Genomic DNA, 121,896 nt, shown 5'->3' with positions numbered 1-121,896 from the left:
CTCTCTGCATCCTCTGTGAATTGGAAACATGGCTCTTCGTAGCTCCCAGGCTCACATTTTTCCCAGCCTCAACTCCAGAGAAAAACCAATATTGGTATTCTCTGTTTCCAAGTTCAAATATCCAAGAAAAGGGTTCTGATTAGCCAGACTTGGGGCAGGTACATACCAATTTCTTGTCCACTCACACTAGCAAGGAGATGTGGGTTGGGTATAGGTTAGCCCAGCTTGGGTTGGGTACCCTCCCCTAGGCCGGGGCATGTTCAGGGGGTGGGTTCCATAAGAAGACAGCAGTTCCTAGTCACACCACAAGGTTGGAGGTGTGGGCACCTCACACAAAGCAGGCAGAACAACTGATACCCACTCCATTCTTTAAGCACAGAGATCTGGGGGCATCAGGCCTGCGCCCATCACCTACTTCTCTCCAGAGGATACAGGTTGGCATCTACTGATGGCAACTATGCACTGTTGGGCTGAAAGCTTTTTTCTACTTCCCCCTTTGCTACATGGAAGTTTTCTTGGCACTTGAGCTGATTTCCCAACCCCTGCCCCAACCCCCATGACTGCATGCCAGGTGCATGGATAGGTGGTAAATTACCATTTAGCCCAGTGTCCCCAACTTGATCAGTGACGAGAATCAGCAGAGCACCTTCCCAGACATTTGGATTCAGTTTGGCTGGACTGGGCCTGGGAATCAGAATTCTGACCTTATCTTATCTGGAGGATGACTTGGGAATCACTGATTTAGGCCATGGAGGGTGAAAGTCTCACCTGGCCTAAAATGAGACCAAAGTAGAGGGATAGATGGCACCCACAGTGTGGACTCAGCCCTGGAAAGTCTTTTAAGTGGTGGTCTGCACCTTGGCTGCACATTAGAATCGTCTGGGGAACTCTTGAGAATCCTATTACTCAGGCAGCACCCCAGACCAATGAAATCAGGATCTCGGGGAGTGGGAGTTAAATAGCAGTTCTGTTTTGTTTTGTTTTTAAAGGTCCCCTGGTGATGTCAATGTGCAGCCAGGGTTGAGAACCACACTGATCTAGAGAAAGCCACACTTTCCCTTCACTCACACTCATACTTACAGACCCCAACCCGCCCATAGCCTAGAAGAGGCGGCCTTCCCTATCTCCTGGCCCTGCCTCAGCTGATGGGACAAAGGGTAGACACCTCACGTAATCCCGGCAGATCATAATTTCTCTTCAGAATTTAGAATTGAACACGAAGGCTGAGTGAGTTGCCATGGGGAGCTGAGGTTGTCCTCTTAGGGGAGCTGGGCTCAGACACCCCCTGACTGGGCAGCAGAGGAGGGGACAGGTGACCTGAGCCACTAGGCAGCCAGAGGCCGAGCCAAGAGAGGAGAGAAGAAGCTTCCTGTGATGGGCTTCCCTGAGACTATATCCTTGCAGCAATCCCCTTGTTAGAGAACATCTTTATATGGGCTTCTGTTCGTTGCAGTGCGGTCTCATTTTGGATACTGACAGCACTGGAAGCTCAGACTTACCCCAGCCCAAGAGCCCCACATCCCCCTGCAGCCTCCACCATTCTGCCCTGGAGGACCCAGTGAGGAGCAGCGGGCTGGCGCCTACTGGGCACATTCCACAAGCCAGCTACTTTCCACCAGACTTGTCTCTAAGCGTCCCAACAAGCCTGCAAGATGGGAATGATTATCACCGTTTTACGGAGCAGTGCAGTGCTGTGCCCCAGGCTGCCTGGCTGATACATAAAGCCGGGTGTGCCAAACCACTTCCAGTGTATCTCACCGGAAGCCAATTATGCAAAGCAGGGCAGAGTGGAGGTCCTGCTGCGAAAGGGGGTGGGGCTGCTGCTTGCCTGGGAGGAGGGGGGCTGACCATTTGAAAACAACCCCACTGCGGCCTAGGCCCTGGGACACACATGGGCATGCTCAGAAGCTGGGAGCTGTGATTACTGTCATCATCCCTGTCACCGTTGTCACACAGGCTACAGAGTGCTTTGTGAACCACAGCCCCCTCTTACCCCATCTGGTGTGATTCCTCATAATGCCTGGTACCTGTAGCTCTGATCACACTTTTTAAACACGTATTATCTGAGTGATTGGCTAGTTGGAGTCTCCCCCACCAGACTCGAAGCTCCCCAAGGGCAGGAACTTTACTCATAATATCCCTGGTGCCTAGCCCAGTGCCTGCTGAGAGGAGGTGCTCAATGAATATGTGGAGGGGAGGGAGTGCTCAAAAGCAAGAATTATGACTCCATTTTCTAGATGGGAAAGTGAAACCCAGAAAGGGGAAGCCAAGTGGCCAGGGTCAAACAGGGAGCAACTGCTGAGCTGGGCTAGGACCTGACCCAGAGCAGGGGCTGGAGGCCCAAGAAGTGAGACTTCAGGACGGCTGTAGGCATAAGTAATCCTGGACAAATGCATAACTACAAACTGAGTGTGGGATGAGAAAGTGGTGATAAGACACTGAGTGAACCCCTTCCTGCGACTGAGGCCTCCCCTCTCTGACGGGGAATCACCACCCCTTCCAGTACAAGCAGGTGGAATGAGCAGTGGCAGCTCTCCCCGAGGCTGAGAACCATAGGCCCGACCCAGAGTGAGCAGTAGGTGGGCCACGAACTGGAGAAGGTGAAAGGCCTGCAGAACCTCACTACAGGGCCCATTAGAAACCATGCTTGCTTTTAATGCTCCTAAAGAAAGAGAGAAAGGTGGGCTTGTCCGCTCAATAGGGTAAAAGACAATCATGACTGGTTTTCACCATGGGCTCTTAATTTCTACCCTGATGAGACAAGTCTCCCTCTTGGACAGGGCACCTGGTATTGGAACGGGTCTGGCTGTGTGTCAGGGACAAACCCTCCATTGCTCACCGCCTGTGAGTCTCCTGGTCCAGGGCCCCATGCTTGTTCTGAATGTTCTGAGTGAAGGCTGGGGGCAGGAAGCTGTATTGAGAAGGTGGCATTATATACAATGAGGAGTCCATAAGAATAATAATAGTAGAAGCAAACGTTGATTGGTCACTTGCTCCGTGCCAGACATTATGAGAAGTGCTTTGCAGGCATGGCATAATTTAATCCTCATAAGTTATATGGGCAAACTGCCCAAAGGCACACAGCTGGTATGTGGCAGAGCCAAGATTTAGACCCAGGTCATCTGGCTCCAGATCCCGTGCTCTTAACTTCCTACACTCGGTCCCTTTGACAGGACTTCATCTCTTGGTATGCTTTGTGTTTCAATGTGATTCAAATATTTAGGGTATGATTTTGCCTAATCCCACTGTTGGCAGGTCCTAGGCCAGGGGATTGATTCAGAAGGGGGTGGGGGAGAGGGCGGGGTGGTGGCGATGAGGAAAGGACTATTTGGGGAAGTGACCTATACCATGAGTTGAAGGTTGCCAGAAAAAAGGAGTGTGTATGTGTGTGTGTGTGTGTGTGTGTGTGTGTGTGTGTGTGTGTGTGATGGGGGAAGAGGGAGGTGGGGGGTAGGGAGCATCCCAAGCAGAGGGAAGAACATGTGGGGAGGTCTGGAGGGGAAGGAACTTGGGCATTTCAGGAAAAGGAGGTCAGTGCAAGCTCTTCAGAACCTTCTGGAGAGAGGAGACCATACTGGGTCATAAAGGCTCCCCCGGAGTCTTTGAGCCAGGTCCCTTCACAAACCTCGTGGGGTGGGCCCCACAAGGTGCTACTGGCCAGGATGCTGACCTGCCGCGCCCGTCCAGGGGGACCAGCGTCACTGGGATTTATTTCGGGCTCGTTATCTGGGCGCCTCTGAAGAACCCCTACCATTCCTGCCCTCAGCCTAACCCTGCCTTCTAACCCTGTAAAGGAAGAGGGCCAGGGCACAAAGGTCCGGAGCCAGGGAGGGGGATAAAGGGAGGTTCCCTTGGCCACGCTCCTCCTGGCCACCTCCTCCCAGCCCTTAGCCGGGCACCTCCCCTGGTCGCCTAGGAGATAGCGCCCGGTGCGCTCTCATTGGCCAGCCGCGTCTTGGAAGGCGGGAGCGAGGCTCCCGGCTGCTGTCCGCACGTGCACGTGTGTGAGCGGGCTCACGTGTGTGTGCAGGGTGCAGGAGCATTGAGCACAGAGCTGGTCTGGGCACGCTGTGATCCCAGGAAGGAGGGAAGCCGCGGTATGGGAGGCGGGGTGTGGACCCTTGGGAGGACCCAGATGGTCAGAGCTTGGTTGGGGGTGGCTTATCCAGGGTGCACCTGTGAGCTGCGGGAGGGGGCTGTTCTGTAGGCCTGTGCTTTAGTGTGAGTGCTCGGGTGAGAGGACCCAGTGTGGTATACCAGTGTGAACAGCTATTATCTGTACCAAAGTGTACACTGAGGGTGTCTGCTTGCATAGGTGAAAAGGTTTGTGTGTGGACACATATATTGCTGCCTGTGTGGGAGAATGTGTGAGGCTGCATAAATGTGAGCTCTTCCATGTGCACGTGTGCCCACTGGAGTGTGTGTGTGCATGTGCGTGCATGGGTAGCAGAGAGGTGTGCATAGTCATGTGTGCATACTCTGCCTCTGCTGCTCCCACACCTCAGATCTTTCCTCCATAGACTCTGAGATGTGTCACTCTCATGCTCAAGCACCCACCATAGCTCCCCATTGCCCCATGGCACCCTACAGAACACCCACCTCAGCTTCCCCAGCCCCTCACACTCAAGTCGCCCTCCCTCCCACAGGAGCACCGAGAGCCAACAGGAGCGGGGATTCTGTCCCTGGTGCAGGGGAGGCTTCAAGGGCAGGCGTGAAGAGTTCAAAGCAGATTTTCTTAAACCTAAGCCAGGGGAACTGGAGCTGAGGGCCTTAGGAGGCTTGGAAAGCTGGGACCTGCCTTTTGTCTCCCCTATTTTCTCTCTCTACACAAATGGTAACCTTCCCTTAGGCCCCCACTGCCTGTGGGACACTGGACTCCACAGCTGTGGGGTGCTTACCAGGTGTTATTCCCTCATCTACCTCCCCACCCCATCCTCCCCTGCCTGCAAGTTTGTTTGGGAAACTTTCTTTCATGAGGGAGGGCTAGAGGCCAGCTGGAGCACCCAGCTGGGACCTGGGAACCCATCATAGCCTTTCCAGCTCTGTGCCTCACCACAAAACAATCCTCCCATCTACCCCACACTTTCAGCAGTCCTGTCTGCCTCTGGGCAACCACAGGAGCCCATCAACCTTGCAGTGTCCCTAACCCTTCCAGCTGCCCCGCAGGACAAAGGAAACAGCTGTTCTCCTGACTCCTGGCCAGCCAGGTGCCAGCCAGTGGCCAGGCAGTCCTGCTTGGCACTTCTGGTTGAAGGGCCTTCCATCAGTCCTACTTCTATGCTGGTGGCCCTACCTGGACTCACCATGGGGCAGAGGGTCTTGTCCCACTCCTCATGGGCCATCCTGCCTAGCTGAGCTCTTGGGGCCCACCTGGTCCAACCCCAGCTGTGCAGAGAGGAGAAGTGAGGCAGAGGGGCAGGGACTCACCCCAAGTGGCAGAAGATTGACAGGTTCCCTGAGGAGGACACAGGAAGACTCCAGAAAGGTGACCTCCAGGGTATGTGTGGGGAGGGGGCTGCTCTGATGACTGGGCCTCTGGGGGCTTTGGCTGTCCCGGCTCCAGACTGAGGAGCATCAGAGGAAGGCTGAGGTGGTCTGAGGTGGCCAGAGCCGGGGCAGGTGGATGGGCCAGCAGGCCCCTTGGGCCTCTGTGCCAGGTGACTGAGCAGTTGGTATCGAGCATGGCGAGGGGGATTTATGGGCCCAGGCCAGGGCTGGGCAGTAAACGTCATTGTGCTAGAGAGGCTGTAACTCTACTTTGCGTCAGCAGCAGTGTGGGGGCAGGGAAGTGAGACAGGAACACCGCTGAGTTCTGGGGTGAACCCTGAAGCTGGAAGGGAGTAGGGAGACCCAGTTGGTCCTCCCTCAGGCACCTGGGAGGGTCGGCCCAGAAACGCTCAGGGACCGGTGCAAGGTCACACAAAGAAGAGTCTTCCCCTCCCAGTGCTCGGCGCTGGACAGAGCCCAGGAGACAGGCACACGGACAGCCTCACTCTGACCCAGCTCTGTGCTACCGGGGGTAGACGAACTCCCCTTCCCACCCAGGGCTGCTCCCTGTGCCCTTGGAGTGTCCTGAAAGAGGCTCTGGCGCTGACAGGAAATGGAAGGGACAAGGGTTTACTGTGCCTGTGTCTCTCCTCTTTAGGACACTATATTTTTTAACGAGCTATGTAAATGTCTGCTAGTCGGAGAGCAAAGTCAGGGCCCCCAGCTGCCCCCCTCCTCTGGGGCTGGGTGCCCCCTGGGGCCAGCCTGACCTTGGGTTTCCTATGGGAAAGCTTTCTGGATGCTACAGTGGTTGCCTCACTGTTGCCATGTCCCAGTTCAGCTGAGTCAGAGCTAGTGCTACTACTGATTCATTTTGTGACCTTGGACCTGTCACTCCCCCTCTCTGAATCTCAGTTTCCTCATCTGCAAAACAGGAGCACACACTGGGCATTGTGTGCGTTCTGAGGTGCCACACCTTAGCTGTGCAACTTCGCACAATGGCTCAGCCTCTCTGAGACTCGTGTTTCTCATCATCAAAACAGGGGGACAGTCATGCTGATCACTGCTTTGGGCTCAGCTTTGGACACTGGGGCCTGGGAATGGTGGACCATTGGGAGGGTCCGCAGTCCTCTCACCTGCCTGGCTTTCTCTTTCCTCCACCTCCAGCTTTACCTCCAGCTTCCTCCTCCTCCTCTGTTCCTCCAGAACATCCTGTTGCTCCATCCCCAGGATTGGCTGTCTCCATGGCGGTGTGTCTCAGCCCAGGCTGGGAGTGAGGGGGTGTGAGACAGGGTGGAGCTGGTGGGGGGTACAGGGACAGCCATGCTCTGGTTCCTGCTGGGGTCACATCCAGGGCATGAATTGGCATGGGGGTTGGGGTGTGAAGGAACTGGGAGAGGAGGGGTTTGGGGCTGAGACACTGGGGCATCCCTCAGTCTCCGTGGCCCCCAAGTCCCCAGCCTAGCCTTCCCAGACAACAGAAATCACCTGGCCTGCGCTGGGGTATAGGATGAGCCATAATAGGTTTATGGGAAGGCTGTAAATCCCTTCACAGGCTAAGCAATCAGTTCCCTCAGGCAGTCAGAGCCAGAGCTTAGTTACATGGCCACTGTTCTCAGACCCATGCCCCATAGTCCCCAGTTGCCTGGCAGGTACCAGGGCCAAATTGCCAGGTCCTTAGAACAGGCTGCTGGGCCTTGTGTATATCATGCTCTGATCTCAGGGCCCCACAGAGATGCCAGGTAGACTGGGAGCCAGTAGGGGAGAATTGATTAGCAGAAGCTTTGATTGTGACCCCCACCCATGCACTCACCCACCTGTGCCAAAGCACACTCTCCATCACTGACTCATTCCCATCCCACAAAGGAAGGAGGCCGCAGGAGGTGATGGGACCATGCCCACTCCACAGCTGAGAAGCCTGAGCCTAGAGTGGCTCAAAGTAGAGACCAGTCTGGTGGGGTTTTTTTGCCATGAAGTACTGGTGCCCTGAGTACGGATCCTGCCTTCGTCACCTACCTGGCGGTGAGCCCCAGGCAACCACTTCTCCTCCCTGAGCCTCAGTGTTCTCATCCAAAAGGAAACACATGAGAACATCCTTGTGATAGGATTTAATAAGAGAATGTGGGTAAAGTGTCTGGCCTGGTGCCTGGCACAGCCCTTGATAAACAACAGCTGTTACTATTATTGCTATATTAACCCTGGTGCCACCTGCCTCCTGCTTCTGCTTGAAAGGACACTGCACCAGGGGCAGCAAACTTGGGCTCAAGTCCTGGCTCTTACTTACCACCTGTAGATCATCTGTAGCTCTGTCACCATCACTCTCTAAGTCCCCCACTCCTGGGTAAACTGTAGAGGCCTGTTCACAAATGAATGGTTCCAGAAAGAAAAAAGGCCCTGTGGAGGTTCCTATGGAAGGTGACTTCCAACAGTGGCTGCATCGACACTCGCATCGATGTGACTTTGCAGCTCCTCCCACCCAGAGCTGGGTCTGACCTCCCTCACCTGAATCTAGGTGGGCCTGTGACTTGCCTTCACCAATAGAATGCAGCAAACGTAAAGCTGTGGGACTTCCTGGCCTAGGCCTCAAGAGACATGGCATCTTCCGTTTCGCCCTTCTTGGAGCGCTGAGCTACCATAAAGAAGTCCAGCTAGCCTACTGGAGAGACCATGTGGAAAGAGAGAAGCCTGCTGTCCTCCAGCCCTTCCAGCCTCCCCAGCTCAGGTGACAGACATAGCCAGAAGCGGCCCCGGATCTTTCAGCCCCAGTCAGTTCTCCCCAGCTAACACCAGGCAGAGCAGAGATGAGCGGTCCTTATCAAGCCTGCCCAGATTATGAACAAACAATAAATGGTTGCTGTTGTTTTAAACCACTAAGTTTTGGGGTGGTTGTCATGCAGCAACAGATAACTGATACAGTCCTTTAGCCTTTTCTGTACCATCTTTACCCAGACTTGGCCTGGATGGGTGGAGCTCCTTGGCATCAGTTGTTTGGACAGGAGACGAGCACCTGACTCAGAGGCAGCACATCCATTGGCTGACAGGTGGCCAATCACATTTTTTTCCTCTGGAGACTATGAATGAAAAGCTCAGAGGTCCTAGCAAGGCAGAATATGAAGGCAGCTGAAGCTGGGGTTTTGGAATGGGAGCTGAGGACGGCTTTCAGCCCTATGCAGGCTGTCCTGTCATCAAAGGACACCAAATTGGGGAGACGAGCAGGAAAGCTGATAGACCATGGAACCAGGTTCTGTGAGGGCCCAAATAAGTCACTTAACTCCAGTTGGCCTGCTCTGACCTTGCTCCTTATACCTCACGAACCCTGACTTCAGGCCCTGCAAGGCTCAAGGTCCCCCAAGACTCCTAATACTTGCCAGGGGTCTACACTGCTCCTCTGACCCCCTCTCCTTTGCTCCCTGTGACCTCCATCCCCTGAAACACACACAGGTTGTGGCCTTGTCCTCCAGGGCCCCAGGGCATGGCCACTCTTTTTCCATCCTGGGCAGTCAGGGGTGATAGCCTAGAGTCTGCTGCCATCCAACCCACACAGCCCCAAGGCCTTTCGTGGCAAACCAGAGGGTGTGACCAGGTTTGGTTTCTACCCCAACCCCACTGGAGTTCCAGCTCTTTGGGATTCCCCATTGTGTTCCCCACGCAGTTCCTGAGTTCAACCACCACTTCTCTGCTTGTCCATAATGATGTCATGATAATAACAGTGGTCACTGTTGTATACCAAACAGGTGCCACACCTGAGATGGTGTTTGAACCAGGGTCTGCCTAACTCCAAAGTCCATGCCCCATCCACCGCTCTGCTGTGTGACTCTAGGCAGGTTACTTCCCCTCTCTGAGCTTCAGATTCACGCTTCTGACAGGTAAGCCGGGGGGGGTCATGGTGTTTTCTGTTTCCTCTAGTACTTACCCTGCTGGATGCTATCCTTGGCCCAGTCCACTTGCTTGTCCAAGGGTAGGCTCCCAGTCTTATCACCCTTTCTCTTTAAGGTATGCTGTATCCTGAAGGAACAGGCCTGGAGGCTGCCTCTGGTCTTGGTCTTCTGGAAAGCAGGCTAAACTCTCAGGATTCAGTATCTTGCCTTTTCCCCAGTAGCTTGGACCCAAGCTGAAAGGCGAGCAGAGAAGCCAGCTCCCTATAGGGCTTGATGTGGCAAGACACCCTGACTCCACAACCCCATTGGGTCTGAGGCAGACTGGGGTCATGTGGTGAGTGGTATCTGTGCCTTCTCTTTCTCTCTCGGAGGCTGTCAGGCCATGGAGAAAGTAACCTCTCCAGTCTGACTTTCCACGCTATTCCCCCTTAAATCTGCCAGGATTCTTAGCAGTTGAGTTCATTACCCTCTTCTATAGACGAAGGTCCAACAGTTAGGAAGGGGCAGCATTAAAACCCAAGCTGCCTAGCTCCCAGCTTGGGCTTTTCCTGGGGCCCAGGCTCTTTGGCTTGGGCCAACCCAGCCCCCGGACCCGGGGTGCCCACATCCCCGTGAACTGGCTCTCTCTCCCATCTGAAAACAACCTCACAATTTTCTTCTGTACTGGATTTCCTCAGGGGTTCTGTTCCCTCCCAGTAGCCGGGAAGATATTGGCCCTGCTCTTACTAGAACCTCGTGAAGCCCGAGGGATCCCGGCTTCCCAGATGGGTTAAGTAATAATCCCGTGGGCTGCCTTCTGCGTGAGGTCGGTGCCCACCAGGGCATCCAGGGCTGTGGCGATGGAGAGCCTATGCTCTGGTCTCTCTCTGGAGGTGGGCAGGCCTGTCGAGTTCTTGAAGCCTCATGCGATACCACCGGCCTCTTGTTGCATACAAGCCACCCCCATGTCCAAGGACTCCTCTCCCTGCCCTTGAGGTCCCCAAAGTTGTCTCCTGCCAGATGGGGGTCCCCAGACCTGGCCCTGGGAAGCCCTGAGCCAGGCTTAGAAGTCTGCGGCTCTGGAATTTCCAGGCCCTGGTCCTGTCACTTAGAAGCTGCATGACATTGGCTAAGCTACCACCCTCTCTGCTCCTGGCTCTGCGTCACAGCTGGACCCAACAGTAATCATCACCACCACCACTGGTGGAGGGTTTACTGAGTGCCAGGCACTACATCAATCAACAAATATACCTATGCTCCCTCATTTAACCTCCTAATGGACAAAAGTCTTAAGATCATCTTTATGTTACAGATGAGAAGACCGAGGCTCAGAGGGGTTAAGAAAGAGTCCCGGGTTTCCCTGGTGGCACAGTGGTAGACAGTCCGCCTGCCGATGCAGGGGACGCGGGTTCGTGCCCCGGTCCGGGAGGATCCCACATGCTGCGGAGCGGCTGGGCCCGTGAGCCATGGCCGCTGGGCCTGCGCGTCCGGAGCCTGTGCTCCACAACGGGAGAGGCCACGACAGTGAGAGGCCTGCGTACCGCAAAAAAAAAAAAAAAAAGAAAGAAAGAAACAGTCCCAAACAGCTAGTAAGTGCTAGAACAGGACCTCAAACTCAGACCTGACCTCAAACCTCAGGGCCTTATCATCACTAGTCTAGGCTGCCCCCCAACCCCGGGACCTGCAACATTTTCCACATCAAAACTCTAGGATCCTGTGGGGAGAGGATCCTGTTCCTTCCCAGGATAAAACCACAGTTCAGGGGGCTTGAGGCTTCCCCAGAACCAGGCACAGTCTGGGGTGGTGGTTGGGAGATGTGGGCAAGTGTACACAGACTGCCTGGAGCAGAGCAGGCTCCTGGGTACATCTGTAAACTGAATGAATGAATGAGTGAATGAATGAATGAGTGCCAACTCCATGCCAGACTCTGCTCACCCTGCCATCCCACCAGAGGCTTGGTTTAGAAGTTGCTAGGCACGCAGCTACCCAGTTCATGCCAGCTTGGGTGGGGGGGCGGGTGAGCCCCAGGAGGAGCCCTGATTGGAGGGGCTTCATTCTGGAAGTTTTTTGCTGCTGAGGGCTGACTTCCCTATTGCATCCCCCCACTCCCAAGTTCAGCTAAGTCTGTACCCATGGGTTCCTGCATTGCTGGATTCTCCCCTAGCCTGAGGGTTAATGGGCAGCAGGGTCACCCTGGGCCCACTGTGGGGCTGAATCCAAGGAGTCCCCGAGTAGAAAGAGGAAACTTGGAGGGGTGAAGCCAAGCTTTCCTGGCTGCCCCTCCCTGTCCGACAGAGATGAGGGGTGAGCACATGGTCTGCTGGCTGAGCTACCGCCCCAGATTCTAGAGCCCATGGATTCTGGAAAAGTTACAAGCTGACCTGTCTGGCTCATCACACTTCTATCATCACTCAGAGCATCCCTTTCCAGGGTTGAGTTTGGAGCATCTAGGTTTGGTGAGAATGAACAGGGCCACCTCTGACTCTCCTGGTCAGCTCACATGCAGGTGGCTCCCAATCCCAAACCCAAGACAGGGCATGACTGGGTTGGTGACCTGGGTCTGGGCAGTCCTAAGGGCAGCCCCAGAACTGCCTTCCTAGCCCCAAAGACTGGGGACTCTACATGGGAAGTGGCATAGAGTAGGCACTTGATAAATGCTTATGGAAAGAAGGCTTGGAGAGATCTGGTGTTCCCAATCCCTGGGTAGGTCCAGGTCAAAGCTGCAAGGGGCTTCTCCCTGGAGGGACCCCACACCAGAGGTGGTGGAAGCGATGATGCTCAAGGACCTCGGGACTCCTCGGGGGGTCTAGAGCCCTGGCCATCCAGGCAATGCTTGTGGTCACCGCCAGGCAGCTGTCCTGGGAGAAGCCTCTGGAAGTCCCTGGAGGCGGCCCTCCCCTGGCATGCCCCCCACAGTGAGATAATAATGACCATAATGAGAACAGTCACCCACACATGTGCACAGCGCTTTACAGGTTACAAAGTGTTTCACATACATCATCTCATCAATTCCTCACAACAGCCCTGTGAGGTAGGCAGGGCGGGGAGTAGCGTTTCCATTTATACAGATGTGGAGACTGAGGCCCAGAGAGGGTCAATGACCTGTTTGAGGCCACACAGCAAGTCAGCAGCAAAGCTGGGACCAGAGTTGGGCCTCGGCTCCTGGCTCTCTCCACTGACTGTGCTGTCCTCCAGGAGGACCCCAGCCCCTGTTCAGAGTCTCAGCCACACCCAAGCCAGGCCCCGCCCCCTGGCAGTAGTGCTGCCTGGCAGCTCAGCAGACAGGCCCTCACCCCCATTGGGCAGCCCAGTCCCCTCCACCCGCTCTCTGCAAACAGCCAGCCCAGAGCTGGGCCCAGACCCACCACCCAACCTGCTCCTGGCGACTGCCCTGGCCTGGTGGGCAGGCAAGTGGGGCTGGAACCTCCTTCCCTGTTTTCCTGAGTGATCCCTCCCCACAGGGGAAGACAAGAGAAAGGAGGAAGAGGAGGAAGAGAAAAACAAGAAACTGAGTTGGAAGAGGGCCCTGGAGCAATCAGGACGTCAAAAGTTTGCATTCCGACTAGCTATAGGAAATAGTTTTTTTTTCTCTTTTTATTATTTCAAGTTTTCATAAAAATCCATAATTACTGAAACCCAAGTTACAGAGGAAGTTCGTAACCTTTTTATTGAATTATTGACTGTGCCGTGTCAGCTTCCGACTCCAGTCTGTCAACGTGTGCCCCTGTGCAGCTGGGGTCCCCAGGCCTGGACTTCTGAGGTCCTGGTAGAAAGAGGGCAGGCGGTGAGGGCCAGCGGGGGCAGCAGGGGACGGCGTGGGAGGGAGAAAAAGAGTGTGTGTTGGAGGGGCTGGGAGGAGGTGGGAAGGACTGGAGAGGGAGCGGATGGCGGCCAGGTCCCTTCCCCTGCCCGGCACATCCCAGGGTCCCCGCCCCCCGCCCCGGCCTCATATCATCTTCATATTGAACTTGCGAGGTGCGTCGGCGGAGCTGATGCCTGCGTCCGACTTGCGGGGCACATACTCAATCTCGATGTTGTGCTTGGTGTTGCCCTTGCCCCGGCTCCAGAGAAACAGCAGCACCAGACAGAAGAGGACGACGCCCAAGAAAGAGATGAAGCCCATGGTGGTGGCGATGATGAGGGTCTTGATGTCGAAGGGGAAAGGCACGGTGGCGCGGGTGCTGTTGGCCTCTCCCTCGCCCGGCTGGTTGGAGATGAAGGCGAAGGTCTTGTTGGGCTGATGGGGCCAGTCGGGCGAGTAGCTGCGCACGTGCAGGTGGGCAGGCATGGAATCGTTGCCGCCCGCGTTGGCTGCGATGCACAGGTAAGTGCCGTTGTCCTGCACCTGGGCGTAGCGCACCTCCAGCGTGCCATCGGGGAAGACCGTGAGCCGCCCGTTGCTCTTGGCCGAGACCAGGTGCTTGCGGGGCGAGAGCCAGAGGATGGCGGGCGGCGGGTCACCATCCGCCCGGCACACGAACTGCACTGTGTGGCCCTCATCCACAAACACCTGCTGGGCCTTGCGGTCCCGGATGCGGGCACGGCGGCAGGTGAAGTAGTTGGGCAGGAGCACATCAGGGAAGTCCTTGAACTCCTTGCCCTGGACGAACTCGGGCGTGGCACACGTGGGCTGCTGCCGGTTGAAGTTGAGCCGCCAGCGGCGCCGGAACACCCACAGGAGCCGGCAGTCGCAGGCCAGCGGGTTGGAGTCCAGGATGAGTGTCTCCAGGTTGCCCACCGAGTGGAAGGCCGACTCCTCCAGCGTGGTCAGCTGGTTGCCGGAGACGTTGAGCACGCGCAGGTAGTTGAGGCCGCGGAAGGCATAGGGCTCCACCACGGCCAGCTGCCCACCCACCAGCTGGATCTCCTGCAGCCTTAGCAGCTCATGCAACATGGAGCCCTCAATGGTGCTGATGGGGTTGTAGGAGAGGTTGAGGAAGCGGAGATAGACCAGGTGGCGCACCGCCAGGTAGGGCACAGCGGTCAGGTTGCAGTGTGTGATAGACAGGGACGTCAGGTTGAGGCCGTAGAGACAGTTGGGAGTCATGGTGTCCAAGTAGGGCCAGTGAGAGATCTCCAAGACCTTGAGCCGGTACAGCCTCTTGAAGGAATAGTCCCGGATGGCATTGATGTTGAGGTGCCGGAGCCGCAGGACGATGAGACCATGCAGGTGGGACAGCGCCTCGGTGGGGATGGAGGTCAGATTGCATTTCTCCAGCGTCAGCTGCTCCAGGCTGTTGAGGCCGCTGAAGGCTCGGTGGGAGATGTAGACGAGGTCGTTGTCGCCGACTTCCAGTGACTTGAGGTTGTACAGGTCCTGGAACATGTAGTCCAGCAGGATGACGATCTTGTTCTCGCTGATGTCCAGCTTGGTCAGGTTACTGAGGCCGGTGAAGACGCCCAGGGGGATGAGCTTCAGGCGGTTGCTGCGGAGCCCCAGCGTCCGGAGGTTGAAGAGGTTGTTGAAGGCACCAGGCTCCACGGCGCTCACGATGTTCTCATTGAGCTCCAGCTCCTCCAGGTGCGGGAAGCTGGCAAACTCGTCCTGGTTGAGCGTTTTGATGCGGTTCTTGCCCAGGTCCAGCAGGCGGGTCTCGGTGGGGATGCCCTCAGGCACCGCCACAAAGCGCTTGCGGTGGCAGAGCACCGCGCGGTCCTGGGCGGAGCACTCGCAGCGGGGCGGGCAGCCTGTGGCCGAGCCTGACAGCACCGAGCCCAGCACCAGCAGGAGGATGGGCTGCCAGCAGGCCAGGAGGGGGCTGGGCATGCTCCGCACGCCCCCCGCCAGCATCCTCTCGCTCACCTGTGGCCAGGAGCAAGCACAGGACAGAGGGGGCGGTTAGAGGGCAGTGTCTGCTGGACCCCCGCCCAGAGCCCTCTGTGCCCTCTGCCCTCCTGCCCTGTCAGGATGTCCCTGACACACAGAGAGAGGCAGGGGTCCAGAGGGGCATATGACACCTGCCTGGGAACCCACAGTGAGGTCCAGATGCCCAGGCCAGAGGGCCTCCTGCCACCCCATGCTGCTTCCTCCTTGCCCCTTACCCTACCCAGATCCCTCCTGAAGGACCCTCCAGCATCCCTGGGGTCCAGGGGGTTCATGGAAGGGGCAGGGTCACTTCAGATGAGCCTGGCGTTGGCACCCTAGGCTGCATCCACCTCCTTTCCATTTTACATTTTACAGACAATGCAACTCCAGGCATGCGCCTCACACCCCACCTGGCACCCTGAGCCTCAGCTTCCCCTGGTGTTCATCAGGGGTAAAGCGAGACCTGTTGAGCTGCCCTCAGGGCTCACAGAGGGAATCAAAGGGGCTCAAAGGCTGAGGCCTCTAGGAATAGCCAGCAGAGGAGCACGTCTGGGCCCCAGCTTGCCAGGCAAGGGCTTCTGAGGCTGCTGGGGCCCACCCTCTCAGAACTCCAGCCTGAGCATCCCCAGGCACAGACACCACGGCTCCCTCCCCATCAAAACTGTGCTGAGCTTGAAGCCCAAGAATCTTGGGCAACCAGCATACCCAGTGGTTCCCACCAGTGTTTGTGAGACTGCTCCCCAGTGGGGTTTCTGGATCAGTGGAGGGTACCCCCTTTCCAGAAAGCCAGGACCCAGCCATAGTGCCTCCCTGGGGAATCTTTCCAACTCTACCCTTCCTCTGGGTCCCCATGGTGACCCACCCAGGCTCCTGAGCTCAGGCTCCTGCTATTCTTTCCTCCTGGAATGTCCCTTCCCCCGGTGTGTTGAAACCCCATCTTTAAGGCCATTGCTCTGAGAAGCTTTTTCTGATCCCCAGTTGGAAGTGTACTCCCCTTCAAAGACTCCCCCCAGGCTTCATCTGTCTGTCTGTCTCTCCGGCTTCCAATCACCCTTCTCCTAGTACCAGGGTTCTGTGCTGCTGCTGGTCCAATGGGGGAGCAGTCAGACACCCACAGCCCAGGACGGCGCAGGCAGCCCTGGAGGTGCCGGTCCACGCTGGGGCACTGGGGACATGAGGCTTGTTACAGCTGGGCCCTGAGGAACGTGCAGGATTTGGGTGGTGATGACAAGGGAGATGGTGCCGGGATAGGGGTCCAGCCTGAGTACAGGCTGCAGGGGGTGTGAGCCAGGGGTGTGCAGGAGCTCACCCCCTGATTACTCTCTCCTAGCGTGCGTTCAGAGGCCACTTGCTCCCACTTCTGCTAGACTGCTCTTCCCTCCTCTATCTCTGTTCCACCCTATGGGAAACTGGCCCAGCAGGGTACTTAGGGGGCTGGGAGGACTAGTCTGGACTCCTTCAAACTCCAGAGGCTGGACCAGATGGTCTCTGGGGGCCGAGCTGAAGCCCTTCTACTGCTAGTGGGGGTGAAGATCCATCCCACCCAGCCTGGCACCCTTGGGGCTCTGTTGCCATCCACATAGCCCACACTCATGGCCCTGAGGGGGCCTCACTGTAGGAAGGGGATGCCCAAGCTGGGAAGGTCCCATCTCTCTGCCCCAGCTCAGGCCCTTCTCCCACCCCTTCAAGCTCCTCCCCACACCTGCACACAGCCTCCACTTCCAAAGCCATAGGTCTCATCATCTGCACTTCAACCCTTATGGCAACTGGGGCTTGGAGAGCTTGTGGCTGCCCAAGGACACCCAGACAGTTGAGGAAGTGGATTTGGGACCAAGGCTCTGGTCTGTCGGATTTCAATGACAATGCTCCAGCGGTCTCCCAGGACTGACAGGCACTCCCTGGTTGTTGATCGACTAAGTGACTGATTAACTAGAGAGGGCTCCTGGTGTCACTGACATGTTATAGAATCTGCAAGGTTTTGTTATTCCCAAGGGCTCTGTCCACCACCAACCCCCCTTCCCCTCAGCCCCTCTCATCCTCTCTCCAGAGTTTTCTGTGGTTTGGCCTCCCCCACCCCACCCTCATCAGGCCATTTTCCACAAGTCACACATGCTCCAGTGACCCACCAGAAAAGCAAACATCCTGACAGGCAATCAATAAGTAATTGGGACGGCAGCTGGGGCTGGCGTGGGTATGAGCTTGGGGACCGGGAGAGGTAAATAGGACTTTTAGCACCCAGCTCACCACTGCGCTGGGGCGTGGGGTAGGCTGATGGAGAGGGTGCTAAGGAATGAGAGAGGGGATAGCGAGTGCACAGGCTACCTTGAGATGTCGGTAAGACCCTCATACAGACAAGAATCTGGCATACGAAGACTCCACGCCCTTGTCTCAACCTACCCATCTACCTCCTCTCCCACCACTCCCCCCAGGGAAAACACCCAGGTATCCCAGCCTTGTCCTGCACATTCCTGGCTCTAAACCATCTCCTTTTGGAGATCTCTCCCAGCCTCACTGCCCCAGCAGCCTTTGTGACCATCCATCCCAAAGGCCATCTCTTCCATGAGGCCACCCCTGATCTACTCAGTCAGAAATCATCTCTTGCCCACAACTCTGAAGTACCTTAGATTTATTAGTAATGACATTATGTAACTGACGTATAGCACATCTCATTCTAAAAATGATTGGAGCCAATGACCAGAAAAATTATGTTACAAGATGATAAGGAGATAAAGCTAAAGAAGGCAAGCCAGTCAAGAAAGAAGGTCACAAAATCCTATATAATGATTAAAGGTGAGAGCTTCCTAGTGACCTGAGCAAAGAGGGAAATGTGCTCCAAAGTCTCAGCATTTGGCGCCTCTCCTGTGTCATATGTTTAATCCTGGGTCCAACTCCCATGGGTACATTTCTCTCACCTGCTAGAGAGTGCGGTGCCTAAGGGCAGATGGTACGTCTGCAGCCTCAGACCAAGGTGTGGCACGGAAAAGACTCAACTGAATGTTCTTTGAAAGGAAGTGTGTGTGCATGAGAGAGTTTTTGCAGGGGCTGAAGTCACTCTGATGAAGCTGACCCTGGAGCAGGCCCACCGAGCAAAGAGAGACCTGGTGGATTCAAATATGTTGCTAGAAAAGCTGGTCGGCATTGCCCTGTGTGGCAGGCCTGGCAGTTAGACCCCCAGAGCAATGGGCCATACTCCACGGGACCAGGATAGCTCCAGAAGGGCACATTCTCCGAATCGCCTTTTACATGTGACTGTCCTGAAAGATGGGGAAACTGAGGCCTAGAGGGACTAACATGGCTTCCCAAGCTGGTTCAGCACACTGGGCCTGGTCTCCAGGTCTAACACCCCCACGGGGTCCCTGTCATCTAGGGATACTGGTAGGGTCTTGTCTGATGGGGTCACCAAAACTGCTGAGTGAGCGACGTGCTGCTCCCGCCCTCCTGGCACCATTAATCCTGCTGGTTATTCCTGCAGTGGCCAAGGAGAAGTGTTTTATGCATTTTAATCAGTGTTTTATTTTGGATCCTTGCCCCCTGAAGGGCTTCCCACAAGGGCAAGACTTTAAAAATTGGACCAATAGATGCAAAGGCCATGAACATCGAAGGCTGGCAGGTGGGCAGGCAGAGGAGAGCCGTGCCCGGGCCACAGCACACAGAGCCGACAGCAGCCTGCGTCCCCCCAGCCCCCGAGTGGTGGGAGCAGCCGAGCCATCAGACCTGCACTGCAGAGGGCCACCTGCCACCATCACACCCTCACTCAGGCAGATACAGCCTGGCTCACTTGCTCCCCACACAAGCCACTCCACTGTGTGCCCCTCAAGGACGCCTGCCCTCTCTGCCCTTTCCCCCCGCTGTGCAGGGAGGGGCTGATTCCAGGGTCCCTGAGGGAACACACGCAGAAACTGGATCTTCCCCAGCTAGAAAGTCAGCATCCTCAAACCTGCTTAAGGAAGGAAGACGAGAAAGGGCTCAGGCCCCAAACTGCAGTTTTACTGGGACTGGAAGGATCTGAGGTTGGCATCCCCAGTTGGGGCCTCACATTGGGGCTGTCCCTCGGGGCTCAGGGTTGAAGAGCATAACTGGTGGAGACAGAAGGGGCATGGGATCATCCATGGGTGGACTTGGAGAACCCTAAGGGAGGTCAGGGGTCATTCTATCTGCTAAGGCAGCATCTGGAGGCCCCTGGGGGCAGAGGCGTGCCTCTACCACGCAGCCAGCCTGGCCCATACAAGCTGGCCAGATGCCTGCACTTAGGGAAGGGCTGGGACTAGCATCTTCAGACCACTTGCTACAGGCCAGGTTTTAGGCTTTATATACACTGTCTTAGAAACCCTCACCCAGCATTCAGAGATACTTCCTACCCATTTTACAGATGAGAAAAGCTGAGGCTTCCAAAAGGAAATTCCTTTGCCTTTAGGCCTAGGCTACAAAGCTAGGAAACAGCAGAACTCCGTTGCTCCTGGTCAGGCTGCCTGCCTCAAGAGCTACCACACGTGGAGCAGGACTTCTTTCAGACACACAGGCCAATTCAGAGCCAAAGGAGGGGCAGGCGTGTCGCAGCAGTGCTAGGGTAAGGCCCCCAGGGCTAAGGGAAGGCACTAGTCCTTAGGTAGCTGCATGTAGGTAACTTGCCCCCTAAATGACAAAAGCTTTTCCCCAACTGTCAGAAAATGGTATGTTGAACACACTGAATTTTTTCAGTGTTTTCCCACCGTAGCATTCTCCTTTGCCTGCCGCCACTGTCTATGCTAGAATATCACCTAATTTGGGGTCGGCTGTAGCACAGGATGGAAGGTTCAGTTATTTTTGGTTTACAGTATCAATATTTCATGGTGTTCCCACTCAGTGTTCCTCAGGGACCGCAGGGATCCCCAGTACACACAGGCATGAGATCCCTGGCATGGAGGTGCCCACTGCCATCCCCAGGGCCCGGGGCCCCCTGGTTTCTCAGCCTGGCTGTGTGACCTGGGGCAACTGTGACAGGCTGCTTCTTCACTGGGAAATGAGGCTGTTATGCACGATCTCATCTTGTCCTGACACCCTACATTCCTAAGACTGAGCCTGCAGCAGGAAGGAGGGAGGAGGGAGGGCAGACTTGGGATGGGGGACTGAGGGCTTCAGAGAGCCTGCCTTGGGCCCCGCCCAACTCTACTACCCTTTCCTACTGATTGTCGAAAGCCCTGGGCCTGTTAGCACATCCTGTTCCCGCCACCACCCCTTGAGGTGGGTCGATTACTCGGAAAGGTGAAGGGACATATGCTGTGTCACCAAAGACTGGAGGCAAGGTAAGGTCTAGATTCTTCACGACTTGCCCTGTCCCCAGGTTCCTGCCTGTCTGAAGTCCCTTCTCTGCCTTCAGCTCCAGGGCACAGAGCAGCTGGATCCATTCCATGAAATGATAAAGCACGTTCGTGATAAGAGTACCTGTTAAGGGCTTCCCCGGTGGCGCAGAGGTTGGGAGTCTGCCTGCCAATAAGGGGGACACGGGTTCGTGCCCCGGTCTGGGAAGATCCCACATGCCACGGAGCGGCTGGGCCCGTGAGCCATGGCCGCTGAGCCTGCGAGTCTGGAGCCTGTGCTCCTCAACGGGAGAGGCCACATCAGTGAGGGGCCCTCGTACCGCAAAAAAAATAAAGAGTACCTGTTCAGAGGCAGCTGTGGCCACATGGCTGAAAGTAGGGTAATGCGGGGGTGGAGTGAGGCCTGTCTAGAAAGCCCCGATGGTCACTCCATCCCGGGGCCTTTCTCCCACAGCGATGGTCGACCACCTGCCCCATGCCTGGAGATCCCCCCCTCAGCCTTCAGAATCCAGCTCAAGGGCCTTCTACCCCAAGCCGCTCTTTGCAAGTCCCCAGGAAGAAGGGATCACCTCCTGGGGGTCCCTCTGGATCTCGGGTGGCGTCTGCCAAGCACTGCTGGTGTGTTTACCTCTCTCCCTTCCTCCCTCTGTTAGAGCCTCTGCTGCCTCCCCTTCTGTGGACCCCAGATTGAGAGCCCCCCGTACAGGGCTGGGGCTGCTATAGCTCAGCACCGCCAGGCCCAGCTTCAAGGGGCAGAGAGCCCCGACACACAGCTGCTGGGACAGCTGCCCAGAACAGCTCTTGACTCCAGGTCTAAGCTCTTTACAGAGGCTTCAAGGAGGAGGAGGAGGTGTCATGTGGGCTCAGGCTGAACTACAGATACATTTCCACCGGCCAAGTCAGGGGCGGGAGAGGCGCCATTTTAGCCAAGAGAACGGTGCGGGCAAAGGTGTGCAGGGTGGAGGTGACTCATGTCCGGGAACATTTGAGAGCATCCAGGGGCTCCTAATTGCTTCTCTTGTACCCCAAATCCTGACCCGGGTCCCTGGACTCCTTTTAAAGATCCTCCATTCTGGCTTTCCCGGGCTAATCCCTGCTGAGGTGTGAATGGCTGATAATGGCTTAAGGTGTGAGCTGCTAATGGGGGAAACTTGGTCTTCCCTGGCCAGTCTAATCCAGCAGGGCTATGCTGAGAGCCTGGGGAAGGGCAGGGGCTGCCCCCTGGCACACGGGGAGGGGGTATGGGGGCAAAGGAAACCCTGGGAGGAGGGGTTAGCACCAGGTTGAGCTCTGGCAGGAGAAATCCAGACCGACTGTGGCCCGCAGGCAGGCAGCTGGGCCGCGTCCGTCTGTCCGTCTGCCTCCTCCTGGGCTGGTCTGCCTGCCTTTGCCTGCCCTCTCCCTCTCCCTTCTCCTCCTTCATCCCCCCCCAACGGGGAGGAAAAATCAACCTGAAAGAAAATTGAGGTCATGTCCTTTGTTGTGTATAATTCTTTATTTTCCTCTTGCTCTTGGTTCTAGCAAAGAGTTGCTGGGCCCCCGGGGTGTCTGTGTGTGACGTTTGTGAGCAGGCAGCCATGTGTGGCCTATGTGGGTGTGTGTCCCTCCTCCTGCCACTGCCGCTCCCTGCACCCACCCTCACCCCCGGCCACTGCCATCAGCCCCATCTCTTAGGTGCACTTGGAAACTCAGTCCTCTCCCAAAGGTGCTCACCTGGCCTCTCAGCCATGGCCGGGCTGGAGGGTGCTGACTGGGCGCAGTGTGGCTGCCTGCCTGTTTGCTAGGGCAGCTGCCCCTGTGTGGCCCTGGGCAAGCACCCGTGCCCCCTGCACCTAAGGGAGGGACGCCCCTGCCCACCCCACTGCCTACCCCACTGAGCACAGCTGATCTCAGGAGCTGACAGCCTTCCAGCCAGTTCGCAGCCCCAGGCCATTTGTGGGATCAGTTATGAAATGTAATTGGCAAAGCATCTTAGTGTTTAAAGGCTTCTGTGTATAGGCTTTGCCCTCTAGGAGCTGCTGATTCGTTGCGGAGGAGCAAGCGTGGGGCAAGGCCTAGAGAAGGCTACTTCTGAGTGGGCAAAGGGCACTGGGCTCTGGCCAGGGCACCCTACCCTGCTGTGTGAACGTGGGTGTGTGAGTCCTGGACCACTCTGGACCCTGCCTGCCCTTCCACACGGTTGTTCTGAGGTGAGAGGCCAGTGGGGAAGCTAGGAGCCGGCCTGGGGGAGGCAGGAGGGAGCCACTGGTTCTGGGAAGCTTCCTTGTTGTCTGCTGTAGGCCTGCCTGAGCAGACAGCAATCCTAGTTGGATTGGTGCTGTCCCAGAATTGAGGAGGGGTGCACAAGCACCCATGTGGTGACCTGACAGGTCTCAAGGAAAGTGATGGTCTTGCACCCCCATACCTCCCTTCCCATCTCTCTCCAGGTTTGAGATGCCAACCCAGGCCCTCGGGGACAGGAAGACGCCCCCGAAGGACTCTGGCCCCATCCACCGCCCAGGCCAGGGGCCCCTTGGGAGGTGTCTAGCAGACATGCCTGCTTCATCTCCCCTCAGCCCCCCTCTTTCTGGGGCGCCCAGGGCCCTCTCCCAGTTGCTCCAGCCCTCAGGCTCCTCTACCTTGGGAACAGCTCAGGCTGGCCCATTTCAGACTTTGGAGGCCTGAAAACCAGCCAGTCCCCACCTGGGAGGGTCAAAAGCCTTGGGCTTGGGAGAGGGGGGAGGTCACAGCCTCAGAAATTCAGGGTGAAGATGGGGGAGCTGAGGGGAGTCGTGGATCTAAAGTGGGATTTGAAGGCCAGAGACCTATGATGATGATGACGATGATGATGATGATGATGATGATTGGAAAAACCCTAACAGAGGATTTTTTTGGTGTGCCGGCATTATTCTAAGTACTTTACATATAAAAATTAATTTAACCTCACCACAACCTGTTGAGGTAGGTCCTGTTATTGTTCCCATTGTGCAGATGGAAAAGACAGACGCACAAGGAGGTTCTGTAATTTGCTCAAGGTCACAAAGAGGTTCTGAAACTTGCTCAAGGTCACAAAGCTAGCATGATATGAACTCAAACATGAACTTGTTTAATCTTCACAACAATCCTGTTAGGTTGGTACTATTATCCTCATTTTAAAGATTAGATAACTGGGGCACAGAGAGGTGATGCAACTTGGCCCAAATCACACAGCCGTAAGTAGCAGAGCTGGAATTAGTCCTGAGGCAGTTAGACCACAGGTTGTCCTGACCACTCTTATATACTGCCTCTCTCTGATTCAAGTTCAAGGGCTGCTGAGCTGCATGATCGTGGGCAAGTGGCTTTATGCCTCGGGGCCCTAAACTCCTCATTTAGAAAAGGGAATGGCAGCTTCTATACTGCTCTCATAGGGCTGGGGGCAGAGAATTCAAGGAGAAGGAAGGGAAGAGAAATTTATATGGAGCACATAAACTAAATGTTTTGCAGAATGACCCCACCAACCCTCGCCACATACCCTGTGAGGGAAGTACCATTAGCCCCATTTTACTGATGAGGAAACTGAGGCTCCAAGCCATTAATTCACCTGCCAAAGGTCACTGAGCTTGTCTAACTCCAGAGGCATGATAACCCTAGAGACCATCACTCAGGTGAGGAAACGGAGGCCCAAGAGCATCAGCAACTTGTCCAAGGTCCCACAGCATCTCAGGGTTAGGGCCTAGGAAGAAGCCCAGACTCCTGACGGCAGCCACCTTCTCTCCCCAACATCATGCAAGGATAACATAGCCTCTCCATTCATGCTGCAGCCAGGTCAGGGACAGGTGAAGGTTTGCATTATTTCTGCCTCAGAAGAGGGAGAAGACTTAAAAACAAGCCCCCAGTACATCACAAACCAAGGTCTAGTGAGTTATTTATACCATGGACAGGCAAACTATAAATAAAAACACTTGCCCTTCTCTTGGCACTGACTGTCAAAGCCCTCTCTGCTCAACTGAATCTTGGCCAACCTCTTGCCAAAGCCCATTTTTTCCAACCTGGTATGTATACTAAGCTCAGTATCAAGAGGTGATGAACCCCTCTGGTCAGACACATACAGGTGGTGTGTTCTGCTCAGGAACAACTGATGCCATCACCTGACTGTGCATTCACGAGAAGCCCAAACTTGGGACGGCCCTGGCACCTCTGCAAATCTCTAAGGTGTGTCCCAAGGCAGAGGGTATAAAGGGCCCAGTGCACGCCCACAGGGTAGAACCAAAGACCCATGTGCGGAGTCATAGAGGAGGCCTATTCAGTTCAGTACGAGGAATCAAATGGAAGATCAGACGGCTCAGGATAGAAGATGTACCTTGGTAGATAATGAGTGAGCAGGCTGTCATGAGAGGTATGCAAGCAGAGACCGTGGATCAGGGACACTGCAGGAAGACTCCTCTGGTGGGTCCACACCTCAGCGGCCCCTCTTAGCTCTGAGATACCCCCATCTTGCACCCCAGTAAAGGGAGTTGACATAGCCAGCCCCCCAACTGCATCTGCAACCCTGTGCTGGGCCAGACAGAGGAAGCATGCTGGCCGGGCCCCCACCCCCTCCTGGAGCCACGAGCCGGTTCTCTGCAGAGGGAAGCAGAGGAGGTGGCAGAGAGAGATTAATTCCCTGAAATGGGAAAAAATAGAAAAACACACACACACCACACACCCTAATAACACGTAATAAGAGGCTGGAGACAAGGAACAATGCCCTGGTAATGTCACCCTGGAGGCAATCAATTTGGGTGTCACATGAAATAGGCATAATTATTCCGCCAGCCCTGTCGCTCATCTCTAACCAGCTCCAGGGGCCCAGGCCTGGGCGGGAAAAGCGGTGTAGAATCAATTGTTGGTGCACCAGGCTGGCAGAGGGAGCCGCTCCAGATTAGCTTGCCAGCACCAGGTTTCTCAGCCCCTGAGGGTAGGCAGGGGCTTGAGGGCCTTGCAAATGCCCAGGAGCCACCTTGCTCAGCCATCCCTCACTTGCTCAGTGGGAAGGGAAATCAGGGACAACTCCCCAAGGAGGTGGGAATGAAGGAGGAGCGAACATATATATGTTCATCATTGTTCATTCCCCAGGTCACCAAACTCTTAGCACTCACCAAGGCCAAGCCCCACACCAGGTGCCAGGGGTTTACTGGGGCCTGTGCATTATTAAAATAATGAAGCAAAGTCTCCTTCTACCTCCCAAGCTAGGACCACCCCTGCCCATCCTGTGGGTGAACACAGAGCCACTAGGATTCCTTTGGCTCTAAGTGTGCAGGGACTTAAGCTCTCCTTGCTCCTCCTTCATTCCCACTTCATTGGGGAGAACTCCCTGACTGCTCTTGCCTATCCCTGACCCACTTGCCCAGGGTTTATACAGCAGCACCTCAACACCTGAGGAAACTGAGGTGCAAAGGGAATGATTGCTTAGTGAGCACCCATTACACACTGGCTGCTGCTGCCTATCTCAACCTCCATTTCATACACCAGAAACTGTGAATTTCGGATATGCAAATCAAGGCCATAGTATAAGATCATTTTACACTCATTCAATCATTAAAAGTCAAGATGTCTGAGCATACCGAGTGTAGGTGCAGGTGGGGAATAATGGGGATACTCATCTCCTGCTGGGGGAAGCATAAACGGTCCAACCAATTTGGAAAACACTGTAGCACATTTCCTAGTAAAGTTGAATATGAATATGACCTACGGCAATTCCGCTCCTAGCTGTGTGCCCCAGAGACGCTCTGCCTGTTGTCTTAGGGGAAGGGACAAGAAAGTTCACCGCAGCACTGTTTGTAAGAGTAAAAAGGGAAACAACTCACATTCCCGTTAATAGAAGAATAAATACACTGTTTTTGTTCAAACAACAGAACATTATGCATCAGTGAAAATGAATGAACTACATTTATCATTATTTGTAACAATATAGATGAAACTTAGGTATACGGTGTTGAAGAAAAAAGGCAGATTCCAGAGGACTGCACAGTTTCATGTTCCTTTTATAAAGTTCAAAACTAACTAAAACTGAACAATTTCTCTATATTAAAATGTGATTTTTGGGCTTCCCTGGTGGCGCAGTGGTTGAGAATCTGCCTGCTAATGCAGGGGGACACGGGTTCGAGCCCTGGTCTGGGAAAATCCCACATGCCGCGGAGCAACTAGGCCCGTGAGCCACAACTACTGAGCCTGCGCGTCTGGGGCCTGTGCTCCTCAACAAGAGAGGCCGCGACAGTGAGAGGCCCGCGCACCGCGATGAAGAGTGGCCCCCGCTTGCCACAACTAGAGAAAGCCCTCGCACAGAAACGAAGACCCAACACAGCCAAAAATAAATAAATAAATTAAAAAAAAAAAAATGTGATTTTTAAAAGGCAAGAGAATACTAAATAGATAATTTAGGGTAGTGGCTGCCAAGGGATGGGGCGAGAAGAAACACATGGGAAGATGCATATCGTTATTAAAGTGCTAGTGTTCAGGTTAGGGAGTAGGGTCATGGTGTTCATTATATTAGTAGTCGTCGTAGTAGTAGTAATACTAACTACATTAATTATAACAGGCCATGCCTGGACCGGTGAGCAAGAGTCGTAGACCAGAGCTCAGGAAGAAGGCATTCTAGACTGAGCCCCGTGCTTGTAAGCTGGGGTCTTTGGGCAAGTTGTTCTAACTCTCTGGCTCTCAGTTTTCTCAGCTATAAAATCAAATCTCTGTACCACCTACAAGGCTAAGATTGAGAGCACATCACTGATACAAACTCTGAGTAGCTAGCAGTTCTGGAGAGCTTACTGTGTACCAGGCACTGTTCTAACTGCCTTGCATACATGAACACACTTAGTCTTCATAATGGCCCTCTGTTATCCTCACTTTACGGATAAGGAGACTGAGGTCCAAAAGATTAAGTTACTTGCCCACAGTCACAGAGCTAGGCAGTGTGGAGCTGAGATTTGAACCCAGGCATCTGGCTCCAGGTACCACACTCAACAACCTCACTATAAAATGACACTAAAGGAACTGAACACAGGAGGAGGGGACTGCTTTCAGAATAGCTCTACTGGGTCCACAGAGCCCAAGGATATTCATTCATTCAACACATAAATGAAGGTCAGCATCCTTCAAATGCATTTGGAAATGAACTTGCCTTCCCACTGTCTTTCTACAAAAAAACCGTCCCTGATTCTGGAATCCTGCTTTCTGTGTCTCTGCCAAATCTTTTACTGCCTCAAGAGATACCCAGTCTCTCTCTCTTCCTGGAGGACCCCTGACTGCCGCAGCCCCCAGGAGCAAATTCCATCCTTCTCTGAATACCAGTGTGTGCTACTGAATACCCTGCCTTGGCTCTCCCCAACCCCTGCCTGGGGCATCCTTGACACCACCTACCTCTGTCCATCCATTACAGGCTGAAGACACTGTGTTCCTTCCAGATAGGTAGTTTTTGCTACTAGAATCAGATGCTCCCTGGTGCCTCCCAGCATATTTCCTATCCCCAAGGCCAGGCAGGGGAGCCCAGGGGATGGGTCCAGGATTGCCCCGGGTGTTCAAGGCAATCCATGGGGGCCATGGGAGGGCCTAGCCCAGAGCAGAGCAGGCAGCTCGGCCAGGATGTGTAGAATAAATGCATGAATGAATTGGCTGGTACAATATTAGGTGCAAACCAGGCACCGTAGGTGCGTGGAGGAGGAGGGTCAGTGACGTGGAGCAGTCAGGGAGGCTTCCTAGAGGAGGGGCCAGGAGAAGAGAAGACCTTCTGGGTAGGTCTTCTTACAGCTAGACCAAGAGACCCCAGCCAGCAAAACCAAGGCTCTCACTCTGAAACCACCACCACCTACAGCCTCCCCTCCCTGGCCCTTCCCTAGTCCCACAGGACCCACTTCCTCAACCCTCCACCTGACACACTGCCTCATGCCTCCATGGGACGCTGTGCAAACCACTGCACTGCTTCATCTCTCAGCAGGCATGCATTTCTCCCACCCTCCGTACCCAATCATGATCCTCTCATCATTTGCTTTGGTGGCACGTGGAGAGCAGTACCAGATGAGCCATCTCTGGTACCAGGGATCCTGTCTGGCTTTATGCTGACCAACCCTCACAAGACTTTTTTTTCTTTTCTTTTTGATATCCCCCTGGAATTCTGGGTTTTAGAAAATAATATCTAGTATAGGAAAAATGGGTGCTCCAGGGCAGGGGATAGGGGAACTGATCCCTAGGAAGAAGACTACTGCAAGGGGTAAAGTGGTCTCTACAATGCCCTCAGCCCACAAGCCATGATACCTTAGTCTTGAGCATCCACCCATCCCCCCAAACCTGGCCCCTTGGATTCAGGACCCACTCTAACTCCAGGCACTGGGGAGCACTGCAGCCTTGACCAAGCCCTACCCAAGGCCCGTCTCACACATAAACTGGCAGGGAGTGGGAGAAGGGGCAGAGACAAGGAGAATACCACAGGCGGCCCGCCCTCGCCTTTGCTAAGCCTCCCTCCAGGAGGGGCAGCTGGGTGCTGCCAGGAGCCCCTATCTGGGTTCCAAGGAGTTCTTGGCCTCTCCCTTCTGCCACCTAATCCCCTGTCTCCTGCCTCAGGCCATGGGGAGAAAGCAAGAAGGGCAGGCAAGCTGGCCCAGCAGACCAGGTGCTGGCATCTTCCCAGAGGTGTGACGACTCTGAGCCCCCCCTGGCCCACACAAGGACAAAGGGTCTGGGAGCAGCCGACCCTCCCTTCCCTCACAGCACTCCTTGCTGGATGTGCGGAAGCCCCAGGCTCTCTGCCGCCTCAATGCCCCGGCTCATTGCTCCCTGGGCATGGGAGGCACCGGTGCTGAAGCCATTGGCATAACGAGCAGCAGGGCTGAGCCAGAGCCAGAGCTGGAGCCCGAGCCGTGGGCCAGGTTGGGCTGCGCACCCTCCAGCTGCCCAAGCCGAGCAGAGGAGGACGGAGGAGGGCTGGGCTGGCAGGAAAGGGGCTTGCCCAGATGGTGCTGCCCCCACCTCAGGGCTTCCTGCACTCCCACGCCACCAGGGCAGAGCTGTTGCCATCCTCCCAGGTGCCCCAACTCCCCCAGCCTGACCCCAGGACCTCTGAGAACAAAGAGGAGCTGGATGGAGCTGGGCTGGGACCCAGGGCAAGAGACAGGAGGGGACTGCCCACTGGGCCTGGCCCCACCCCTCCTCAAAGTGGGATCCACCTGGAGGTGCCTGGGGGAGCAGGAAGCCCACAGCCCACCTTGCAGAGGTGGGGGGTCGAGAAGGAGACCCCTTCTTCTCAGCCGGTTCCTACCTCCCACCAGCTCTGCTTCAGAATGAAAAGTGGGGCAGGGGGAAGTGAGAAGCCAGGGTTGAAGACAAAGGGGAGGCCCCCCAATGGTTCCTGGGTCCTCCTCCACCCCAATTCCCTCTCCTCCACTCTCCTAGCCCCTATTTCCCCTTTCCTCCCCCTCACTGGGCAGGAGCTGGAAAGGGGCCGCCCCTTGTTAAGGGAGTCAGGTGGCGCCCAGCCCCGTGCCTGTGGAGAAACCTGGTCCCTGACCTGCATCCACCGGCTTGGGGGTGTCTGGGGTCTATGGAGAGAGGTGACCAATGCTCAGAATGGGAGGTGGGACAGAGGACGAGCAGGACTGTGACCCCTCCCCAGCTCCGGGGGTCCCAGCTAGACAACCTGGAATTTGTTGGGTGGGAGGGACGGGAAAGAAGAAATCTTCATTTCTGAGGCTTGGGGTGGGGGGCGATCAGATCTGTGACACCCAAAGCGGGTCTGGGTGACGCTGGGGTGCCCCATAGCCCCAAGGTGGGCACAGCCCGGGCCGACGGCGGCCCCCAGGGGCGCTCGCCGTGGGGCTGCCCACTCGGGGCTGGGCCGCGGCCGCCGGGCTCACCTGCATTTCGGGCGCGCTGTCCGTCCGCTCCGCTCGGTCACCAATCGCATGTCTCCCCCGCCAGGGCCCCAGCCCCTGCCCAGCCCCTGCCCAGCCCCCTCCTTCGTCTCCTCCTCCTTGTCCGACACCTCCGCCCGGCAGTCCGCGCGCCCTCGCGGGGCTAGCCGTCCGCCTGTCTGCCCCACGCGGGCAGGAGCCAAGCCGGAGCCAAGCCGGAGCCGGGGCCGGGGCAAGGGCCGGGGAGTGGGGAGGCGGGAGGCCGGGGCCCCGGCGGGCGGAGGGGCGGGTGCGCTCAGGACTAGCGACGCGGGCTCTACGAGCCTCGTTCTGCGCCCCGGGCCAGCCTGGAGCCGCCGCCGCCGCCGCCTCTGCCACTGGGGCCGGGGTCGAGGCCGGGCGCGCTCCGCAGCGGGGCCGGGGCCAGGGCTGAGGCCGGCGGGCAGCGGCCGCGCATGCTGCTCGGAGCCCCGCGTCGGGAGAGGAGCCGGAGCGGCGCGGGTGGGGACTCCGCGCGCTCCGGGGCCGGGGCCGGAACCGGGACCCGCCGCCGCCGCCTGTGCTGTCGCCGGCCGGCCGCCCGCTCCGGCTCCCGCGCCGGCTCCCGCCCGGGCTCCGCGCTCTGCCGCGGCGCGGGGAGGGAGCGCGAGGAGGGAGCCAGGGAGGGAGGAGGGAGGGAGCGAGAGAGCGAGCGAGCTAGCGGCGGGAGCCGGGCGGGGGAGGAGAAGGCGCGGCCGCAAAACCGAGGTGGTGGTGGGAGGGAAGTAAGGTGGAGGACTCGGCTCCTTTCAGCGAAGGGGGCGGAGAGGGAGGAACGCCCCAACCACCGCCCTGCAGGGATGGGGCAGCGAAACTGACAAAGGGGCGCGGGCTAGGGGCGTGCCAGCCTTGCTCCGGGGCCGGCGCCTCCGAGCTCCAGCCCCGCACACGACCTCGCTCCTCCGAGTCCCAGGCCAGCGCGGCCTAGGGGAGTCCGGTCCGCGGTCCTCCCTGGGGCTGTGTGCCCACCCTCGCGTGTGGCCACTTGCGTGTACATGTGAGCGCGTGTGTTCACACGTGTTAACTGGGGTCATTGCACACTGCCATGTGGACCGACACACGCACGTGAACCGGCAAGGCTCCCCACCGACCAGGGTTGTTTGGAGGACGGCGTGGGAAGGGTGAGGCCTGGAGCCGCGGTCAAGCGCCTTGTCCCCTCTTCTCGGAATTGTCTGCGAATCCCTGGAGGGCCCACATCCTGGCGGCCTTGGAGCGAGGCAGGTAGAGAGGGAAGCTCCGGGGGACGCCGAAGAAGGTGCGCCAGCCCCGCGGCTCTACCCCAAGCGTGGTCTTGCGCCCTCTTTTGCAGCTTGGGTCCCCGCCCAGCCTGGCTTCCTGTCCAACAGAGGGCAGCAGGCCGCTCTGGCCAGCTCTGGCCAGCTCTGGCCGCGGGCACTGCACCCAGAGACCAGCAGAGGGCAACGCAGAGCCTCCGTACTCGGCTCCCCAAGGGTCCAGGGGATCCTGAGTTGAGGCACATACTCAGATAGGCCCAGGGAATGGGACCTGTCCTCAGATCCACATCCCCCTTGACCTGCAGATACAGAGATTCGGCTGGTGGAGGTGTCTTGGCAAAGCCTGCAGAGTGGGCTACGACCCTTGGGACCTCACCTCCTTCCACTGTACACCCCCTTCCATCTCCTTGAAGCCAGATGCCCTTAAACACTAAGCTAGTTTGATTAGAATAACCATCAACGCTGACACCACCCCACATGCTCGCCCCTTCTCCACTGTTGGGAGTGCATCACATGAGCACATTAGGGGTAGGGGTCCCGGCAGGCAGAAAAGGAAGCTGAGGCTGGGGGGCACAGACGTGGGGGAGGAGACTGGCCCAAAGCCTTTCAGTCTCTGGGGCAGAAATGGGGAATCCTGCTCCCAGTGCCCTGACCCCCATGGAGCCTGTCTGACATTCACTGCAGTTACCTGGCTAGCATGGTGGGGCCGCCAGTCCCCCCCCATCCCCCACCCCAGCACCATCTTACTTCTCCACTGTTCAGCCACACACACAGCCCAAAGAGTTGCACAGACCTTCTGTTCTAGCTCGACAGAGTTTGGGTACTTCTCAGTCTCACAGCCACACCACAGCTCTGAACAGTCATGCCTGGAGAACCATCTCCTGTCTCCTATGTCCATCCTCATCCTAGGCCTAGCTGGAGCCCCCTCCTAGTAAGTGAGGATGCTGTGCTGTGCACTCTACATTCATCCTCCAGCGACCCTGGGAGAAGGCACTGTTGCTCCCCCTGTGACAGAGAGAAGGAACCCCAGGCTCAGAGAGGTTCTGTGATTTCCCTGTGGTCAAACAGCTAGTAAAGCCTGGAAAGGGAATTTGAATCGCCTTCCAGGGCCAATTCCAGCAGGGGGCAGGCTTGGTAGAGGGACTTATAAAAGCTGGGAGGGGAAGAGAGAAGGCGACACAGGAGTCCCCTTCGCTTCAATAGCCCAGCGCAGGCGGTTCCCCGGCCCCTCAACCCTGTGCCGCCTGGACCCCCATCCCAGGCTCCCCAGCTCCCCCACCCCGGCTGTTTGTGAGTTACCCGTGAGCTCCCGCCCTCCCGCGCCGCCTCCTCCCACCAGCCAGACAGGAATAGACGCTCTCTCGCTCCTGCGTAAAGGCTCCGCCAGGCACCCGGCGGGCGAGCAGACCCGCTGCGGGGCGGCGGCGGGGGCGGGGGCTATTCCTGGTGCGGCGGCTGACGCAGACACTGCACGGCCACGGCGTATCTCCGCCCCCGACTCACCTGCTCCCTGCCTCAGTGATCTCGACGGAGAAATGGGGGAGAGCCCACTGCTCCCACCCCCAACTCCCAGATGCTGGCTGAGGAAGTTGGCGTCCTGGGGTGAGGTCTTCTGGGGCCCACAATTGTCCCTCTGCACCTTGGAGGCAGCAGGGATGACCAAAGAGCTGTGTGTCTGGGAGGAATTGCCCCAGAGTCTTAGTTCTCCATGTGAACAGTATCCAAGCCATTTCCCCTTCCGTTTCTCTAAAAGAAATGACCCCTCCCAGCATCCCCTGTCTTATTTCACCAATGGAAACAATGGGGAAGGGAAGGCTTCGGGGAGGGAAGAATTTGGAGAAAAGGCCTTTTTGAGGGTCCAGCCTGGGCCTGGTGAGAGTGCAGGTCCCTGGCCTTGTCACCAGGGACCCCATGAAAGGGGAAGGGTGTCACTGGGGACAGGTATCTTTCCACTCCTGTCTGGTGGGGCGGTCCCCAACACAGCCCTCTCAGGGATCCCAGGGCCATGAAGAATGTGGAACATCAGAATGGCCCAGTCCAAGATTTCACTGGCACAACCTGGAAATCATAACCCTGGAGCTTCAGCTGAAGAATGTTCACCCACACCTCCAGGCCTTTATCCTTACTGGTCCACCTGCTCGGCCTTTCCTCTCCCTGGTTCCCACCTGTGCTTCAAGACCAAACTAAGACCATTTGCATCTATTCCTGTCTCTCCTCCTCAGGCTGAAATGCCCTTAGAGGCAAGGGCCCAGTCTCCTCCCTCTCTGTCCTCAGACTAGGAGCTCCCAAGAGCAGGCCTGAGACAGCATGTTCCCGGCTTCAGGGTGAAAACTCAGCAAGTCCCAGTAAAGCAGGAATTGGTGGCTGCAAGGAGTCAGTCTGCTACAGCCTGAATGCTCACAGCAAAGCAGAGAAGCTGGGAATGGGTTTGTCAGGGGACTGTGGAGGAGGGGCAGGACCCTCCAACATTTATTTGGCTCCTACTGTAAGCCAGGGTCTAAGCTATACTTTACATACTTCATCCCACTTCAAGATTGAGATTGCTATCCCCATTGTACAGATGAAAAAACTGAGGCTCTGGGAGGGCTGGTGACTTGCCCAAGTTTACTCTGTGAAAGAGGTAGACCTGGGCTTTGAAGCTCTGTGTGTGTCTGATATCAGAGCACAAGCCCTGCTCTCCCCCACTGTGGGAGACTGAGGAGGCAGGGCCTAGTCCCCTGTGGCACAGGAAGGAATGGGTGGCACACACAGGCCTGCATGCATGCCTGCTTTGTGCTGGTCCTGCCTGCTTGCATCCCAGCAGCTCTCAGGGTTTTACAGTGATGATTATTTCTGAAAGCACTTGAAATTAATGACAGCTCTAAAATGGCTGGGACAGTGGAGTCATTGCTGAGACCTCTAATTAGCAAGAAAAACGGAGACCAGGAGCCAGGGAGGCAGGTGGGGGCTGGGCAAGTGGCACTGGGCATGGAGCAGGGTTGGGGAAGTGGGTTGGAGCTGGCATCCAGCTGGAGGTCTCTGTGGGGCAGGTGGAACCTATGTCCCACTTTATGCCACACATTTGATTCTGAGCACTCATTAATTTGCTGTGTCATGTTGGGGGGAGTCACTGCCCCGCCTTGGGTGAAAGTTTCCTCAGTTACACAATAAGGGGTTGGCCTGGGGTTCTCTAAGTTCAGGGTTCTATGGGGAGAATAGGATGAAGCCGCAAGAGGGGGCTCCTTGAAAGACCCTGAGTCCCTAGAAGGCTGAAGCCCAGAAGCTGGGGGTCCTATAGCCTCTGGGAGCCACTGAAGAAGCCCTGCATAGCTCTCACAGCCCTCCATGTTGGGGTTGCTGAGGCTGCCGGTATAATGAAGTCCTAAAGACTCAGGCTGGAGTGAAGTGGATCAGGAAGTGGCAGAAAATCCATAGGTCAGAGCCCCGTGCTGGTGCAGCTATGGAGGGGGCAAGGGATGGGGGGACACCTGAGGGGGCTGGCAGGAAAGTCCCCTCTAGGAGGTAGGCCTGGAGCTGTGAACAGGCTTAAGGCCTTCCTGCTCCCTCTAAAGTCCTTCCCTAAGAGCCACAAGGGACTCAGGGACTTCAGGGTCCCACCTAGGCATGTTACAGAGGGTCTGGCTGAGGTACCTAAAAGGGAAAGGACTTACTCAAGGTCATTTGTCCAGGTGCACCCTAGCTCTTGGTCTGCCACATCCTGCATGGGGCAGCTGGCACAGGGTGGGGGCACTGGGGGTCAGCTGAAGGGGACCTATCTGCACAGTGGCTGGCCCAGCTGGACGTGGAGATGTGCTGGTTGACATGGAGGGACACCCACCGTGGGTACAGGCTGAGGCCAAGACTCTAAGGGCAGGGGTGTGAAGAGCCCACCCTCACTTCCTTGGGGCATCCTCTTCCCTGGCAGCCCCCACTGCAGCCATGTCTTATTTATCATTAACAGCTTTAAGACCCTAGACCCACTTCCTTGAATCCTTTCACCCACTCCCCTTCCAATGCAGGGCACTATGTGGCCCCCTCCCTCCAGAAGCCTGCTCGAAGCAGCTCAGTCTCCTGCTCTTGAGCTGGCCTTTGCATCCTTGGGCACCTCTCTAAGCCTCAGTTTCCTCCTCTGTAAGATGGGAATATCAGTAGAACGCATTTCATGGGGCTGGTGTGAGGATCTCATGACAATGTACAGTCATCCCTCCAGGACCCCCCACAGATACCAAAATGCACAGATGCTCAAGTCCCTTAAAGTCGGCCCTCTGAATCTGTGGATGTGGAAACTGTGGATACGAAGGACCAAAATGTATATCTAGTACTTGATGCTGGGCCTGGCACCCAGTAGGTGCTTGACAAATGTAGGTATTTTTATGGTTATTATACTTACTGTTATGGTTGCTCTCTGCCCTCTGACCCTGCAGCCCCTCCTCCGTAAAGACAGGGGTCTACCCTAAGCTCCCTTTCAGCATTCCCATCAGGAGAAGCCTGGACCAAGTTCTTCATTCTCTAAGCATCAGGAACACCCTGAAGGCAGGGATTGTTCTTGTGTCTCCTCCAGTTTCCTCAGAGAGCCCGAAGTCCAGATTCCAGAGAGTCTGATGTGTGCAAATTAAACTCAACTGAAATCCATTCATCAAGAAGGACCAATGGGCTCCTCTGGAGAAGGGAACCAGGGCATGGAGGTGAGGGGCAGGGATACTCTTGAATCCCCAGTTCTCACCTCCCCTCATCTTGGGGGCCTCGATCACCCACGCCTCCACTGGAAATGTTCCAGCATCAGTGATGTTCACTTATCTAGAAACAATGTAGGTAGCAGCCTCCACTACTTGGAATTGCACTGAGAATTGGGGGAGGCCAAAAGGCTCCTGGAGGACCCAAGGCAGAAGCCTGCAGAGAGATGAGGTCCTGGGGCTGGGCCCTACTCAGTGTGCTGAGCTTGGTGCCTGGTTGCTGCATCCATAATGGCTGAGAAGCAGGAAATTTGTCTGGGGCCAGTCAGTGAAGGGGCTCGTCTGCCCTGCCCACCCTGAAGTCCCTCCAGGGGAATAACTGATGTTCCTGACCTTGAAGTTAGCTCTCCTTAAGAACACAGGGAAGCATGCACTCCATTAAACACGCACACACGTGCACACACACACACAATATCCAAATGATTAAATTGAGAGCAAAAACAAAAAAGCAAATGTAAAAAGTAGTTTGTATAAAGGGATACTCCCTGGCTCCTTGGGAATCTAGACTCCAGGCTTGGCAGAGCGACTTCTCCCAAGAGTCTGGGCTCGGCTGTCCCCACGGATCATGTCAGGGGGAATTTGAGCTAATGTGTGTAAACAGACAGCACTATTAACAAATCCATTTATTAAGCACTTGTCTTGAGTTCTGCTGTGCAGGAGACTTGTTTATCAAGTCAGAACCTGTTATTAACTTGAGCCAAAGGCAGCAAGGCAGCTTGGAAGATGTCTAGCCCTAGAGCCAAGCAATCTTGAGTTCCAGTCCTGGCTTTGTCTCTAACCACTGCATGACACTGGGCAAGCCACTTCGCCTCTCTGAGCCTCAGCTGCCTATGATAGGCAGCCCCTAAGATGGCCACAAATGATCCCTGCCTTCTGGTATTTACCCCCCTTGTGTAATCTCCTCCCCTTGATTGTGGTCTGGACTAATTGACCCAATTCTAGTGAACAGAATATGGCAGAAGTGATGGGATATCACTCATGAGATTAGGTTACAAAAAAAGACTGTGGCTTCCATCTTGGGCACCCTCTCTCCATCACTTGCTTATTCACTATGACAGAGGCCAGCTGCCATGTTATTAGCTGTCCTGTTGAGAAGCCTGAATGGAAAGGAACTGATGTCTCTAACCAACACTCCACAGGGGCCTGAGACCTGCCAATAGCCACGCAAGCAAGCATGAAAGTAGAGCCTCCCCAAGTCCAGCTGTGAGATGACTGATGCTCTGGTGGACGTCTTGATTGTATCCTTGTGAGACACCCTGAGCCAGAGGCACCCAACTAAGGCTCACCCAGATTCCTGACCTACAGAAACTGTGAGATAATAAATATTTGTTGTTTTAAGCCACTATGTTTTGGGATGATTTGTTATGCAGCAATAGATAACTAATACATGCTTCATCTGTAAAATGGGCATAAAAATTCCTTCCTCCCAGTATGGCTGGGGGCATTGAGATAATGCAGGAAAAGTGCCTGTTGCCTGTCAGGGTGAGGAATGACACAGCAACTAGGTGGTTATCTGGTAAAGTTGAGGAGATGCACACTCTATGACCCAACAATACCCTCCTGGGTATACACCCTGGAGAAACACGTCCACAGAAGACAAGCACAGGAATGTTCCCAGGGGTAGTGTTTGTATTCGTGAAAAACTAGAAATGCCCTAAATGTCCATCATGGGGAGAAGGCATGAACAGAATGTGGTATAACCATGCAGTGGAATACTACGCAGCAATGAAAATGGACAAGCTGGAGCCACACATGTCAGTGTGGGTTCTCTCACAAACACAAAGTTGAGGAAAAAAACCAAAGATGGTACCATTTATATAAGGTTTAAAAATAAGCCCCAAATCCTATAAATTATGTATGGACATCTACATATATAAGAAAAGCATACAAACATGCATGAGAATGATCAACTCCGATTCCAGGGGAGTGTCACCTCTGGGGACAGAGGGAGGGAAGGTGGTAGAGTTGGACTTATCCTGAACCCCATACTCCAGAGTGTTTACCATGAGCATGCACAGTGGTTTTAAGTCACTCATTTAATACTTTCAACAACCCCATGGGGTCCATTCTATTATTCTCTCTTCTTACAGAGGGGGAAACTGAGGCACAGGATCTCCAGGGAGATTTTCCTGGAGTGCAGTGGGAGGCCAGGGCTTGGTTTCTCACTTTATTGCTAACTTGGGGGAGGCCACATTACACCCTGGTCTCGGTCTATTCTTCTGTAGCATGGGAGAGACTTGTTGCCCTCCCCCCTTTCCCCTTCCCCCTTCCTAGGTGTGGACTGAGATGCTGGGAAAGTCTTCATTAATCAATCTGGAATATTTGCAGAGGCCCCCCATAAGCCAAGCCTGGGGCCAGCTACATAGTAGGGGAGACTAAAATCAAGGAGGTGTGGACAAGAGAAGGTGTGAATAAGATGGTTAAATTCAACACAATGCAGTTCAGTTCAATTTTTTTTTTTTTTTTTTGCGGTATGCAGGCCTCTCACTGTTGTGGCCTCTCCCGTTGCGGAGCACAGGCTCCAGACACGCAGGCTCAGAGGCCATGGCTCACGGGTCTAGCCGCTCTGCGGCATGTGGGATCTTCTCGGACCAGGGCACGAACCCGTGTCCCCTGCATCGGCAGGCGGACTCTCAACCACTGTGCCACCAGGGAAGCCCTCAGTTCAATTTTGCATTGACTCAGTTCACAGACAATAGTTGAGGTGAAGGAATATTGCTTGAGCACCTACAACATGCTGGGCCTGTATTAGGTGCTTTTTCTAAATTATCTCATGTAAGCCTCAACCACAACCCAGTAAGTAGGAACTGTTATTATCCCCACATAACCAATGAGGAAACAAAACCAGGGAGGGTGAGCAACTTCCCCAGGTGGCACAGCAGAGCTGAGATTGTCAGGATTTGTCCTCCCTCCACCCTGACCTGCCCTCTGTTTGCTGCTAGGGGCAGAGATGGAGGATCCAGGCCTTGTTGCCCTCTGGGGATCCCAGCCCAGACCAGGAAGGTCTGGAGGAGTTGGGAGGAGAGAAAGATGTGTGTGGCTGGAGCAATCAGGTCAGGTTTCCTGGAGGAGGGGGAGGGGGAGGTGCTTCAGTGAGCTTATTAATGGTGAAGCAGGTGGAGGCATTCATCCATCCCTTCTCCCATTCATACCCTCAACAAACATTCACTACAGCTTTCTCTGTGCCCCAAAGAGCCCATGGTCTCATGCACAAGACTCAGCGCATCGTGATCTAGGTTGAGGCAAGGGAAACATGGGGGCTCGTGCACACACAGAGCAGGCACTGGGCAGGCAGGATAGACAACCAGGAGCTGGTGATGGCTGAGCTGAAATCCAAAGGGTGAGTAGGAGTCAACCAGAAGACGGAAGGTGGGGGATGGTACTCCAAGCAAAGAGAACAGCAAGTGCAAAGGCCCTGGGACGGTGGGGAGAGACAGCAGACCCCAGGGAAGGCCAGCAATGACCAAGATGGTTCCAACTCAGCTGAGAAGCGGGTGTGGGGCTGAGGCCGCCACCGTCTCTCTCCCAAGTAGGGAGAGTGTCTGCCTGCTGGGTTCTCTAACCAGCTGGGTTCCCACGCCAGCTCAGCCCTGTTGGGCAGGCAGGGCCCCTCTCCAGAAGGCTTAAGAGCAGGGGAGTTCGAACCATAATGGCATGTGTAATTATGTGCAAAAATGAAGGAACGCTCCGTACTAACTGATGGTGGGAAAGAGTAAATATTGGCCGAGGCACCCGGCTACATCTCCCCGTCCAGTCTGGCTGGGACCCAGGGCAGCCGCCTGGCCACTAATATACCCATAAATTATTGAAGTTATAAAGAAGAAAGCAGATGTCACGTGGCACCCATAAACAGCTTGTTAGCTAAGACTAACGAAGGGGCAGCCTGCTGCTTGGCCTTGCGTGGGGTCCCCCCACACCCTCCCTGATTGCAGAGGGAGATGCATGAGGGTGGGTGTGGAGAGAGGCTGAGAGACTGGCTGCCCCCCTCCCTGCCCCCCTCCAACATCCTGACCCACTATGGAGTCCGGTGGTGCTGGGAGAGAGAGGAGGTCCACAGACATAGAGCCCAAAATGGGCCATGAGGTCCCCGTCACTGCAGCGTGCAAGCAGGGGCTGGACAAACCTGTCACAGAGGACAGAGGAGCCGGGAAAACTCTGAGGCCTGCCCAGTCTGATGTGCTTAGGCCAACTGGGTGCTGGGAAAAACTGGATGCTGAGGCTAGACACACAGGGTGCACATCACAGGAAAGCCACCTGCCAGCTGTGTGACCTTGGGTAAGTCACCCACCCTCTGAGCCACTTTCCATTCATGTTACCTGGGTATAGCCATGCCTATCATGGAGGATTGTGGAGGGGGTCCTAGGAGCATATGTATGTGATACTCTGAGTGCACATAAGCCCTTGTGCATAGGACACTCCTCTACCTCCCACATCCACCCCCAATCTCACAGGGGGCTTCTAATTAGATCAGGCCTAATGAGGCTTCCCTCTGCCAGGCTCTGTTTACGCTTCATTTAAGCCTGAGTCTGGGACATTAGGAGGAGGGGGAGGCAGCCGAGGCGGGGGAAGGTGTCCAGCTGCCAGGTCTTGGCCCACCCCAGTCTCCACCTCACACAGGGCACCCTCACCCCAGGGGAACAGGGGAAGAAGATGGAGGGGGTGCTCTAGAGCTAGAGCTGCCAACAGAGAGAGGTCTCGGGGAGTGGGGAGGTGTAGAAGTGATGGTTGGGAATGCTAGCATTTTGGCTCCTTGATGAAGAGCTTGAACTTCGCTGTCTCTCAGGCTGGGGGTCTGTAGTCTCTAAGATGCTTTCTCTCAGGAGGTGCAGCCAGGCAGCCTGATTGGGGCACTTGGGTGCCCATGGTGTGCTCAGCTGCCAAGGGCCACACAAGACAAGAGGAGGGGACTAGGGAAGGTGCCCTGGAGAGGCAGCCAGATCGCCCTCCATAACCTGCCTGAGGCCACACAGGGAGCAGAAGGGGGCGACATCTGGGCTTGGCTTCGGGCAACAGATGGGTTCCTCTCCCCAATCCTGAAATACCCGCAGGAGAGCGTTCGTCTGTCAGTGGTTTCCTTCTTCGAGGAAAGAAGGGAATCCTGAGAGTTTTTATCAGCTATGCTTCGGGCTGGGCCTCTCCTCCAGGGGTCCTCTCTGCACCCCTTATCTTATCTTGTACAGGCTTGGTCTGTCCCACTGCAGCCCGTTCTGCAGATGCGCAGAGAGGCATCATCGCTGCCCCAGGTCACACAGCAAGTCAGTGCCGACGCCTGAAGCTGGGGCCTCCTGCCTCTCCCCACACCTGTTGGACTCAGCCCTGGGAGGAAGTGGGAGACTCACACTGTCACGCTGGGCGCTGGGCACTGTGCTGTGACTGTTGGGATGAGCGCACTCTGACAGCCACTGTGGTGTGGCATTCCCAGGAGCGTCCTTCCTGCCTAAGGACTCCCAGCCCTCAGCACCTGCCTATCTATCACCTGCCCGGCGGGGTGGGGGCAGCTGGGGTAGGTGCCTGCAGTGACAGCCAGGTGGCCTGGTCAGAGAGGGATGGAGGCATTTTGGAGGGACGGCTCTTGGGGCTGGGTGCTCACCTGAGACCTAAGGACATCTCCCCCCACCTCCAACCTGAGAGGGGACATCTTTTGCCCAAGATCATAAGTCAGATGTGGGAGGAGCTGGAACATATCTGTCTGGTTGCAAAGTCTGCACCAAACTAAACTGGGGGAGCATGTAGACAGTGCAGCGATGTGGTCACTGGCTGGTGTGTACTGTGGGCTGCTCAGGTCAGCCCACAGACCCTCATGGCCCCGAGATCAGCATCAGCCCCTCCTTGACCCCTTGAGGGTCTGTCCCTCCCTCCATCTCTCTGGCTTACCCTCCTTCTCTCAAAGTGTCAGGGGAAAGAAAGGCAGGCCAGACCCCGGGGCCAGTGACAAGTGGATCTGACCAGGCCCCCTGGATGGTGCTGGGAGCTGAGGAGTGGAGAGCAGGAAGGCTGCCTGGGCTGGACCAGGTGGGAAAGCAGGGCTGTCCAGGGGGTCAGGGGAAACACAGGGCCCTGGTAGGACTGGGGGCTGAGGCAACCCTCAAAGGTGAGAAGGACCTTCTCTCCTCCCTTAGCTAGGTCAGACCTTGATAAGGACTGTTGACCATCAGCAATAGTCAGGCTACACAGAGGGAAAGAGAGGCTCATGGGGGAATGTGGAGGGTGGGCACACAGGGAGGAAAGCCCAGGAGCCTCAGGTCTGTGGCGCTTCCTCAAGCCTCTTCTGGCTACGTGGGCCTGCACCTCCTTTCCTGCCATTCTTGGGTGTGCCGTCCCACCAGGCGTAGCCCCGGTGTCAGGGAGGGCCCATCCCAGGAGGGCCCACCCCAAGCTCAATGGTTTAGGGCTTCTACCTTGAGAGGAGCCACAGCTCTGGCCCAGAGGCAGCAAGCCAGAGGAAAATCTCAGGTAGGGATGTAGGAAACCAGGGCATCCATCCTGAGAGTCTGGTGCCACCCCCAGGCAGGACGCCTGGGATTTTTGCCCTCTTATCCTTTCTCCCTCTAGTATGGGACTGGGCAGGGGGATGATATATCTGCAAACAGGGAAATGGGTGAGTGTAATGAGTGAGAGAACGTTCTGGAACATGGAACCCTCTGGGCAGAGCACTTAGGCAAGTCCCTTAACCTGTTCCAAAGAGTCGTGAGGATTAAATGACATAATCTATTCAGGTCCCCGGGAACAGGACCCAGCACATGGTCAGCCCTCAAGAGGGTGCACTGTTGTGATCATGAGTCTAGTTGGTGCAGGGATGTCTGCTTTGTGTGTGTATCCAGTTTTTTGTGTTATGGTTTTTTATGATAATGGTGTTGTATTGCATATCTGTTCTGTGTGTATCACTGTTAAACGTGATGTGTCATTGCTGTTGTGTGTGTCAGGGTTAGGTGTCCTGAGCAGGACTTTTCTGCATCTCCCCCATTCTCTTAGCTCCATCAGTCCACAGACAGAAAACCCAAGCCCTCATTCAGGGCTTCCAGCTGTGTGGAGAGGAGCAGCAACTATGGTCTCTACCTGGACCATGCCTGCCCTCTCTATCCCTTCTCTGCCCATGTTGTCCTAGAAGCCCACCTCCCGCAACTGGCTGACCAGAGCCTGGAGGGCAGGTGGGTGAGGGAGGTACCTTGGTTCCAGGAGTCCCAAGGGCAGACCTGAATATCTACCTGCTCCTTCTGGGCCTACCACCTACTTGTGGCATTTCTATAACCTGGGGAATGAGGTTGGCACTGATAGAAGTATGAGTGATACCAGGAGGGCAAGGAAGAACCTAGCACATGTGCCCCTGAGATGACAGGAAATGGGTCCCAAAGCAGGGCTGAGCCAGGGGCAGGCTGAGCCCTGGCTGACTTCTCACTGGTCACCCCTGAAGCTGATGGACACAGCGTTGGGCTGGTTCCCTCACTCCCTTCAAGCAACATGTGCAGAGGGCGTTGCTGTGCCCATTTCACAGATGAGAAAACTGAGGCTCAGAAAAGTGAGGTGACTTGTCCTAGTCAGTGGAGCCAGGACTAACAGCCAGGTCTGGCCCTGGTGATAGTCACAGAGGTTTGGGGGTGGAAGGAGGAACCCCAAATGGAAACTTCTCTGTGGGGCAAATGATGTGGCTCAGGCTGGCAGCCTGAGGTGGAAGGATCTGGAAGGCCCCAAATAATGGGGGCCCCCCACCCTGAATCAAAACATGGGCTCATACACTCAGATGCAGTGTGCTCACACCACCTGCTGGGGTGCGAAAACCAGCCATAAATACCTGCATTGTCGTGGTGGCTCATCAGGCGAGTGGGAAGAGAGGTCTGGTGTGCCCTCAGGAAATTTCAGTGACTCACAGACTTGTGGACCCCCGCCTCTGCACACCCAGACACTCCTCCCATATGCACACCCCCGCAACTGGCTTGTCTGGGAGCCTCCTTCCTCCCCCAAAGAGAGCCGGGTAGAGAAGACCACCCATCCACTCCCTGACTCAGGGGGCTGAGGGGTCTGGGAGGGGGGAGCCCTGGCCAGCCAGCTTGCAAAGACTCCATACATCCCAGCCTAGGAAGCAGGGCAGGGAGGGTCCCAGGGCACACAGTGGGGTGGGGAGAATGGGGTGGAGCGGGGGGCTGAGCCCGAGGCCCACTCCTTCTCACTGTCTCTCTCCCCAGAGGCAGCCCAAGCAGAAGTGGAGAGGTGGAACTCATCACCATTCATTCCACCAGTGCCCAGCTCTCTCTCCACTCTTGAACTTGGCAGGGACAGCTTCACATTTAGTTAACACGCAGGAGGTGTGTGTTGGGGTGGAGGGGGTACCTGCACATCTCATGGCTAAAGATAAATTACAGCTAATGTCTGAAGTGTAGGAAGAGTCATGAACAAACTCAGGCCCACAGTGTGTGCCCTCCCATCCCCAGGCAGGTTGGCCCCTAATGCAGGCAGGGCGGCTGCCTCAGACCCTCGCTCACTTTGTTACACACCTGCACTCACCACACAGCTTACTGGTCCCCCTAGAGAGTGGGCTCCAGACCCCCATTAGAAAGGCTAGCAGGCTTTCCTTAAGCCGTTAGTTAGCTCTGGGAACTGAAGAATAAAGAGAAGCAAAGTTAAACATCTTGCTGATAATTCTCCCCTTGTGGTGGACATTAGTCTGCCTTCCCAGTGGACGAGGAAACAACCCAGGGTCATAGGATGCCCCAGAAGAGCCTCAGATTGGCTGGTAGTCCAGGGTGAGTCCAGGGAATGAGCGAGTGCATGACGAGACCTCAGTTTCCCCATCTACAAATTGGGACTGCACTGTCTATCCTGCCTGCCTCATGAAGGGGCCAGAGACATGAGAAGGGCCCTCTGCACGAGCCTGGTTGGGGTCTGATGGGGGCAGACACCCAGCCACTGAGGGGAAAGACACATCTATGGCCCCCATAGTCAGTAAAGGCATGGATTGTTCCTGCCTGTGCTTTAGCTACATGTCAGGGAAGTGTGTGTGTGAATCAGGCCTGCAGCCCTGAAGGGACCCCACCCAAACACATGGCCCCCACCGCCACCCCACCACACCCCAGGGTGCGGGAGGACCTGGGCATGTACACGAAGCTCCCCGCTCCGGGCACACGTGCTGGCAAACTCTGGTTCTGTCCCCATACGGAGTCCCGCTTCCCAGAGCCCTGCTGTCATGGCAACCAAGAGAGCTGAGTCAGGGCAGGGATGGGGAAAGAGGAGTGGGCTGAGGGGACTGGGCTGTGGCTCACAACCCACTTGAGAGGGCCAAGTGCTCCTTCCCTCCTCTTTGTGTCCCCTATATAGGTCACAAATCTCTGAGCACGTAGAGCCCAGGCAGGAACCTGGAGCTTCCCCCACCCCCAAGTAGACCAGAGCAGAGGCCAGCCAGCCCTCTCTCCTGGGAACAGATGCAAGGGAGTAAAAACCCACATTCAGGGCAAGGTTTGAGGGCCAACCCCTGGCCCAGACAGCTCCCCCTGCTGAGTCTGCTGTGATTCTTCTCCCATCTCCATCCCCACTGCCTGAGGTTCAAGCATAAGCGATGTCCTCCTTGGAGCCTCTGAGGTGTCTCTGTCCTCAGGAGTACCCCAGGGAGGGCGGGGACTTCAACAGTCACAGATGACTGGGCTGGGATTAGCTGACAGCCAGGTAGGGTGTGCTCCTCTAAACTAGGCCCAGAAGAGAGGCAGGCCCCACCACAGATGGTAGGAAAAAATAGAAATGCCTGAGACTTCCGGAGCATTTACTCTGTGCCAGGTACCAGGGCCCTCCTGTAATCTAGGCATTAACTTATTTCATATTCTCAACAACTCTAGAGGAAGGTGCTATGAGCATCCCCATCTTACAGGTGAGGAAACGCAGGCACAGAGAAGCACAGTAACTTACCCAAGGTCATAGAGAAGTAAGTGGCCCCCTGGGTACATTCCAGCTGAAGAGTGTGGAGGTCGGGGAAGGCTCTAAGCTGGTTGACTGTGTGGTAGGGGACCTAGAATTCATTTGTCTAATTGCCTATTTTATAGGTGCTAATGCTGAAGCTGGGAGGACAGTTTCTCTTGAAGCTTCCCTGGTGGGAGTCTAGGGACGGGCCAGTGCCCTGCTGAGAATCAAGGTCCCTGGAGGCTCCCAGACCAGGCCCTGCTATGGCTCCCATGCTGTCCTGCCCCTGACAGAAGGCACTAGGAGCCAGAGGTGAAAGGGTCCCAGTCCGTTTGCCAGAGCACAAGCCAGGGGATAGGTAGGCCCAGCTCACAGGAGGGTCTGACACAAGATGAGTAGTGATCAGAGCTGGAAAGGAGGAAAGATGAACCCCAGGGAAGGGAGGAAATCCCAGTGGCTTCCCTGGAGGAGGCAGTCTTTCAGGATTGGTAGCCTCCTGACCTTCAGAGAGGGGCACAGACATTCTAGGAGGAAGGAACAGTAGGTATAAAGGTATGAAGGCTGGACAGAGTGGGGTCTGTACAAGGCCCATGGAGTGGCCACAACTGCCCAGCATGGGGTCAGAGTCAGAATACAGTCAGAGGCTGAGTGGAAGCCTGGGAATTCCTCTCCAAGGTCTCCCTCCCCAGCACTGAGGGCAGTGTTTTAACTCATTGCTGAGATGCAACCTTTTCTAAAAAGCCAAGGGATCCGAGCAGCTCCCTGAAATTGAGCAGGAAGACTCAGAAAAACAATTCCAGTGTTAAAGATCACAGATGGCTTCTTTCACTAGAGCACATGCTGGGTCAATGGCAGCCTTGCTGAATGCTGTTCCAGGCAGCCTGAGAAAGGCCCTGGCAAAACCTTCCTCCCCTCTCTGCTGCTGTGCCCCATGCCCTCTCTTCCCTGTCTGCTTTGCCCACCCCTCCCTTTCCTCCCTCCCTACCCTCCCTCCCTTCTTTCCTTGTGTCTTTCTATCATTGTTCCTTATTTTATTTTCAGCCCTCAGCACTTTTCCTGAAAGAGAACAGCTGGGCTGCTGGAGTCAAAGAGAAAAAAATTTTTTTGACTACTTTGCAGATTCCCCTTCTCATGAAAACTGACGCCACCATTGCTAACTGATAGATGGACAGTAAGATATCTATTTCCTTGTCTCCTTCTTTCCTCCCCCTCTCTGGGCTCTGTTCTGTGGGAACCTAGGAAAGACTGGGCAGTCATACAGCAGCTGGGGGAGAAGGGTAATAAATGGGGATGACTTTGGCATCAGGTGGGCAGCTGGGGCCCACAGTAGCATCATTAAGCCCATTTTACAGATGAGGAGACTGAGCCCCAAGATCACCCAGATTCAACAATAATTACAATACTAACACTAACCATAGAGCCAGCACTTAAGGAGCACTTGCTGCATGCCAGGCACTGTGCTAGACATTTCCCATGCAATGAACCTATGAGGCAGATACATTACCGACCCTGTTTTTACAGAGGGGGAAACTGAGGTTCAAAGAAGGGAAGTCACTAGCCCAAGGCCACACAGCTGGGCCCGTAGAGCTGGAATGTCCCCCCATACAACCATGCCCATTTTCACTCTGCGAGTTGCAACCTTCCCCTACCCTCCAGCTGGCTGCTAATGGGAGAATCAAGATTTGAACCCACACTGGTCTACATTCTCATTCCAAAGCTGGACTCTACTGCATGTTGATTGCTGTTGCCAAGAGGACATTAAACAGCAATTCTAACCACAGGACGACCTGGCCTGACCCTGACCCCCACCTGATTCCTCAGGCCGAGGGGTACAGAGCATCCGGCTAAGCCTGGCTCATCCTCATGACCTGCCCTGTCTGGGCCTCAGAGACCCTGCTAAGGACGGGGGACACTGGACAGGCTGGGCCCTGGATAGCAACACATGAACTGGGGCCAAGGTCCCCCAGGACCATGCTGAGCAACCCATGCCTCCTTCCCAAGGGTTACCTTTTGCTCACTCTGTTCTCCAGGGCTGGAGACCACAGGCAGGGCCCTGCTCCTCTGGGATCCCAGTCTGCTTCCTGTGGCCAGAAGACACAAGGAGGGGACAACAGGAACCCTGGCCTGGGCCTCAAACCTGCTGTTACACAGCCCAGTGGCTCCCAGGAATCTTGCACACACACCCTGGAGCACCCCTGTAAGGCCAGGAGGCCCTCAGCTATGCATGTGTTATTGTGGGTCTAGATCTGTGTACCCTCAAGTCCAAACTTAGGGAAAGTGCTTTTAAGACACAGCCAAGGAATGACTATCAATCCTGCAAGCTAAGAAAGGTTGTTTGGATCAGACCTGGGAGTAATATAGGATAGCAGTCTGTGTTATCTGCAAACCCAGAGCCCTGCTTGGCTGTCCAACGTAAATGTGTTTAAATAGCAACACACATGTTCATGTCAATGGGAATGTTCTAGGCTAATTGTGGCTGGTGTAAATGTTCATGAATTCAAAGTGAACATGATAGGTGGTGATGCTGTGTTCAATGTAAATGTCCAGTCTTTGGTAAGACAGAGGACTTCATGAAAAATACATTTGCTCGATAGAAATGCACATGTGGGGTCAATGGTAACGCATGTGTTCACTACAGATGCAAGCTTGAGGCAAATACCCATGTGAATCTGCAATATGGGGCTGACTATCAGAGATGGAAATCACGGTGAGAAAGGGTGGCACAGGGAGAGCAAAGACCCAGGGGCACGATATGGAAAGGAGAGGAGGATTCTGAGTGGGGAAGAGGGTGCAGAAAGAAGCTGGGGGTAGTGGACTCTGGCTCCTGGGTCAAGGTGGAGAACCTGCTCAGCTGGGGTCCAGACGTGGCTGGGGAAGGTCTCTAGCTGGAAAACAGAAGCCAAGGGAACACAAAGTGCAATTAGGGGACCTTGGAATCCCGTGTGCCCAGCTGGACACAGGCTGGGCTCCACTGCTCATGACTGGGCAAGTGAGGCCCTACCAAGGGGAGAGTGGGGAGGATGAAAGGGTGGGGATCCTTCCACCTCCCCCCCAACTCTATCATCCCAGGGGGTCAATGACAGAAAAATAAAACAAGAGTGTCAAGAAGCCTTAGTTCCAGCCCTAGTCAGCCACCAGATAATACTGGTCAATGCACCTAAGATCCCAAGCCTCAATCTTCTCCCATGAAAAATGGAGGGTGTGTTAATACCTCCTGTGCGGTTCCTACATGAGATAGGATGTGAAAGGGCTTTGAAAGCTGTAAAGTGATGTACAATGTGAGGTGGAGGAGTCCTGGTCCCTGGGGTTTTGTTGCTAATTGATAAGCACCAGGGAGGCCAATTTGATGTCTACGTGGTGTGTAAGCATGTGCACAGCATGTACACACATGTGTGTATATGGTTTTTTTAAACATCTTTATTGGAGTATAATTGCTTTACAATGGTGTGTTAGTTTCTGCTTTATAACAAAGTGAATCAGTTATACATATGCTTATGTTCCCATATCTCTTCCCTCTTGTGCCTCCCTCCCACCCTCCCTATCCCACCCCTCTAGGTGGCCACAAAGCACCAAGCTGATCTCCCTGTGCTACACGGCTGCTTCCCACTAGCTATCCACTTTACGCTTGGTAGTGTATATATGTCCATGCCACTCTCTCACTTTGTCACAGCTTACCCTTCCCCCTCCCCATATCCTCAAGTCCATGCTCTAGTAGGTCTGTGTCTTTATTCCTGTCTTACCCCTAGGTTTTTCATGACCTTTTTTTTTTTTTTTCTAAGACCTGAGACTCTCAGAGACTCCGCCACAGAGGTTTGAAGTGAGGGGGAAGAGAAGGAAGTGAGATTTCAGGATAAGCTTAAAAGCAAAAAAAAAAAAAAAAAAATTATTACGTGTCAAAAGGAGTGGGGAGGCTTAAATGGCTCCCAGGTGGGACACAGAATAAAACAGTCTTTGCTGTTATTTTTCGATTGTCTCCACGCAGGGAAGACAAGCAGAGGGTCGCCATAGCAACTCTGGGCATCCGGCAGGGGGCAGCCCGGACTCTGCAGGTTTCTCTGGGCTGAACAGGGTGAGTCAGCCCAGCAGATGCTAGAAGGTGGGGCTGGGTCCAGTACTGTACCCTTGTCCTGGAGGTCACCAGTTCCTTCCCTTCTGGAGGCCACCACGATGGACAAACAGGAGTTGCCTAGTGGTGGGGCCAGGCCAGGTTGAGACTGGGAGCTGAGTCTGAAGGTAGAGAAGTGTCAGGATGGGGAGGGGATGAGATGGGGGCGCTGAAAGGTTGCCAGAGGCAGCAAGGGAGTCCCACAAGGTGGTCACAGAGCAGAGAGGCCATGCATGGCTAATACAGATGATGGAATAAGGATTGGGAGATGGAGTAAGTGTTGGAGGGTCCAGGTGCTGGAGTGGACAGGGCATGGTGTGGAAGCTAGTGGCTCTCCCAAGCCACCCCTGAGCCTATGTTAATGGAGGGCAAGCAGTCATTTTAGAGGCTGGGTCTAGAGTGAATTTGGCCTCAGGGCTGTGCTTCAAAGGCAGGGGTCAGGCAGGAGAGAAATGTGGATAAGAAAAATCCTGATTGGAAAAAAGTAGCTATGGCAGATTCATGCATCTGGGTACGCACAGAGGCCACTTTTAATGGAAAACTGAACTGGGGGGAAGAGAGAGTCCTACATTTGTGGAAAGTGGCTGGGAGTTCACTACCTCTTTTATTGTGTATCCTTAGTGTCTGACTTCAAGAAATACTTTTTTGAACAAATGAATGAACGACAAAGGACTGAATGTATGGTGTTCACAAAGCTACATGGAAGCTCTAAGGAGGCAGTTGACACCTTGTCTCTGATCATTTGCAGGCTGGTATTGAAAGCTAAGCAGCAAAAGAAGCCAAGCCAACCTAAAAATACAAAAGAGGAGGTTGCTGGCCCAGGAGATCAAAGGACTCTGAACATCACGTGGCCCAGGGCACACCCAGAGCGTCTGGCAACACAAATTTGGAAAAAGTGGTCACAGTTCCTTCTTAAGGTCAAATGATAAAAGCCCAAATTTGTATCAAGTAGTGACTGATAACAGTCCATTTCTACCAAGAAAGTACCACATTGTACCCACGTGTTTAGATTTCTTTAGGTCATGCTCTAACTTAATAAGCCATGATTCTGAAGCTCGTGCTCACCTCACAGCTTGAAGTCCTGGAAGTCACGCTTTCCAAACAGCTTCAGATGAAGAACAAACACATACAAACTCAAAAGTTCTTGATGGGTAAGTAACTCCGGCTAGTGGAAATATAGATTCTGGGGCAGGGTCGTGGCTGACCCCTTCACCCAAGGAACTGGCTACTTTTGCCACAGTCTTGCTTCAAGGGAAAGAGGCTTTGAAGTAATTTCGGGCCTGGGGTCTTTGGATCTCTAGGTTTGGTCAAGCCCTCGGGGACTCTCAGCTGAAGGCTGAGCAAGGGTAGCCTTGGGAGACCTCTCAAACTCGAGAAGTCAAGGAAAGCCACAGAGCAGTGAATCTAGAATCCATTTCCCACTCATGCTAGAACCCTGCTCCCTCTCCTCACCAAGGAGCTGAGGAGCTTCCCCCTCATGAGGGCCCACGTGGCTTCTGAAAAGCAGGCAGAATACACCACGGAGTCAAAGGGCGTGAGCACACCTCCTGGACCCACCAGCTTTGGGCAAAACTTTTGCCTTCTCTGTGAATCAGGGAATCAATGGGACAGAGCAGCCCTCAAAGAGCCACTGTGAGGATTGAATAAGACGATGAATACTCGAGTACTTCATTAACGGTAAAGTGCCCAAAAGAATTACTACTATTCTTGTTGTTGTTATTGATTCACTGAGTAGAAGGGGGTCCCTTCCTACAGTACCCGGGGATTCAGAAGCCTGTCTGGGCCTTCCAGCAGCATCTCTGCTCTGCACTATGAAATCTTGGCTGACAGCTCTTCTGTCTTCCTGGACAGTCCCAACATCCCTTGCCTCTGGCTGCAGCTGGGGAAAGTGTGTGTGTGTATGTGTGTGTGTGTGTTGCTAGAACATGGAAATCACCTTTCTCCATGTAAATATATCCTCCAGGTGACATCTGTCACTCACACCCAGTCCAGATGCACCCCACCTCCAAGCTATTGCTCCTGCTGTTCTCCACCTAGAACCTGCTCCCCCTCCTTGTCCAGCTAAGTGGTTCAGGGTCCAGATCCAATTCCTCCTTCACCAGGGAGTCCTCCTGGATTTCTCCAGCCTAGTAGTTGTCAATGGCAGGACCAGGGAAGAGAAGGCAGGAAATTGGGCTCAACCTATAGCCTGTCTGGTTTGTGCCATGGCTGGTAAGGAGTGAGCCTCCCTGGAGGGAGTGTGTCTCTGTCACACCATCTGGTCTTTGCCTGGTTACCTGCCTATCTCTTCCTCTGACTATGAGCTACTGCAGGGGAGGGCAGGGTCTGACTGGCCCAGTGAATATAGGGTGAGGGGTAGGGTAAGGGAAAGCCACCTCACTTTGGGGAGGGGGAAATGCTGGTTGGTAAAGAAGTTCTCAGAACCCTGATGTCAGAGGTGGCGGGGGGCGGGGAACCTAGGTCAATCCCTTCACTGGAGGAGACTGAGGGCCAAAATGAGAAAGGGACATGACCAAGGTCACACAGCCTTATGTGGCTGTGGACTCAAGCCCAAGTCCTAAGTCACTGTCCCTGCCCCCTCTCCCCTCCCTGCCCCAGCTCTTGGTTACTCATCTTGGACTCTAAGGCAGATGTGTGGCCTCCAGCCAGGGGGGATGGCACCTTCCTGAGTGATGAGGGAAGGTGCTGAGTGAGAGGAGGGGTCCTCAGCCTGGTGGGTCTCACAGACCACCCCAGGCCTTCTCCATGTCAAATGCAACATTTGTTGAACAGAATTGAATTTACTGTTCAATTGCAGGAGGTGCAATTTGATCTGGGTCTTATGAAACCCTTAATAAAGTCAAGGTATTACTGGTATCTCCTGCTTTTTTTCATTTGTTAAAAGAGGCACTGCCGGGGGGGCAGGGGTGCTCAGCTGGGAGTGAGGACATCTGTCTGCTCTCTGCTTGTCCTGGCTCTGCTGCCACCATGCCATGTGCCCCAGAGGAAGACACTGCTCTGCTCTGTCCCAGAAGCAAAAGTCTTCATCCTCAAGGTGGGGACTGTTGGTCAGCCCTGATGACATCAGGGGAGACAGCCAGGAAAGGAAAGGCGGTTGGATTCCCTACAAGTTGGAAGTGCAGGGGAAAAGAGCTAACATTTATTAGGCACATTCTGTGTGCCAGGGTCTCCATTGTATTAGCACGTTGAATGCTGATGGCATCCCTGTGGGGCGGTGCCGGTGGTCATCAGTAAGCAATGTTTGCTAAGATCTCAGTTTTCTTCTTTCAGGCATGTGGTAAGGAAATGTACTTCCCTATTGCCTTTGAAGCTGGGCATGGCCATGTGACTTGCTTTGGCCAATGAACTGTTAGTGGCAATTACCTGTGTCACTTACAACAGCGAGCTTTAGAGCCACCGCCAGCTTGGTCAGGCCTCTTCCTGTTGCTGTGGTATCATGGACGCACATGTTGAAATGGGGGCAGCTCCTTCAGCCTAAGGTCCTGAGTGACAATTAAGAACAGACCCTCCCTCCCCCTGTTGCAGTCATGCAAGAAATGCACCTAAGCTGTTTTAAGTCTCTGAGGTTTTTAAGGTTGTTTGTTATCGCAGCAAAACCTATCTAGTCTGACTGATACAGTGCTGCTCTGTTCCCGTTTTCTAGATGAGAAAACCGAGACATAGAGAGGTTCAGTACCTTGTTGGGGAACCAGAGTGAGTAAGTAGCAAATTTCGGTCAGTCTCAATATACCTGATGCCAAGACCATGCTCTTCCTAAGCTGGGGTCCTGTGTGCCCCAGGCTGGCTGGGTGTAGTCAGACTCCAGCCACTGGGGATCGGGGACTGCTGCTCAGCATCCATTTCTCCTCATTTTCCACTCTGCTGAGCATAGTGTCCCTGTAACCCCTCCCAGTGGCCCATTGGAGAGGCCGGACTGGGGCCTTTCAGTCTGTGAGGGCTGGTGGAGGTCAGAGGAGAGAGGCTTGGAGAGGTCATGGATAGGGTTACGAGTTAGGCAGACCTGGGTTCTAGTCCTAGCTCTGCTACCCTAGCTGGGTGACCTTGGGCAAGTTACTGTCCTTCTCTGAGCCTCAGTCTTCTCAGGTGTCAAATGGGAATAATGTTACTTCCCTAGTTATTGTAAGAATGAAATGAGATGCAAAGATCTTAGCACATAGTAGGACCTGATACTTGGGCTCTGTTATCACTGGAGGCAAGACCCAGAGCTGAGGCCACCCCAACTCTCCACCCCTGCCCTCCCCACCTCCTCAACCAGAATAAAGCCAGACTTCCCTGCCCTGGTTTCTCTAGACACATCCTAAAGGAAGCTTGTCCCATCATCTCACAGGGCCCTATCAGCCCCTGGAGGAGGGAAGGATAGCTCTCTGTAAACCCACTTATAGTCAGAGAGGAGAGGCTTTCCCAGCATCACACATCAGGAAGCTCTGGTGGAGCTGGTGGCAGTGTTGCTCAGTAGCCCCATTTTCCAAGGGTCTGGAGGGGACTTCCCAAGAAGGAAGGCTGGCCGCCCCAGACACGCCAGGCAGGGCTTCCAGGAAGAGGAGCTAGGGGAGAGCTGGAGATTCAGTGGAGGTAACAGTCCTGCTTTAGAGCTGCCCACATGGCCCCGTTCTGCCCCCAGACCCAAGATCCCTAGTTGCCATCCCAGCCTTTTTCCTGCCAGCTCACTCTTCTTGATCCAGATAGCCCCTCTCTACACTGCTGCCTACCTGAAACATGGCCACACTAGGTCCCACCACCACGCCTCTGCTCAGGGCAGGTCCCCCTCCAGGCTCAGGACCACATAAACTCATCCCTATGTCCCCAGCGAATGCCAGAGATCATGTCCTGAATGACCACACCAGTGGCAGCTACCATTTAATGAGATCTACTCTAGCCCCTGTGCTGTGTGCACACTACAGGAACTCTTCAAGGTAGGGGCTATCAGCCCCATTTTACAGAATGAGGAAACTGAGGCTCAAGGAGGCTCATTTACCAGAGGCACCACAGGTATGAAAAGAGGGAGCTGGACTCACAGCCATGTCCCCAAAGCCTGTACTCTTAGCATACATACCCCCTCAATCCCTGACCAGATGGATGGGTGGAAACAGTCCTCTCCTTTCAGCTCCCCAAATCCTCCCGAGCCAAGCCTCCCACCTCCCACCTCTGCATGGTTCCCTGTTCTCCAGGCAGCCTTCCGCATCTGCCCTGGTCCTGTGGAGTTCCACTACCACCCAATGAGTCTAGGACGTACTCCGGTTAGATTTTAATGCCTGCCCCTGACCAGGAGAAGGGCCCGAGTCTTCTGCTGTCTCTGCCCCAGTGTCACTGTCCACAGGGTGAACATTCAGGAGACAGGCATATGGTGAGGGGCCCAGAAAGGGCCACGGAGTCGACGTGAGCCCTCAGGCAGGGCCCAGGGCTGCATGTTCTAAGGGAAGGTTTTACCCAAGGCCTGGACAGGGGGTCACAGGGGACACCAGGCCTGTTTTGGCCCTGGGCTGAGCTCTGGGGAACACAGGACCCCAATCAAACCTCAACAGCCCCACAGAGCTCCCGCCCTCCTACTGCTCCCTCGGTCTTACTCCATCTCTCCCTCCTTGCCTTTCCCACCCCCCTCCCCTGCCCTTTTTCCCTTCTTAAAAAACACAGAGAAATGGGATTCAGAAGCCTACACCGCCTGCGAAGTATGGTTCAGCCTCCCCCAAAGAGGAAATGCCAGCATGCGGGTTCTCATGGCAACCCCAGCTCCTCCCTGCCGCAGCCGCCCTGCGCCCATATGGTGAGATTCACATGGCATTGACTCAGCTGGGCCCTGGGGTCCCAGGCCTAGGCCTCAACGGGGATAATGTTGGTTTATTCGGCTGCCTTGGCCAGAACCTACCCTCCTGAGCAAACAAGACCACCTCCTGCAGGGACTCTTTGGGGGTGCTAAGTCCTACCCGGGGTGCAGGGAGGTGGGGGCAATATTCAGAAGCTGCCTCAGGCCTGAGGAGGGGGCTTTTCTGATCTGATGCAGACTTTGTTTCTCACCCTTAAAGGCAGAGCAGAGTGGGCTGGCCTAACAGGGTAGGCGGGAGCTCCCTTGCCTCCCCCTTCCCTCTGCCTTTGCTCCCGGTATGTTTCCTGGACTTTAGGATTTCCATGTTAGGTGTGGATGGATACAGGAAACAGTATGGAACTGGGGCTTGTTTCTTTGCTCCTGGCAATCGTGCACCAGCTACTTGCCCCCATCCCAAGCCACAGCACAGGTACCCAGCAGCTCTGGTCTCTGAGCTGTGGAATGAGGAACCAAGGCTTGGGCCCTTGTCATGGCTGAGCTGCCCCAGGGCACTGCCCGTTCATGCCTCTAACTGCTCTCCATGCCCAGGGCAGCTCCTACCAGCCTACTATGTGGACTCATGGTTTTCCAGGCCAGTTGGCATTTCCATGACTAATGAAGTGGAAGCTAGTGCCAGGCAGGCTTGGGGACAGCAGGGCAGGCGGCTGAGAAACAAATCTTCCAGGGCCTGGCACCCACGCTGCTTCCTTTCCCAGGGCCCCGCAGGACAGACAGGAGGGACGTCTAGGTCCCTAGTACTGCCTGGATCCCTCCACCTGACCCTGGAGCAGCTGCCCAGAACTCACATCACCTGCAAAGAACCACCCTGGGTGGGTTAGGTGTAGTGGGAGTTAATGGGGGGACCAAGCCCCATATCTGAGGGGAGTGAAGGTTGGGACCCACTTAGTCTGGCTTCACGAATGTGGCTCCCTTCACCACCTTGGGGCCATTCTCCCTGGATGCTCTAAACCCAAAACTTCCCTGTCTTGATCCCTCCTGTATTCTCCCGTTTCTAATCCCCTCTCTCCAGACATTTCTATGAGTGTCAGAGTCAGGGAACCCCAAAGGGGATGGGCCTGAGCCCTTAGGAGCACATAGTTGGGGCCCAGAGAAGGTCAGAAACTGCACAAGGTCACACAGCAAGTCTGGTGTCAAGTAGTCCCAGAAATAGGGCCCCTGCCTCCCTGCCCAGTGTCCTCTTGGAGTACCAACCTGCTTCCTCTGATTCTCCCTCCCTCTCAGCTGATGGAAGAAAAGGAAGGAAGGAAGGAAGGATGGATGGATGGATGGATGGATGGATGGATGGGGGCGGGGGGAGCCGGGAGCAGGGATTCAGGAACAGATGGGCTTTGAGGCTCCTCCGCAGGGGCTTGGGGGAGGGGGAGGAGGCCTGGAGAAACTGGAACTGTTACAAAGTTGCGAGTTAAAACATTCTTCACACTCCCGCCTCCTTTACTGTTCTGATGCACCAAGATGTGACAAAAATGTGTCAGATTTTTAAAAAACCACACACATACACAAATGCCAGTCTCCATCTCTGCCGCCTGCCCAAGCTTGGGCCATCTGTTCCCCGGAGGTGGGAGGGGAGTGGGGCTTGGCAGTTCGTGTCATCGCTCTGGACACCTCCAGTCCTAGGTCTGGACCAATGTCCTGGCCCAGAAATGGCCCTCAGGTAACGGCGGGATGTCTAAGAAGGTGAGCGCTTAGACACTTGCTCTCCCCTAGCCGTGCTGCCCCACCCTGCTGCCAGGCCACTGCCAGCTTTGCCCACCCTGCAGTCCAGCTCATGCGCAGCCCCTCACTGAGCTGGGCACTGCCCTTCCTCTCCAGTTTGCTGCATTTGGATGCACTGGGGCTGGGAGCCCACCCTCATGGTATCGATGGAAAACCGAGGCCAGAGAGGAGGAGAGGCTTGCCCAGGTCCAAGTCCATGCCCCTCATTCATTCATTCAATGAATGAATGTCTTCCAGCAGAAGGGTGGTGAAGACAAGAAAACAGGTGGGCCTGGCAGCAGGGCTGGAGGGGAATTAGGGTGACCAATCATCCTGATGTCTCTGGGACTGTCCTGGTTTTAGCTTTAAAACTTTTGCACCCGGGCTTCCCTGGTGGCGCAGTGGCTGATAGTCCACCTGCCGATGCAGGGGACACGGGTTCGTGCCCCGGTCCGGGAAGATCCCACATGCCGCGGAGCGGCTGGGCCCGTGAGCCATGGCCGCTGAGCCTGCACGTCCGGAGCCTGTGCTCCACAATGGGAGAGGCCACAGCAGTGAGAGGCCCACGTACCACAAAAAAAAAAAAAAAAAAAAAACTTTTGCACCCTGGAAATACCTGGGTCTCAGGTGGAGCAGGATGACTGGTCACCTGGTGGCTACTTTAAGCTAGGCATACATAAGCTGAGTCGCAAATATGGGGATTCAGTGTGAGGGTCTGGGACACTGAGAGAGAAGGGGGGCGCTCTAGGGGGAGGGAGTAGGCAGATACATAGGGCCTTGTGGGCCCTGGAAGGGAGTAGGGGTTTTATTTGGTCACAGAGTCAAATTTTATTGTGGTCATAGAGTCAAATTAGAGTCAAATTAGGGAGCAGCTGGTGCAAAGGTTATAGCCTGTAGAGAATTTTTAAAAAATTCATCAAGGCTGGAGACAGTGGCTCGAGTATGTGAAGCTGGCAGAGACTAGATCTTGCCAGGCCTCCGAAGCTTCCCAAGGGAACGGGGACTTTAGCCCAAGGGCTTCAGGGAGCCACTGAAGGGTATAAAAGTAGGGGCTTGATGTGGTCAGATTTGCAAGTAAGAAATCCTAAGGCCCTAGGCTGGTCATGCCTCCATGTAGGGCCCTAGAATACCATACATCACTGTCCCCACCCCCAAATGTAGGAGAGTCTGGTCATCCTTCAGGGCCCAGCCCAAATGCCACCTCCTCTGAGAAGTCTTCCTGACTTGCTGAGAGAGGCACGTGCAATCATGCCCTACTCTGGGCTCCTCCACCCTGAGGCCCCTCAAGCATGGTTCCCGAGGGAACCCTCATCACAGTGGCCACCCTGCCAGTTCCCACACGTCACACTAGACCCCCAAAGCCATCTGACCAGATTCACGTCCCAGGTGTGGACACGGAGGCAAGGGTGTGGCCAGAGGGCTGGGCAGCTGCTCGGCCACAGGAGACTTGGAGGGGTTCAGAGACCATGGAGGACGTTGCCTTTGACTTCTCAGGGGGCCTGTGAGATGACCCTCAGCACCAAGGGACTTTCTAAGGGATGCTCTGAGGTTCCTGCAGGAAGGCTGCCAACCCTGGAGCACCAGCCTCCCAGGCGTCTCCTGAGAGAACCGTGAGCCCCCAGGGAGGAGCAGAGACTTTCTTGCCCTTGCAAGGTGACCTCAAGTGAATGCCTGACATAGTTTGCAGTGCAAACAACTGGACTCTCTTCTCTGTGCCAAGTGGGAGGTAATCCCTGTACAATGGGGATGTACTGGTACTTCTCTGTACACCTGGGGTAGAGGTTTGGAGGAGGCAGGGGTTTGCAGCCTGCTCCCCCATTCTCCTCCTACCCCTCAACACTCTTCCCAATTAATTTGGGTTATTAGATTAATTAAATGGCTTAATACAGCTTTTTAATACTTGTACAGTGTTAACAACAGTGCCTGACCCACAGTAAAAACTGAGTGTTAGTGATTATTATTGCTATTATTATTAACACTATTACTCTAATGGTCTTCTGTTCAAATCCAAATACATAGGCAGGATAAGTTGCTACCAATCACTCACACCTTAGTATGAATTAGTTTAAAAAACCATCTTGTGGGCTTCCCTGGTGGCGCAGTGGTTCAGGGGTCCGCCTGCCGATGCAGGGGACACGGGTTCGTGTCCCGGTGCGGGAAGATCCCACATGCCGCGGAGCGGCTGGGCCCGTGAGCCATGGCCGCTGGGCCTGCACGCCCGGAGCCTGTGCTCCGCAACGGGAGAGGCCACAGCAGTGAGAGGCCCGCGTATCGCAAAAAAAAAAACAACCCATCTTGCTTTCCTGCTCAACCATCTAAGGTCAGCTTCTCTTGGGATGAGGGTAAATTTGGAGCTTGTCGTGTGGGGGGCACATAATAAGAAAGACCTGGGCCTCTGAGCATTGTACTTCAGGGCGACGTTGCCCAGGTGTTCCTAGCCTGGGTGGGTGGAGAAGGTAAAGCGTGAAGGGTGAAAAGCCTTCAAGGGCTTAAGAGTCTGCTCCTAGTTCTCAACCAAACCAGGAGTCTGGTCTGGGAGCAGGGAAATCCACAGAGGTAGGGGTGAGATGTCTGCCTGGAACACAGGCCTCTTCCCAAGACTGGCAGGAGGGAAGGCTGGCAGTAGAGGGGAGGCACTGAGCTGTGCCCAAGCCTGGCTGCCTGCCCACCTCCGCTCTGGGCACTGCAGGGGGAGGCTGGAGAGATGGGGACGGGTTGGGGGTTGATTATGGGCAAACAGAGGAGAAAATGAAGCCCTTCAGATGGCAAATGAGGTTAACAGAAATGAGATGGGCAGAAACTGTGATGAGAATGGCAATGCTGGGCAAAGGTGAGCTGATTCTCAAACAGGCCTGGCTGGGAAGGCTGGGGTAGGTCAGCTTCGCCCCTTGCCCTCATGGGTTAGCCAGGCCGCAGGGGCCAGTGTGCATGCCCCCATACCCACCTGGAATGAAGAAGGCAGAGGAACCAAGGAGAGGTAGTAGGGCCTTTGGATTCACAAGACCCCACAGGAGTGGCAGGGCGAAGTCAAAGCATGAGGGACTGTGGTCAGACTTGCAGAAGAAATTCTCAGCCAGCACAAGGAACAGACTGAGGAGTCTGGTGTCCTAAAGGCAAGTGTCGGCCTCTCAGAGGAGCTAGTCCCAGCTCTGCCTCAAGGGAGCAAGAAAAGCTCCCTTTGCTAAGAGTGTTCAGTTGTGGGAGACCCCCCACCAGGAGCACGTCTGTCTCCTACGCGCAGGCACTGTCCCTCCCTATACATAGGCCTTGGAAAAGCCTCCCTTTGGGCCTCAGTGTGTGCATATGAAATGGGGATAACAGTGCCTATCCTGCCAGGCCATATGAGGCTCCAAAGGAGACACAGTGCAGGTCACTGTCCATTCCCCAGCTGGACCACCATCCCTGAGGGCAGGGTGGAGACAAGCCCTTCTCTGGCCCAGGGGATTAGACGTCGTTTGCCGGGTGAACAGTTGGTCACATCCTCACACCACTCTAGATCCTACACCCCTTTCCTCCCTGACCTCCCCACCCTGTGCTCCTTTTTGCCTCCTATCCTTCTCAGAGCAGGCTGAGCAAGCTGGGACAGGGCGGCCCTCACCACACACAGGCACGAGTCAGCCCTCTACCTTCTCTGGGCCTCAGTTTCCTTGTCTGCACGATGGCTATGCTGACTCAGATGTTCTTGCAAACCCTCCAAGGGCCAATGGCTCTGGGCAGGGAGAGGCTGTCCCAGATTCTGCCTCAGCCTTCACGGGTCATTCTTACCCGGGACACTGCCCACGCTGCATGCGGCCCAGCTCTCCTTCCAGCCAGGATCCTGCTTGGCCCTCTGAATGGAGGCGAGAGGAGAAGGCAGAGGAGGGGCAGGAGCCACCGCCAGCACAATAACTAGTAACCAGGCCGACAGATTGAATTATACCTTTTCCACTTCCTTACCCTATGGACCCGGGAGGACTCCCATGTGTGAGCATGTGTGTGCCCCTAGCCCGGGGGGTTCTGGGGGCTCCAGTGCACGCGCTGAGCCAGTCAGCTTATCAGGGGATGACGTGCTGGCAGCTGGGGCCTTCCCGGTGGGAACTGAGCTTGGCTGCCCCGGCTGCCCCGGCTGCCCCGGCTGCCCCGGCTGTCTGGCTCCTGCCTGACTGGCTCAGGGCCGTAGAGAGCAGGAGCGAGGGAAGGGCCCGGGCGTAGTGAGAAGGGAAGAGGGATGGGCCTGGCTGGGGTTCTTGGGAATGAGGGCGCAGGAAACTCTTTTCCACATGTTCTCAAGGAGGGGCCAGGCTGTCCAGGAGCCTAAATAATGCCACAGGGACCCCAGTGTGAGAAATAAAAACCCAGTCCTGCTCTGGGGCCCCATCTCAAGAGGCCATGCATGACCCTGCCCTCACCTCTCAAACCTCCACCCGTGCCACCCTCTCTTCCCTGACCCTAGTTAACTCCTCTCACAGCCAGACCAGTGTTTCCCTGAATGCTCCAGCCTGGGAGTCTTCACTGCATAAGTGGCTGGTGAGTCAAGGGAGGCCAGCCACCCTCTCCATGGCCTCAAAAACAATCCCTTTAGGGCTTCCCTGGTGGCGCAGTGGTTGAGAGTCTGCCTGCCGATGCAGGGGACACGGGTTCGTGCCCCGGTCCGGGAAGATCCCACATGCTGCGGAGCGGCTAGGCCCGTGAGCCATGGCCACTGAGTCTGCGTGTCCGGAGCCTGTGGTCTGCAACAGGAGAGGCCACAACAGTGAGAGGCCTGCGTACAGTAAAAAAAAAAAAAAAAAAAAAAAAAAAAAACAATCCCTTTAGCCCCTTCTAAAGATGGATGGTCTCTGCTGCCATATTTCAAAAGAGTTTTTAAGTCCATGAAGCGACTCCTGAGCCATCCTGTGCACATACACACACGGCGCAGATGTGTGGCGACACATCCACACAAGTGACACCAGCATTTCAACAGCCAACCCTCACATGGGACACATGCACTCTGAAAAGACACGAGCATCCCAGCGGGCTCTGGGCCTGGAGGTTCTGGGACAAGCTGAAGCCCCTGCAGGCAGGCAGCCGCCGCTCCCCACACCTGGCAGGCAGGAACTGGCCTCTATGGAAGCTGGGGATGGCTGGGGTCCCCCCTTCCACATGACAGCCCTTTCGAGGATCTGTCTCACCTCCATCTGCATCACACCCTGAGGCTAAGGCTACCCCAGTGGCATTAGAAAGTCTTTCCTATGTCTAGCTTAAATCAAATCAATTCTCTATCCTTTCACTAGACAGACATTCTTGGGCAAGCACTGAGTACCCCATGGTCATGCCCTGGTAGAAGGAAGGAGAGATTTGCTGGGTCACCTGAGAACTGTGTGCCAGGGGCAGTAAGAAGGAAGTGGCTTTGGTGTCTCCCAGGGGTGGAGGTAGGGGAAGGCATCCAGTGTCCCTGGGTGACTTAAACCACAGCAATTCCCCATGATCCAGTTTTCCCAGCTGAAGAGGAAACACCCCTCCCCGCTCTGCCCCCAGTCCAGTGAATGTCTCCCTGAGCTCACTGGGAGTGGCGAGGCTCCCACCCTGGACTTAGGTCCTGTCTCAGACATTGATTTAACTTAGCTGAGTCCATCCTGAAAGGGAAGTAATGTCTTGAGCCGTTTATCTGTCCACCTTCTCTTGGAAACCCCTTCCCACCCCTGAGGCATCCTACCCAGACCTCAGACCCTGCCAGTTGCCTGAAACTCCACCACTAGGGGTCCCTCCTCTGTGCCAGGCATTCTCTCCATGGGAGTGCTACTACACAGGCCCCAGCTCCAGCCAGGCCTCCCCAACCACTCCACCCCTCATCCCCAGAGCCCAGGGGCTGAAGCTGGAGGGTCCAATGGGGGAAGGGAGAGCTTCCGCCACCCTCCATGCAATCAGCAGAGAGTGGCAAAAATGAACTGTGATTCCCGGGGCCTGGCTGGGGAAACACTGAGGCCAGAACATGAGGTCACCTGGACAGAGAGGCCCAGGGAGGGGCCAGGAGGGGTGAGTCTGGGGTCCCACCACAGGGCATCTGAGGCAGGACTGAGACAGGTCTTGGCCTTCAGACCACAGTCTGAGTCTGCAACACTGAGCATCTGCTGGGGAAGGTGGGGAGATGTCACGGAGCTTTCCCTGGGAGACTGACCCAGATTTCTCTCCCTCTCTCTCAGCCACATAGGAACACCGGGTATGAGTGTGTGTGCATGCGTGTGTGCATGCGTGTGTGTGTTATTCGCAGTCCTGGCAGGCAGAGGGGTGGTGGGAAGGGAGGAAGCTTGCTGAAAGCTCTGGGAAATGAGAGAGAAATCCTCCCCAAATCCCTTGCTCTATCACTAATAGCTAAAATATGCTCTTGACAACAAGGTGAAAGGCCCAGAATACTCGGGCCTGATCTTGCCACCAGGAGCTGGAGCCCCAGGCCTGGCTGTTGGGGGAGAGCCCCAGGCCCTGAGTGGTCAGGGCTGAGCCTTAACCCCACCCTCTGGCCTTCCTGACCTCTCCTTCCTGGGCAGTGTCCCACAGGTCACACTGATGCTGCCCTGGAAGGCAATGAGCTCCCCATCATGGGGGCTGTACAAGTGGCAGGGGGAGGGTACCTACCTCTCAGGATCCCATGGCAGGCACTTAGGGTTGGGTAGGGAGGGGGCGAGCACAAAAAAGAGCTGGATGGCCCCTCCCAGCGTGAGCTGTCCCCTTGATGCCAGGTCTACCCACAATGCCTGTCCCCAAGGGATTAGACCTTAGCACTCAGGGAAGGGCTTCGTGAGGGGAGGGCAGAGCTGGGCCCAGGCCTGGCAGCAGGAGGTTCGGTAGCTTTCTGGCTCCGGTGGAAGGAAAAGGGTTTGTCTGGTAGGGCTGCTGGTCATGGCTGGGGGCTGTGGTGTACACATACAGATGTAGAATTGTACTCACAGGGTCACACTCCATCAGACACACACACACACACATGACATACACAGAGACCTGCATGTGCAAACAGAAGCAGGGCTGTACACTCAAGTATGAGCTGGTACACTCACGGGCACACAGTGGACAATGGTCGGTTCCCTCGTGGGCTCTTCTGGGCCCCAAGAGGCATGGGGGAGAAACTTTCCCCAGAGACTACTAGGGGCTCAAGGTAAATCCTTGAAAACCTTCCTGTTGTAAGACTCCAGAGGGAGGTGTCCTCCTCTGCCACATTCCAGGCTCCTTGCCAGACCTCTGCTCTCGGCAGGCCCGGCACCAACTCCTCTCCAGCCAGGCCTTCTCTGCGCCCTGCAGGGCGGCCACCTTGGCTCCATCCTGAACCCTGAGAGCTGGGGGGTTTGTCCTTGCTGAGGACCCCAACATCCCGCTGAAGGGCGGGGGGAACGCTATGCTCATCCACTACTCGTGTGAGACCCTGGGCATGGCCCTGCCCCTGTGGGGCCTCAGTCGCCCTTCTGCCCGATAAGGCTGACCCCACCGGAGGGGTCACTGTGAGGACTGGAGGTGTGGCACAGGTGGATGCAGCCACAGCCATAGGTACGCTCCAGGCCAGCTGCAGCCCAGAGCACCTAGTTCCTGAGCATGAGGCAGCCTTCCAGCATGGTCAGGATACCCTTTGTCCTCACACACCCCCTCCACAGCGGGCTCAGTCACCACCCATGGATGCTGACCTGTCCACGCCTCACCCGACACCAGGCAGGAAAGGAGCAACGCTGAGCTTCCCCAGCATGTGTGCTGGGCCTGTGACCATCTGCAGAAGCCCTGGCCTCTGTCCTCACACGCCCTGCAGTGCATCTCTCCAGCATCTGCAGGAGAGAGGAGGTGCACCCGTCCTCCCGACAGCTCCCTCAGCCACCCCTACCCTGTCTCCACAGCCAGGCCCCCTTGGGTATTCTGTAATTGAACTCCTTGCCTTTTCCTGAGTTTGCCTGGCTCTCTCAGACTCAGAGCCTTTGCACAGGCTGTTCCTTTGCTGTGATGACCTTCCCTCTCCATCAGTCTGAAAACGCTTCCGTCTCCTTAATGAATCTATTCAAATGTTTCCTCCTCTGTGCAGCCTTCCTCCCCCATTGTGCTCATACCCACATGATGCTCTGGTACTGTCTCCACGGGGTAAGTCTTAACCCGGCACTGGTCAAGTCTGGCTATGCTCTTGTCCTGACTGGCTGTGGGCTCCCCCAGGGCATGGCCAGAACCTTCATCTCAGCATGCTTAAGGCTCTCCTTAGGGCCTGGCACTGAGTACCCAGCATCCAGCAAATATTTATTGAATGAATGAATGAATGAATGAATGAACGATGCGAACGTGTGGACATCCTTGCCAAGGCCCAGCGTAAGCTGAGACACAGCTTTGAAGGTCTCTTTCAAGGGGGTAGATGTGCTTTAGGGAGCCTTACAGTCAGATGCTGGTCCCTCATTCAGCAGACACCACCAGCGAGGCATACAGTGTATGAAGCCTCCGTCCTCAGGGAGTGCACGGTGCTCCTGGGAGCAGCAGAGAGCCCTGGGAGGGGAACCATCTGCATGACGCAGAGCTCCAAAGAATGTGTTGTTGCCACCACTGCCTCATTTGCCGATCATGAGCACGTGTTGTGGGACCAAGGAAGATGTGGTGCCTGCCTGCCCTGGGAGCTCATGAAGTAGAGATGCAGGTGGAAGAAACGACTTGATGGGCTAAAGCTAGAGGCAGAGGAGGGTGGCTTGGGAGCCACACATCCTGGTTCATGCTGCCCACCTCTTAGCGGCCCTGTGATCTTGGGCAGCTAGCTTAATTTCCGTGCATCTCAGTTTTCTTCATCTGTAAAATGGGGATGATATGTGTATTTATCCCATAGGGTTGTTATGAGGATCAAATGCTTATAAGATGCTTTTAACAGTGCCTGGCACAGAATAAGCACCCAAGGAACAAGAACAGCCACTATTATTTGTTTTAGCATTAGAAGCAGCCCTAGACTAGGCATGCAGAGAATAGGAAGGCTGGCAGCAAGGGAGGTGGGGAGATGTCTAGGGCTGAGTAAATCAGCCTCACCAGAGGATGTTAGGTTTGGCTTTCTCTGCTCAAGGAACCAACGCATCTAAAGAGATCTGGGTGGAGGGACCCTGAGAGGAGGAAAGAGGGGAAGGCTTCACTGAATGGACAAGTAGTTTCCCAAGGGTCTGGGAGTGCTAATCTTAGCCCTTTTGCTCAGAATGTACACGGATGAGAGAAGGTGTGCTAGGACCTGCTGGAAGGGGCTGTGTTTGCCTTGCTGTGGAGGCCAGCGCCAGCAGGGGCATGCAGATCTGATGTGGCAGGACTGGGGGTGGGGTTGGGGGGCATTCTCCCAGCTGGAGGAGAAAGAGGGCTGAGGAGCTGCTTTCCCAACTCTGGGGAGGCTTCCTGAGATGTGAGGGACCTCAGGCTGATGCCTGTGGACTTTCCCAGGGGTGTGGACGCCTCTGTTTAATCCAAGCTGTCCTGGCAGAACAGGGAGGGGCGAGGGGGCATGGGGTGAAGGAGGCAACCTGGGAAGTGAACTCTCTTGGGGTACACGGGACGAAGCGTGCTCTAGTGGGCTGTGCTCAAGGAGAACAAGTGCCTGGGAGGAGGGAAGAGCTGTCGACCTCCTGCTCAGCCTCTCGCTTCTCCTTCTCCCTACCTAAGGCCACCCCCCCTCCCATCAGCCATGTCAGTGTGACATTAACGGGCTGACATTAACAAGCTGGAGATCCTCCACTTGTCTGCCAGATCGAGCCTCAGCCATGGAAGTATTGCTAATTACAGCCACAATAAGGAAATATCAATGATGGACGTCAATATTATTGCCTCTGCGTCCCTGCCTGTTGATTTGGAGATGAAGAGAGCCCTGTGGCTGTCTCCCCAGGACAATGTTGAATGATGACAGAGGAGAGGAGAGCTCCATGTGGAGAAGGCAGCACCCTCCAGCTCGATTCATTCATGAAACTGGGGACTGTTTCCTCTGGGCAGGGTCCCCTCTACCAAGGGCCAGGGCTGCAGCTGCAGGCAAAGGGTAACATACACAGGGAGGAGAAGTTGTGATCTTGCTTGAAGCCCTGGTTCACCACGTGACTTCAGGCATGTCTTTTGCCTCTCTGGATCTCAGTTTCCTCATCTGCCAAAAGGGTACAATAATTCTAGTCCTGCCTATCCTGTGCAATGTGGAGGAGTAAATTAAGTGCAAAAGCAAGGGTTGAGAAGGGTGACCCTCAGTGCAAATACAGGGGCTTTAAGGGCCAGAGGAGACAAGTGGGGTTAGGGTTAGGGGCTCGGGGGCACTGACAAAGAGACAGACATGTCCCAGTTCAATGAACTCTCAGAAGCAAACATGCTCCCCCAAGCCTCCATCAAGCACTCAAAACTTGGTGGAAACCAAACAAATGATAAGCCAGAGAGAAGAGAGGCAAAGCTTGACTCAAATGTGCAGCAAACCAGCTGACACCTCTGAGCCCCCGAACTTGTGAGGACTTCAAGGCTTTCAGGGCAAACCCACAACCCTGAGTGCCACGCCGGTCACAGGCAGAACTCACACACAGGGTGGACTTTCACCCACCAAGAGAGTCTCATAGGCAGCCTCCCCAGAATCAGAGAACAGGGCCCAGTGGAGAAGCACCTTCAGAAACAACCCAGAGAGCCGTGTGAAATGCACTGTCCATGCCAGGGTGCATCACAGGCATGTGTAAGCACGCATCCTCAGAATACACACGTACGGCCAAGTTCATAAATGAACGTGCAGAGGCGACACAGGCAAACACACACCACACACACGTATGTACGCAGCATCTTAGGCCCAAAGCCAAGATTCTTCCTAGTCCATGAAAAACTCTCCCTATCGAGAAGGAAATAAAAAGCCCCATGCGGCCTTCTAGGTACATGTGGCCTCTCAAACTGTGGCCAAGCCAAGCAGCAGTGGTTAGGTGCCTGGGAAGCGAAGCCCAGCATGGCCTGAATATTTCATGGGAGATTTTGCTTCACAGAAAATCCCTTCTTTGCCTCCGTGCATGTCAGGGTATAATTACCCATTAAGTAGTGGAGCAGAAACCTGGGAAGATGTGTGCGCAGCTCTGAGTCTGGGACCCTCACTGTGCCTCTGCCTGCAGGCCCGGTCCAGCCTGGCGGGGCCCATCCCACCTCTCACCTGCCCCCAAGGGAAGGAAAATTGGATGCCATTTGGGGCATGGAGTGTTCTGGCTCAGGGTCACCTCTGTGCTAGGTTCTCGGACTCGGCCCCTAGCTAAGGAAGGGCCGCAGTCCCCCATCCTTTTGCCCCTCACCCCACCCTGCTCTCTCTGCAGGGGCTTAAGGCCACTGGCTTGTCTCACTCCCTCATCTTCCCTCTTCTCCTCTCCAGCCTGGTCGAACTGTTTGCAGTTCCCCAAACAAACGACAGAAAGGACAGGAAAAAAAAAAAAGAAAACAGAGAAACAGAGAAGACTGAGAGAGAGAGAAGACAGACAGGAGGTAAGCGCTAGAGGAAGGGAGAGAGGGTAGCTCAGCTAGCCCCTGGAGCACCGCCCCCCCGGCCCCCCAGGGCTCACCCCTCAGGGAAGAGGAAGAGGAAGAGGTTTCACACCTCTTTGCTTCTGCTTCCCGCTGGAGAACTCTCCCTCACTCCTTTTGCCCCTAAAAATGCCCTCTCAGGGGACTTCCCTGGTGGCGCAGTGGTTAAGAATCGCCTGCCAATGCATGGGACACGAGTTCAATCCCTGGTCCGGGAAGATCCCACGTGGCCACAGAGTAACTAAGCCCGTGCGCCACGACTACTGAGCCTGCACTCTAGAGCCTAAGAGCCACAACTGCTGAGCCCACGCGCCTAGAGCCCGAGCTCCACAACAAGAGAAGCCACCACAATGAGAAGCCCTCGCACCGCAACTAATAGTAGCCCCTGCTCGCCACGAGAGAAAGCCCCCGCACAGCCACGAAGACCCAACGCAGCCAAAAATAAGTAAATAAGTAAATAAATTTATTATTATTTTTTAAAGTCCACTCAGGACTTCCCTGGCGGTCCAGTGGTTAAGACTCCGTGCTTCCACTGCAGGGGGCTCGGGTTCGATCCTTGTCAGGGAACTAAGATCCCACATGCCGCGTGGTGCAGCTAAAAGTTTAACAACAAAAAAGAAAATGTCGGGCTTCCCTGGTGGCGCAGTGGTTGAGAGTCCGCCTGCCGATGCAAGGGACACGGGTTCGTGCCCCGGTCCGGGAAGATCCCACATGCCGTGGAGCGGTTGGGCCCGTGGGCCATGGCTGCTGGGCCTGCGAGTCCGGAGCCTGTGCTCCGCAACGGGAGAGGCCACAACGGTGGGGGGCCCACGTACCACAAAAAAAAAAAAAAAATGTCCACTCAGCCTAAATTAAGCTCAAGTGATAACTCCTCCAGAAAGCCCTCCCGGACCCCTCCCCAGGTCAGGAACCTTCTCTGGCTCCTACAGCCCCCTGTGTTTCTCTCCATCTCTGTTCTGTAATCAAGGGCTGAAAACTTAGATGCCTACAGGGACCAGAGGGGAAGTGACAGTGAGTGAAGAGGTGTAGGTAATGCAATCGGGAGATGGGCAGGACCTGAGAAGTAGAGAGAGCACATACCCTGCCTAAGGCATCAACACCAAGCCACTTTATGGCCCAGTGATTCCGCTCCTGGGATAAACCCAAGAGAATGGAAAACAGGTTCCCACAAAGACCGTTACACAAATGTTCATAGTGGCAGTGTTCATAATTGCCAAAAAGTGGAAATATCTAAATGTCCATGAACAAATGGATAAACAAAATATGGAATATCCGGAGAACGGAATGTTATCAGGCCATAAAAAAGAATGAAATACTGACACATGCTACAGCATGGATGAACTTTGAAAACATTGTTATGTGAAAGAAGCTAGTCACAGAAAGCCATCTCTTGTATGATTCTATTTATATGAAATGTCCAGAATAGGCAAATCCATAGAGACAGAAAGCAGATTAGTGGTTGCCAGGGCCTGGGGGATGGAAAGAGGGGGAGTAACTGCTAATGAGTACAGGGTTTCCTTTTGAGGTGAGGAAAATGCTCTGGAATTAGATACTGATGATGGTTGCATAATCTTGTGAATATACTAAAAAAGACTGAATTGTACACTTTAAAATGGTAAGTTTTATGGTACGTGAATTATATCTCAGTGAGAAAAAACAAATTGTTTAAAATGGAACAAAACCTATCCATAAGCCACATCCCTGGCTGGGGCCTCCAATTTTCAACCTCTAGTTCATACATCTGTCTCCCCAACAAGAATGGAGATTCGGCCCTACCTGAGGCTCCTCAGTGGTCCCCAGAGCTGGCATCCCAAGGGCAGGCACTTGAGCCACAACAGTGACCACAGCAGCATGTTAACCCAGGCCACATTTTGTGCTTTGGTCCAGAGTCCCTCCCTCAGACAGCTCTGGTCCAGAGTTACAGACGTATCTCAGGTAAGGCCACAGAGGCCCAGGTTCAGGATTGACTGAACTAAGGTCACATGGCAAGTCGGGGGCAGGACAGAGAAGCCAGGCCTCCCAACCCGGTACAGGATGACCAGGGCAGCTGGTAGCCAGACTCTGGTGGGCAGAGGAAGATGGACACAAAAGCATGGACAGCTCTGCTGCTGCTTCCTGCCTCAAGAACCCCCAGATTCCTCAGGTCTCAGAATCAAGTGCACCTACTGGATCTGGCCTCAATCCCCTGGGGCCCTAGAGGCATCTCAGCCACTGCGGTGAGACCCCTGCCCCTCGCTCCTTCCTCAGCAACCCCGCCCCCCAGGGAGCCCAGAGTTGCTTCCCACAATTCCTAGGCACAGCCGGCACCATGACCTAGACATCCGAGTCCTAAGAGGCCCAGCACGGCTTGCCTGGACGCTGTGGGTTGCCAGGGGCAGAGGCTAAGCCTCCGGTGCAGAATGGCTTTCTGGTAGGGTGACCAACCATCCCAGGACTGAGAAGTGTTAAAACTGGGACAGTCCTGGGCCAAATGGGACGATGCCTGAGAGGGCCCATCCGCTTTCTCTGCTCTGGTAGGAGTCGCAGAGGGAGGGGGCTCCTTCTCCCCTTCCTCTCATTCTCACCTTCTCCTTGTCTCGGCCATCCTCCCTCCCAGAACCATCCATCAGCTGAAGGGAATCCTCTCTTTCAGCTTCCCTTTCAGGTCCCTCAAGGACAGCAGGTTTCCAGTACTAGCCCCGTGAGCCCCTGTGTTTGTGGAGATGCCCTGGGGGCCATTGGGTGGACGGGAGGAGGTGGGCAGGGTGAGGCCCTTTACTCCTCCTTCAGTCATGGCCTCGCTGTAGACTGGCAGGTCCTGCAGGGCAGGAAACTACTTTTTGTTTGGTTCACAGATGTGCCTAGTCTAGACAACTAGGTGCCCATTTGCTGAATGAACGATTGGGTCTATTTTCCACTCTAGGCATTCCTACTGCAGGTTTGAACTGCTAAAGAGGTCTTCAGGTGGCCATGGAGGCCTCCTCCATCTGATCCCTCACACCTCCCAGCTGCTCCCCAACTCACTGACAGGCCCCACCTCCAGCACCTCCAGAGAGCCCCAGCCTTTTCTCCCATAGGTCCCCTTTCTGGAGCCTCTCTCAGCCTGTTCCTAGGCATCAAGCTCAGTTCCTCCCCTCCTGGAAGTCCGACTTCATCACTACCTGCCCCCTCCCATGAGGCTCCCTCCCCAGTTGAGCACTTGAGCACCTTAGGGAGGGTGTGCAGGTGAGAAGGAGGGAAGAGCTGGAAGTGTGCCTGACTGTAGGTTACCCAGGACTCGGGCCAGCCTCAAGCTGGAAGGGTATCTGGGTGTCTCCGGGTCTGTCTGCCAGCAACTGGGTGCAAAGCGTTGGCTGGCAGAGGAGAGGAGGGGAGGGGAAGGGAGAAACGGGGAGAGGAGGGACAAGATAGGGAGGAATAGGGAAGATGAGGGAGCTGCTCTTAGCCCCGGAGTCCCAGGAAGGCTAAGTCAGAGTCCAACACAGTGATGAAGCAGCTGGGCAGCCAGTTAAATGTGGACACAAATATCCCCCAAAGACACAGATCATTCCCTGCTGTTCAGAGTGAAGTAAAGGTGGGGAGAAAGCCCCTCCTAACCTGTTCATACATTGACCCTTGAGCCTGGTCACACATTGAGTGCCAATCCTGTTCACACAAGGAGCCCTGATCTTCTTCCCACGCACCCAGAGCCTGGTCCCACACACCGAGTTGAGACCCTCCTCACACACTGAGCCCAAAGCCTGCTCACATGCTGAGCCCGAAGCCTGCTCACACCGAGTCCCGACCCCCCTCACACAAGGAGCTGCAGCCCTGGTCACACGTTGAGCCCTGACCCTAGTCACATGGGACCCCCGACCCTGATCACACAGGGAGCCAAGACTCTGGTGACACACCAAGCCCCACTCTGGTGACACAGGGAGCCCGGACCTTCCTGACACATGGAGCTCCAACCCCCATCACACTAGAAGCCTCAACGCTGGTCAAACACAGAGCTTCATCCTTAGTCACACAGTGAGCTTGGACCCTCCTCACACACAGAGCTGCGACCAAGGTCACGCACGGAGCCCTGACCCGTAGAGCAGACTGGATCTCAAAGATAGAGAGAAGGGGGCTTCCCTGGTGGCGCAGTGGTTGAGAGTCCGCCTGCCGATGCAGGGGAAACGGGTTCGTGCCCCGGTCTGGGAAGATCCCACATGCCGCGGAGCGGCTGGGCCCGTGAGCCATGGCCACTGGGCCTGTGCGTCCGGAGCCTGTGCTCCGCAGCGGGAGAGGCCACAACAGTGAGAGGCCCACACACCGCAAAAAAAAAAAAAAAAAGATAGAGAGGAGGTTCCAGAGGCATCAGCCTCTCACCTCCCCCAAATCCTCAGGCCTGGGTGACAGATCCAGTGTTTGGGTGCCTGAGACAGATCCCAGCTCTGAGCGACTGTTGGCAGCTGATGCCCAAGGTAGATCGTGGTGGCTGATTTCCTGACTTTCTTGAGAACAAGACTGAGCAGATGACAACCTCCTCTGTGTCCAGGACACAGCACGTGTCTAGTAGACACCAGGTCCTCTAGGAGCCCCAGCCCCAGGCTTCCGTGGAGAAGCTGCCATGCCCCTCCCTTCCCCTCCCACAAGGATCCAGCTCCACCTCCCTCTTTTCCAGGAAAAAGCTGTGAATTGCCAGGTACCTGTCCCCTCCGCTTTCACCCCTCCCCTCTCCTGGCCTTCCCCAACCCAGATACACATGGAATAGGCCCCCCTTCAGTGTCCTCAACTGGCTGTCAGTTCATCCCTGCAGAGGTGTTAACTGATAATTAAGATGTTAGCTGTAAACTTAACGTGTGATTCCCTGCCAGGAGTATTTTGGTTTTAACAGGTTGCTCTTTGAAGTGGGAAAACCTTCAAGAGCCAGCCAAATGGCAGGCGGGAATGCTGAGCGGGGGGTGGGGTGGTATTTTGTGTCTGGAGCCCTTCCAGCCTCCGTGAAACGCAACCCCTCTCACCTCCCCTGTCACTGGCATGAATAGAACACAGTCATGGGAGCCCAGAGAGCAGCCTCCCAGGCTGACTCCACCTGCTAAGAGTTGACGCCACTGGACACGTGATGAAACCTCTCTGAACCTCAGTTTCCTCATCTGCGGACGCATGTATAGAATACCAAGCTTGCGGAATTGTGACAACACATAGGAGGTCCTCAACACTGTAGAGCTCCCATCATCCCCAACTTCCCTTTGTTTCTTCCCTCCACTCCTCCCACCTCCTCACACGCTAGCCCTAATCAATCGCCAAGTCTACCTATTCTCTGGACTTCCTAAATCTTTCCCCAGGCAAAGATCAATGGAATCAAACAGCAAGGCCTGGGCAGACATGAGAGTGTGAGGACATTTGGCACATGATAGAAGTGGAGCTTCAGAGCAGGGAGAAAGGACAGCTCACTCAATAAACAGTGTCCAAACAACTGGCTAGTTATTTGGGGAGAAACCATGCAGATCCCTGTCCTCAAACCACACACATAAGAACACTCCGAATGAACTAGGTATTTAAATATTTTTAAATATCATAAAAACTAGAAAACAACATAAGACAACTTTTCAAAACTCTTCAGTGGGTAAGGCCAGAAACTCTAAAGGAAAATAGTGACAGACTTGACCACGGGACAATTTAAAACTTTTAAGGGGTTTAAAAAAAAACTCCATAAATTTAAATGACAAAAAAACCCCCACAAAACTGTGAAAAAACAATTTGCAACATATGACAGGCAAAAGGGTTAAATCTTTTACCCTCTTACAAATCAGTTTGCTCCTGCAATTCAATAAGATGCATTGCACACACCCTCCCACCATCATTGAACCAAGGTCCCCTGTGACCTCCCCACTGCTAATGCATGATCAATGCTCAGTCTGCATCTTACTCGACCTTATGCTTGAAACATGTCTTGCCCTTGGCTTCCAGGATAGCATACCTGGCTCTCTTCCACCTCATTCATTGCACCTTCTCAGTCACCTTTTCGGTGCCTCCTCAGCTCCCTAACTTCGGACCAAAGGAGGCTCCAGGACTAGGTCTTCTCTTTTCTACCTATACTCAACTCCTCTGATGCTCTTATCCAATCTCATAGCTTTAAATGCTATCTTTATGCTGATGACCCCACATCTGTATCTCCAGCTCAGACCTAGCCTCTGAACTCCATCCTCACGTATCCATTTCTACTCAGATGTCTACTAGCATCTCACACTTTACATGTCCACAGCCAGGGCCTGCTCACAGGTATGCCACCTGGGCAGTCGTACTGGGCCCTACACTCAGAAAGGTCCCAGGCTTAGTTTAATGCTCTACTGTCACCACTTTGAAATTCTTAACATTATTTTTTAAACAAAGGGCTACCCACTTGCATTTAGCTCTGGCCCCCACACATTATGTAGCCAGTCCTATCCACAGCTGAGCTCTTCTCCCCCCTTACACCAAACCCACTTCTCTGCCCTGTCTCTGTTGATGGCAGCTCCATCCTTTTCCCTACGTGGGCCAAAACCTTTGGAGTCATTGTTATGGACTGAATGTTTGTGTCTCCCAAGATTTGTATGTTGAAGCCCAACTCCCAATGTGATGGTATCTGGAGGTGGGACTTTTAGGAGGTAATTTGGGTTAGATGAGGTCATGAAGGTGGGGCCCTCATGATGGTATTAGTGACCTTGTAAGAAGAGGAAGAGACACCAGAGCTTGGTCTCTCCGTGTGCACACAAAGAAGTCACATAAGCACATAGCGAGATGGTAGTTATCTGCTAGCCAAGCAAAGGGTCCTCGCCAAGAACTGAGTCTGCCAGCACCTTGATCTTGGACTTCCCAGTCTAAAGAAGTATGAGAAATAGATGTGTGTTGTTTAAGCCACCCAGACTATGGTATTTGGTTATGGCAGCTTAAAATGACTAAGACAGTAATCTTTGGCTCCCTCTCTCTCACACACACACACACCACCTCATCCAATCTGTCAGGAAATCCTATTGGCTCTACCATTAACAAGCACCCAGAATCTGTCCACTTCTCCCCACCTCCATCAAGATCCCCTGGTCCAAGCCGCCACCATCTCTTCCCTGGATCACTGCAACAGTCTACTGACTGATCTCCCTGCTTCCATTCTGGCCCCCTTCACAGTAGCTGGAATGATCTGGTTAAAATGAAATTCAGATCATGTCATATCACTATTCAGAACCTTCCATGTCTCCCTGCTTTCCCTGCTTCATTCTGAGTAAAAGCCAAGGCTTTAGGGTGGCCCACAAGGCCTTGCGTGATCTGGCTCTTGATGCCTCTCTGGTCACACATCCCACTCTCTCCCTCCCTCACCCTGTTGCAGCCACACTGGCCTTCTCACTGAGCCCTGAACAGGCCAGGCCTGCTCCTGACTCAGGGCCCCAGACATCTGTGTGATTCATTCTCTCGCTTCCTACAGGTCTTTTCTTTACTGCCACCTCCCAGTAAGGCCTTGCTGACTACCATATTCAAGTCACCCAGCACCTCCCATCCCCTCACCTGCTTGATTTTTTCTCCTTAGCACCTAACACGCATACTACACACACTGTATTTCACTTGTTTATTTTCCCTTGGCTGTCTCTCCTTCACTAGAGCTCGTTCCATGGAGCAGCGGGGGATTTTTTTGGTCACTTTTGTTCACTGTTAGGTCCCTAACCAAAACAGTACCTAACACGTAATAGGTGCTCAATCAATGCTTACTGAATAAAGGGACAGATGAATAGAAAAATGAGCTGAGGGCGTGACATACATAGGCAATTCACAAATAAGTTGAAATGGCCAAAAAATGTACACAGATATGCTCAACTTCATTAGTGATCAAAGAAATGTAAAAGAAATCAGTTTTACCTATCAGATTGGCAGGGATTGATAATGTCATGGTTGGCAAGGGTGAAGGGAGGAGGCCTCTTGTACACGGTAAGTGGGCACAAGTTTCTGGAGGTTGATCTGGCCTATGGATCAAACCTTGAAATGTGCGTAACCTCTGACCCAGACAGTCCACTTCCAGAAACATTCCCAAAGGACCCATAACACAAGTGCACACAGAGGTATGAACTGGGAGGTTCTCTGAGTGAGGTTTATAAATAGCCAAACACCGGAAACAATCTAAATGGCCACCAACAGGATTAATAATTGATAAAATAATTTAAAGATCATCCATACAATGGGCGTAAAACGATAGAGAAGAAGGTTAGAACGATCTACACAATATATTAAGTGAAAAATCAAGTGACAGGGCAGTATATCTAGTGTGATCTCATGTTTTTCCTTTTAAAATATGTTTATAAGTACACAGAAAAAAGTCTGGAAGGATATGATATATGGAACTAGTTAGCAGTGGTTAGCCCTGGCGAGGAAGAGATTATGGGAAGGGGTTGAACTGCATGCTTTAAATACTTCTACACTGTTAGATAGATAGATAGATAGATAGATAGATAGATAGATAGATAGATAAACACATAGAGAACATGTTACCTGAACAGTTGGAAAAATGTTCTTCTCCTAAGGAGAAGACACTTCCTTTGTCTCCCCAAATGTTGAAGGGTGCAGAAATAGGACAGTCTAAGCCCTCATGATCTGGCCCTGCCTCATCCCTGATACCCCAACACCTCCACCCCAACACCCCCAGCATGCTGGGTTCCAAGCTCACGAAACCATTTTCTATTCCTAGATCCTCTCGCAACTCCACACCTGTCTCACAGCTCTGATCACGGGCACAAGGGCCTGACCAACCCCACCCAGTGACCACCTCAGCCTGAATTCTGCTGTCAGAGAGCCAGAGGGGAAGACAAGGACCCCAAGAGCACTCTTAACAGCCAGGACTGCTGCCCCAGCGCCCAGCAGGAACCCCAGGTCTCTGCCCCAGGGACAGCCTGCAGGACCTGGGCGATTAGGAAATACCCATTGATTGTGGCCTGAGTAGGCTTGGCCGCCCTTGGCTCCAGGGCACCCTCCACAGGCACTGGATGCAGCTGATCCGAGGGGACCAAGGTGAGCCCAGCAGGGAGGACTGAACAGAGGAAGAGGGAGTCTAGGGTTTCAGCTCCCACTAGGGTTGCCAGATTTAATAAATAGAATTGTATGTCCCATGCAACATTGGGGACATACTTACGCTAAAAAATGATTTGTTGTCTTTCTGAAGTTCAGATTTAACTGGACACCTTATATTTTTCCTGGCAAGCCTAGCTCCCACCGCATCCCAGCCCTTGGGGAACTTGGCCCCTAGCAGAAAGCCTCCCTCCACCTGGGGTTCCCAGGAGCAGCAGAGAAATGTCCTCTCTCAGGCCCAAGGACCGAGGGGATTAAAAGTGAGCAGGGCAGTTCTTGGTGCCGGAAAGAGCACCTCTGCCCTGAGGGTGTCCTGTAGAGAGCGGGGACCTTTTGGAGTAAGAGCCACCACTCACGGAATCACGAACATCAGGGGAGTGAGTACAGCGACTCCGGCAGGGAAAAGCCAGTGACAGCAACGGATGAGAAACCTCAGATGCAAAACCTCCCACACCCACACTGGCGGGTGTGTACCACGAAGGATCCTTAACAAACCGCAGACAGTGAACATGTGAGAGCCAAACGGGGGGCCTCTCAGTGTCCCAGGGAGGCGGCCTGGTGAGGATGGCTTGCTGCTGGAGTGGCCCACTTCTTGGAGGTCTGGGAACGCCTCCCCAGGAGGCCCTGCAGTGACTGGGGACTTCAAACCCCATGCTGGGCCCCTCCCCATTGCCCTGACACTGGCCCATTCAGCCGGGGCGGGGGTCCTTACACTTAGAGCCCTCCCACCCAGTGCAGGGGCATGAGGCAGGGAGAGCCCCCCTTGATCTCCCCCTACCTGGGTTAGACGGCACCAGGACGCAAACAGATGGTCCTCTGGGGGCCCGAGGAGCGGCAGGAGGAGCAGCAGCCTGTCCGTCTCGCTCCCAGCATGCACTGTGGGAAGAGCAAGAAGGTTAGTGCGGACAGAGATGGGGCCTCTGCTCCCTGGGCTGGGCCCACCTCGGCATGGGTCCCCCAAGGCAGATCCTGACCCTCTAGCCCAGCGGACTCAGCGCTGCCTCCCACCTCAGGGATGGGCCTTGTGGCAGTGGCCTCCCTACCATCTCCCAGCACCCTGGACTGCCCTCCCAGGCCTGGTGTCCAAGGGCCTGTTCGAACCCCTCCCTTCTCACCATCTCACACTGTCTTCAATAGGTCAGGCCCATCTCAGTAAGTCTTGTTCAAAACACACACACACACACACACACACACACACCCCACACACCAGAGGCAGCTCTACCTCGTTCTCTCTGAGGTTCCCTTTGCTACCCACGAAGTCTGTCCCCTGCCTCCTGGAAGCTTCACTCACATGTCCTCACCCCCAGCACCCTCAACCCAGGATGTCTGGCTTCTGTCCCACCACTGCCCACGATACCCTCAGCAAGGACCCCCGCCTGCCCGTGCCAGTCCACCTGCCCCAGCCTGCTGGGCCTCTGGCTGGCTGACCACTCCCTCCTGTAGGAGGCTCCTGACACGTACTCTCCTCGTTTTCATCGCACCCCTTCATCACTCCTCCATACACATGGTCACAAGCTGCTGTTTCCATCCTCCCCTCCCTTCTCCTCCCCGGGCCATCTCACTCACACCAATGCTTCAATCACCCTCTATCTATGCCCCCCAGTAGCTCCCATTATGCCCAGAGGAGAGCGGAGGCCCCTGACCTGTCTCCCACCCTCCCCTCTCCTCCCTCAGCTCCAGCCACAAGTTCTCTCTGCCTCCCTCCAGATCCACACAGGCCTGGCCCCTCCTCGTCCAGGTTCAGCTCAAGACACCTCCTCAGAAAGCCTTCCCTGACCATCATGTGCAGGAGCCCCTCCTTCCCCGTGTCACACTACCCTGACTGACTGATTTCTCATTTGGTTTTCCCTGTCTCAACAATCCCACAGTGAGCTTTATTTCCAGTCAGGTTAATTGAGGTATAATTTACTTGCAGTAAAATTTACCCTTTTCAGATAACAAATACTAGTGAGGATGTGAAGAAAAGGGAAGACTTGTGCACTGTTGGTGGGAATATAAATTGGTGCAGCCACTATGGAAAACAGTATGGAGGGTCCTCAAAAAATTAAAAATAGAACTACCATATGATTCAGCAATTCCACTTCTGGGTATATATCCAAAGGAAATGAAAACACTAACTCAAAAAGATATATGCACTCCTGTGTTCACTGAAGCATTATTTACAATAGCCAAGATATGGAAACAATCAAAGTGTCCATCAATGGATGAATGGAAAAAGAAGATGTGAGATATATATCTAAGTAACAAAATATTATTCAGCCATAAAAAATAAGGAAATCTGGGCTTCCCTGGTGGCGGAGTGGTTGGGAGTCCGCCTGCCGATGCAGGGGACACAGGTTCGTGCCCCGGTCCAGGAAGATCCCACATGCCGCGGAGCAGCTGGGCCCGTGAGCCATGGCCTCTGAGCCTGCGCGTCCGGAGCCTGTGCTCCGCAATGGGAGAGGCCACAACAGTGAGAGGTCCGCATTAAAAAAAAAATTTTTTTTAAAGGAAATCCTACCATTTGTGACAACATGGATGGACCTTGAAGGCATTATGCTAAGTGAAATAAGTCAGACAAATACTGTATGTGGAATCTAAAAAAATAAAAAAACAAACTCATAGGAAAAGAGATCAGACTTATGGTTACCAGAGGCAGAGGGTTGGGAGAGGAGGAATTAGAGGAAGGTGATCAAAACTTCCAGTTACAAAATAAATAAGTTCTAGGGACATAGAGTACAATATGATGACTGTAGTTAACACTGCTGTCTGTTATATAGGAAAGTTATTAAGAGAGCAGATCCTAAGAGTTCTTATTACAAGGAGAAAAAACTTTATCTCTTTTCTTCCTCCTTTTCTTTCTATTGTATCTATATGAGATGATGGATATTAGGTGGTAATCATTTCACAATATATATAAATCAAGCCATCATGCTGTACACCTTAAATATATACAGTGATGTATGTCAATTATTTCTCAATAAAACTGGATCAAACTTTACCCTTTTTAGTGCACAGTTCTAAGCTTTGATAGTTGCATAATCTGTGTAACCACTACTGCAATTAAGATACAGAACATTTCTATTAACCCCCAGATCCAAAAATCTCCATGAGCTGTCCCTTTGTAGTCAACTTCCCCCACTCTCTACCTCTCACAACCACTGATCTGTTTCCTGCCTCTATACTTTTGTCTTTTCCAGAATGTCATACAAATGGAATCATCTATATGTAGCCTTTTGAGTCTAGCTTTGTTCATTTATCAAATAATGCATTTGAGATTTACCTGTGTTGTTTCTTGTACCAGAATTTCATTCTTTTTTTTTTTAATTGCTGAGTAGTATTCGATGGTTTACCCATTCACCAGCTGAAGGACATTGGGATTTTTTTTCCAGTTTTTGGTGATTATGAATAAAGCCACTATAAATATTCGCATACAGGTTTTTGCATGAACATAAGTTTATATTTCTCTTGGGTAAATACTTAGCAGTAGGATTGCTGGGTTATATGGTAAGCATATTTTTAACTTTATAAGGAACTGCCAGGTAGTTTTCCAAAGTGGCTGTACCATTTTGCATTCCCACCAGCAACATATAAGAGTTTCAGTTGCTCTGTATCCTCACCAGCACTTACTGTTGTCAATTTTGCAAGAGTCATTGTAAGAGATACGCAGTGGTATCTCACTGGGGTTTTAATTTGCACTTCCCTAATGACTAATGATGATGAGTGATTTTTTTATGTGCCTGATTTATTATTTTAGTACCATCACTATTTGAAAGTACCATCTTGATTTAATTACTTCTGTTTATTTTCCATTTCTCCCATCATATGTGAGAGCAGGGGCCTTGGCATCTACTCCTCCAATATCTAGAAGAGTATCTAGATGGATAATGGATACTGATGATGATGATGATGATGATGATGATGATGATGATGATGATATCAAGCATTTATAGAGTCCTTATCATGTGCCCAGTGCTGTTTTGAGTGCTTTACAAATATTAACTCATTTAATCCTCATAACCACCCTAAGAGAGACAGATGCTATGCCCTTTTTAAAGAGGAGAAGACAAAGGCAGAGGGAAGTAATTAACCGGTAGCTAATAAGGGACTGAGCCCAGCTTCAATCCCAGGTGGTCTGGAGTCAGAGTCTGGAGTCATAATCAATACATTACCTGGCCCATAGCAGCCACATTTGCTAAAGGAATGAAAATGTGGAAGAAAGGCAACAACTTCAATCCAGCATGCCATGGACTGAATGTTTGTGTCCCCCCAGAATTCATATGTTGAAACCTGATCTCCAATGTGATGGTATTTGGAGGTGCAGCTTTGGGGAGGTGATTAGGTCATGAGAGTGCAGTCCTCATGAATGGGATTAGTGCCCTTAGAAAAGAGACCCTGGAGAGCCCTGTCACCCCTTGTGCCATGTGAGCTCACAGCGAGAAGATGGCATCTAGGAACCAGGAAGCAGGCGCTCACCAGACACTGAATCTGCCAGCGCCTTGATCTTGGATTTCCAGCCTCCAGACTGTAAGAATTAAACTACTGTTGTTTATAAGCCACTCAGTCTCTGATATTTTGTTATAGTAGCCCGAACAGACTAAGACAGAGTGGCTTCTAGACGCCGCCTCTTGGATTTTCTCCCTCCAAAGCTGAACTCATTCTCACTCTCAATCCTGCTTCTCCTCCTAAAAAATTCATTTTATGTTGGTGTGGCAGGTGTCCAATGTGGATAAGAGGGGTGAGGCTGAGTCAAACCTGGAGCCTGATGGTAGAGGGCCTGGGCCTGCCATGGGGCTTATTCATTCGCGGGGACTCTTTCTCAAAGCTTTTCCCATCAGTCCCTCCCACAAACCGTGGGCCTCCCCAGGTGGAGAGGATGAACAGGAAGTCATGGCCTTGGCAATTCTGAAATCCTTGCTCTGAGAGCACCCCATAAAACCCCTGCTACAGATAACTTTACTGCTCACTGAATGTCTGGGCACATTTCCTCCATGCCCTCCCCCCCCCAGAATGTCCCCACACTTCCTCAGCTCCTTTACAGGTAGTTGAGGCCATATGAGAAGTTTTGGCCAGTGGGCTGTAAACAAAAGTGATGTGTGTCACTGCTGGGCCAATGCATTTAGGAGCCAGTGTGTGCCTCTACCATTTTCTCTTCTTTGCCACAGTGGCTGAAGGAGGTCACAAGTTCCAGATGGGGCAGCTACCACATGGTGGAGCTTCTGTAAGCCTGGGTCCCTGCGTGACTAAATGGACCAGAGGCTGCCACCCTCCCCACTTCCCACATCGAACATGTAATGTGAATTCATATGGTAAAGGAAGAAAGAAGAAAGGAGCCTTGTTGCATTAAATCACTGAGAGTTCAGAGAGAGCTTGTTCCTGCAGCCCATCACTATGCTACCTACATCCCCACTGGCCACATGGGGGCATATGGTTTGAGAACATGTTTGGATGACTTCCTGGGTGACAGAATTAAGCTCCATTTGGGAGCCCCTAAATGACTAGGATTTCAGTGGGGGATGAAATATCTCAATCACCAAGTTGAAAGGTTTCCCATTCGCAAGGGAAAGGGGGCAGTTCCAGGCCCTTTGACAGGATCCACTAGCAGGACAATCCCCATCTGGGGAAGGGGGGTGTGAACCGAGGCAGCTGGGAGCATCTCCATGAGAGCTGGGGTCTTGGCCTACATTCAAGGGCTTGAACTTGACTTTCGAACAAAGGCTGGAGTGCCTTTAGAGCTTTATCCCTAACTTAGGTTTGGGACCAGCTCTCAGAAAGGTGCTTGGACCCCAAACTGGTCTGTCCTGGATGGACAGTTTGGGGTCAGGGAGGGGGAAGGAAACTCCAACAGGGCCTTGGAGCCGCAAATGACAATGCACTGCAAGCTTAATTGTAGGTTTATATTTTGAATTTACTGACACTTTAGCAATTATCACCTTGAATGTTGTATGCTCCTGTGGGACAACACAGGGAATAGGGAGAAGAGGCCTCCCCTCAAGATAAGAGCGGGGCGCTGGTAGACGATCTGAGGGGAAAGCCCTTAGTTTATATAAAGCCCCTGTGACTTCTTGCCTTTTCCAAGAAGTGAGATTTGGCTACAGTAAAATACACTGTCTCCTGCCACATACCCCCTCCAAACTGGTACAATACGGCATCTTCGAGGCCATTAAAAAGACTTCTTGAGAATGAGCGCTGGATGCTGTTGTCAATACTTGTCTACGTGCATCCAAAGGCCTGTGGTTTTGAAATGGGGCCAGGGTAGCTGGAAACTGTGGCCTTGCATGGCACGCTGCAGGGGTACTGGGGTGTGCTGGCGTGGGGACTTGGATCAGAGGCAGGGGTGGGGTTGTTTAAAGTGCAGAAGCCCCTGGGGCAAAGGTGGACTTGGTGGAACCCAGGGACCTGGGGACAGAGGCTTCTAAAAGAGCAGTCATAAGGAATCCTCTCTCAGAGGCTTTGGGGGTGGGGGGCCTGCAGTTGGGTGTGGCTGTTCCCTGGGAAGGACTGAAGCGAGTTTTGCCATCTTTTTGGCTAAGAATAAAAGGGTGTGACTGATACAGTTCAACTGAAAACAAAATCCCCCAAGGAAATAGGCAATAACTGCTCCATTGTTTACCACGAGGGTTTATTTACTTGGGGGTTTATTTATTTATATTTTTAAATTTTATTTATTTATTTATTTATTTGGCTGCGTTGGGTCTTCATTGCTGCACATGGGCTTTTCTCCCTAGTTGCGGTGAGCGGGAGCTACTCTTCGTTGCGGTGCGCAGGCTTCTCATTGCAGTGGCTTCTCTTGTTGCGGAGCACGGGCTCTAGGTGCGCGGGCTTCAGTAGTTGTGGCACGCGGGCTGGCACACGGGCACTAGGGCACAGGCTCAGTAGCTGTGGTGCACGGGCTTAGTTGCTCCGCAGCATGTGGGAATCTTCCCGGACCAGGGATCGAACCCGTGTCCTCTGCATTGGCAGGTGGATTCTTAACCACTGCGCCACCAGGGAAGTCCCTATGTGGGGATTTATTTACTTGGGGGTTTATTTTGATGATGAGAAATCCATAATGATAAGTTTGGTGATTTCAGTGAGTTTTTTGGCATAGGAGAAAATCTAAATTGGGTGCAGACCTGAGATTTTAACCCAGTTTGGACACCTTGCACCTACCCTCATGACCACAGGATTTGCTTAGATATGCTAGTGGTAAGGAACTGTGCCCAGAATTTGCTGTGCTTTCTGCTTTTGTTTCCTACAGACAAGTTTCCTGACAAATGATGCTGAGAATTACTCATCCTGGGGTCAAGGATCCAGCGATGGCTTGTGGCTAGAGTGGAGATTTGGCTGGGCTGGTGTCAGCTCAGACCCCTGGCTCAAAAGTAAACTTGAGGATCCCCACTCAGGGAGGAAGGGGTTTTAGATTTGGACCTTATTGTCTGGTATCCAGAGGCCTGGGCAATGTTGGGATGAACGCATTGGCTCGTGGAGAATGCCTGACTAGAACTGCTTGGGGGAGGATTCCGTGAGCACGACATGAATCGTCTTCCCCTGAATGGTTTTTGCTGACTGACTGGGCTTTAATTCACTGTCTGCTAAGGATTTGGGGGATGAAAACAGAGGATGAAGTTTCAAAGACAAATATTGAAAGAAGTTCCTTTGGAGAACTGAGGGAGAGCTGGCACAGGAGAGAGGTGGCAGGTGGAGGGAGGATGGAGAGGGATGGGAGAGGGTAAAGGGGCACAGACATCACCATCTTGTCGCAGTCACCATAGACAGCATGCTGAGGGCTCCGCCCTCACTGGGCTAAGCACTTCCCATGCACGAACATGTTCAATGCCCACCAGCACCCTAGGAGGTGGTACTGTCACTGTCTGCATTTTCAGGATGGGGAAACCGAGGCACAGAGAGGGGGAGTAACTTGCCTTATAAGGAATGGGGCTGAGTTTCAAACCCAGGCAGTCAGGCTCCAGCACTCATCCTAAGAGTCCTTGATGAAACTGGGTTGGTCAGGCTAGAAATGGATGAAAGGCCCCTCAATGCCATTGGCAGGAATTCTGTCTGTGGGTGGTTAGATCTAGGTTGTCCAAAAAATCCCCTTTCTGACAGTCACTAGCTCTGTGACCTTGAGCAAGTTACTTACACTGGGTCTGCTTCCTTATCTGTAGAACATACTTTATATGGTAGTAAAGATTACAGAGCATGTGTGAGTGTGTGTGTGTGTGTGTGTGTGTGTGTGTGTTGCCTTGTACAGTACTTGGTAGAGAACAGGAATTCCACAAAAAGTAGACACCCCTTCTCCCTGCCATGGAGCCACAGCACAGCTGTGCTAGTCTCCAGAACTTCCAAGCATGGGCGTGGGCGTGGGCGTGGGCGTGGGCAGGGGCAGGGGCGTGGGCGTGGGCGTGGGCATGTATATGCATGTATGTACTCATATTATCCACATGTCCTTGCCTGCGTGAGCACTCACATGCACAGGCATGCATTTCCCTCCCTGGTCCTGTCCCTAACTCAGGCTGGTGGTGGCATCAGCCATGCAGTCCCCAGCCAAACACCCAGACATCACTCTCGAGTCCTTTCTTTCCCTCTCTCACCCTCACATCCTCTCACCATAGTCAGCCAATTCCTGATTATTTCTCAAACTCATCTTCTCCCGGTTCTCCCTCACCCCCACCCCAGCTGGCTTGCAGTCCTCCCTCCACCCACCCTCCACACAGTGGCAATTAGAATGACCTTTCCCAGTCACAAATTTGACCTCACCCCCTCTCCGCTTAAAAGCATTCCAGGAAGCCTGGCCAAGCAAGACGTGAAACTCAGAAGCCTTAAGGAGAAGTCTGACAGATTTGACAGAATAAAGATATAAAGCTTCTATATAGCCAAAGATACCATAAACAAAGTTAAAGAGACAAACAGCAGACTAAGGGAGATATTTCCAACACATATAACAGACGAACATTTTAAAATTCCTAATATACTAAAAACTCCTTTTAACCAATAAGAAAAAGGCAAAAAGAAAAGAAAAATAAGCAAAGGATGTGAATAGTCAATTCGCCGAGAAGAAAATACAAATGGCCAATAACCACATGAAAAGATGCTCAGCCTCGCTGGGGAGAAGGGAAGTGAGTGTTGAAACCACAGTGAGATGTTCTCCTGGATTGGCAAAAATTAAAAAGCTTGATAATGTTCAGTGCTAGGGTGGCTGGGGAAATGGCTACCTGCAGATACCAAGGGTGGCCCAGCCTTTTGGGAGAGCAATGTGACAGTAGCTAGCACAATTTAATAAGCACACCCTTTGCCCTGGCAAGTCCATAACTAGGAGTCTATCCTATAGAAAGGCTTACACGTGTCAGCCAAGGTATATATACAAGGATGGTCACTGAAGCATTATTTGCAAGAGTGAAAAATTGAAGACCACCTAAATATCCATCAACCCAGGACTAGTTACATAAATTACGTTATGTCCAAACAATGGAGTATTAGGCAGCAATTAAAAAGAACATGGGAGGGCTTCCCTGGTGGTGCAGTGGTTGAGAGTCCGCCTGACGATGCAGGGGACGCGGGTTCGTGCCCCGGTCCGGGAAGATCCCATATGCCGCGGAGCGGCTGGGCCCGTGAGCCATGGCCGCTGAGCCTGCGCGTCTGGAGCCTGTGCTCCGCAACGGGAGAGGCCACAGCGGTGAGAGGCCCGTGTACCAAAAAAAAAAAAAAAAGAACATGGGAGATCTATATGCGATGACACTGACAGATGCCCACAACACACTGGTAGATGAAAAATGGAAGCTGTAGAGTAATGTGCATAATACAATTCCATTTCTTTTTTTAGATAATATACAATAAGTATGTTTATAAAACCACAGAAAAACTTCTGGAAGGAGGCATACCAGACCAACAATCGTGGGACCTCAGCAAAATGAGATTTAAGGGCAAAGAGGGAACTTCCCTACTTAATAGGACACACTTCTATATTGTTTCAATTTTTGCATGAGCAAACATTGCTTTTGTGGTTAAAAAAAAAAAAAAGGAAAGGAAAAAGGAAGAAAAATACTCCATCCATGGCCCCTCACTGGCTGTAAGAGAAAGTCTGAACTCCTCGGGGTGGCCCCTAAGGTCCCTCAGGACACAGCCCTTGTGTGCCACCAGCCTAGGTTTCCCCTTGTCCCATTCTTTGCCTAAGTCTAGATAGACAAGCTCAGCTCCCTTTTAGTCCCCCAGACTGCCTCTGGGCCTCTGTCCCTGTGGTTCTATCTTCCCGCAATGTCCTTTCCTGCCTTCTGTGCCTTATCTTTCAAGTCGTTCCTCATGTGTCGCCACCTTCTGGAAACTCTCCCTGAACACTCCCCCACACTCTGCCTTCTCTCTCCCTCCCAGCAACGGTGACAGCCAACTACCAGGGAGCACACATGTGTCTGTGTCGGGGCTGTGCTGTATGCTTTACATTGTATTGATTCCCTCAATCCTCATAGCAACCCTAGGAAGGCCTGTCATCACCTCATTTAACAGATGAGGGAACTGAGGCAGAGAGGGGTTACCCAACTTGCTCAAAGTCACACAGCCAACAATCAGCAGAGCCAGTGAGTGGTGCCAGGCAAGGCACCCGTGCAGCCCCCTACCAGCGCTCAGCACAAAGTACCTATACCTGCCAGGCTTCAAGACTTGCCTGGGAGTCTCAAGGTTGGGGTTTGTCTTGTTCTTGCCCCAGAACCTGGGCAGGTCAAGCGTGCACAGGGAGGTCTGTGGGCCCAGAAACCAGCCCCCAACGCCACCCAGCAAGGGCTAAAGGAAGCAGCTGGTCTCCTCAGGGAGCTGGGGCGGCAGTAAGGATGGGGGCTGGGACCAGCACAGTTGGGGGCCAGCTGACCCAGGACTGCTGAGGAAAGGGACGGTTTATGGAGCTGCAGCCCCACCCGAGGCGGGGACCCAAGCTACTCCCCGCATACCTACTGTGTGTCAGGCCCTGGGGTAACGGGCCAGGGAAGCCGGCGGCCAGGAGACTACTCTGCCCTCCACGTGCTGTAAAGTCAGACACATGGAGGCCAGGAGCCTAAGAGAGGGACAGGCCAAGAGCCGTCGGATGGTGCTCGCAGGAGCGGGGGCCTGGCTTCTGATTGGGATGAAGCAGACAAGGGGCCTCCATGAAGGAAGTGGCACCTGGGCTCAGCCTAAAAAGATGAAGGGGATCTGGGCAGATGAGTTGGGAAGGGAAATCTGGGGGGCTGGAACAGCTGGAACAAGGGCCTGGGGGTAGGCAAGTGTGCGGAGCATTGGGGAAGAGTCACTGGTTTTGGCTGGAGCACAGGACAAGTAGGGAAGCAGCAGTGGATGCAGGGGTAGGGGTGCTGGGGGCCCTTGGAGGGGGCAGCTGCCCGCAGGTGAGGAGGGGGCACTCTGGAGCGGGTGGATTGCCTACGATCGGAACCTGGCAGGCAAATCCACCTTTGCAGTTAGCTGCAGGACAGTGGCCTAGCTCCCCACCTTGGTGCCCTCATCTAGAAAGTCATGCACCTTCCTAGACTGCTGAGAGAATTCAATTAGACAGTGATTTGAAGCGCCTGGGACACAGGGAGGGGGGATGGCCACACCTGGCGGGGGCGCCGTGCCCAAGGAGGCCAAGGTGGCTCACGGGGCACCTGCCCATGTGATGTGAACTTGTGGGGGCAGATGAGCCACAGGGCCTCCCAGCCCAGCAAAAGTATTCACATACTATCCTTGTGTTTAAAGTATAAACTCTAACACTAATGATGAAAAATCTGAAAGTGAAATCAAGAAAACACTCCCATTTACCATTGCAACAAAAAGAATAAAATATCTAGGAATAAACCTACCTAAGGAGACAAAAGACCTGTATGCAGAAAATTAGAAGACATTGATGAAAGAAATTAAAGATGATACAAATAGATGGAGAAATATACCATGTTCTTGGATTGGAAGAATCAACATTGTGAAAATGACTTTACTACCCAAAGCAATCTACAGATTCAATGCAATCCCTATCAAACTACCACTGGCATTTTTCACAGAACTAGAACAAAAAATTTCACAATTTGTATGGAAACACAAAAGACCCAGAATAGCCAAAGCAATCTTGAGAAGGAAAAATGGAGCTGGAGGAATCAGGCTCCCTGACTTCAGACGATACTACAAAGCTACAGTCATCAAGACAGTATGGTACTGGCACAAAAACAGAAATATAGATCAATGGAACAGGATAGAAAGCTCAGAGATAAATCCATGCACATATGGCCACGTTATCTTTGATAAAGGAGGCAGGAATGTACAGTGGAGAAAGGACAGCCTCTTCAATAAGTGGTGCTGGGAAAACTGGACAGGGACATGTAAAAGTATGAGATTACATCACTCCCTAACACCATATACAAAAATAAGCTCAAAATGGATTAAAGACCTAAACGTAAGGCCAGAAACTATCAAACTCTTAGAGGAAAACATAGGCAGAACACTCTATGACATAAATGACAGCAAGATCCTTTTGGACCCACCTCCTAGAGAAATGGAAATAAAAACAAAGATAAACAAATGGGACCTAATGAAACTTCAAAGCTTTTGCACAGCAAAGGAAACCATAAACAAGACCAAAAGACAACCCTCAGAATGGGAGAAAATATTTGCAAATGAAGCAACTGACAAAGGATTAATCTCCAAAATTTATAAGCAGCTCATGCAGCTCAATATAAAAAAAAACAAACAACCCAATCCAAAAATGGGCAGAAGACTTAAATAGGCATTTCTCCAAAGAAGATATACAGACTGCCAACAAACACATGAAAGAATGCTCAACATCATTAATCATTAGAGAAATGCAAATCAAAACTACAATGGGATATCATCTCACACCAGTCAGAATGGTCATCATCAAAAAATCTAGGAACAATAAATGCTGGAGAGGGTGTGGAGAAAAGGGAACACTCTTGCACTGCTGGTGGGAATGTGAATTGGTACAGCCACTATGGAGAACAGTATGGAGGTTCCTTAAAAAATTAAAAATAGAACTACCATATGACCCAGCAATCCCACTACTGGGCATATACCCTGAGAAAACCATAATTCAAAAAGAGTCATGTACCAAAATGTTCATTGCAGCTCTATTTACAATAGCCAGGAGATGGAAACAACCTAAGTGTCCATCATCGGATGAATGGATAAAGATGTGGCACATATATACAATGGAATATTACTCAGCCATAAAAAGAAACGAACTTGAGCTCTTTGTAATGAGGTGGATAGACCTAGAGTCTGTCATACAGAGTGAAGTAAGTCAGAAAGAGAAAGACAAATACCGTATGCTAACACATATATATGGAATTTAAGAAAAAAAAATATCAAGAAGAACCTAGGGGTAAGACAGGAATAAAGACACAGACCTACTAGAGAATGGACTTGAGGATATGGGGAGGGGGAAGGGTAAGCTGTGACAAAGCGAGAGAGAGGCATGGACATATATACACTACCAAGCGTAAGGTAGATAGATAGTGGGAAGCAGCCGCATAGCACAGAGAGATCAGCTAGGTGGTCTGTGACCGCCTAGAGGGGTGGGATAGGGAGGGGGGGAGGGAGGGAGATGCAAGAGGGAAGAGATATGGGAACATATGTATTTGTATAAATGATTCACTTTGTTATAAAGCAGAAACTGACACACCACTGTAAAGCAATTATACTCCAATAAAGATATAAAAAAAAACTTGTAATAAAGATGTTTCTAAAAAATTTTTAAAGAAATTAAAAAATAAATGAAATAAAAATAAAATAAATAAAGTATAAACTCCAGGTAATGTCATTTCACACTCTGCACCTTAAAGAGACACGAGAGGCAGAGCCCCACGATCTTGAGCAGGTCCCTGCCCCTCCCAGGGCCTCAGTTTCCCCATGCGAGTGGTAGGTGACTGGTCGGGTGGCTTCTCCAGGCCTGGTTATTCAGAAGGGGTTGAGCCATGGAAGGAGGGAACCGGGGCGGGGTGGGGGGGGAGGTGCAGAAATCCAGAGGGGTGGGATTCAGAGAGGGGAGGAGTGGGGATGGAGGAAGGAGAAGACCCTCCTTCCTGGGGCTAGTCCCCTACCCAGCCAAGGCCCTCCTCACATCCCCTACTCCGAGGCCCACCAGCCCCTGCCTGTGCCCGGTCGTATTCACTCAGTTCTGGGTGGAGAAGTTGGAAGAAGAGGAGCCCCTGCCTCCCAGGGCAAGTTCACCGGCGGGAACAGTGGTGTGCAGGACCAGAGACAAGTAAGACCTGCGACCATGCCCCACTGGACTACTTCAGGCTGAGTGTCATTAGGCAAGTCCCTGCACGTCTCCATTTCCTCTTCTGTGAAATGGATAAAGATGCTTTCCTTGTAAGTAATATTGCCAGCCCAGTGCCCAGCACACCACCAACCTGCCCCAGAGGTGAGGCCTTTGGCTCACCAGGAGCTGAGCATGCCCTGGAGGAGTCACAGCCAGCTCTTGGAGGCGGGGAGAATCACTCACCCTAGGCACCCCCAAGACCCCCATGGGTGCCATCCTCCTCATCGCTCACAGGGACCCTATCTTAGCTGCTTCCCCGCTGGCCCATCTCCAGCACCTCCCCCTCCCACCTGCTGCCAGAGGAACACTCCAAGTGAGACCCACTTTGACTCTGATCACTGGGCTGTCATTGACTGCTTGCTTGTCACCTCCCCCACCAGCCCTGTGGGCAGGAACCACATCTGATTCATCTTATCCATTGCAGAGTGTGGGGTCTGGCACAGGAGTCCTGCCCACAGGCAGCAGAGCTAGCAGTGGGAATGAACAAACACGACCATTCACCCCTCCCACCCGGCACCTGTTGCTCTACTGAGTATCCATGACAATGCTGGGCTCAGTGTGGGGCTGGGGTCAGAGCTTAGCATGGGACCAGGATCAAGATTCAGTCTGCTCAAGATCAGGGCTCAGTGTGGGGCTGGGATCAAAGTTCAGTCTGTCCAGGATCAAAGCTCAGTGTTGGACTGGGGTCAGGGTTCAATGAAGGAAGTTTTCTGCCCCTACCGTGAAGGGCTCAGGACTTCTCCCAGCCTTACCCGCTGCTTTGAAAACAGCATATCCTATTCCTGGGGTGCTGGGGCCTGTCTTCTGAGTCTCCACTATGCCCACCCTCTACTCAGGCAAGGCCTGTCCTCTGCTCTACTCCAGGCAGCTATGCTGGGATCCCCATACTCACTATGCCCCAGCCACCACCTGACTCCTACAGAAGGGGCTCAAGGCAGGAAGTGCTTCCTTGCATCCTTAACTGGCCTTCAGAAACACAGCAGGACAGTCAGCCTTCTGGCATGAATGCATTCTTAAGCCAAGGAGAAGTGGTTTGTGAGTTAGCTCAGATTTTTCTGTTATTCACCCCACTGTCCCCACTCCATTAGCCCAGAGGATCCAGTGCCAACAGAGGTAAACCCAGGTCTGGCTGAACATGAAGGCGAAGGTGTTAGCTGGTACATGGCAGTGAGATATGCTACCCAAATACCTCCTCCTATCACAGTGCCTGAAATTCCTCCTTTGTGCTCCTTGCTTTAAGTAATTCTTGCTGACCCTCCTCTGAAACCTCCGTCCTGAATCAGTTTTCAGCTGGGTGCGGGGACTGCTGGATCCCTCAGCCCTGGGCGACTCAGGTCCAGCCCAGGTCTGACACTCACAGGGCTCAGAAATGGGAGGTGAATCAGAGACTGGCCTGAGTGGGCATCGGAGCTGGGCAGAAGGCTGCGCCCGCCCCTCAGCAGTCCCATCCACCCAGCCAAACCCTCCACTACTACTCTGCCTGCTACTCTCAAGCAGAGGGTCAAGTTGGTTTGCTGGAAAGACACATCATTCTAGTTTTAATTAATTAAAGAAAAATCTAATCACTGCATTAAACTTCTCATTACTCCACTTGAATACCCTTTAAGTAAATTTAATTACCAGAGGATTGGGTTTCCCAGCCTCTTTCATTAGCTTTTGATAAGATGAGGAATGGGAAGGGAAGAGGGTGGGAAAGAGAACAATGCCATTTTTAACTCAAGGAGGGCAAGGTGGGCATTGTACTGGGGCTACCATGGTCAGGCTTTGGTGCCGCCCTGAGGACAGGCTTGGCCTTGGGCCTGGGGAGACCCCCACCCCAGCTGCCTCTAGAAAGGAAAAGGCCTAGCATTTGGCTGCAGTCAGTGCTGAATGCTTCATTTATGGCCACTCTTGGTTATTTATACCCCACCTCCTTCTAAAAGAGTTTGAGGCTGCTAAGAACAGCACAAACTGAAACATAAGAGAAGAAATCAGAACAAGGGAAAAATATGAGAGAGAAGAAGATGAAGCCAATGGCAAGACTACTGAGCAACTGCATGCCACAGCATCCTGAGCACTTATCAGAAATGAGCCACGAACCAGCTATGAGCTTCCTAGCAGCCAAGGCAAAGAGAGCAACACACTTTGGCACTAATGCAGTAACCAATAGAGTATTCATAAGGAAATGCATACTGAGCCTCAGGCTTTCCATCTGTAAAAAGGGTGGAGCTGGCCGATGAACTAAAGGAAATAACCATTGGCTAGAGCAGTCAGCAAAGGTTTCCTAGAGAAGGAGAGACCTAAACTGGGCCTTAAAAAAAAGGATAGGGCAGACTCATCTATAATAATCATTTGTTATTTGCCTCCCCCAGTTGGAGGCATCTCTTCCTGCCAGCAGGACCCTGAGCTTCCTTTGGGAAACACTCTCCCCCTCATTCCTGGTCACATGATTGGGGAAGGACAGACCCTTATCCCCAGCCCATCCATGTTTCCAAGCCCTGCAGACCCAATTAAAGGAGCAGGATGATCTTAATCCTGCCAGTTGGGCCCAAGAGATCAACTCCAGGACTTTTATTTGTTCTATCAGGAAAGCAGATTTTGTCTCTAGCCCAGACCCCAAATTTCAACCTGGTAGCATGTTGCCCCAGAAACTGCTGGCATGTGAAAAGCCACTAGGAGTGGAGCCAGCACCAAAAAAGAGAAGCAGAGAAATACAGACAGAAAACAGATCCTGTTCACATTGTTGAAACCACTAGATCAAGCCCTGCCTGAAGCCCAACCTACCCCTGGACACTTCAGTCACATGAGCTGATAATTTCATTTTATTGAAATAAGATTTTTGCTACTTGCATCCAAAGGGATCCTGACAGATACAGTGTTCAGAAATGTATCCTTCCTGTTCCAGAGACCAAGAAGGCTCAGACATCCCCAGGAGCCAGGGAGTAGGCAGGGTGGGTACGCCACCTACCGTGACTGCTATTGTGCCTGCTGAGTCCTGAAGCTTGAGGAGTCCCTTCGGCACAGGCTGAGGTGAGGAATAGGCGTGGGAGCGGTTGCAGGGGCTGGACAGGGCCAGAGCCCTGGAACGCGGGCAGGAGGCAGACTCAAGGCAGCCAGGACATGACTGTGGGGTCCCTAGAAAAAGGAGAAGCAAGAGTGAGCAGTACAGTTCACATGGGAGACAGAGGGGCACAGGGCGTTAAGGCAGATGGTGGCCACACCTTGACAAAGGTGAGACAAAAGTCAGCCAAGTTTATCTTCACTTCCTCACATCTTGTATCTCATTTCCCCCATTTACTTCCCTCTTCCCCTGGAGTACCTCCAGGCTGTAGGAGAGCATCTGTAGAAGGCCTTCCCTCTGAAGAGAAGGGAGGGCTCTGGGGCAGGCATGGCTGGAATCCATGTGCTATGGCCAGAGTGTATGTGCCTGGTGTGGGGAGAGGACGGGGGAGCTTCACCCGCAGTACTGTGGACTCATTTCTCACAGTTCCTCTCCCAGTGCATGCCCAGAACTAGGCCTAGGGCCTGAGGCAGCCAGAATAGGACAAAGCTGAGTGAGGCAGCCGCCTCCTTTGATATCTGGTCTGGACTTCTAAAAGAATCCAGGAGAGGACAATGCTTAACCCAAGGGCATGAATGGTGGTGTTCCAGGCATAGGCAGAGAGCAGTGCAGGCCCTCCAAGTGCCTTCCTGTTTGAGGAACCAGGAAGCCAACTACTCTGGCTTCACACCAGCCTCCCTTGGGCACTGTCCCTGGCTGGGGGGCCAGCCCTCGAGGGGCCCACACTCTTCCCCAGCTTCTCTCTGAGACCAAGTTGGGACCTTTGGGGAGAGAAAGAGGGTGAGGATATTTCAGACTCAGGACACTGCCAGAGGTCCTGGGCTTTGGAAAGTCACTAAGCCTCTTTAGGCCCTTAACGAATCCTCTGATCTAAAGGATGCTGGCTTTCTTCCCGGCTCCAGAAAAAGGCATGATGACAGAGATCTTGAATCACAGAACATTGGGCTGATTGGATCTCTAGAAATGTCTCTAGACCAGCACAGTCGAATAGCGCTTTCTGCAATGATGAATGTGTTCGATACCTGTGCTGCCCAATACGGTAGCCACTAGCCACATGCGGATATTGGAATGTGGATAGTGACACTAAGAATCTGATTTTTTTCTTTTATTTTATTCATTTATATTTAAATCAAAATAGCCACATGTGGCTAATGGCTACCACATTGAATAGTACAGCCCCGGACCAACACTTGCCCAGTCCCTGGCCACAGTACCCAGAGAAAACTGGGGTCCAGAGAGGAGAAGGGATTTGCTCAAGGTCACATAGAGAGTGACAAAGGCAAAACCCAGAACTTAGGTCCTCAGACTCCTAGCCCCGACTCTCCACAGAACCCACTGCCCTTCCCATGGTGGCCTTATGTTCTCCCACCTTGCTCAGCACTGTCACGGAGTGTCTTGCTGCCCCACTACCCATGCTGCTGCTCCTGGGGCAGGGTATCAGGCCGCTTTTGAAGGGACCTAACTCTCCCAGCCACTGCTGCTGGCCCATCCCCCAGCACCCCCAGCAAAGCAGCCTCAGTGACTATCCCTGAGGTTGGCTGGGGAAAACATCTATCAGAGAAGAAGTGCTCTGGGCACAGAGCTGTTCACTGCAGGGTTACTAATAACACCAAAATGCTGGAAGCTGCCTAAACATCCCACACTAGAGATGACAGACTGCATCATGACACCTCTGTTGGATGGAATATTACACAGCCATTAAAAATGATAAACACAGAGACTGGTAGCAGCACAGAGCAATGTTTACCTAACAATATTGAGCAAGAAAACAGAAAATGGATGAGGGTGGGGCTGGGTTGCAGCGGTGTGCAGGTCTCTGCGCTCACGGAGCCCACTTATATCTATCACCCCCGGCCCACACCGCAGCATCACGACCTCCAGATTTCATAACCATTCTACAGATGCAGGAACTCAGGCTTCGAGAAGCCACACACATACACCTGGTTACATGGGGAGTGAGGGCAGAGTCGGGGCTCAAACTCTTGATTTCTGACTCTAAGGGACAGACTTCCACTGCTGCCTCTTTGTGCCATGATGGTGGCATTAATGGTGCCCTTTCTTTTCTATTAATTAACTCATCCTATTTAACAAAAACACATTCTAAGTGCTTTACAAATGTTGGCCCATGTGGTCTGTACAACAACTGTACGAGGAGCAATTTATACTCTTATTTTTTGGATCAGGAAACTGAGGCACAGAGGTCAAGGGCCACTTCTACTTCCCACATGTTCTGCAAGGTTCCAGTATTGTCTTCACAGGAAAAGGGTAAGGGGGCAGAGAGGGAACAGCTATTGACTTGGAACAGTAGAAATACAGATGCATGTGTGTTTTCCCTTTTTAATTGCATGGAAATTCTTTCTGTAGCAATTGAAAGAAAAAAAATTCCAGAAGTAAAATATGGTATCAAAAAAAATTTTTTTTAAAACACATACACAAAAATGAAAACATTCAAACTGAAGCTACTGATGCATCCAAGAGACCTCGACTGTGAACGTAATCCACCTCCTGGCAGCAAAGCTCATGTCTCCAGGCTTTCCTGCCGATTTCCTGACCTCGGACTGCTCCCTCCTGCCTGGGTGAGATCCTCACCTCAGAGAGCAGCGGGGAGCAGCCCTGTATGGAGGTGGACTTCAATAAACACCTCCTGGCACCCCTTGGCACAGTGCAGCAGGCCAACAGACAGGCCTCAGAGCGCCAGCTGCCCGCAGTGCTGCTGTTGCTGGCCAGGGCTGACCTCAAGAGGCCAAGATATCCAGTCCTCTGCCTCCAGCCCCAGGCAGCCCCATTCTACAAGTGAAGCAACTGAGGCCCAAAAGGTAAAAGACCTCGTCAGAGATCACACTGCTACTGAACAGGGAAACGAGTGTGTGCACGTGCATGTGCATGCATACAACCCACATGTGCACATGTATGTCTCCCATATGTGCAATGCTTCAGGCCCAGGCACCCTCAAGCCTATAATTAAAAGGGCAGGCGATCCCCTTATACACACACACACACACACACACACACACACACCAATTATTACATTATTAACTGCTACCATATCCACAATTGTATTTCTATTTCTCCTTTACATTTTTCTCTGTTATTTTTCATTTTGTCACCAAATACTTATCAGGCACTTACTATATAGTAAGTATATTATAGGTGCTGGAGATTCAGTGGAGTACCCGTCATGGGGATGGGGGGTACAGATGATAAGCAAATAAATAAGCAAATAAAGAAACAAGATAATTCCAAAGAGTGACAAGTGCAATTAAGAAAATCGAGCCTGGTAATGTGAGAGAGAGTACCTGGGATGAGGCTAAGGGGTCACTCTAGCTGGAGGATCAGAGGAGGCCTTTCTGCAGAGGTCACATCTGAATTTATACCTGGACGATAAGAACTCAGTCACTCCTAGAGCAGCAGGAGCAGGGCAGAGAGCAGAGTGGGGGACTTCCCTGGTGGCGCAGTGGTTAAGAATCCATCTGCCAATGCAGGGGACACGGGTTCGAGCCCTGGTCCGGGAAGATCCCACATGCCGCGGAGCAACTAAGCCCGTGCGCCACAACGGCTGAAGCCCGCGCGCCTAGAGCCCGTGCTCCTCAACAAGAGAAGCCACCGCAATGAGAAGCCCGAGCACCGCAACGAAGAGTAGCCCCCGCTCGCCGCAACTAGAGAAAAGCCTGCGCGCAGCAACAAAGGCCCAACGCAGCCAAAAATAAAATATTAAAAAAAAAGAGCAGAGCTGGGAAGGAGCCTGGTGTTTTTGAGGAGCAACAGCAGGTCAGCACGCGGAATGAGATGGGCAGAGGTAGGGGCGACAGCAGGAAAGGAGGCCACAGCGGGAGGGTGGGCCCTGAAGGCCAAGGTAAAGTTTTGGACTTCATCCCCAGTGCAACGAAGAGTCACCTGGGAAGTGCTGGGATGTTTTATTCATTGTGAAAAGTTCCTTTGGGCTGCTGAGTGGAGCCTGGATTGAAGGGGAACAGGCACAGGAGCGGGGGACCAGTGGGCTGACTGTCGCAGTCACCCAAGACAGGAAGATGAGGCTCGGGCTAGGGTGAGGGAGGGACCAGACAGATGCAGGCTATATGTTATAGCAAAAACAACTCATCGGCAGTTAGTTGATGAGTTGGATGTGAGGAGGTGAGGGTAAGAAAAAGGAATCAAGGATGACTGCTACATCTTCTACCACAGACACGTGCTATTTTTACTACCAGACCCCCCCACAAAAGTTTAAATAACTATTAAAAAATAACAGCAGATGAGCCACCAGGAATACTGCCACCCCACACACACGCTGAGTCTCACACCCCCCGGGGAGCATCTTTCTTCCCAAGCCCCTGCTCTGTTCTCTGGTCCTATGTGTGGCACACAGGGAGGGGCAGAGATCGGGGCCCAGCCTCAGGCTGACAGGAGACAAGATTGTCCAAAAAGACAGGACAGGGCAGGACGAGGCAGGGTGCAGAGGGGCTGGCCCAGAGCAGGCCCCCAGCACATGTTTGTAAAGAACAAGCTGGCTGAATCTGAAAAGTTATACCAAGATGGGTGTGGGGACTGGGGAGGTAGGGCCCAGAATCTGGGAAAAGCAGGAGTTTGAAGCGAAGACAATCCTGGGTTTGAGTCCTAGCTCCACCCCCTTGCTCTCTGTGGGACCCTGGCTAAGCTACTTCACTTCCCAAGGCTCAGATTCCTCATCTTCCAAGTTGTAACCACAATCCTCCCACGGAGAGCTGTGATGAAGACTCACTGAAATGATACATGTCAAGAATTGACATTTATAAATATTAGCATCTCTCCCCTTTTTAATAAAAAGGGGGCTTAAAAAGCCTATCTAAGCTTAGACTGCGAAGCTTACATCTATTCCAATAGAGATTCTAGAAGTGTTGCCCAGACGCCAGGAAAGACAATAGTTAAGTTTGAGAAGTTCACTACCAAAGAGTCCTGCAGATAACTGCATGTCCTCTCTTGGCTGCTCAGAATGATGACATGCACTCCAACCAGCCACGACTGAGGCCCCCGTGACATCCCTGATGGATGAGACAGAAAAATGTGGGCTGGGCTTCTCAGTGGTTCGCTACATAACCATGTCCAAGAATGTGGGAGAGTGGGTCGGACTGGTCCCTGGGGTGGAATCTCACCGGCGTCAGCAGAGCTGGTCCTTGGCCCTGCCTGGAACGACCTTTCTTGGCAGAGACTAGGATGGAGCTTCGAAAGTAGCTCCAGCCTGGGAAGGGTCAATTAGGGAGGCAGGATCCCCTGTTCGAAGCCCTCCACTTGCCCTAGGAAAGGGCCAAAGTGGACAAGAGAGAGTTACTAGGCTCTGGCTGAGTTCTGTGAGTAGCTCCGTGAGTGGCCAGGAAGTCGTGGCCTCTGTGGAGCCTGGTGGCCAGGAGATGTGGGGCTGGGTGAGCCAGTCACTCCAGCACTGGAGACGGTGCAGCCACCTCCAGATAGCCATGTCAGTCATCACGGTATCTGTCTAGAAGATTTTTGATGCAGTGGGGTCTATTCACAGGGGCTTGACAGGAAGAGGTGGGCCTGGAACCCGTGTTCCCTGGGAAAGCCCCGGGGGCCTGGTCAGGACTTCAGGTCCCTGATAAAGACACTTGGCATTTATGGGCCCAGAGAGCAGAGCTAGGCCCAGTGAGAGAAGATTCCAGGAAGAGAGATCTCTCTTCAGCATGAGGAGTAGTGAGCTCCCTGTCCCTGGGGGCATGCAAGCAGAGGTCTAGAGAACATATATTTTGGGTAGGGATTTGCACTAAATGGGGGGTTGCTTTCAGCCATGAGGTTCTTTAATTCTATTCACATATGAATCAGGGCTAGATTGTGTGGATCAAAGAGGGTTTTACAGAGAGTGAAGGGAAGGCAAGATAATGGCCAGAATAATAGTTATTATTATTATTACTACATTATAGATGACCACACATTCCCATCTATTCTCTAACTGGATCTTCTGCCCACCCCATGAGGAACATAGGGCAGGATGATTAACCCCATTTAGCAAGTGTGGAAATTGAGGCCCAGAGAGGGAATGGGACCAGATCGAGTTCCGACCAGCACATCAGCCCCAGACCTAGGGGCCTTCCCCTCCTGCACTCCAGTGGTCATCCTGCCACCCCTGCCTCAGAAGGAGGGGACAGGAATCTCCCCTCCACCCTGGGCTCCTGTCCAGCTGCCACAACTCCCCATCCCTGAAGGTTAGAGGCTCTCTTTGCACACTGCCCCACTGAAACCTGGGAGGGGCATCCCAACCCAGACGGCTTCTCCTCCCAGGTTACAGAGGCCCTGCTCTTCCACCCTTTCGTCTCATTCCCCTGGTAGTACTGCCACAGTCCCTTAGGTTGGATCCTTCAAGCCAGACCCAGGACCAGACACTAGGCTTTGCCCAGGAAATGAACTTGAGGAGAAGGGTCCCTCCCACTCAGCCTTATTCTTTGCCTCACCCCTATACAGGCAGCTTGTGTCCAGGGGGAACCAGAGCCCACCTGCCAGGTATCCCTCCTGAACACCTTCCCTTTTCCTAGCTGTACGGTCAGAGAGAGGGCATCTGGGCAGGAGAGGTGGGAGCGTCAGGAGGTGGGGAGACTGGGACCACCGAGGCAGGAAAGCTGCCACCCCTTAGCACCACTCCATGTCACATCACACACTGAACCCCAGGATATTCCTGTGAGCCAAGTAGCAGCATCTCACTTTACAGATGATGGAATGAAGGCTCAGAGAGATTAAGAACTTGCCCAAACTCAAAATATTAAACCGAACAGAAACAGCCTGTAAGTTCTAGAGCCAGGATTTGAACCCAGGACTGGCTGATTCGAAATACTCTGTGCTTTCCATGCTCCCTGCCGCCTCCACAGAAGTGCAAGGAAGCTCAAATAGGCAGCCTGGTGAGCAAATGAAAGAGGGGCAGGGGCGGCAGAGAGAGGGAGACAGAAGGCAAGACAAAGATAAGACAGAGAGCAGCAGGGACAGACGAATTGACAAGTGGACCCTGCAGGGGCCAGAAGGAGGCAATTGCAGAAACCACCCTCTTGATCAATGAAAGGCCCTCCAGTGCCACCTCTGCAGCCATCTGCTCCTCCAGTTTAGCTACTAGTCTTCCCTAGGTCCTTCCCGGGATGCCCAGGTCCAAGGAGCAGAAGAAACCTCCTGCCCTAGGAGCCCCCAGTCAGCGAGGGTGTCAGGCCAGATCCCTGGGCCAGGGAGGTGGGCAGAGAAAGTAGGGGGCCAGTTTTATCCCTGGGCAAGGCCACCTGCCCGGCCTCTGTCTGCCCAGGCCAGGCTGGAGGGTCCAGCTGCCCAGACAGCCCACCAGGTACAGCATACGTGGTACAGCATACAGCACCTCCAGCGCCTCAGTACTGTGCCAGGAACCCAGCACTGAGTCCCACCTCTACGCTCCTCTAACCTGGCCCCAGCCCTGCCCTGTGCCCTGGCCAGCCTGCAGATGGTCTGCCTGCCACCCTGCTCTTGCAGACTCATGGCCTGGAATTTGTGGCTGTGGGAGTGTTCCGGGCTCGCCAGGTGTTCCCGTGCCCCCCTGGCAGCCAAGCGCAATTGGCCTGTCCCCAGAGCATGCAGGGTTTAAGCAACAGCCTCTCAACTGAATATTTAAGAAGAAAAATACCTTTGTTTTTTTAAGAAAGAGAGAAAGGGAGGGAGGAGGAAGCCAGCAAAGGAGGGGGAGGGAAGGAGGGTGGGAGAAACCTACCCCATCACCGCAGTCAAGGTCACAGGCATCCTTGTGGGGCAGGCGCAGGCAAGGAGCCTTTAATCTGGGAGTTCAGGCTGAGGAAACTAAATGCTTGAAGCCGGAGTGCATTACTGCCCTGAATGATCTGTCGGCTTCTATTAGGCTAAATATCTCTGTATAATGGGGAATTATCCTCTGAAAAGGCAAACTGCCGGCCTCTCCAGAAAGGGGGCACGGTGGGAACCTCTCATCGTGAGGGCTCTTCCACGGGGGTGGGGGGAGGGAAGAACAGGACCAACTAGGAAAGCCACCCCCCCATCCCACACCCCCTCCCCGGAAAGTCACAGTCACCAGCTGTGCGATGCTTGCGGCGGGTGCCAGCATCCCGCCCCCTCCTCCCCAGACTCTCCCTCCACTAAGGAGTCTGAAAAGATGCTAGACATGGAGTCGAGGCCTGACAATGCCTCAGTGATAGCAGGTGACCCTGGGTGAGTTCCTGCCCCCTTTGAACCTCTGTGTCCCTGCCTGTTAGATGGAGCTGATGATACGCACCCGAAGGCTGTGCGGTGGGGGTAGGAAGCTGGCACAGAGCCAGCACAAAGTGGGCACCCAGGACAATTTTGCTCACGCTGTTCTGCCCACGGGTGAAGACCTTCTCTTCATCCCCTCCTCCTCGTCCTCACTGGCCCCCATAGGGCACCACCACCTCTGCCAGGAAACCCTCCCTGACCCCCACCCCTGGGTATCTCCTACAGCCAGAACCCCACCTTCTGGGCTCTGCCATTCTCCGGTGGTTGTTTACATGTGGGCTCTTCAGCCTTAGGGGCTCCCTCTGAACGGGACAGCATTTCCTCCTTCCCATCCTCCCCAAGCCCTCTCACACGCAGGACTGGCACTCAGGACTCCGCTCAGATTTGCAGGCTAGGAGGCGAGGGCTGGAGGAAACCAGGGTCAGGCATGGACTGGGTCCACTGAAGGGCATCACTCATGGTAACACATTCAGCACCAGGGAAGCCGGGCCAGGAAGCCAGAAATTCCAGGCCATGAGTCTGCAAGAGCAGGGTGGCAGGCAGACCATCTGCAGGCTGGCCAGGGCACAGGGCAGGGCTGGGGCCAGGTTAGAGGAGCGTAGAGGTGGGACTCAGTGCTGGGTTCCTGGCACAGTACTGAGGCTCTGGAGGTGCTCAGGCCAGTAAGGGTCTCAGGGGTCGAGAGGGGCAGGGCTGACCAGTGGGGGGAGAGGCAAAGGTCAAATGGCTCTAGCTGGGTGGGGAGCAGCAACATCCTGCTGAGTATCATGGATGCTCCTGTCCGAACAACACTGTCCAACTCTGCAAAGCCCTTTTAAATCCATTAGTTACTTTGATCGGCACAGCCCTCAGGGATTAGTTACTTAGTTCATTAATTCAACAAGAATTTCTTGAGTGCCTACTCTGTTCCAGGCATTGTTCTGGCTCACTCAACAGAGGGGAAACTGAGTCCCACAAGTGCTGCCCAGGAAGTTCCATGGCCACATGGGGTGGGCAGAAGTCCAGGGCTGCTGTCAGTCTCCATTAGTGACAGGTGCTATAGGGCTTCTGCTGCAGCCCAAGAGTCTGCAGGAGTGATCGGGAATGACCATGGCCTGGGGGATCCAGATAATTCTCCAGAGTTGGGGAACGAGCAGGGGCAGGAGCCAGACAGGAGCTGTGGAAAGGGGAAGCCTGATGGGGGTGAGGGGGGGATCACGGGGTGGGGGCAGGGAGGAGCCTCAGCTTGGAGTGAAAGCCCCTCTTCCTCTAAGGCAGGGGTAGGAAGCCAGAGAGAAAGTGTGAGGGGACGGAGGCAAGTTCACGATGGAGTTCTCCTCCGTGGGCCAGAGGCACGAAAGGGCGCAAGAGGCACAGGTGAGGAATGACAAGGTCAACAGCCCCACCTAAGGAGACGAAGGGGCACACAGGCAGGGCCAGAGGGTGAGAGGGGTCAGAGTGGGCACATCAGGAGGACCCAGAGCTGGGCTGAGCCCCCTAAGATGTCTGAGCTAGGGGAAGGGCAGAGGGCAGGGAACCCCGGCAGGGAGAAGCAGGCCCCATGACTGCCCTAGCCGGTGCCCCATACAGTAGCCTCAGGCTGCCCTGTACTCCTGGGTCACGAAGAACATCCTTAGAGTGTGGGCTCCCGAGGCCCCAGCCACAGCCCAGAGCAGCCCAAGTGCCTCCAGACTCTCCCTGCCGCTGATGGGAGCCACCTGGGTCAGCACAGGGGCAGCTCTTCCCTTTTGGTTCCTCAAGGCCAGCCCGTCACACTGAGCATTCGCCAGCAGCCTCCTCACTCCCCTGGGCCCTACTCTCCTCATCAGTAAACTGAGGCAGACCCCACCTCTCAGTGGTCAGGTCAGGAAAGCACTGCTCCGTGCCCGGATGCACACACAGTAGATGCACATGGATGACTGTCCCCTTCCCGTCCCTTGTGGTGGAGTCTCCTCTAGTCCTCACAGCATCCCCAGTGTCTCACACACATTTTTGCTCAATTCACTCTTACTGAACTGAGTTCAACTGCCAACCTGCTGGTAGCAATGTAGGGAGGTCAGAATTCTGCCCACTGGACCCAATGGGGAAGGGGCTGAGAGGAAGGAGGACATCACAGACTGACATGGCAGATGCCCCAGGGAGCAGACATGAGGATGAAGCAGAGGCCCAGGTTGCTGGGGCAGCAGAGGCCTTGCTCTCAGCACACATATTAGCGCTCCTTAATCATTTAGCAGGCCGGCAGGGGAGCCCGAGGCGGGGAGTGAGGGCTGGGGAATGGCGTTCACCCGAGTGGAGGGTCCCTGGGCAGATGGGCCTCCTGGGCCCAGGCCTCCTCATAGCACCCATAGCCTTGTGAGCTGCTCCTCCAACTCACCCCGCCCACCTCAGAACCTACCCCACTGTGTGCCAGGCCCTACCCAACAAAGAGCATTGGAGAGAAACTGAAACAAGTCAGGAGGAAGGAAGAGCCACTTCTGGGAGAAGGGGCAGAACCTGGAAGGCTTTACAGAGGTGGTGGCTTTTCAACTACTCTGGGCCTCACCTTGCTTTTCTGTGAAATGGGACTGCTATACTACTAAGTACTACTAAGTACTCCTCCTCTTCCTCCTCCTCCTCCTCTTACTACTACTACAATAATAATAATAATAACAATAATAATAATAATAATAGCTTAAGAATTTGGAGCGCCTACTCTGTGCTAAGCTTTGTGTGAGCACTTTGTGCCCAGAGAGACCGAGCTGGAGCTGAGGGCAAGCCTGCCCCTCTCCTAGACTCTCTCTGGCTGGACCAGCCGGTGGAAGGTTGACTGAGGTCTGAGCTTTGGGCCAGCTGCAGGCACGGTGGTAGGTGAGGTGGGTGTCACCAGTGGCCAAGGTCTGCGAGTTGCCCCATGTTTTCAGCATAACTCCAAGTGACCACTCCTGAGCCTGGGTGAGTGGGATGGGGGTAGGGGTTGGGGGAGGGAAACTTCCAGAGTCAGGTCAGAGGTAGCAAGGTCAGAGGTTACACAGTGGCTATGGTGGCAGCTCAGTCTGGCCATCCCAGTGTTTAAAACGCTGGTGCTGAGTATGGCCTATACCTGCAGCTCCCCCCGCCTACCCCCCACAGGACCCACCTCACCCACATGCCAGGTTCCAGAAGATCTCGGGCTCTAAAGAGGCACGGTGGTGAAACTGCACAACAATGTTAGGCAGTAGATGTTATTATTCCCACTTGATGTGGAAACAGGTTCCGGGGGATTATATTATACTTGCCCAAGGTCACAGATGGGAATGGCCAGGCTGGTACTCACACCGAGGACTGTTTCTAATGAACAAGGAGATGCCAAAGGCTGAACAGGCTCATGGGGCTGAAGTTGGAGGGTATCTCAAGCATAATCAGTAGGCCTGAGGGAGGGCTTTGGGGGTGAAGTCTTCCTGGCTCCCCTCCCAGTGGCTTCAAGTTGTCCCACGCCCAGGACTCAGGGGGTCAGGCAGTTTGAGAAGATGAGGAGGTAAGAGGCAGGGGAGGGCGAGGGATATCTCTCCTGCGGCTTCCAGCAGCCCTCTGCCTCTTTCTACCCCTGCTCAAAGCATTCATCTCTCTGGTGAGATGGGGCACCCTGGAGGCCTGATGTTGCCAACAGGGCTTGAGAAGCACCTTCGTATGAGGCCAGGGCGGGTAAGGGTGTGGTTAAAGAGAGATGAATTCAGCCCAGAGCTAGGATGAGGGGGCTGAGCCTAGGTGGGCGGTGGGGAGGCAGTCAGGAAGGCCCAAGAGAACAGGTGTCCATTGCCTGGACTCCCACTATTTGAGTCCCCAGAGGTATCTAGTTTCCATAAGCTTTGAGCCAGGGCGAGGCACCCTCTAAGAATCCTGGCAGTGGGAGGTAGGGCCCTGAGGTTCTGGTCCTCCTCTACTTACACACTGTGTTTCTTGGCACAAGTATCTTGCCCACTCTGGTCCCCAGTTGCCCCATCTGCAACACGAGGTGTCCAGGCCTAAAGGCTGGGGGACACGGAAGGGGAGTGGAGACGCCCCAGACAAGCCACCCCTCTCAATGCCTGTATCAACTGTATGCAGGCTGCGTGCTCAGTACGATCCTCTGTGACCTTCCTTTATCCTCTCAACAAGGCTGTGATATAGGTATCGGTACTCCAGTTGTCTAGGTGAGCAAACTGAGGCTCAGACATGAGAAAGGACACTCCAAGGCTCCAGAAAGACAGGAAGAGCTGAGGACAAGTCCTGTGAGTGCTGTTTTGTTCAGCACCCCGGACAGCTCTTGGCTGCTGCCTTCCTGACCACCACCTGGTCACCTCCACCACACACACACCCTTAGCTATGCCTGCTTTTCCCGATTCCCTCTTTCTATACAAACTTCACCCACCTTCCCCTAACTGCTCTAGCTGCACTGATCTCTCCTGGGCTCCTGGCATGGCTAGGATCTGTGCTCAAAGCCCTGAGACCTAGCTCAGTAGCTCTTGCTCCCTTTTATGTCTCTGACTTAAATCTCATTCTCTCAGCAGCTCCTTGCGGGCAGGGAACTATCTTCCTCTCTATGCCACCGTCTGGGCACACAGAGGGGACTCCACTGGCTTTAGATCAGATGTGGGTGAGAATTGGCTGGAAAACTCTAGGCCCATCACTTCACCTCATTCACTGAGTTTCCCGGCTGGGAAATGAGCTGATCCTGTCCATCCCACAAGCCTGCTGGGGTGCAGATAAGCCATGCCAGGGGCTGCTGCCTCCCGTGTCAGTGTGGCTGCCTGCTGACCCCACTTCAGTTCCCTCCCAGGACCTTGTTCAAATTCTGGACCGCTTCTCCCCATGAAATAGTCTAAATGACTCACAAATGGGCAGATTCTTATCGCTGAGAAATGTCTGAGGCTAGTAGAGGGGTCTGGAAAGCCCAAGAGAATAGCTGGTACAGTGCTCGGAGTCCCACTATTAGAATTGATGCCTTTGTGGGCTCATGAGTGTTCAGTTTCCACAATCGTCTTGAGCTTGAAGGAGGGAACACCTAGGAATATTGACGGTGGAGGTAGGGTGCTGGGGTTCTGGTCCCTCTTCTCTACTAACATACTGTTTCTTAGTACAAGTGTCTTCTCTTCTCTGGCCTGTAGCATGAGCTGTCCAGGCCTACAGGAGGTGGAGTGGCCCTCTTTGCACCACTTCCTAGAAGCAGAGGAGGAAAATGCCTGTAGGGGTGATGTCAGAGGTACTGGGAAGGATGCTCTAAAGCTCTCAATCCAGAACCATGATGCCCAAAGGCCTCCACTGGGATTGCCATGCTCCTTTGTCCTCTAATAGGGCAAAGCCAAACCCCTGGTCCTTATGGGACCCAGCAGACTGACTTACTACATCTCCTAGTCCATCCTCAGGCCCAGCTGACTTACCCAGGGAACTTCAGCCTGAGGAAGACTGAACTTACACCCCCAATCTTGATGGAAAAGGGAATAAGATTCCATGGGGGGACCTGGGCAGGAAGAGCTCTGCTGAAGGCCCCTCTCTGCCCCAGGGAGGGATGCTGAGGGAAAGGGGAAAAGGGACAGAGAGTTTTATCCTGGCTCCATCACTCAACTAGCTGGCTGACCTCAGAAAGTTGCTTTTCTTCTTTGAGTTCCAATTTCCTAATCTATAAAATGGGGGAAATAATCACACTATACAGTGTCCAGTAGTGGCAAGTTCTGGAGGAACTGTAGATATTATGACCAGATTCGTGGCCAGGGCTTTGGTTTTTTCATATCAAGCCCCAGAGTGGGTGACATCAGCCTTGGGCACGTAAATAACAGGGCCCATGGGGGAGATGGGTGCTGAGAGCTCAGAGGAAGTGTGGATGAGGTGAGTACCAAACCTGCCCCAGCAGGGTTCTACCTAGAGAACCAGTCTGAGCCCTGACCCTGGACACACACCGGGTCCCAACCCTGGTCACACTGAGCCTTGAACCAGTCACCAGCCACTGCGGCCAGTCCCCACCAGAGACCAATGTCACAGTCAGCCCTAAGGAGGGCTGTCGGGCTCCCATCTTCTTGTAGAAAAACTGCTGAGTAATCTTCCATCAAATGAACTGGCTCATCCCTGGTGGGGAGGAGACGGGAGCCTTTGGGCTCAGTGTGTGCTCCTGGCCTTTTGCCCCTCTGTTCACACCCTCCCCACATCTTTCCCCTATGCCACTGGCTTTTGTCTGAAGATGCCCCCCACACACACCCCAGCCCTGCTTCCATCACCCTGGCCATGTTTTCCAGGCCCCCTGACAAGTTCTGTCCCCTGATCACAACCCCACGACCCAAGCTCTTGGTATGTTTTGCCACTCTGACCTCAGAAGGTGGAGATCCTGGGATGCCTAAGGGAAAGGGCCCCCAGCCTCACCCACTCACTGGGCTCACTGTCCAGGTGGGGACACTGAGGTCACTGGGGGTAAATGGCAGCCTCAGGACTCCCATCCTGGTTCAGCATTTTTTTTTTACCCAGCCCTCTGGCTGCCAAATGGCTTCCCTTCTCTCAGTGCCCCACCCAGCCAACAGAGGAGGGGCCCCTGCAGATGGGAGTCAGGCAAACCCCAAGCCCCCTCCCACATCCAGGAAGGTAGCAGGAAGTGGCAGAGCCTCAGGGAACCACGCTGTCCTGGGCTCCTCTGTCCTCAGAAAGCCCCAATTCCTGGCTAATTTTGGACATCTCAGGCTGAGCAACTGAAGAGATTTTCCAGATCCTCCCTGGCGTTATGGGGCCACAGGGATGAGCTGCCCCCTCCCTTCCCAGGGCAGCTGAGGCCTCCCGGCCAACAGCACTACAGTGTGATACTAGGGGGAGAGTGTGCATCTGAATCCAGACAGGACCCTGGGTGAAGACCAAGGTGGCGGCACGGGGAGATGACCTGCCCACCCAGGCCTGAAATCCCACCACTGGTGACTCATCCTTTTGGGTAAAGCACTGCCCTTCTCACACACAAGACTAGGCGAGGGTGGGGAGTCACCCCTAGAGGTGATGGCTCTGGGTTCATATCCTGGCTCTCAGTACTACCAGCTGTGTGCCTTTCTGAGCTTCAGATTCCCACATAAGCTGTGGGATTATGGGAACGATAATATGTCAGTCGCCTGACTGTTACCACTAAGATCCTGACATCCTTGCCATGTCCCCCAGGATGTCCCACAAACCCCTCATCCCCCATCTTCCTCCAAGCCTGCTCCTCCTCCTATGCTCCCGCCTCTGTGAATGTCTCCACCGTCAGCCCAGCGGTGCAGGCCAGAAACGTGGGAGCCCTTGTAGCTCCTCGTGACTCCTCCCACACTCCCTCCCCCATCCCACCCAGCACAGGTCTAAAAGTGTCTCCAGTCCAAACTCCTCTCTGCACCTCCGTCCAGGCCAAGCCTACCACTGCCTGCTGGACCTCCACCCTTTGTCCTTATGCCTCTCCACTCTGTTTCTCACATGGCCGCCAGGGCAGCATTAGTGAACCCTAAATTAGATTAGGTCCCTTCCCTCCTTAAAACCCTCCAGCAACGTCCTCCTTCTCTTAGAGCAAAACCCACCCACCCTCCTTACCATGGTCCACAGACTCTGCCTGACCCACCCCCACTGGCTTTGTTCCCCTCACCCAACAAGCTTCCTTCCAGCTCCTCAAAACACCAAGGTTCCCCCAGGCATATGGAATGCTCTTCCCCACTCCTTGCACACAGCTCCCGCCTCCTCATCCATCTGATTATGGGATGAGACACCTCCTAAAGAAGCCCTCCCAGACTGCCCTGTCTCAGCGGGCCTGGAGCCTTCCCCACCTCCGCATTCTCTATTATTCCCTTGTACCACTTGTCACAATTTGCAATTATACATCTATTTGTTTGTTTACTTGTTTACTGTCTGTCCCCACCCCCACCCTAACAAAAGCTGTGAGCTTCACAAGGGAAGGGGCCAGAGCTGCCTTGTTCAGCCCTGGATCCCCAGTGCCTGGACACTGTAGAGGCTCAGTAAACAGGAATGCCCCCCGAGGTTCATCACCCAGGAGCCGATCAGAGTGTCCCCCCTCCCTGCTTCCACAGTCAGTTCCAAAAGCCACATCTGGAGCCTCAGAGGAGGCCTTGGCAAGCACAGACGCCCAGAAAGGCATGATGCGGCCTCCCTGGCTGGTGCCCATGGCCTCAGCTATGCCAAGGTACCATGCAGATCCCCTGTAGGGGACAGTGCAGCGAGGAACGGAGCAGGGCAGGACCTCAGCAGCTGCTGAGACCGTGCCAGGGGCTGGCTCACGGCAAACCATCTCAGCAAGAGGCAGGCAGTGGGCAGGCATATGGGGAGGAATAAGATGTGCCCACATCTCCTGATGCTCCAGAAAAGAGAGAGAGAGACACGGAGAGAAAGACAAAAAAAAAATCCAAGCTCGCCCCTCTGATTGCTACTTCTCAGTACTGGGCTCTGGCAAGCCCCTGAGCCTGGCCCTACCCACAGCAGCCTCGGCCAAGTCAGCCCTTTGTGGCTGACCCCTGCTGCACCCAGGCTCAGGATAACTTGACCTGGGTTGTGGAGGTGGGGGCGGGGAGGGGAGTGGCCAGCCATGACTGGGTCTCACACACGGGGTTCCTGGAACTCAAATCATGGAATTGAACTGCTAGAGGTGCTGGCAGGGCAGGGAACCAAACAGCATCTGTCCCCTGGCATCTGGGGTCCAGGCATCTCCCAAGCTGACCCCTTCAACACTCTCCCACACTGATCCTCCCCAAAATTCAGATTCCCGTCTTCCTGCCAGCAGGCCCTGGACGTCCAGTCATACCTTTGCATCTTCCTCTGCCTGGAAAGCCCTTCCTCATCTCTCTATCCAGATTTCGTCCTGATCAAGTCCCACTTCTTGCAGGAAGCATTCTAGGACTCCCCAGCCCCAGGGAGCTCCCAGGAAGCAGTACTCTGTTCCCATCATTGTTTCTGCAGGTGGAGGTCAGCACACCTGGGAGATGGGATGGAGACCTGGTGAGTTTAGGTGGAGTGCTGGCAGCAAACCAAGGCCATGTGTGTGGTGAGCGTCCAGCACCTCCTGCTCCTTTGCTAGTCGTGTTCTTCTGAAAGGAGGGTGGAGGCTGGGGGGAGACACCCTCCACCCTCAGATGAGCCTCAGTCTTAGAGCCAGGCGGGATCCCTGCCCCTAAGTTTCGCTGGCCTGATGAAGGAGACCTAGCCACGAGGGCCAACCCTCCTATCATCCAATCATTGAGCACATCTGCACCAGGTACCTGGTGCTGCTTGGGCACTGGGGGTACCAGAGTGAATAAGTCCGGCACGGTTCCCTGGGAGAGAGGACCGCACAGATAACATTCCTTCAAGCTTGCCTGCTCAGGGCCCCCCAGGTCTGGGCAGTGCACAGGTGAGTGGAGAGAGAGCTTTGTGGTGGCAGTCCAGGGTGCTGAGAGGGCTCACAGTAGGGCCACCTAGACCAGACTGGGAGGGCTCAGGGATCCTGGAGACAGACGTCCTGGAGGAAGGGTGTCTGTGCTGAGATGCAGAGTGGGACAGAGGTTACGGGAGAGGTGTGGTGGCAGGGAGGGTCTCGGGCACCTGGCACTAAACCCCAGGAGCCCTGTCCTCCCACTCAGGGGCCTTCTCACCCAGACTCCACCCCCAGCTCCTGACCACCAGGCCTGTGGGGGGAGGGAACTTGGTGTCTCCTCATAGCTGTCCTAACACTGATACAGCAGCCCCCCTCCCAAGAGAGCCATTTTGCCAGGCTCCATGGACGTCACTGACATTTCCACATGCCGCCATCTCCTGGCTATGGCCCATCTAACTAGTCAGTGGGGACTAAGGCAGTCCCTGGAGCCTATCAGAAAGCCGAGAATTGAAAAGTTCAGGATGGCAAAAAGGCTCCATGGGTGGGGTGGGGGGGTATCTCCAGTGAGGGGCACCCTGATGCCCTCTCTTCCCTCCCACTGCAACTCCCCCAATATGCTGGTGACCTCAGGGGAGGGTGAGGCTTAAGGAGTGGTCCGGGCTGTGCCCACAGCTCTGGCCTGGGCACGACTAGGAGGGCAACCAAGAAAAGGGAAATAATCATACCTGCAACCAGCCCCAAACACACGCACACACCCCTGGGCTGGGGGGGGCAGTGTATGAGGGAGGAGAGCCACATCCACCCAGGACCACCGAGGGATGCTGGAGAGCCATTCCTCAAGTCACCAGAGTGGCCACTCGGTCCAGCATTAAGCAGAGAGGAGAGGGAAAGAAGCCTCCACGGCCAGTCTCTTCTGGGAAAGGAAGCAGTGTGGATTCACTTCCCACTACGCGCCAACACCAGGTGTTCCACATGGGCAGCCATAGCCCATCTCACTACACCCTTGAAGCAGAAACAATCCTGACCATTCTGCAGGTGAGGAAGTGCACCTCAGAAAGATCACATGACTTGCCCATGGTCACACTGCCAGGAAGAGAGGGGCTTAAAATCAGGTCAGCACAGGGGCAGCAAGGGGTTTTAGTCAGACACGAAAGAAATCCTCCGAAAGGTTGGAAAAAACTTGATCCCAGGAAGATGATTCCAGGAAGGCTGGAGTCCCTTCTCAGAAGGCTGCTGGGCAGGACTGAGTAAGAGGCTGAGGGCAGGGACTGGACCTATTGACCTCCAGGGTCCCGCCCCACCGTGATTTTCTTCGACAATCGGGCAAGCTGCACATACCTCCTGGAGGGTGAGCTCGGGAAGAGCTAGGCAGCCCCTGAAAATGGCTGGAGGAGGCTCTGACCATCGGAGCATAGGCCCCCATCCAAGGCCGCCACCCCCAGCCCTGGCCACTCTGCAGCTCTGCTTTCTCTATGGGAGGCTCTGACCTCCTGAGGCCACCAACAGTGACAAGGGTGCCCAGATCCCAGAAGAAAAGGGACTGGAGAGGATTAAATGGGGGAGAGGAGGAGCTCAACCCTAGTGGCCAAACCAGCAAGTGGTAAACCCTGTCTGGAGGTTTGGACAGTGCTGGGCACCAGCTCATCCAGAGCCTCCTTCTTGTGCAAGATAATTACAGTTCTTCCTGTGTAATGAGATGGTTTTTAAAGGCCATTCAAAAGAAATTTCCTATAATGAGGTGAAGGGGTTTAAAGTATTATACATCAAGGCAGCTGGTAATTGGTGGGACCTGGGCTGAGTCCTAGAGTGGAGCGATGGGAGTTCCATGTCTAAAGGCGAGAAGATGGAGAACCTAGGGGCAGGACAGGAATAAAGCTGCAGACGTAGAGAATGGTCTTGAGAACACGGGGAGGGGGAAGGGTAAGCTGGGACGAAGTGAGAGAGTGGCATCGACATATATATACTACCAAATGTAAAATAGATAGCTAATGGGAAGCAGCTGCATAGCACAGGGAGATCAGCTCAGTGCTTTGTAACCACCTAGAGGGGTGGGATAGGGAGGATGGTGGGAGATGCAAGAGGGAGGAGATATGAGGATATATGTATATGTATAGCGGATTCACTTTGTTATAAAGCAGAAACTAACCCACAATTGTAAAGCAATTATACTCCAATAAAGATGTTAAAAAATTAAATAAATAAAGGCGAGAAGAGCAGGAGGAGGGATGCGAAAACCTGGGAGGTAAGACGGACACTCTGCCAGAAATGTTTCTGCAACACCAAAAGGTGTCCCGGAAGAGCAGACAAGGGCATGGGAGGCTGACAGAGCTGGGGCTGGGCAGGGGATAATTTCTGGGGGTGGGGTCACAGGGGTGGCGTCAGGAGAAGGAAAATGAATGTACTGGTTGAATTGTGTCCCCAAAATTCATGTCCACCTGGAACCTCAGAATGTGACTTTATTTGGAAACAGGGTAATTAGCAATTGCAGACGTAATTAGTTAAGATGAGGTCATACTGGATTAGGGTGAGTTCTGATCCAATGACTGGTGTCTTTATAAGAAGAGGGAATTTGGTCATAGGCACACAAACACGAAAGAATGCCCCATGAAGAGGGAGGTTGAGATTGGAATGATGCATCTACAAGCCAAGCAATGCCAAACAACCACCAAAAGCTGGAAGAGCCAAGAAGTGTGCATCCCTAGTACCTTCAGAGAGAGCATAGCCCTGCCAACAGCTTGATTTCAGACTTCTAGCCTCTAGAACTGAGAAGATAAGTTTCTGTTGTTTTAATCTACTAGGTGTGTGGTAATTTGTTATGGCAGCCCTAGGAAATTAATACAATGACCATTCTAACAACTGTAAGTATCCAGCAATTAAAAAGGCAACCTCAAAAGTGGTGAGCATCTCACCTCTGGAGGTGTGCAAGCAAATCTGGGAGTGTCCCCATTCCTCCCGACCCTGTACTCTGAACAGATGCCAGGGCAGGTTCACACTTAGTCCCCCATCTGACTTTACTGTATGCAGTCCAGAGAACTGGACAGGAAAGAGTTATCATTCCCATCCCACAGATTTGGAAACTGAGGCCCAGAGAAGGCAGATAACCTGTTCAAGAGAACAAGGTAGCCAGTCAGTGCCAACCACAGGCCTGAAATCCTGGAATCCTGAATGCCATTCCTGGCCTTTTTCAGGCTCATGACCGAGTCTTCCTTCTGTGCCTACCCTGCCTCTAGACTCAACCGTAGTTCAACATCCTGAAAGGCAGAGAAAGATCCACAGTCTCCCTGAACCCAGATGTTCCAGACTGAAAGTGACATCACTGTTGAAAGCCTTGCCCAACTCTAAACAGAAACTTCTAAGCAGCACTGTTGGCCATTGCATCCTGGTGCAGTCACCAGCCTCTCACACAGCATTCAGCTAAGAGAGGGAGGTGCTGAGACCCTTACTGAGCACCTACTCTGTCAGTGCAAAGCCCTTGGCACAGTGTGGGGTGGGGGTGAAAACCAGGGAAGGCAGGTTACTGCATCTCCTTGGGGACCCAGAGTCCATGCAGATCAGACCACCGAGCAAGACCCCATAGGGTGTCCCCAGACCAAGTGTGACCTCTGGCTGGACATCCTAGGTACTCTTCTGGGGCCTCCAGAGGAGGAGCTGGACCTGGAAGTTGAAGGATGGGAGGCGACAGTATGGCCTTCTCCAGCTCCTTCCAGGCCCTGAGCCCCGGTGGGCTGCACCGCACCCCAACCTGCAGCTGGCACTTGGCTCCGTCTACTCCAGGAGCTAGAGAACAGCGTGGAGGCCCCCAGCTCTGGCACCAGACAGAGCGTGAGCGCAGCCAAGCTCACCAGCCAGGGCAGCCCGCTCTTAATGCTGGTTAGTTGGCGCGCCGCAGAGCCGAGGGACGGGAGGAGTGGGCTTTGAAGTCACGTGGTGTGAATTGTCCTGCGGGAACAATGGGCCACCCAGCCAGTGGAGAGTCTCGGCTCTTTCTAATTAGGTGCCTCTTTGAACACGGAGGCATCAGATTAATGAGGTTTACAGCGCTCAGTTTCATGGCGTGGCCGGCTGCCTCTGTTCTCTGATCGCAGTTTGATGCCAAAACCTTGTTCTCTAAATCAGAGGTTCTCCCGCAACTCTGCTTTCTGGCGTGCCTTGGGTTTCTGCTGGGTGTCTAAAAGCCTTCACCTCCATCCCATCACTCCCAGTGCCAGCTTTTGTTTTGCTGAAGAAGACTTCACAGGGCTGTGACACCTCACACAGACCACCTGGGAGAGGCAAGAGGCGGCTGGGGTAGCCCCATTTTGCAGAGCTTGCTAGCCCAGTGCACCCTGGGGCCAATAGCCCCCCTCCAGCCTGCAGGCCCCTCCGCTTCAGCTCTTGGCGGCTTCAGGCGTGCTGGGCCATAGAATCCACTGGCCAATTTCCCACTGTTGGCATCTGTTCACAAGCCTTAGGGACATCTGGTTCACCAGTCTTGGAGAAGATTGAGACATCGCAGGAGCCAGCCTGCAAGGCCTCGCCCTCCCATCTCTTCTGCTCTAGCGGAAGCCTCCTCCCCTCCCCCGCTCCGGGCCTTTGCTAGTACAGCTCCCCTCTCCTTGCCCCCCACCCCCAAATGCCCCTCTCTCTAAACTCACATGACCCTTCAAAACCCAGCTACATGGGGCTTCCCTGGTGGCGCAGTGGTTGAGAGTCTGCCTGCCGTTGCAGGGGACACGGGTTCGTGCCCCAGTCCGGGAAGATCCCACATGCCGCGGAGCGGCTGGGCCCGTGAGCCATGGCCGCTGAGCCTGCGCGTCCGGAGCCTGTGCTCCGCAACGGGAGAGGCCACAACAGTGAGAGGCCCGTGTACCGCAAAAAAAAACAAAAAAAACCAGCTACACCCTTGCTCCTCCTTCGCCACCACAGTCACCAGACTTCTTTCGCCCTCTGAGATCTCCCAGCCCCATATCCCTATCACCCTAAGCAATTCTTCCTTGCCTTGTATTCCATTGTTTAATGCTACTACCTTGCCTCATTATTTTGTCCTGTCTCCCCTGTGAGACTGTGGCACAGGGACAGGAACAGTGTCTGTGTCAACTCTGTGTCCCCCACAGTAAAGACTGGCTGATAATAAAGATTCTACCCTCCCTTGGCACTCTGGGATACATAGGGAGGAAAGACACCATTCTGCCCTCAGCTTCCCCATCTGCCAAATGGGAACGAGGCCCTCATCCTGCTTGCTTCCTGGGGCTGCTGGAGCATCCAGGATGACCCTGACAGAAGCATGTGTTTGGGGGAAGTGGGGCAGTGCAGTGGGTGGGGTACCCCTGGAGCAGGGCGGTGGGCTCTGGCAGGGAAGCTAGGAACCACTGGGGCTTGGACAAGTCAATGCCTCTCTCTGAGCCTCAGTTTCCCTATATGTAAATAGGGTTGGCTCCAGGACTCACAGAATGTGTGTATTAACTCACTCAATCCTCGTGCCCACCTCTGGAGTAGACACTGTTACTAGCTCCATTTCACAAATGAAGAAAGGCCCAGAAAGGCTTAGAAAACAGCTTATAGGTGGCTGGAAGCAGGACTGAAACCCAGCAATATGCTAGCTCCTGAATCTACCTTCTTCACCACTCCACTGACTTTCAAGTGGGCCCTGGCTAAGCTTCCACAGAGCCTATCATTTCTGAAGCTTGTTTAACCTCTCTGGGCCTCTATTTTCCCATCTGAGGGGTGGGTGCACAGTGACACCCTATAGATGGTTTCTGCTAGGCCAGGCAAGGCTGGCGTGCTCCCTGCTCCTCTGAATCCCTTCCAGACCTCAGCTCCAAACCTCTCCCACCTAGAATTTTCCTGCCCTTTGGATGCCTACCCCATCGGGCTGTGCCTCGCCCATCTCTTCCTTCCAACTTCCTGGCCACTCCTCCTCACCCACCGAAGGCTCCCATCTCCCTCCGAGTCTCAGCCCTTGTCATCCTCTTGGTGACTTCATCATGCTAGGGAAGACCAACACTGGGGCTCTCCGTTCACTGATCTCCGGCCTCCAGTGACTTTTGGCTTCCATGCCCTCCAGCTTCCATCCCAGGCTGTAGCCTGGCCCTTGTCTCCACCACAGCTTCTGACCAAGCCTCCCAGCCCAGCCCACCTGTGCCTCTGCTTGGCCCTCTGCCACCACTGAGACCTTCACACCTCCCTCTCTCCCTCACTGCTCTTCCATCCTCACTCTCTTTGCCTAGCTTGGGTTCCACGGTCCATCAGTATAATAAATCCTTCAAGCACATTGCCCCCCTCTCTCCCTTGGCAACACTTGCATGAAACCCATGCCTGGAGGAAGCCAATTAGTATCCTCTTGACACATACAGCTGGAAAGTCAAATGTGATTGGAAAAAATGAGCCCACCATGCAGGCTGTGCCCTCCGTGAGCTCAAAATCTCAGAATTTGAGTGGTCCCAGCACTGCCCAGCAGTCCCAGCTTGTGTCACGGGCTGGCTCACTTTCCAGCTCTCCAAGATGGCAATGTCTCCCTTACCCCACTTACCTCATACCTCCCATCTCTGTCTGACCCGTCACTCTCAACTGAGCCCTCCCTTCAGTCTCCCTGAAGAAGCAGAAGCCGGCAAATGTGAACTCCCTCAACTGCCTACTGCAGATTCCAGAAGCCCACCTGCTTCTGCCTGTATCCCCTCTTCCTGCCTGAGGAGGGGTCACGCTGCCTGTCGAAGGTTAGTTGCTCCACTTGGACTCTGAACCGATCACCTCTGGTCCCAAGAATTTGGTTCCCACCACTGTGCTATCTCCTGATATCACCCATCTTACCCTCTGCTGGATCCATCATCCCCACCCCCAGCAGCAATCATGTTCTTGTATCTCTCGTCCTTTAAAAACTCCTTCCTTAATTATGCTGGGTTTAAAAAAACTCAATCTCAGCAGGTTCTATACTATATGATTCCATTTATATAACACTCACAAAATCACAAAACTACAGAGATGGAGGATAAAGTAGTGGTAGCTGCGGGGGAGGGACGGTGGGGGAGGGGAGGGGTATGTGGTAGCACAGGGAACCTCGTGGTGATGGAATAGTCTGTGTCTTGACCGTGGTGGTGGTGGTTACAAAGCTAGGCATGCAATACAATTACACAGTACTGATGCACACGCACACACGCACACACACACACACAACTGGGAAATCTGAATAAGGTCTGTGGCTTGTACCAATGTCAGTGACTTGGTTTGATATTTGATGTGTATTACAGTTATACAGAACATCACCGCTGAGGGCAGCTAGGTAGAGGGTGTCTGGGACTTACACATTCTTTGGATTTTCCTGTGACTCTCCCCCTTCCAGCCCCCACTCCATCCACTTCTCTTCCCCTCTTCACAAAATTTCTAGGAAGAGTCAACTACACCCTTTCTCCCTTCTCTCTCCACCCATTATCCTCAGCCCACTTGAAGCTGGATTCGTTCATCCCTTCACAACACTTCTCTCATCCAAGCCTGCCATGGCCTCCTTGTTGTCAAAGACAATGGCGGTGTCTATGTCTCCATCTTACCCACCCTCACAGCATCCTCGACCATGGCTGACTTTGCCCTTCTGTTTGGAACCCTCTCTTGGCTTCTGAGTTGCCACACCATCCTGGTGTGGATATTTCCTTGCTCTCCCTGGATATGCCCCGTCAGCCTCCTGTGCTGGCTCTTTCACCTCCATCAACTCTCCACGTTGGTGAGCCCAGAGCCCAAGCCTGGGTCCTCTCTCTCCACCATCCACATCTCTTCCTGGGCGATCAGCACCTATGTCTATAAACACCATCTACAGCTTCTGGTTCCTGCATCTCCATCCCCTGCTCAACTTTCTCCCTGAGCTCCAGCTTTATGAACCCAACCATCAGTGGACATTTCTGCTCCAGGAGGCGGTCAGAACCAAACTCCTATCTGACTCCCAATCTCAAACCTCATCTGGTCCTCTGCATCTCAGAAAATGGCCACAGTGGCTGAAGTCAGAAATCAAGGTGTCTTCCTTGCTTCCTTCATGTCTTTCCCCCAACTCCCAGTTCTGCCTCCACAATGGGTCTGGAATCATCTGCCTCTCTCCATCCCCATGGTTACCATTTTGGCCCAAGCTTCTATCACTTCTGCCTTACCCTGTTTCCCCTCTTGGTCCCTCCTACAGCAGCCAGAGAACTCTTTTTAAATCATAAATCACATCAGTCACTCCCCGGCTTAACCCATCAAGAGCAAGCTGGACGTTGCCCCTTGGAAAACATCTCAGCTCCTCCCCACAGCCCCAGAGTGCCATGCAAATGCCCTCATGTGAGGCCACCTCCCTCCCACCACAGTCTCCTCTTCCCAACTCAGGGCCCTCCCACAGGTGCTCCCTCACCTGAGAGGGAGCTGGGACTCATCTCACAGGTGACCCCATTCATCCCATCATTGCACCATTAGCAATTTCGAATCTCCTCTTTGCCTTTATTTTGTTTGTCTTCCTTACCCACCAGCCAGAGGGAGTTTGCACGTCAGTGCCTGGTGCATAGTAGGTGCTCAGTAATTCTTGTTGAGTGAATGGACAAGAGCTCCCTGGTCTCCTCCCCCAGCAGCATCCTCTCTCCCCTGAGGAGGCAGGCTCGTCTGCACAGGGGGGAGGGTGCACGTGTCTATAAATATCCACACACTCCACTCTCCCCAAAACAGTAACTGTTACCCAGATGACTCGATGACATGATAATTTCCCCACGTCTTGCTGGGAGCTGCTTCTAGCAGTAAAAGTTTGCTGTTTTATGGCCTCAAGAAGACATCAGCTGTAATGTGCTAAAATTATAACCTAGTAGAATCATCTGTTTAAATACTCTGGCAACCAAATACTCGGGGCTGAGCACTATTCTGGACTGCCCTGGATGCCAGTGGTG

General features: G+C 53.7%; 1 protein-coding gene across 2 annotated transcripts; it reads right to left on the bottom strand.

Moving 5' to 3' along the window:
- Window positions 1–12,676: 12,676 nt before the first annotated feature.
- LINGO1 (leucine rich repeat and Ig domain containing 1) lies at window positions 12,677–95,572 on the bottom strand. Of its 2 annotated transcripts, XM_081230151.1 has the most exons (3): window positions 95,455–95,572; window positions 79,035–79,132; window positions 12,677–15,147 (listed from the first exon to the last, which is right to left on the bottom strand). In XM_081230151.1, the coding sequence occupies exon 3, from the start codon at window positions 15,133–15,135 to the stop codon at window positions 13,291–13,293; it is 1,845 nt and encodes a 614-aa protein (XP_081086277.1). In that variant the 5' UTR covers window positions 15,136–15,147; window positions 79,035–79,132; window positions 95,455–95,572; the 3' UTR covers window positions 12,677–13,290. The 2 variants fall into 2 exon arrangements, with proteins under 2 accessions (XP_081086277.1, XP_081086276.1); XM_081230150.1 differs by lacking the exons at window positions 79,035–79,132; window positions 95,455–95,572 and adding an exon at window positions 30,287–30,646.
- Window positions 95,573–121,896: the final 26,324 nt, after the last annotated feature.

This window comes from Mesoplodon bidens (assembly GCF_964165515.1).
Source record: "Mesoplodon bidens genome assembly, chromosome: 3".
Classification (NCBI taxonomy): Eukaryota; Metazoa; Chordata; class Mammalia; order Artiodactyla; family Ziphiidae; genus Mesoplodon; species Mesoplodon bidens.
Note: the sequence above shows the minus strand (reverse complement) of the source record. Positions and strands in the feature narration are given on the sequence as shown.